Genomic DNA, 139500 nt, shown 5'->3' on the forward strand with positions numbered 1-139500 from the left:
TAGCCATGCAGAAGAAACGTGCATTTCAAAGTGTTATTGTAATTTGGTTGTAATAAAGTTCGTTTAACATATTGACACATTTTGGTCTCAACTCTCTGAAAGAAGTCCTGATTCTGCCTCTGGAACCAGAGATCACTGACAGGAAGGGACCGGACTGCCAGTTAGCTGCTTTGTGATCTACGGGGCAAGAAATCCCCATCAATTTCAATAGCTGCTACTGGTAAGTGAGCATTGCGGGAATTACTATGTAGCCACTATGTAGCCGGAACCCCGGTGGCGAAGTGCATTAAAGCGCTGAGTTGCTGAACTTGCAGACCGAAAGGTCCCAGGTTCAAATCCTGGGAGCGGCTTGAGCGCCCGCTGTTACCTCCAGCTCCTGCCAACCTAGCAGTTCGAAAACATGCCAATGTGAGTAGATCAATAGGTACTACTCCGGCAGGAAGGTAACGGCGCTCCATGCAGTCATGCTGGCCACATGACCTTGGATGTGTCTACAGACAACGCCAGCTCTTTGGCTTAGAAATGGAGATGAGCACCAACCCCCAGAGTCAGACATGACTGGACTTAACGTCAGGGGAAACCTTTACCTTTTTTACACCATGTAGCATCATAACTACAATGTTTATGCAGTCACAATTCCTCAATGTGATACCCATATCTATCCTACTAATAAGCTTTCATACAGAGAGAGGGAGAGAGAGGGAGGGAAGGAGAATATCCCCATTGTTAATAAGCAATGGAACATTTACCATATATAGTAATAATTTATCTGTTTTCTTTTCTTGACTTTGAATGTAACTATGTAATCACCATGCATTACTTCAGTCATTGAAAGGTAAATTGGTTTGGTCTGAGTTGGCTTCTCTTGTCTAGGGTTGGCCTTGGATGTAGTGTGTAATCTGTTCAATTTACTTATGGTAAGTCGTGCAATAATGGATGCTGCCCAGCTAACAAGAAATCATATTGTGGCTTCTAATACAGCTACATTGCTGCCTTATGGCCCTTGTAATCAGAACTTGGAAAAGAGGTATGGGAGGAATCATAAATCCAATTGGCCATATTTTCTGGGGAATTCTGAGTGCTACAGTCCCAAAAAGTGATTGACTTAAGCTTGTTATATTTAGTTAGATGAATAGAATGCCAAGAGTAAGGAACAGCTCTGTCTATAAAATACCTGTTCTGATTTTCCACTAATTATCACATATTCTCTCCCATAGCTTCCTTGAGTAGAGAAGAGGAAGAAAATTCCCTTGTTTAAGGCTCAACAGAAATCTAGGGTTACTGTGCTAAACTTCGTTATGCATGGGGGCTCTGTTTCTTTAAAAGATGGAATTAACAGAATCCTCTCCTTATTCCTTCACCATGATATTTAGATGACTACACTTTACTAGACCAGCAAATGAAAGAAAAAAACAAAATTCACCACTATGTTAGGTCTCACTGTTACTATGAGCACATCTACCTCTGCAATTTATAGCCTTGGCACTGTGGAAGAGCTGATCCATGCATATAGCTGAACCATGTGGTACAGAAGCATCCTAGACTACATCTTGGGAGTTTCAGGTTTGAATTGCTCAGTCATTAAAACAAAAATAAAATAAACGTTTGGTGTATATAGAAAACAAAATAGCATGCCAATGGGTTTGCCAGCAGTCTCATTTACTGAAGGCAAATGTCTGTCAGTTTTGGAATTAACATAGACTGAAAGCTAAAATGAATCTTTAGTGGTTTTCTTGTAAGCTCAGGCTTTGTGAGATAATTTTACCAAAATATCTCTGGAGACTAAGAGTTGTGGATAAATGTTTTAATTGAGCAATAAAAGTTGATGCCACCTCTTGAATAACAGGACCATGGGGCTATTTCTGCATATCCAGTCATGCTCAGAGGAAATATCAATGTCAAATGGGATGTTCCTAGGTATTTGGATATGATCTACAATGGCATTAATGTCACAATGTTGACTGCAACTAACTCGAGCAAATAAAGTCAAGTAGACAGAGAGACACACGGTTGCAAGTGGGGTTCCATATGGATCTGCTATAAAGCGACAATAATCTAAAATGATGATGGCAATGATGCTAGAATCCTAGAGGTGAAAGAAACAATAATCTAACATGATTACTGTGATAATGATAGAATCCTTGAAGTGAAAGGAACAAAAGCCATCTGAGCAAACCACTCTCAGTGCAGGAATACCTAATGAAATCACTCTTGAAAGATGTCCAAATAACCCCTTCTTAAAGACCTCCAAAGGAGTGTCTACCCCCCTCCAAGGCAATTTATTACATTGTTAAACATCTCTTAAAGCAGTGGTTCTAAACCTGTGGGTCCCCAGATGTTTCAACTCCCAGAAATCCTAACAGCTGGTAAACTGGCTACGATTTCTGGGAGTTGTAGGCCAAAACACCTTGGAACCCACAGGTTTAGAACCACTGTGTTAAAGTTTAAAAAATCTTCTTTCTCATATTTAGATGTAATAACCTTTTCTGTAATTTAAATCCATTTAGGTTCTAGTCTCTGGAGCAGCAAAAAAAAACACATACATGTAGCTATCATGTCACACCTCAGTCCTCTTTTCTACTAAACTAAACAACAGGATGGCAATGCTAATTAATAATGGGCAACAAATTAATTCAGTGTGTGAGCTGATCAAGAGGTACTGGGAATAATAAAAATGATGTTGTTCTCTGTTTAAAACAAAGCAATTCAGAGGGGTCTCAAAGTAATAATGATGTATTTCATAGCGTCTCAGGCTAGACCACGGTTTAGTGGTAAAGATCATGTGCCATTATGCAGAATATCACAAACTCAGCCTTTTCCATCTCTGGATGAAGGCTGCTGAAAAATCCTCTTGACAGTTCTGGGCTAGATGGGCAAATAATCTGACCTAACATATGGCAGCTACTCTTTTAAGTTACACCATGAAGAAGCTAATTTTCTCTACCAAATCCAAAGACTGTGGCCTACAAAGTTATGGAGTTTTATATAGCTTATTTGGGGAAAACACAACAAATACCATTCATCAGCAAAAGTTTAAATAAAAACATGCAACCCCCAGAACAAAGGTTTGGCATGCTCATCAGGCACAGAGAGGGATGATTCATTATCCCAAATGAAACTCTCTTTTGACATGCCATACATTTTCTTTTGCTTTATGAAGCAGGAAACATGTATTTGAAAACAGCTTGGCCTTCTTGACCAATCTAGCCTTGATTGGTTGTAATTCCTTCTTATGGAAATTAAAGCAATGAGCTACTAATTGAGACCCAGCGTGGTGCAGTGGTTTGCCTATAGGACAAGGATTCTGAGAGACCAAGGATCGCATCTCTGTTTATGGAAACAGCAGTGGCTTTCTCTCAATAAATCTTACCAGGAAAACCCTTTCATGAAATCACCATAACTTAATATTGACAGCATCATGTCTTTCCATTAATAAAGACCATTCACTGGGAAACACATATCAACACATGTCTTATATTGAGTCCCTTATGAGTTCTCCAGCCTAAATCCAATTGTTAGTCCCAAAAAAGCAGAATTATAAATCAATGCAACTTTCATAAAGGTTAGCTTCACTATATTCTCATTGACTAAAATGATCTACGGTCTGGAAAGCATTTCCTATGAGGAGTGGCTTAAAAGGCTGGGTAAGTTTAGCCTGCAGAAAAGAAGGTTGAGAGGAGACATTATAGCCATGTATAAATATGTGAAAGGAAGAGGAGCAGGCTTGCTTTCTAATGCCCTGGAGACAGCAATGGGTTCAAATTACAGGAAAGGAAATTCCATATGAACATTTGGAAGAACATCTAAAGAGCATGAACTAGCCTACTCCCAAACTACAAAGAGCAATATGTGCACAAAGACACCGTCAGCATGTACTACCTTTACTTCTTTATGCAATATTACTTTCCAAAGTTTTATTTACTGGTAGGATGGAGTGCATATACAAATCAATTTTGATTTGGGATAGAAAAGAAGTGAGACAAAGAAAGAGTTTGAGAGAACAGCGAAACAAAGATTTGGGGTCATAAATGATACCATTCAAATACCTGAAGTAGACAAACATTTGCTCAGTATTGCTCCTGAGGGATTGGATGGGGCATAGAGAGATAAGAATTTTATGTATTGTGTCAGAAGCAAACCAAAGGTACAAGTTGTAATGTATTTGAAAAGAAAAATAAAGTTTACAAAAAACTTGGCATTGTACTAAATATCCTTTGACCAGTAGCTGCCCACTTGGAGTGCCTCTGGTGTTGCTACAAGAAGCCCCATTGCGCATGTGGCAGGGCTCAGACTACATTGTAATAGGTGGTTTGCGGTTTGCTCTTCTCCACACTCGCATGTCATGGACTCCATTTTGTAGCCCCATTTCTTAAGGTAGGCTCTGCATCTCGTGGTGCCAGAGCACAGCCTGTTCAGCGCCTTCCAAGTCGCCCAGTTTTCTGTGTGCCCAGGAGGGAGTCTCTCATTTGGTATCAGCCATGAGTTGTAGTTCTGGGTTTTAACCTGCCACTTTTGGACCCTTGCTTGCTGAGGTGTTCTTCTGTCACGACCCAGGCTGCAGAGCACCAATAACCATACACAGAGGCCAGAATCTATCTAATACCTTTATTAAGGAAATAAGTAAAGGCAATAAAAATAAGTGTAGAATATAGTTCAGAAGATGACCTTTCAGGAAATGTCAAATATAGTCCAGGAAAACAATGTCCAATATGAAATAGTAAGGTCCAAAGTTGTAATCCAATAACCGAAACACTCACTTGCCAAGCAAGGTGAGGGGAGATGACAAGGTCCTTTAGTCCATGAAACTTAGGCAAGGCAAGGAAATAGCTTGATTCTTGGTACACAGAGCTTGATTCAAGGCAACAAGGAACGAGGAACAGGGACAAGATCCGTGGTAAACACTTGGCAAGGTCCGGGAAGCAAGGCAAGGTCCTGGAAAGCAAGGCTGAGTCCTAGGTAGCAAGGCAAGGTCCGCGAAGCAAAACAAGGCTGGAAACAGGAACGAAGGCTAGGAAACGGGAGTAGCGCTGTCCACACACAACCTACTCCGGTAGCTGACGAATTGACTCCGCAAGATTCCTACGGGGCAAGGAACCTAAATAGGGTCTCGTTTTCCCACCAAAGAACACTTCTCTGGGGAACCAGAACCGAAAGTCAATCTCTGTGTCCAGATGCATGACTCCCTAAAGGTTCTCATGAAAGCAGTCTTAATCATCTGAATGCCTGGCTGCGATTCTCAGGCTTCTGCGATTAGCCTGTTGAACTCCTTTTTGTTGTTGATAATAACTACGGCGAGAAAATGGGGGAGATTCTGACTCAGGGCTTGTTTGGCAGATTTCTGGAAGGCAAACCTCCTGCAGGTGCAGGGGCTCCAATTCTGGCTGGGAAAATTCCAATTCTGGCTGAAACGGTGGAAAAACCAAGTTTTCCTCTTCATCTGTCTCAACAGCGCTAGGAACGGGACTACATGGCCCATGAGTCATCACATCTTCTGGGTATCTCTGTAGATCTTAGAAAACATTTTTTGTGATGTAAGGTGTTGGTGTGCTGGCTGATATCCAAACAGGGGATGGGATGGAGATGTCACTGCCTTGGTCCTTTCATTTCTGGCTACTTCCTAGCGGATGTGAGGTGTGCAATGCCAGCTAAACAGTATAATTTCTCCAGTGGTGTGGGGCGTAGACATCCTGTGATAATGTAGCATGTCTCATAAAGAGCCACATAAACTGTTTTAGGATAGGAAATAGTTCTCGCATTTCATCCATAAAGAGACATACATATGTACGTGTATGTCATTAACAGAATGCCATTGAAGGTCTCCTACATTTAGTAGGATGTTGGACGTGATTATGTCAATGTTTCTCCACCTTTGGCCCTCCAGGTGTTTTGGATTTCAACTGACAAGTGTTGGCTATGGTTTCTGGGAACTGATGTCTAAAACATCTGAAGGAACAAAGCTGAGAACCACTGGCCTTCAAGACCCATTCCAACCATGCCTGTATAACCAATCAAGTCATATGAACCCTATGCCTGTGTAACCAATCAAGTGAAGTGAGTGACTGACGTAATGTGTTTCTCATGCAAATAGTACTCTCTCACTTGGCAGGGGATGAATATAAAGCTGATGGCCAAAGTAGATGTGATCTTAAATGTGTCATTCGGAAACACATAATTAAGACAAAATTCCAGCAGAAACAACTTGGGTTGTCATGATAACTATAAGCATTACAGATTGAAAGAGGTGGCACAACTTTAGCAGTGTACCATGATTTATTCTGATATTTTTATGACAAGACTTTCCTGGAAGTTTTGAGCAATGCTCCATACGAAGAAATCAGGGCTCTTATCCATGTGCATGAGTATTGCAAAGAAAAAGCTATAAACTCCAGAATCTTTCTTGACAGTTGAAGTCTCCCATTTATAGAGATTAGAGGTCTGAGGGAAAAGGCTAAAGTAAACTGTAGCGTTCTTTTGCTGTCTTAAAACACACACATACAAAATTTATGATGCTATCCTGGAGACAATCCTAAGCAAACTTTTCAAACTCTTTTTAAAAAGAGTCCTTTATCCAAAGAAATAACTGTGTGTTCCAAAAGTTTGGTTCAGTACATGATGCCCATGTTCAAAACACAAATGAGTTTAAAATGTATCACAGATCTAGGCTTTCCATGCAATCCTTGTTTTCAAAGGGAATATTATGTGGCTCCTGATGAATTAGAACCAACTGGGCTGTTTCCTAAATGATAGTTTTTAACGTGAAGCTGTACTTTGTGATTTATTATATAAATACCATTACTGGTCATATTCAAGGCCTGTCATAAGCAAATTCAGAGGCAGGGTGGAAAACAGCACATTACCCGGCTCCAGATCTGATTGCAGAAATAGGAGATGCTCCATATTTATTGTTTTGTCATTAACGAAAATGAGTACATATTAGTTTAATATTTCTACACTAACTGTAACTAACAATTAGATATGTCGCTTGTTCTCTTATTTTAATATGAAATATAAGAATGGTGGATGATGATTACTGATGATGATGACATTTCCTTTCTCATTTATCTCCGAAATCAAAATTAGCTAAAACAGCCCAGACTCCTATCTTATTGCAATGGTTCTCAACCTTAAGCCCTCTGGGTTTTGGACTTCAGTTCCCACAATTTCTAACAGATGGTAAGCTGGCTGGGATTTTTGGGAGCTGAAGTCCAAAACACCACTGATTATTAATTTGACTTGATTTCTATCTTACGTATCTCTGCCAATTGGGACAAAAGGAGACTTCCAACTCAAAAGTTATAATAAGGAATTTATACAATATGCCAGTATTTTCTATGTTATTTACTAAAGTACACTTAGCTCTTCAACCCTGACCCCTCACAGATGGACAGGAATGCCAATGACTTGTATTACAAACACCTGAAGAACCAATCTTCTCTTGAAGCAGCTGATGGGTGGGGGAGTTATGACTTCGGCAATTATGTCACAATTGTGGATTAGTAGCAATCATAAATGTAGAATGATTACCTAGATTTACATATTCCATATTCACAATGTTTACTTAGTCGTGATTTTGACATTATTGTCATTTTAGTCACACAGTAACTTACTTTAATAGGCACTAGCTTCATGTAGAGAAGAAGTTCCATTCTGCCAGCTATTGGCACATGAATGAATGATGTTTTGATCAGGTTTTGGGAGAGTCAGACTTGGAGAGGTTAATATACATATCAGTAGCTGATGTACCATAAAATATTGGCCTATATATTCTAAAGTACCAATTATATTAATTGCACAAGAAAACATTTGAAATGACTATGTTACTAAACCCCAGAAGATGACAGCAGACAGATAGGACCTGTGCTGCAGCCAGAGACTGATGTGACACAGAAGGGAGGAAGGGACAGTTAGGGTGACCATCCAGTAACTCTGAACTTCATTTGGTGCTTCTGGGCAATAGACATTCCTACCTGCCTCCACATTGGCTGGAGGATATACCCAGGGCCAATCTGGCATACAACACGTCAGATCGGTCTTGACTAATTTGTTCCTTAGATGTTGATGGATTTAGAGAAGATGTTACAGTTGTAATCCAAAGCACTCTTTTTTTTTTAATTTTTATTTATTTATACTTGAAACTTATACATTCTTAAACAAATTTGCAATACAGAGTTATATATATCAAGCTCATATAGTATTTTCACTCTCTATATTACATACTCATATTATTTACCTTTTATTACCCCTCACCTAGTGCTATCCCTTCACCCCAGACCAGCCAGTTACAATATTTATTTCCAAAATTCCATTGTTTCTTTTACAGGTTTTTTCCCCTTACCTTCTACATATACAAACTCTATAAATTTTCCCCATATCTTCCCAAAATCATCCTTTTTTAATATCCCTCTTTTAATTTTAATCTTACATGTCAATTTATCATTTATCGCAATATCCCAAACCTCCTTATACCATTCTTCCAATTGGCACTCCTCACTACCTTTCCATTTTTTGGCTATTAACAATCTTGCTGCTGTTAGCAAGTTGGCGATTAGTTCCTTTAACTCTTTCGATACTTGAATATTATCCATAAATGACAACAGTGCTATTTCAGGCGTTCCTATTATTTCTATTTTGGTGCTTCCCTTTATTTCTTTAAAAACGTTCTCCCAAAATTTTTGAACATATTTACAGGACCACCACATATGTATTTATGTACCATTTTCCTGGCAGCCCCTCCAGCACTGCTTAGAGTATTTCTTATCAATTTGATTTAATCTAATTGGTGTGAGGTACCATCTCCAAACCACTTTATAATAATTCTCTTTTATTCTTATAGACATGTTTTTTAATATACGCATATTCCACATTTCTTTCCAAATTTGAGGGTGTATTTCCTTATTGCAATCTAACTCCCACATTTCTTTAAGGTGATCCTGCTCCTGCTCTTTATCTATTAGCAATTTGTAATCATTTGACTAATCATCTTCTGAAATTATGTAAGTTCTCTATCTCCCTTATATTTCTTTCTTATTTCCCTTGCCCATCTTTCCAATTGTAGAACTTTATACCACCCAATACTCCCTGATAGTTGATTCCTTATTTCCCCTAGATTTTTCATTTTTGATTCCCAATCCTTTAATTTCATCATTCCTTTTTCTTTAAATGTTCTTTCTAACTCCCTTTTGAGATTCATTGGGAATTTTTTTGTAATTAACACCGGTGTTAATGGGGAGATTGGTGGTATTAGTTTTTCTTCATACTTGGCCCAAATTTCTAATATATTTTTTAAAAAGGGGTTCCCTATTTTATTATACCATTTCTTCTCCGAATTCCTGGTTTTCCCTATGAAGAAAATATTTTCTAATTTCATATCTATATCTTTACTGTCTTCTAACCATTCTAAATCCTCTTGTCCTATAATCCCTTCAATAATATACCTTAATTGATTTGCCATATAGTACAGTTTTAAGTTTGGTATTCCCAGACCTCCATTCTTTTGTATTTTATACCATTTTTCCTTATTGATTCTAGCCCTTTTATTCCCATTACAAAAGGTATTTATCATATTCTGCCAATTTGTAATTTCACCAGTTGAAATTTTGATAGGTAGCATTCTAAACAAAAAATTTATTTTGGGTAATATTTTCATTTTTATTAATGCAATTCTACCAAACCAAGACAATTTAAACTTGGTAAATTTAGCCAGAGTGTCTTTAACATTTTTTCTTAATCTGATTATATTATCTCTTTCTAAATTGCCCATTTCTTTAGATATGTTTATTCCTAAGTATTTTATTGACTTCTTTATTTTTATTCTACACAAACCCCCTTCTCTTATTCTCTCTTCCTCTTCTTTAGTGTAATTAAATAATAAAATTTCTGATTTGTTCCAATTAACTTGAAGGCCTGTGACTTCCCCAAACTCTGTTAAGTGTGTTTCTATTCTTTTTAACTGTTCTATTGGATTTTCAAGGGATAATAGCGTATCGTCTGCAAATAAACATATTTTGTATCTTCCTTCCCTCCCTATCCCCTTTATATTTGTATCCTCTCTTATCATATTTGCTAATATTTCTATAACTATTGCAAATAGGGTAGGTGAAAGGGGGCATCCCTGTCTTGTCCCTCGGGTTAATCTTATTTTTTATGTTAGGCCATCGTTTACTTGAATTGCAGCATAATTAGTTGAGTATAATTTATCAATCAATCATCTAAATCTCTCTCCTAATCCAAATTTTTCTAATATTTTTTTTAATGCCGTCCATGAGACACAGTCAAATGCTTTGAATATATCTAGGGCCAATATCCCTGCCTTTGATTTTTTCCCCTTAATTTTATGAATTATATTTAGTACTCTTCCCACTAAATTTGACATATTTCTTCCAGGGATAAATCCACATTGATCTTTTTGAATATAATTATATATAAAGCTATTTATTCTCTTTGCCATTATTGCTGTCAATATTTTAGCATCTTGATTTATAAGGGAGATAGGTCTATATGAACCAGGATCTGTAGGATCTTTATTTGGTTTTAGAATTAATATGATCCTTGATTCTTGCCACGACGGTGGGATCTGTTCTCCTGCCATTATCCTATTATATAATTCTTTTAATTTTGGTACCAACATTAATTTAAATTTTTTATAATATTCCGGTCCCAACCCGTCCATTCCTGGGGTCTTCCCTCCTTTTAATTTATCTATAACCTCTTCTATTTCCTTTTCTGAAACTAATTGCTCCATGCTTTTTTATCTATTTCTTGTAGTTCTATTTTCCAATATTTATCTATCACCTCCTCTATCCTATTATTTGGATTATCAACAGCTGTATATAGTTTTTGATAAAATTCTTGAAAAACGGCCAATTTTTCTTTCATTGAGATAGCTTCTCTGCCCCATTTATCTCTAATAGTTCCAATTAAGTTTTTACTTCTCTTATCTTGTGCTGCTCTAGCTAACATTTTAGAATTCCGATTACTATATTCAAAATATTCTCTTTTTGTATATATTAAATCCCTCTGTGCTTTTTCTAAATTATATTTTTCTAGTTCCTTCCTTTTTGCCAAAGCTTTAAGATAACTTTGTTTATCTTTGTCTTTTACATATCTCTTTTCTAATTCCTGGATTTCTAACTCTAATTTCTTTCTCTCTACTTCTTGCTCTCTTTTCAAATTACATGCTTCTTTTATAAAAAGGCCCCTTGTTACTGCTTTCATAGTATCCCACACAATTGCGTAAGAACATTGATTGTTATCATTAATTTCCCAAATTTCTCCTAGTTCTTTAGCTATTTTTTCTACCATCTTATTATTCTCTAATATTGCGTTTCCTACTTTCCAATTCTTATATGTTTTGTAATCCTTCTTTATTTGGAAATCCAAGCTTATTAATGCATGGTCTGAACATTTTATTACTCCTATTCCAGCATCTACTATCTTAGGTAACATGTTTGGTGAAACAAAAAAATAATCTACCCTAGAGAAATTTTGATGAGCCATAGAATGAAATGTAAATCTTTTCTCATTTCCCTTTAGCATTCTCCAAATATCAATCATCTTTTTATTCCTTATTACTTTACTTAAAATTGTATTTTTTGTGTTTTCCCTTTCCTTTTCATTGTAAAATGAGATTTATCCATTTCCTCATCTATTATTCCATTAAAATCCCCTCCTAAAATCAAATATCCTTTTTGTATTCCCTCTATCTCTTTAAATATTGTTTCGTAAAATTCTGCCTGATTGGTGTTTGGGGCGTATACATTGGCTAAAGTAAAATCTTCACCACCCATTGTCCCTTGTATAATAATGTATCTTCCTAGTTCGTCTATCTTTGTTTCCTTAATGTTAAAACCACATTGATTTTGAATTATAATTGCCACACCCTTCGATTTAGATGTTCCATAAGATTTTATATATGTTACAGATCCACGCATCTTAAGCTCATTTACCCCTGATTTTGCTTGGTGTGTTTCTTGTAAAAAGGCAAAATGTGCTTTAGCTTTATATATCATGTCCGCAATGATCTTCCTTTTGTAAACTGAGCCTAAACCTTTACAATTCAGAGATACAACCCTTACATATTCCTCCATTTGATTACAAATCCACTTTCCATCCTACTTGGCTGGTCTCTAGTCCGTGTCCTCCCCTGTTTTACCCCCCTCTCCCTCCCTTCGCCCCTTTCCCTTGTGAAGTGTATTCCCCCTATTTCTTCCCCCCCACTACGTTCAGAGACCCCTCGTCTCAAACCTGGTTTATTCCAAACCTCTTTGTGGGGTGGGGGGAGGGGACCCTTCTTCCCACCGAGTGTGCCCATTCCGATATCTCCCAGGGTAATTATTTATATAATACCTTAACTACTAGAATTTACTCCAACATAGAATTAATCAGTCCTTGTCACAGTCTTTTTCCTTCCTTCCTTCCTTCCTTCCTTCTTTCCAGTCTTAGTCCAGTCATAGTCCAATAATAATCCAGTAACAGTCCTATCGTAATCCATTCATAGTCCACGTTAGTCCCTATTGATCCATATTAATCCATTTTAGTCCATATTAATCCAATCTTAGTCCATATTAATGCAGTCTTAGTCTTAGTCCATATTAATCCAGTCTTAGTCCATATTAGTCTCTATTGATCCATATTAATCCATTTTAGTCCATATTAATCCAATCTTAGTTCATATTAATCCAGTTTTAGTCTAATCTTAGTCTAGTCTTAGTGTAATCCTAAGCACTCTTACAAGTAAAACCTTTGGATTCAGAAGGAGTTATAAGTAAGAATATAAACACTTGCACTGTGAGCCATAGTCTGAAACTTGCATTGTCCTAGATCAGGGTTTGGCAACTGTGACCTTGGTAGGTCACATCTGTGATGCATTCTACCATGTCCACAAAGCTGAAAATTTTATTTTTTTCTAAAGAATTGTCTGTATTGAACCTCACACCCATACAGACTATAATGACAATTTCACCATATTTTACACATACACATACACAGGGGCTGTTTTAGATCCAAGATACTCCCCGTTTAGCAAACATAAAATTGCAAACAATTGTGAAGTTCCTTTCATGTATCATAGGAGATTGTGGGAAGATTAAAAACACATTTAAAAAATAAGGGGGATTTTTTAAAATAATGTGTCAGGGTCACATTAACAAAATGAAATATCTTCTAGCATTTGGATTTATAACTGTAAATCCCTCTTGGCCTAATATCTTATGTTAACATATCTGGAATATAACATTGTCATCGGTATGGATGAAGATGTATTTCTTTGGATATTTCATGGATATGTTTCAACACGCATTTTCAAAACTTGAGTAGGGAAATATAACATCAGCAAGCAAATGGTTTCTCTTTTAAAAGTTTCAAAAATACTGTTAAATAAATCATTTGTCTAAATGTAGTCTTGGAAAAATATTGCCATCTGGTGGTCATTTGGCTGTCTTGTCCCTACAATCTCACTTTTCTGCATACAAGAAAGTAGAAGAGAAATGATGCATAATATCCAAATAAGTAGTCTTCATCATTGTTTAGAAACTTTAGACCAGGGGTCCCCAAACTAAGGCCCGGGGGCCGGATGCGGCCCTCCAAGATCATTTACCTGGCCCCTGCCCTCAGTTTTATAATATAATATTTTTATATAAGTTTTAATAATATAATATATTGTATATACATATAATATTGATAATAATCTTATGTTATACAATATAATACTAATAGTAATACCATATAATAATATTAATTATATGTTATATATTACATATTATATAATAGTATAGTGGTATAGTTCAATATAGTAATATATAATGCTAATATTGTGTTATGCTAATAATATAATATAATATGTACATACAACTGCTCTGAGTCCCCTTCAGGGTGAGAAGGGTGGGATATAAATGTAGTAAATAATTAATTAATTTTAGACTTAGGCTCGGCCAAAGTCTGACATGACTTGAAGGCACACAACAACAACAACAATCTTGACTATCTCATTGGCCAGTAGCAGGCCCACACTTTCCATTGAAATCCTAATAGGTTTATGTTGGTTAAAATTGTTTTCATTTTTAAATATTGTATTGTTCTTTCGTTGTTGTTGTTGTTGTTGTTGCACTACAAATAAGACATGTGCAGTATGCATAGGATTCGTTTGTATTTTTTTTCCAAATGATAATTCGGCCCCTCAATAGTCTGAAGAATTGTGGACCGGCCCTCTGCTTTAAAAGTTTGGGGACCCCTGCTTTAGACCATTGGTAAAGGCAAATACTTGAATATAAGACAAATGTCTATTATACAGTTTTAGAAAATACTGGATGGGAATTGTTTGTTTTTCCTAAACTTGAGCAAATTATATAATCAAATTTTATAATGGCTAAAGAAAATTATATTTTAATATTATATTTAAAAATCTTTCATCAAAATGATGCAACACTGTGGCTATCCAATAGTAGAATTTCTGATATGTCCATGGATATTATATAAGTTTTCATCAATTTTTGATTAGTTGTTGTTTATTAGCAAAAGTAAGAGCCCAATCCTAAGCATTTTTACCAGGAATTAAACTCCATTAAAAACAAGTAACCTTCCTTTCAACTAAGGCTGCTTAGTACTGAAGGGCAAGAAAGATGCCAGTATATAAACATTGTTGTTTAGTTCAAATTTGTTTCTGTAAACAGAGCATATCCAATCCATCAGTATTGCCAAAAGAACTGGGTCATGAAGTTAAATTATATTCATCTGGTTTTACCACCTCCAGAAACTGAACTGGAGGATAGCATTGTTTCCTAAATAAAGGGGAAATGTTTCTTATTAGAGAAAAGGAGCAGAATGAACCTAATGTCTTCTCAAATCACTAGAACTGTTCAACAGTAATTAATGATTTGAACAGGTGAAATTTCAGTGCTGACTATTGTTTTCCCTTGGCAAGCAGGTTCATCATAGATTACACATAGAATACTTGGGCTCTTCCAAGACAAACAATTACTGTAATGCATTTTGATTCCACTTTAACTGACATGACAGCATCCTATCATGGGGATCATAAAGTCTTTAGCTTAGACTTCTAAATACTCCTTTTCCACGATTACACAGGATGAAACCAAGGGTGATTCTACACATGGCTTTAACCCGGTTACAATCGGGTTTCTTAAATGCGATTGCACCCGGGTTAAAGTCCACACACCTCGCCCCAACAGCCATGCTTTCCTGGGAGTGGGGTGTCCAAATGCCATACCAGACCTTCCGGCAGGGCACCAGGACACAAAAGAAACCCCCCCCCCCCAAAAAAAAGCCTTTTTAAAAGAAAATAACTTACCCGGCTGCCATTCCCCCTTCTCCAGAGCTCTCCTGGTGTATATAAATGATGGGCCAGGAGAAGGGAGGGGCAGAAACTATTTTCCTCCTCCCCCTTCTCCTGGTGCATTATTGCTATGTGCTGGCAGCAGAGTAATGACAGTCAGGTAAGGTATTTCCATTTTAAAGGGTTTGGGGAGGGGTGGGGGCTGTCTTCAGGAGCCCAAGAAACCCAAGACAGCCATGTGGATTGGCACCGGAAGTCACACAGCACGATCTCCAGTCCACATCCACACAGCACCCGCAGCTGGAAATACCCAGGTCTTCTGAAAGACCCGGATCTTTCCAGCTGTCAAATTACTTTGGGACAAAGCAGGGTTTTCCTGCTTTGTACAAAATGAAGCCGTTTTTACCTTTGTTTGGATGCCCCAGGGAAAAGTGTGAGAGGGCATGCATTTTTGGTGCTGTCTGGACGCACCCCAAAACAATTAAAGTGTAATCATAGTGCTAGAACTGTTTAGGGTGGTAGCTAACTTGTCTATGGAGCATCAGGCTCCCATTATGCTTCTCATACATGTTAGAGTAGCCTTTCACCAATCTGAAATCATTCACTATATCCTTCGCACATGGGAGCTAAAACAACAGGGAGCAAAAGGACCAGGACTTGATTCTTTGAAGTTTCAACTTCCAACAAAGGTTCCATCTGCACCGATTATTTAATGCAGTTTCAAACCAGTATTGAAGAAAATGGTTTCACTATGTGGAGCCAGTTTAAGGCCCGGGTGGTGATTAAAACCAAAGAGGACTGATGCACATTAAGGGCTTTATTTTGCTTGCTTTAGCAAGAGTTTATTGTCTTGCCATTTGAAGCTAGTTTCGAAATACATTAAATGGTCAGTATAGATGAGCCAAAGGTAAAACTTTCTTATTTCAGTCCCATCTACAACAACTATTTCTGGCAGTTCAAAGCGATCTTTAACCTGCATTAGCCAGATAACAAACACCCACAAAAGTTTACAAAAAGCCCTTAAGGTACATCAGTGCTCTATGGTTCACGTGATCACCATTCAGGCCTCAAACTAGTTCCAGGATTTTCTATGGAATCATCTGCACAGCAAAACCACTTTCTTTGATACTGGTTAAACCCTCCAATTTAACCCTTTTGGGTCCGGAACCATGATTGTCCATTCCCTATACAAGGCAGTTCTACACAGACATGTAACTTGAGTCAGGATGTGAATCAAAGTAAGCCAGTTTGCCACAAAGTGTCTACAAGGCATCCTAGGAACCAGTTGGAGGGTGAGAAGGTGGCCACAAAGATCCACTGATTGCAGTTCAATTCAAAACCAGAATTACATTTTATCTTACCTCCTCCAGTGGGATGGGATGATAGGCAGCAGCATGTCCAATAGGGATCAGTGCTAGAGCAAGGCAGGACACAACAACATTGGAGCCAAAACTAAGCCTTCCCATAGAAATGCTGTAGTTTCATCTTAGAGGGATGTGTTTGTTTACCTTCCGGCAAGCTATCTTTCTGTTTTTTCCTCCTAGTTGCTTCAAACCTAGCCTTGTCCTAACAAGCACTCCACATTTGGCTGTCTTAAGTCCAGGTTCTTAATTGGCTATACATTCCTTAGCTATGGTAAATTTTATGGCTTTTTAAATACGCTGTTCCTGGTTGGATGTGTGCTGCAATGTGCATTGGAGGTGTAGGATTTGTAGACATCCTGACCAACTTCAAACTGCATTTTATTGCCTCTGTGAAACCGCTTACAGTTAATATAGAAGTAGAACTGGATTCAAACAATTTGAAATGTATCTTCATGGTAGCTAAGCTGGCAACCTTGAATGTAGAAAACGTAAATTTAACAACTGTTCATGCATGAAAGTCATGGATGGCACTGGATTTTGCCATCTCTCTGCTAATCTAATGCTAAGGTTGAACAGTGTGGACTGACTTCAAGCTAATTTCTACTAAGTGTGATTTAGCTTCTGAGCTCCTATACTGAAGGGCAGGGTAATGATGAAATTAATAAATCATGTCATGCTTTAGCCATCCTCTTGCTCAGATTGACCATTAGTTTAACTTTATTCATCATTGTACAGGAAAGATTACTGATGAGAAAATCTACTCTTGTCTTTTATTGTATAGTCTGACATTGCAACATATGTGGTCTGGAATGAATTCTTTCCTAATCAAATTTGCTTTAAAAAGGGTGATTTGCATTTCTCTGCATAACATCATAATCTTCCTTCAACCATCTGGGTTTGTTTTATTCCAAATAAACCCTTGGCGTATCGCCACCTCTGACGTGCATTTTTGCTTTATCTATTGAATATTAGCAACTCACTCTGGCTTTGTGTGATAACAAAATTTGAATCATGAGTTCATTTATTTAATACTTGCATTTAGAGAAAATCTCAGTTTTCTCCACAATCAGTAAAATAACCAATTTTTACACATTTCTGATTTTTCATATTTCAGAATTTTGTTCCACAAGATTTAGCAAGGGTTTTTTGTGTGTGTGCAAGACATTGCCTGATATCCATTACACTATCTGTACGTTTATGCAAAGTACAATGATTTTATACAAAACTCAGTTTCCTTTGCTATTGTTGTACTGATGAACACATGCTGGTGTTTTCAAGTTATGTAAGAACAAAAACATATCATGGCATTTGCCAGTTTTTTTCCACAGTGTTGAAGATGAGAAAATTAACAAGTAATTGTATATATCTAGAAACAATCAATCATGGCCAAAATGCTTAAGGCTAATTCACACCCCCAGTACATCATGCATTTGAACTGATGTCATAGGATATATAAACATTGTTTTGACATTTATTTGTCTGCGGTAGGTATTTCACACATGATGCAACCCTTGGTGCAGTCAACAAGGAGTAAAGAAGTCTTAAAACAATGTTTCTCAACCTGTGAGTCCCCAGATGTTTTGACCTTCAACTCCCAGAAATCCTAACAACTGCTAAACTGGCTGGAATTTCTGGGAGTTGTAGGCCAAAACACCTGGGGACCCACAGGTTGAGAATCACTACTTTAAAAGATCTGCTAGAATTCAAGGAGAAAATTTAAAATGTTCTTAAACTGTGCAACTCTCTGAATATTATGGACAAACTCTTAGTGCAGGCCTCTTCAAACTGCAGCCCTCCAGGTGTTTTGGGCCTCCAACTCCCAAAAGCTCTAACCAGCTTGTTCAATGGTCAGGAATTTGTGGAGCTGAAGTCCCAAACGCATGGAGAAACACAGATTGAAGAAGCCTGCCTCAGAATCTGTATTAGGTCATATGTGCCTTCAGATGGCCTTCCTACTTATGACCGTTCCATGACTTTCATAGGGCTTTCTTAGACAATGAATACTCAGAGGTGGTTTATCTGAAATATAGGCTACACACCTGGTATTCATTGATAGTGTCTTGAAGTACTTCCCTGCCTTGAAACTGCTTGTTCTTACAGTGTGTGTCTGTATGATTGAAGAGAAGGCACGGTGCTGCAAACTCTGCCCACATGAGATCAGGATCTGGCTTATAGTTAGTTGTGGCCACCCACTGATTTTTCCAATGAGTCAACAGATCCAATGAGCCAACAGAAAAGTTCTCCACCTCTAGGGTTGCTGGGAGATGAGACTGAAGACTAAGCCAGCATCAGATTTAGACCATAGGGCAATGACAGAAACAATAATCCCAGCTAAATAGTCATCTCTGTCAGCCAAGGCAATGGTAATCATTAAAATGTTTGGCTTGATCTGATAAGGCACCAGATCCTGTCTTAGCTAGGAAGCTAAGTGGGGTCAGCTCTGGTTAGTACTTTGATAGGAGACCGTCAACGGATACTAGGTGCAGTAGGTGATATTTTAGAGCAGTATTTCTCAAACTCTGTTCCTCCAGGTGTTTTGGACTTCAGCTCTTACAATTCCTAACAGCTGATTTTCTGAGAGCTGAAATCCAAAACACCTGGAGGAGCAAAGTTTGAGAAACACTATTTTAGAAAACGGAACTGGCAAAAACCCTTCTGAATATTCTTTGACTAAGAAAATCCTATGAAATGTATGGAGTCATCTTTAAGGCACTTACACACACTGTTGACCTCAAAGAATTAACTCTATTAAGTAATTATAATTAATTCAGGCATATCTTTTCAATGGATAGTTGGTTTGGCAGTTTAAAAATTTGTTTCAAAAATCCTTATTTTGTTTAGTCTCTTTAAACTAGCACGCTGGTGCAGTTAATACAGTAGCTCCATTCTGACCTCTCTGTACAACAACCACACTTCTGTTTGGTAGACTAATTTTAATTGCCTGCACCACCCCACAACATAAAATGCCAGAATGAGAGCTCATCAGATACTATTTTGTTTACATTTTTTCATAAAGATATAGTTGCAGATAAGGTACTTTCTGAGGCACATCATGGAATACATTCATACACAGGCACAAAAATATGGTTGCAGTAAAGAAAAAAATGATAATTTATATCACAATATCAAGTGTGTGATGCACAGTACTTTTGAATGAATTTGTGGTACATAACATTTCTGTGCAAGGATTAATTAATACCCAAAAATTCTTTAATCTATCTAATCCTCATAGATAATCTGCAGAAATGTCATGCTTTGCCAAATGGCTGTTTGTGCCTTTGATATCAGAAAACTGTCCACCAATACTTGCCATGTGCTTCCAAGTGTGATTTAAACATGTGTGGCTTTAGAAAGCTAAATTTCAGTAATTAGTCTTTTAAGAACATAAACCCAACAACAGTGTAACAAACCATACATTTAACAGACTGTAATCTCCTTCTCCTTATAAAACAAATATGAATGGCAATCACAATTATGCAATATATTCCTAATGGCATATTAGAAGAGGACAGGCCGCTTTGAACGTTAAAAATGTGAAATTTTCAAATGACCATATGTAATAAAATGTTAGGGAATGCTTTTGTAAAAATAAGATATCCTCTTTTTTTCTTATTGGATGTGGTTATAAAGTTGGCAATCTGGGGTATAAGTTATGTTGACTTGGATCTTCGGTACTGGGAACAGAAGGGAGCTCATTGAGTTCCATGGGAGAGTGTTGCTGGGATGTGGGAATCAAAAGCCAACACTGAAAGGAGTTCTGCAGAAGTGGAGCTATCAGGCCAGGTCTCTCTCCACAGTTTTTTATATCACTTCAGAGGTACGTGGAGATGAGAAAGTGCTATTCCATAGTGTTGTTCTGTTTCCAGCATTCAAAATCTAAGCAACTATCTCATTTTCCTTCAGTATTTAACTTATATCATTATCTCTCCACTGAAACCACATTTTAGCAAAAAACAGGAAAATAATAAATAATATACATCAATGTACATTGTTCCTCAGATCAACTTATTTGTGATGTTGTTGGAAGGATGGGCAAAGACTCATCTACAGAGGGCTTGGCCTCACTCTAAGTGAGAACAGCATGTTAGGAAATCTCTTCCGAAGAGTAATGAAAGCAAAATACCCAATTCCTGCCAATAAGCCAACTAGAAATGTAGTGCCCAAAACTCTGGGCGCCCTCTTCTTGGCAACCCGAAATGCAGTTGGAAGAACTGCAGAGATTAATATGTTGTTGACATGTCCTAAAACCCGGTAGAAAGTTTTTTTCTTCAAGACACGCTCATAATAAGCTTCCAAATTAGGTCGTTTTCCACTCCCCCAGTTTCTTCTTGCCAGTCCGATGAATTTCAGGCGATGCAATGTAACAGCAAGGGATACATCAGCTAAGCTGAAAAACTGGCCACAGAGCCAAGGTTGGTGCCCATCTTCTGTACATAAAAAAGGCATAAAGAGTTAGGAAGTAATAGCATCTACTAGGTTGTAAAAGGCCATGAGATGACGATTCTATGTCTATTTCCTATATTGTATTCAAGTAGTCCTTAATTTCTTCAGGAAAAGGCTTGTTTAAAAGTCTAGCTAAGAACATTGCTCTAGTCCAAGCATCCTCAAACTGCAGCCCTCCAGTTGTTTGGGCCCATCATTCCTGGCTTTTGAACAAGCTGGCTAGGGCTTCTGGGAGTTGGAGGCCCAAAAATTTGAGGATACCTGCTTGTTCTAATTCAATCAGCCAAGTGATGCTTCTCAGTGCTGAAAATTCGCCTGCCCCAAACAAATTATCCTAAAGTCTGTACACTGAAAAACCCATGTCTCCTTGTTTTTAATTAATTTTATATACTGGATGATGACTGGAATCATGTTGACCACTACACTAGTGACAGCACTCTCTTAGAGATTGTGCTAATTGCAGTTCCTAGAAAAGGCAAATATTCTTCAAACATACATACAACCAAGAATTATATTTATTTATTTATTTACCATATTTATATCCCACCTTTCTCTGCCTCAAGGGGGACTCAAGGCGGCTTGGTAGACGGGAAACTGCTTGTTAGACAACGTGTACATTCCAGATTGTAGTACCTACTGCATATCATAATCAATTGCACAACTATGAGATTATGTGTAAATAGGCTGACATACATTAATATATGTTAATGTCTCCACTGGCTTCCAACCCACCTTTGGGCACAATTCAAAGTGCTATTTTTATCTACAAAGTTATCTACCAGACCATATGAAGCAGATCCTTCTGTCTTCCCCAAAACACTTTCAAACAGCATCTTGATTGATGCAACACTGCCACATAATCCAGATTATCAAAGCAGATAATTGAGTATGTTGCCCTGGCTACAGCTTCTCAAAAATCTACCAGGGTAGGTAGTGTAATTCAGTCTTGAAAATATAAATACATTGATTGCCTTTATGAAATTAAGACAGCTACATCTACATTAAGGATAGATTGTGAAGAAAATCCTACCTGGTGTTTCTTCATTTCTTCTCTGCAACTCAGTCTCAACTTGATCCAGAACTTTTTCCAGTTCATCCAATATTTTCTTTAAGTATTTTATGTTATCATGATCCATCAATTTTGACTTTTAAAAAATACACAGATAATATATTAGGGTGCACTATCATCTTCAGGCTCCAGTGTATGCAATGAATATCACTTTTGAGGAACCACACATGTGGTTCTAATGCATAAGGCATGATGCCCTATTAGAACAACAAAGGCACAGAAAAGTCATATAGCAGAAGTAGCAACCAGCTTGCATACAAAAGTGGAGTTAAATTTTACTTTTACTCTGATGTTTATATAGGGAAAAGTATGCCTTAGAATTGAAGACATGCAGAAATATCATATACAGGCAACCTTTGCATGCTAAGTTTTTAGCAGTCAGAAATATTCTGTTCTTACTTTGAGACGTTTTTGTTTTGCTATATATGCATCTTGCAAATCAGGGTTTTCTTCAGCAAGTTTCTTCAACTCAGACTCGGTATTACCTATTTGGCCTGTTAAAAGAATGATAAGTTCATTTAGAAATCATATAAGAGGTTCTCCAAAGTTAACAAATTTTATCAAAATTGCTGGCTAATACAATATTGTGTGGTAGATTTTTTTTCTTCTGAAAATACATTGGATCAAAGGGTAACTCTATATGTAGTACTAGAGGTGTTTGAAACAGCAGAAATCCATTTTTTGGTTTTGTTTTGAATTTTGGATGCTCCCCCTGCCCATTTCATTTTGGGGAGATTAAAGGAAATTTGGCAGGGGGCCCATTTTGATTCATGATTCGAAATCCTGAGTTTTGTTATTGTTTTGGTAAGATTTGGTCCATTGACACTAATGGGAAAACTTATGAGGCTCGTTTTTCCGTTATTTTAATGGCTATCAGGATGAAACATGTCACACTTGTAGATCACATTTACGACTGTAATCCTGCCAAGTTTCAGAATTCAGCAGTCATCCACTGATCTTTAGAGAATTTTTAAAGTTTTTACAAATAACATGTCTTTTTCATGTGATTTTATTTATACTACGTGTTTTAATTCTATGTCTTAATTTTTAATGTTGTTTATATCTTATGTTTTAATGGTCTTATCGATTTTAATGCATAGTTGTATGTTTATTGTTTAGATATATGATTTGGTTTTATATGTATATTTGGCATTGAATTTTGCCATTATTATGTTGTAAACTGCTTTGAGTTCTCCCAGGAGTGAGAAAAGCAATAGATAAATACAGGAAATAAATAATAAATATTTTTTTAAAAAAACAAAAAACTAAAGAAATATCCCCTTGAATTTATCCACAGTGATGGAACAGAAGTAGGGCATAATTCCTGCAAACTTTCACAGCATTTTGGTCATCCACTGATTTTTAGGATTTTTTTCTGATTTAAGCACCTTGGGCAAGTCACGCTCTCTTTAGTCTCAGAGGAGCAAAAAAAAATGTTTTTTTTCTGGCTGTCAGAATGATACTTGCCACACTTGTAGGCCACATTTAGAAATTTAATAAACGTTTAAAGTTTGTACAAATAGCTTTTTTTTTTCTTTATCCCTTTGGATTTCTCCACAGTGACAGAACATGAGTAGAGCATCATTCCTGCAAAGTTTCAGAAAGATCCGGTTTTGTTTTGTTTGTTTTGTTTTTGTTTTTTCGTGTCAGGAGCAACCGGAGTTGCTTCTGGAGTGAGAGAATTGGCCGTCTGCAAGGACGTTGCCCAGGGGACGCCCGGATGTTTTGATGTTTTTACCATCCTTGTGGGAGGCTTCTCTCATGTCCCCGCATGGAGCTGGAGCTGATAGAGGGAGCTTATCCGCGCTCTCCCCGGGTGGGATTTGAACCTGGCAGCTTTCAGGTCAGCAACCCAACCTTCAAGTTACGAGGCTTTTATCCCCTAGGCCACGGGGGCTCCTAGAAAGATCCGATCATCCATTGATATTTAGGATTTTTTTCCAATTAATCACATGTGATAACCTAAATCACTTTCATATCAATGAGACTTATAGCAATAAGCAGAATGGTAAAGAGAAATGCTGGTCCTGTCAGAGGAAGCAGCAAGCAGGTAAGTAGGTTTTCAGGTTTGACATGCTGGTTGTGGGAGCAAGGGCTCACTGGCATGTTAGAGTTGAGAGGTAGTTTAGGTGGTACTTCTCAGAGTTGAGAGGTACACACACCCAAACCTCCCTAGTGGAATTTTGAAAATAAAAGTTGGATAAGGAAGAGATGTCGAAAGAAAAAGAATTTTCAAAAAGCTAGTAACTGGAGTAACACTTTAAGTTTTAAGAAACAGTCAGAAACTGGCAGAAAGAAAACAATGAGCTAAAAGGAAACGTTCTCTCTCCAACACCATGCCACCCACAGAAAATGAAGGAGTTCCACACGGCTATATATCGAATTGCCAAAATTTTCTAAAATCTGAAATGACGTCCGGAATTTCGCACACCTCTATATAGTACTACATACAATCAAGAATACAGTATTTTGCTGTATCCATAGTTTAACTTAGTCATGCTCCCAAAAACATCTCCACTCACTCCATATGTTTAAGGTAATGTTGGAACAAACCATGTCTCTCGTATTATCAAAATCAGAGACCATGCTCATTCTAACCAGAGCTGAGAAACATTACATTTTTGATATACACCTTCCAGAATTCCCCAGCCAAGATGATCAGTAGCCTTGAGGTCCTGAGAGTTGTAATCCAAAAATGCTCTGTGCCAGGATGTAAACAAAATAAATTACTTTTCCACGTTCTGATTCTAATTGCAGACTAAAAATGATATGAATACCTAAAGGCATTGAAGGCTTAAGAGACCCAAATCTCAGCAATTTGTAACAGTACACTTTGAAACAGCACAGAAGCCGTTGTAGAAAACACGTTCTTGGTACGTACTTCGAATCCGAGTTGTGGCATAAGCTGGGATCAAAGAGTCCACTGCTAATTCAGGATGCAAAATGCAGCCGTGTGTATAGGCATCCATGGGTAAAGAATCCAAGAGTTCCCTGTAGTGCTGAACCCTTGGATAGTACATGCTTCCTTCTTCTGGCATTAGCCTTGGGGTATTTTCTGAGTTTAAAATGTATAATGGACAATGAAAACAACATAAAAGACAAATTACTGAGCGCTCACATTTCTTATCATTTACAAAATCTATAGCACAAAAGAAAACAACTGCTAACTTCACTATAAAGTGGTAACTATAGGGATGGACCATCCTGCCAGGGCATATAATGTTAGGTTAGGTGGACAAGTATTCTGATTGTAGCTTCCTATGAAAGAAATGGGACTAAGAAGGTGATGACCTGTTAGGGAATAATATTTGTCCAGTCCCACCCCACGTTTCTCTTGCAGCTCATTTTTCTGTACATATTCTTTATGCTGTACACGGTATTTCCTCCTAAATAAGTACTAAATATGTATTCAGGGGAACCTCCGGTGGTGCAGCGGATTAAATCACTGAGCTGTTGAACTTGCTGACCAAAAGTTTGGTGGTTCAAATACAGGGGCGGAGTGAGTTCCTGGGGCTAGCTTCTGCCAACCTAGCAGTTCGAACACATGCAAATGTGAGTAGATCAATAGGTACCTGGCGGGAAGGTAACAACGCTCCATGCAGTCATTCTGGCCGCATGACCTAGGAGGTGTCTATGGGCAATGCTGGCTCTTCAGCTTAGAAATGGAGATGAGCACCAACCCCAGAGCCAGACACAACTAGACTTAATGTCAGGGGAAAACCTTTAACTTTACCTTTTATGTACAGTATTCAGGATCTAGATAACCATTTAATCATAAAAACAGACTTCCATGCAATTAGTTAAGGGTCCTTAGATCCTTAACTGTTTCAGCAAAACCCATCCCCTCATCCTTAGTGAAGTTTGCTGCTATCATCATCCGGCTAAATTTCAGCAGTGCTATTAATCTCTTCCTTACATTATTTCAATTTTAAAGTGAGAAAAGTAGAAAGCATGTGTCTTGTCCTTAACTGAACTCTGCACAGTTAAGCTAGAAATCCAATTCATCTTAAAAATAAGGTTCATCACGTTGACCACATTGGCTTCAGTAGTTTAAAATACCAAAAGTTATCTCCCTTGTGTCAGATGGACTAGTGACCTAAAGGTTGGGTTGCTGATCTGAAGATTGCCAATCTGCGAGATGAGGTGAGCTCCTGTCTGTCAGCTCTAGTTTTCAGGGACATGAGAGAAGCCTCCCAGCAGGATGGTAACACATACAGGCGTCCGCTGGGCAACATCTCTGTAGATGGCCAGTTCTCTCACACCAGAAACAACTTGCAGTATGTTTTCAAATCACTTCTGATACAATAAAAAAAAATCTTCCTGTACCATCCTTATCCCCCCCCCCCCCCCCCCGGCAGTAAGATGTGATCCACACACTATATTTGCCTTAATTAAAATCATACAAACATTCTGGTTACCATCTGTAAATGTCTCTTCCAAGTAATCAATAATCTGGTTGGCATCACAAATAATGTTGTCTCTGTGAATGAGCACAGGAACTTCTCCAGATGCATTTAATCGCATAAACCAGGGCTCATTGTGTTCACTCAGTGGAAGGCTTACATCATGCTCTTCACATTTCAGTCCCTTTTCAGCAATCACCAAACGAACCTAAAATAAATGATACATATTCCCATTGAAAATATAGCTGTTTTTCTATGCTGGTCCTAAGTATGTACCGTGTTTCCCCGAAAATAAGACAGTGTCTTATATTAATTTTTGCTCCCAAAGATGTGCTAGGTCTTATTTTCAGGGGATGTCTTATTTTTCCATGAAGAAGAATTCACATTTATTGTTGAACAAAAAAATTGAACATTTATTATGTACTGTACAGTAGTTATAATCACAAACCAGCATAACCAGACAAACTGTGAATCCTACCAAAAATTTCTTGTTACTACCAATATTTCCATGTACAACACTTTATGGTACATACATTTACCGATCCTGCATGCTCTGGTGTTCTGTTCGGTGGGCATGCTTCCAAACAAAAACTTTGCTAGGTCTTACTTTTGGGGGAGGCCTTATATTTAGTAATTCAGCAAAACCTCTACTAGGTCTTATTTTCTGGGGATGTCTTATTTTAGGGGAAACAGGGTATGAGAGAGATAGTTAAGACATAATATCATACTTTCTTTTTGTAATACTGACCAACTAATCTAATGTTTCCTGGTTTTCTTTGAATTCATTGAGTAGTTTTCTTTTTTTCTTTTTTTACATTTATATTGAAATATGCACTACACAGTGAACTCTACCACACATAATGCTATTTTACCAAAGCAGAACCATCAGTTTGGGGGAGATGGATGGGCTGGGGTGGTAGAGGAGAAGGCCCAGTCAATGGCCTGCACAGGGCAGAAGAGGGGCAAAGCCACATCCCAATGCCTCCCTCTTGCAGCAGAAAGCATGGGCCTCTCTTGTGCTTCCATGCTTCCGTGAACCAGTGTCCTGCCAGCCCTCAATATTGTCACTCCAGCCCTAGAATACCCCCTTTCACCCCAGCTCCTGTCCTCCCACATTTACAAGACAAAGACAACATTCCTTAACCTTTGCTTTCACCCTTCCCTCCTTTTGCTGAAATAAATATAAAATCGGCAATGCTCATACACCAAAGCTGGCAATACTCATACAACACAGACAAAGATTATTCTGGGTTGCACCACACAAAAGTAAACAGCAATGATAAAAGAGAGATTCCAAATGCAAGCCCAAGACAAGACATGCTAATAGCAGGTATCCCAAAAGCATGAGAGCCAACTGAGGAACCAGTTCTCAGCACCTCCTAGGATCAGGACTGCTTACAGACTGACTTAAAGAGCAGGAAAGGTGTTGAGCACTGGGACTTGCAGATGGAACTGAAATGAAGGGTTTTTTTTTAAATCACAAGCAGTGGAAATGGTCAGAAGGGGTGGAAATATGTGTGCTTTGAAGTGTTGAACTATGTCTCCGAAGGCCAGTGTTTGAACCCTGAAAAACTGGTGTGCTGTGGGTGCATCAGCCTAAAAGTGCCATAGGCATTGTAAGTTAACATGCCACAAAAGTTCTAAGTGTTAAAGACTGCTCTGTAATGTCTCTAAATCAGAATATTTAGAATCCACAGTGGCACTATAGGTTAAACCCTTATGTTGGCTGAACTGCTGACCTAAAGGTTGGGTTACTGACTTGAAGGTTGCTGGTTCGAATCCACAAAATGGGGTGAGCTCCCATTTGCCAGCTGTAGCTTGCAGGGACATGAGAGAAGCCTCCCAGCTAACACATCCAGGCATCCCCTGGGCAACGTCTCTGCATACGGTCCATTCTCTCACACCAGAAGTGACTTGTAATATGTTCTCAAGTTGCTTTTGACACGATTAAAAAAAATCAAAATATCAAGTGATCTATATTTTTTTACTACAGCTTCCACAGTCCATAACCACTAATCATACTAGATAGAAGTTGATGGGAATTATAAGTGAAATCATATGAACAATCAAATATTCCCCACTCCTGTTGTAAATAATACCACATAAGAATCAGGCAAGTAATGACTGACCATTTCAAAGTAAACAATAGGCAATGAAAACTGGAAAGGCTGTGAGGCCTGTTTAGAAAACCTTCTGGCCTGTGCCTCAATCCCATTCATTATTTTTCCTTCCCCATCTCCTCTCCCCTCCAGATGTACATTGATTGCTGCATGTAAATAAAGCACATTCTCATTCAAGCACAGCATCTGCCCTTCAAAATGGGCAAAATGGGTAAAGGGAGCTGTCCGGGTACTGAAACCTGATATTTCTGGAAGACAATTGGATGAGCCACCCACCTTTTGAGAGCTGAAGGACTGCGTCCAGTGATAGAGGATGAGTTTAGCATCTGTCTTGGCATCTACCTCACCTGGAGGCATTTTGCCCTTCGTTTGCTCCTCCTTTTCTTCTGTCATTTCACCTTTTTCTGTCTGCTCAATTCACCGTTCTGTCCCTGTGACTTCCTTTTTTCTCACTTGCTGCTACTGAGTCTGCTCCAAGGAGAGAGCATGCTCACTGATGGCAGATGAAGCTGCTGCTGTGATAATGCCCTTAGTCTCCCATCGTGTCTGTTTTCTAGTAAGACAAAGGAAGTGTCAGAATCGTCCAAGTATAGCATGGTTTAGAACAGTAATAGAGAAAAACCACAAGAAATATATACACACAAGAGAGTTTTCAGACAAGAAATGTGATTCTCAGCAAAAGGAACCTGCTTGTCAGAGAGTCCCCAAATAACTACATATGGTTTTCACTTGCTTAGAGATCAGTGTTAGGATTTAGGCCAAAATGGGTATCTACAAAGAAAGGCCCTTTTGAAGGTATGACCTAAAATAGGTTTTTCTCTTTCAAGGTTAGATGATCATTCCTCGCTCTTCATGCAAGCAATGTGATGGCATACTTTACATCGTGATTAATCTAGTTTGGTTTTGCTCACTCACTTTGCATACAATACAGTAATTTCCAACAAATGTATATTTCACAGGGCAGTATTTGAAGGGCTTCAAGAGAAATGTGTACTGCTCAAAGTATTAGGAAACTGAGAAACTGAAATAACCTGGCATTGAAAACTTTCTATGTGTATATTTAAGATGTATTCTGTTGTTGTTTTCAGCCATATTCAGACTTCTTTTTTTAAAAAAAACATAACATATTTGAAATTAAAATAAGACTACCTTTAAAGGAAGGTTAATTTTAAAGATAATGAAATAAGTAACTAAAATGCGTAGAAGGTGTATTGACAGATATGCATCTGAACAAATATAAGCATTAAGGGGGGAATTTTAGTGAGGCAAAATTTAAAAACTATAAAGGCCAAATATTAGATTTGGGCTATAGATTAGCAAAATTCCACTGAGGAATGGCACAAATACAACACAATTATGGAGCTTGTTTCCAGAAGGCATCAAATCCATCTGAACAAATTTAACAGGAATCTGGGAAAAAATGCCTGAAGACATGCATTCTGTGTTGTTGAAGGCTTTCATGGCCAGAATCACTGGGTTGCTGTGAATTTTCCAGACTATGTGGCCATGTTCCAGAAGCATTCTCTCCTGACATTTCACCCACATCTATAGGAGGCATCCTCAGAGGTTGTGAGGTCTGTTGTTGGAAATCTGGCTACCAGTATTTAAAAAAAACCCTAAAATCAGGACAGTAAATAAAGAACACTCAAGAGTGTCCCAACATGAAAATAACAGTGTTCATATTAGTTTGCATTAATTTTTGCTTCTTTGGGCTGCAGCAGTGGATACAAGGAGTTTCCCTCTTTCATTGAGAATTTTGGGGTGCATAGCCCCAGTATCCCAAATCAAAGTCTTGTCCCAATCCTGTGTACCTGTAATAGGATTTAGGACAAATTAGGCCCTGTACTAGTTACGCTCTAAGGCCCCTTACTTGGGCCCTGAAGAAGGTAAGCCTGGTAGGCCTACACTGCCTACTTTCTCATAGACTATCAACTCTATGAACAAAATGAACAAAATCTGGCTACCAGTATTTTTTTTTTTTTAAAAAAACCTAAAATCAGGACAGTAAATAAAGAACAACACTCAAAAACAGGGGAATTCAAGACAGGAAACAATCAGGGCCAGTTAACACCTCCCAACAAAGGATTCCCCCCAGCAGGAAGCAGCCAGTCTTTGAAGCTGCAAGGCTATTAAATAGTAATCAAGCTGGCCAGTTGCAACATTCATACTTGCCACAAACAGACAAAAAGTTATTTATCTCACCCTGGACATTCCACAGATATATAAACCCCACTTGCCTAGTTTACAACAGACCTCACAGCCTCTAAGGATGCCTGCCACAGATGTGGGCAAAATGTCAGGAGAGAATGCTTCTGGAACATGGCCATACAGCCTGGAAAACTCACAGCAACCTAGACATGCACTCTTTTGCTATAAAATGTAATTTTCCAATCTTTGTACTGAAGTGATTTGATACATTTTGCTAGTTTTGATCTTTACATAATATTCTATTCCTAACCAACAGTTTGCTGTCAACTAAAACTCTTTTTCCATTATTTCTGGATGTGGTACCTTTTGGAAACAAACTATACAATTACTAATTGGCAAGCCTATTACAAGATAAGCAAGAAGAATTTCTCATGAACCTATGGTCAATCTTGCACAAAATGAAAAAATAATGTGCTGTTCTCTATAATGTCTCATGATACTATGAAATTGTTAAAACTAGTAGGCAAAAGACAACTTGTAGTGAAGATATATCCCCAAAATAACCACAAGAGGTCTCCATGTTTCCAGAGATGTTGAATTGATGTTTCCTCCTGGGAAGTTCTAAAAGTGAAGAATGGCTCTTTTTCTAAATGAAACATTATTCCTACTGTAAATTAAATGTTAGCCTGTTTGTATAACTATCATTTATCGGGATTTAAACGGACAATCTAATCAACATTTGAAAGGAAAAAAGAAAATGTGGGATCCTGTGAAAATGGGGAAATGTTAAAGGGAGGGTGCCTCAGATGCTTTTGAACTCTGGTGCTGGAGGAAAATCTTGAGAGTGCCTTGGACTGCAAGAAGATCCAACCGGTCCATCCTCCAGGAAATAATGCCCGGCTGCTCACTGGAGGGAAGGATATTAGAGGCAAAGTTGAAGTACTTTGGCCACATCATGAGAAGACAGAAAAGCTTGGAAAAGATCACGATGCTGGGGAAAATTGAAGGAATCAGGAAGAGAGGCCGACCAAGGGCAAGATGGATGGATGGTATCCTTGAAGTGACTGGTTTGACCTTGAGGGAACTGGGGGCAGCGACGGCCGAGAGGGAGCTCTGGCGTGGACTGATCCATGAGGTCACCAAGAGTCAGAAACGACTGTGCAAATGAAGAAGAAGAAGAAGAAGAAGAAGAAGAAGAAGAAGAAGAAGAAGAAGAAGAAGAAGAAGAAGAAGCCTGAGAGAAGACTTCTCTAAGAATCCCTAGGTCCGCCAGTGCAAACCAATGAAAGGTGCGAACAGAGTCACAGAGTACTTAGAGATTGCAAGGAAGACCATATGTATGATCAATCAGGCCTGCAAATAATCAAATCCACAAAAGCTGAACTTTCAAAATGTGGAGGGCCAACTATAAAACATAATGTAACAAAAAAATAGAGTGAAACTTAAATTCAGGCACACAGATGTAATACTAAATCCCTTTAGCCATTATCTAGTATTTATATCTAATGAGTTGCAAAGTATAATGAAGGGAAGTGTCATAAAAAGTCTGTTGGTGATATCATCCAAATTCAAAATTAGAAGCCTGCACTTCTAGTCTAAATATACTTAATAGTAAGATCCATTGGCTCCCGTAGGACTTACTCATGTCTTCGTGCTTTTAACACTGGGGCCAAGCAATTATTTGGGATTTATCCAAATTCTCTTACTCACTTGCTTTGTAATCGGTGAAAGTCACATACGGCCTTGCTATGTCTGCAATGCAAGGGAGGAACATTGCATGGAACACCTGACCCTCAGATCAGTTGCCTTTGTGGATTGAGGCTCAGATCAGATTGCTTCAGGCAAAATGTGGGATGGGGGACTTATCTGAATTTTTTAAAATAATCAAATATTACTCTGGAAGACTTGTTACACACACACACACACACACACACACACACACACACATATATATATATAAGAGCTTGGAAACATTACTTTTTAAACTATCGCTTCCAGAAGAACCAGTCAGGAGATCCGCATTTTAGTGGATTCTGAAAAATATAATCCAATAATTATTTTTTCAAGCTGCTCTATTGTACTTCTCAGGGGTTTTTTTTTTATCCTGTCAGAAGCTCACCCCTTCTCGTGGATTCAAACCTTCAGCCTTCACGTCAACAATTCAGCCCGCACAAGGGTTTAACCCATTGTGCCACTGTGGCCCCTTAGTACTTTTCAGTATACAAAATGCTTCAGTGTTCTTTTTCTCACTTTATTCAAAGATTTTATTTCTTTTATATATTGTTTATTACAAACTTGCTGAAAAATTGCTTCATATTCATGTTGAAATTTTGCAAAATTGCTTTAGATTCAGGAAGCAAAAAAAAAAACAGTGATCACATGCATATTTTTTGAAAAGCTAGCCCCATCAATTAGCTCAATCAATGTGATTTTCCCCTGTCAGTTTTCTTTATTTGCCAGCCTTCACATGTGTTGTCATTGTTGCTATTCCCTTTATTTGTACCCCATTTCCTCCCAAAAAATGGGACTCAGGTATCAATTCTGCCAACCATATCCTATTTCTAGGTATGGATATGAAAGCTGGACAGTGAAGAAAGCTCATGTTCTTAAAAGAAAATTAACACAGTATTTGAAATATGGTACTGAAGTAAATTTCTGTAAATAACATGGACTGTGTGAAAGACATAAGAATTGGCTCAAGAAGAAATCAAGTGTGAATCCTTGCAAAAAGCCAAAATTATTAAACCAAGGCTATATTACTTTGGACAACATGAGAAAACGTAATTCACTGGGAACAACAATAATTTCTTAGTAAAGGCGAAAGTCATAGAAAAAGAAGACCACGTTACAGGTGACTTAACTCAGTAAAGTGAATCAGAGACCAGAGTTTGCAAGGCCTGAAGTTAATAACATGGTTTATTGGAGGTCTCTTATACATTGGATCATGATAGGTCAATGGCAACTTGACCACAAATAAGATTAGTCATTCTTTGAAACTGTTCCCAAGGAGATCTGAATAGTGTCAACACTATTTTTTCTTCACTTTTGATCTTCCTTGGAGGCAGGACAGATACTGCATCTATGAGCTTTTTATTGTGTAATTATATACCTACAGTACTTTTACACGATTGCTTACCAATTTTACCAGCACACTGATGAACTCTTTCACTCCTGAAATGTGAGAGACCACACACAACAAATTAAAATGAATGATTCATTACGCCCTTTAATTATACTGTACCTTTTCAACTTGGATTTGTGTAGTTTTCCTTGTTCATAGTCACACAGACTATGTTGAACTGCTGCCTTACCAAATTTAGGAATCCAGAGACAAACTCCAATTGCCAGAAATTCAGTGAATTGTATTAAACTGGAAAAACATGGTTTCCTTTCAACAAGATAGACTGACATTTTTTGAAGAGCAACCATGAAATACACGTCCAGACACAGTGAATTGGGTTCAACAAGGGCCACTTCATTTCATCTATAGCCTATTTAAGTGAATTGTGCTTGAAAGATAAGAAATGAAACAAGGGGGAGCAAAGAAATAGTGGGAGCAACCTGATGTGGTCTAGCTGAAGCAAGAGGTCTTCAGCATCTCTTGGGCAAAACACTTGACACTGAGGGCACGCCAAAGCTAGGGTTTGCTCACCATGGCTGGTCATTTACTGGAAAACCAACCAGGTGCACTCTCTCCGCAGCCCCAAAACTTTATGAGAAAAAATCTCTAAGTTAGCTGCCAAGATGCATCTCCAAAAACCCCATATCACAGAATCTAAAGAGGTTGTTCTAGAGCAGTGGTTCTCAACCTGTGGGTCCCCAGGTGTTTTGGCCTACAACTCCCAGAAATCCCAGCCAGTTTACCAGCCTCATCCGTTACTACACTAAACTGAAATATTATCTAATTTGCCCCCAATTCTTGAATCCGAGGCCCCTTCCACGCAGTTGTACACAATCCCACATTATCTGCTTTGAACTGGGTTATATGCCAGTGTGAACTCAGATAATGCAGTTCTAAGCAGATATTGTGGATTATCTGCCTTGATATTCTGGGTTATATGGCTGTGTGGGAGGGCCCAAAGAGGGATTCTGAGGGTGCTAATTGCTCATGTTGGAAGGCTGCCTTAATCCTGGTCTCTCCTCACTGAAGCCATCAAATAGTCCCCTCACTTGAAGTACCAGGCACACAGTCTCAGGAGTGCAATCCAGTAACTGAAGGAATATTATATTAAGTGACTCCACATTGTGAACAATTCTAACTAAAGGCCATGAGCTTCTCCTTTCCTTGGCATTTCAACTTCACAAGTATTTCTCAGAAAAGTGGCAAAGATACAGGCAATATAGGCAATCCCCAAGTTATGAGCAAATTAAATTCTTTAGGTTTACTCCTAAGTCAAATGTATTTGTAAGTCAGAACAGGTACATTTTTAAGTGCAGCTCCAGCCAAATACAAACTTTGGATACTATAGGGAAGAGTTAACACCCGTGTGGTGTTTGTTTTGCTGTCTGTGCCCTTGTTCAGATTTCATCTCACTTTCTGTCTGTGATAAGGATTTTGAAAAAAAATTGGCTGTGGAAACAAGGATTGGTGATAAAGCTTCGTTGGAGACACCCTTTCCACATAATCTTTCAGGAGTGAATTTCCCTTCTGAGAAGTAGATTTCTCTCATTTCCTGCTGTCTTACCCCCGTTCTTACCTATGAGTAATTTCTAAGTCAGATGTTTGTAACTCAGGGACTGCCTGTATGTGTGTCTTCAGATGGAATAATAATTTTATATGTATGTGGCGACAAGTGAAATATTGAGAGAGTGAAGGAGAGGGAAGAGAGATCTGCTATATTGTGTTAACATGTCAATATCTCAATCACAGACAATGTTGTATGACACTGAAGAAAATATTAGAGAAAGAACGATCCCTTTTTCAGTCTCCCATTTGCATTATGCAAGACATTGCATGCTTTAACTGGTGCCACAAATAACAGCAAGCTTTCATGCAGAACACATTCCATATCTTGAAACACTGAGTCAGCTGCTCCTTTAATATACAGCCCAAGGAGCCTACACCCATAGCACAGGGAACATATGCCTTCTTCCCATTTTGCTTGACGTCAGTGTCATCTCGTAACCACAGCTACATTTGCAAATGCTTTATCAAAGCCTTTGCATATCTGGCAGCCAATAGCCCCACTGGGTTACTGGGAATGTGATCTGGGTCTCCAAGTGGAGGAGCAGCATGACCATATTTACGGTTGTTGCTATTCTGGGGACAGCATGCTGCCTTCTCGCTCTCCTTGGCATCAGAAGCATATTGCCTGTCCCTTCATCTTTCAACACTCACTTCTAGCAAGAGAGGATGAAGTGAAACATACAGTTTACTTGGAGGAAAATTGCTTCCATGTATCAGTCTTCTGGCTTTTTAAATAGAAGTTTAGCAGGATACAACCTACCCACCCAGTTCTGGACTGTACCAAACAGCATGTCAAATGAATTACAGTTCTTATATTTAGGCATTACCCGTCTACAATTCTCGCAGCCTGTTCTTTGCTTATAAAATACAGCTAATCTCAAGTGTTGGGTCATACAGGTTCAAGGCTGTGTTGGGTTATCATCACCTACCATACCTTGGCTCGCCGTCATATTTAGCAGACTGTATAAGGCAAGAATCAGTATGCTAGACAAATTCACACTGCTGCTGCAAAACTGCAAAATCTCTACATGGAGTACTTTTTCTTCTTTTCTTTTCTTTTCTTTTTTTTTCTTTTTTTTTGTTTGTGCAATACTGGAATATTTTGCTGCATGAATAGGCACCTGGAAGAAAACATGTGATATTCTACAGTCAAGGCCTACCCAGTCAACTTTCAATCATGAGTTTTGATTTACATTCTATTGCTACCCATATGTCAATTTTGTATCTGTATTTAGTGCATGTTTCTATATTTCTGTGTTTTTTAATCTATGTAATTTATTGTATATATTTTATGTTCATTTGTTTTTTACTTTGTTGCAGCCCACCTCAAGCCATCAGAAGTGGGTAATAAATTACAAACTATTATTTTTATTATTGTTGTTGTTGTTATTTGATACACAACAATATTAGTACACAGCAAGTGTCTAGGACTCTGTGATGTATCGGCAAGTAATGTGTGCAAATCCAAGTAAGGTGGCCTTTTGCAGTTGAGAGATGGTAATTTTGTCAGCACCAAGTGTTTTCAAGTGCTGGCCAAGATCTTTAGGCACTGCACCCAGTGTGCCAATGACCACTGGGACCACCTTTACTGGCTTGTGCCAGAGTCCTTGCAGTTCAATCTTTAAATCCTCGTATTGTGTCAGCTTTTCCAGTTGTTTCTTGTCATTTCTGCTATCACCTGGGATTACAACATCAATGATCCATACTTTGTTTGTTTGGGTATTTTTGCTCCAAAACAATACTCCTGACTTTATTATTATTATTATTATTATTATTATTATTCTGTATATTTCTACACATTGGGCATTTGACTTGTGAGCTCCTATAATTTCCTTGCGATAATGCTCAGTGTGTAGTAAGGCCTAAATGGGGTGAGGACAAATTGTAGCTCTCTAGAAGTGGTCAGATTAAGTCATTCAGGTCCCTTCTACACTGCCATGTAAAATCCAGATGATCATCTTTGAACTGAATTATATGGCACTGTAGACTCATATAATCCAAAACAGACAATGAGGATTATGTGCTTTGAAAATCTGGATTATATGGCAGTGTAGAAGGGGACTCGGGGGGCCTTTCTACACTGCCATATAATCCAGAATATCAAGGTAGATAATCCACATTATCTGCTTTGAGCTTGATTATCTGATAATCTAGTTCAAAGCAGATAATCTGGATTTTATACAGCTGTGTAGAAGGGGCCTCAGTTAGTCAGTAATAAACTTTATCTATATCTTAGTCTAACCAATTTCACCAGGTTGTTGTAAGGAAAAAATGGGTAAGAGAATATACATTTCCTTTAGCTTGTTGGAGGAAGCACAGGACATAAATGTAAATAAAAGAAGATATTAATATATCAAATAAAAGAATATATCAATCCATACACAAAGAGGCCGAACTTGAAGAAAGTAACTAATGGGAGATAAGAGCTGAGTGACAAAGAAGAAGTGCAATAGAGAGAGAGGGGTAGAATAGGAAAAAACCTAGCGTATGTGTCATTTAGATCCTTAATGAGTTAGGTTATGAATCCCCTGTGTTAAGATAAGAATTTAGTGGATTTCTTCTTCCACAGGAAGAATATTTTAAAGCAATTTCTTTTCCATGCACACATGCCATATTTCAAAACTAGAGAACAGGTTCTTCTGCCTATTTAAAGGAACTGAAGCAGTAGATTGACTGATACCACGTTTCTGTGAAGGATGAGGGAGGAGGAAGCATTAATTCTCAATGTTCAACTGTGGCAAGATTTCATACTCCTGATTAAGTGGGCAGTAGTCTATGATATCTCATGCATGAATAAAACATGTTTGTCTTTTAAGATTCTTTATATGTTGTTGAACTCCAATTCCAAATATTCTACACTAGTGGCTATTCCAGCTAAGTTACCACTGGAAGTTGCAATACACTATCTGGGTAACTTGATGTTATAGGATATCCAAGACTCTTTTCTTCAACAGAATGATTTGGATGTGGATGTGCCAGTGATTTCTCTGGTTTGTGCTCCATTACTGGTAAAATTACTGATTGGCTGCTAACATAAACGAATCACATGAGCAAAATCTGGAGGAGGGGCTTAAAAACACTTTGAAATTCTCTCTCAAAGAACTTAACAAAAACCTTTGCAAAAAATGGAGTAACTAAGCAACAATGCAGTCCAGCATGTAAAGAAGATTTTTTGTGAGAAATAACAAGCATATATCCCAAACATAAAAGGAATTTATTTTGCAAAAGGAGAAAACAACACAAGCATGGGAACACAGCAATAATTCCAAATCACTCCAGATAAAACCAGAAAAAATCAATAAAGTCAGACTAGCCTAGCTTGTCAGGATATTACTTAAATAGTATATTGAATTTCAAAGGACATAGTATGAAAACAAGTGTGTCTGGCCTTGTTGTTAATTATTATTTTTAGAAGTTCAATATACAGACAAAATGATATAGCATAATTCCCATGTATATGGAGCTACGTATTATAGTGAACTATAATGAGCTATAATTCCCATGTACAGTAGAGTCTCGCTTATCCAACATAAATGGGCCGGCGGAACGTTGGATATGTGAAAATGCTGGATAATAAGGAGGGATCAAGGAAAGGCCTATTAAACATCAAATTATGTTATGATTTTACAAATTAAGCACCAAAACATCATGTTTTACAACAAATTGACAGAAAAAAGTAGTTCAATACATGATAACATTATGTAGTAGTTACTGTATTTACAAATTTAGCACCAAAACATTGCAATGTATTGAAAATATTGACTACAAAAACATAGACTACTAAAAGGCAGACTGTGTTGGATAATACAGAACGTTGCATAAGCAAGACCCTACAGTATATGGGGCTATAGTATTATAGTGAGTTATAATGAAAGGAAGGTCTTCCAGGCCAAGGACACCATAGAGTCATGCTGCAGGACATAGAAAAGGCCTAAGGAGGACATATCTTGTCAGACATGGATAAATGAACCTGTGGACACTGGTCACATGGCTACAAGGTTCACATTGTATAAACAGAAGGCTTTAGGTTTTTTTCAGTGAAACAATACTCTGACTTTCTAATGTCAGGATTATAATCTGCATCCCCAAATATATTACTTAACAGTTGGACCATTACTTACCAGGTGAATTCACTTTTTATTTCTAAATGATCTTGCCATTTATAAAGGGAACAAAGAATTATTCAAAAGAGCTGAAGTTTGTAACTCAAGGACAGATTTAATCAAGATAAGAGAAGCACAGTCACAAAGGTTGGTGAAAATGTATTTTATTTTAAAGTCATATAAAGATGATGAATGGCTTTTGAAGAGACAGAAGATGAACCTGTAAAGGAGTATGATCCAAAAGTATAATATTTATTTTGTGCATGGAACGCCGTTGCCTTCCCGATGGAGTGGTACCTACTGATCTACTCACATTTGCATGTTTTTATCTGCCAGGTTGGCAGAAGCTGGGGCTAACAGCGGGAGCTCACCCCGCTCCCCAGATTCGAACCACCGACCTTTTCAGCACCTCAGCGGTTTAATCCGCTGCATCACCAGGGATTCCTTATAAGTAGTACCTAACCTCAAATAAGCTGTCAAAAATATACTAGAATGTTTCAAATCAATGTTGGAAAGATCAGAATAAGGAGGGCTCCTTCTTCATATGTGGGGGAGTTGTAAGAAGGCAAAAAGGTACTGGCCTAATATTTATATGCTAGTAGAAAATATTTTGATGGTAGATTTTGCAATGTTACCAGAAATATCATTGTTGAACATTGTGAATAAGGAACTAGAGGGTAAATATGGATTACTTCTTCAACATATGACAACAGCAAGGATATTGTTGCTCCTACTTAGAAATGGACTCAATGCAACAATGGAAGAATAGACTGTTAAGGTTGCTGAGTTGCCCAAATGGCCAAATCAGTGTGGGTTCTAACGGATAAGCTAAATGAAGACTTTAAAAAAATGGAAACTGTTTATGGGTTTTTTGAGCAACAAGAAATCTAATAGCATAATAATTAGTGGTTATGGTTATTACTAATTTTGGAAGGATTATTTAGTAGGATCTGTAATGGTAGAATAATATTTTTTCTTTTCATTACAGACAGGCAGGCCTGTAGCGAGGGGGCGGTTTTAGGGTTCAACCCCCCCCCCCCGAAATTTTTCAGGTTATAAAAAAAAACCTGGTTTACTCATGAATTTTAACTGGTTAACCAAATCCCCATGCTAAGTCTATGAGACACAAAACATTAAGAGTCCCTCCAGGCACTATCTCAAGCAGATATTGACAGGTTTGTAGCGGGGAGGGGTGTGTGCAAGGGGTTAACCCCCCCCGAAATGTCAAACCCCCCCCCCCCCGAAAAATTTTTCTGGCTACGGCCCTGCAGACAGGTTTGGGGGTTCAGAGACCTACAGCGCATTTGTTATGTGTTTTTTATCCTCTCTTTCATCTTGGTTTGGTTGGTTGGTTACATACTGCAAGTGCTTTTAGTGTGAGAAAATTGGCCGTCTACAAAGACGTTGCCCAGGGGACACCCAAATGTATTACGATCCTGTGGGGAGGCTTCTCTCATGTCCCACTCAGCTGCTGAATTTGCATGCCCGCGTGGAATACATTTCACCACGTTGAAACAGTGGATGTGGCTCTTAATGAGACATGCTGCATTATCACAGGATGTCTATACCCCACTGGAGAAATTATACTGTTTAGCCAGTACTGGACCACTTGACATCCATTGGAAAGTAGGAACACCTCAGCAAGCAAGAGTCCAAAAATGGCAGGTCAAAACCCAAAACCTCAATCCATGGCTGATACCAGATGAGAAACTCCCTCTGGGCACACATTAAGCCTGGGCAACTTGGAAGTGCTGAACAGACTGTGCTCTGGGACCACGAGATACAGAGCCAACATTAAGAAATTGGGCCACAAAGTGGAGTCCATGACATGCGAGTCTGGAGAAAAGCAAACCACAGACCACCTAATACAATGCAGTTCGAGCCCTGCGACTTGCACAATGAAGGACCTTCTCACAATGATACCAGAGGTACTAGCTTCTGGTCAAAGGAAATCTAGTATAATGCCAAGTTTTTAACTTGGTGTTTTTAAATACATTATAAATGTACCCTCAATTTGCTTCTGCCATGATAAATAAATAAAACTAAAATAAATATTTGTTTTCTTTCCCTCTTTTTCTTCTCCCTGATTATCTTTGAATACATACTATTTTGATTGTAAATTAGCTTGTTTGTGTCAAAATTTAATGAATTGGGGTTTTTTTCTGGCTGCATATACTAAGACCAAACAGCATATCTATTCTATTCACAATACTCCATGATTGAGAGGATTACAACATGATGTAGGTGCTTTTTTGCTGGAGATGGGGACAAATTTCATTTGGTCTGTGGCATTCCTTTATTATGCAATACAAAGAACTTGAGGCTAAACAATTAAAAAGGTATGAGAAAGTGAAACTGACAAGATTTCTCCATGCAGGCAGAGGAGCTTGGGTAACTCCTTAAAAGTCACATTCAACTATGTTTGCAATGATAAGTTCAGTTGGGCTTATTTATTCTTTATTTTCTGTGACAGCCAGTGTGGTATAATGGTTTAAGCATTAGACTAAAACTTGGAACACCAGGATGTAAATCTCTGTTCAGCCTTAGAAACCCACTATTTGACCTTGGGCAAGTCACACTCTTTCAGCTGAAGAGGAAAGAAAAGACAACTCATTCCCTTTGAACAAATCTTGCCAAGAAAACTCCATGATAGGTTCACCTTAGGGTCACCATCAGTTGCAAATGACTTGAAGGGACACAGCAAAGTATTCTTAACAACTACATGAGAGGCAAGTGTGAAATTGTCTCCTCCATAATTTTGGTAAGAATGTCAAACTACTACTTCATATATTTGAAATAACTTGGATTTTTCTTTTTTTTTAATAAAATGACTGTGGGCAAGCAGAACTGATAGATTTCTCCATTTCTGCATCTTGCACACATTCACACTTGAAATGTTGTCTGGGGGTTTTGTATGTTGCCACAGAGTCTTCATTTCAGCCAAATGTTTCTATTGAAACTGAACTCACAGAGAACCCCTTTTCTATCTTCATTCTAGTAGGGCTTGTCCATGTAAAGCATATCACTGTAATTTAGTCCAGTCTAATGCTAGGAAATATTTTTGGGTGTGTCAGAATGATAGCTGGCATTCATTAATTTTGTTATCTTAACCAGCACCCTTTGTTAAACAAGCCAGCCATGCTATCTCTGTACTGCAAGAGTTGGCAAGGCTGAGCAAAAAGATCCTCATTGAGAGGAAATTTGAATGAAAAACTTCCTCATAGCTCAAACTCCTGACCAGTCATAAAATCAGCTTTTACTTTTGTTTTACAGCATGCACCTTCATTCACCTGGGACTGTATTGGCCCTTCCATTTGCAGGGCTGTTATTTGATGTCAGATGTTATTCCCGCGTGAGGGCGGAGGGCTGACATTTGACTGTCATTCTACTTATAGGACTGTCATGTAGCTGCCATCCTACTCTGTGAACACTCAAGCCTTCTGGTTCCCATGACAACCTCCATGTGATTATGTTATCTCACCAAGGCCCCCATCCTGTAGATTTTAATTTCTATTTTTTACCCTTTCTGCTGTCATACATGCTGCTCTTCCCTTTTGTCATCCTACCCTTCTATTGTCTTCCATTGCCCATTCCTCATGCAGATCCATCTCCCATCTTCTGCAGCTGCATTTTGTAAAATTCTTATAGCCACCCAAAAAGGAAATTCCACTGCATTGAAGGCAGATGGTCAAGTTGTTTATTTTGCATTGGCCATAAAATATAACCAACAGGGGTTTGGCCTAGTACACATGGCAGAAGCTGAATTTCTTCATATTTCATCATAAATTTAATAAACATACAATTTTGTTTTGTATCAGGAGCAACTTGAGAAACTGCAAGTCGCTTCTGGTGTGAGAGAACTGGTTGTCTGCAAGGACGTTGCCCAGAAGACGCCCAGATGTTTTAATGTTTTTACCATCCTTGTGGGAAGCTTCCTTCATGTCCCCACCTGAAGCTGGAGCTGGTAGCGCTCATCTGCGCTCTCCCCGTGTTGGATTCGAATTGGCAACCTTCAGGTCAGCAACCCAACCGGCAAGTCTTCAGTCCTGCCGGCACAAGGGTTTAATCCACTGCACCACCAGCAGCTCCTATACATATAATTAATCAGGTGCCATTCCAACATTAAGCTTTCTGCATTCCCCCCTTTTTTAAACATTCTTTTTAAGGGGGGAATGCTAGAAGTAGACTTTTCATTGAAACAGGGCTCTGAATTTATAAATATTTATTATACATTATATTCATATTTATATTCTGCCTTTCCTCCTAGATCAGTGGTTCTCAATTTGTGGGTCCCCAGGTGTTTTGGCCTACAATTCCCAGAAATCCCAGCCAGTTTACTAGCTGTTAGGATTTCTGGGAGTTGAAGGCCAAAACATCTGGAGATCCACAGGTTGAGAACCACTGTCCTAAACCAAGGAAGCATATGAGGTTTTTCTACTTTCCCACACTGCTCTCCATTTTATACTTACAACAAGACTGTGTGACCACCCTAATTTCATCCAAATAGTTTTCAAGATTGAAGAAGAATTTGAATCTGGGATTTTCTTAATCATATGAGAAATACAGCTCTCAATGCTATGGTTAGGTGTTTTATGAACAAGGTGAGTCATAACAGATAAGCATTCAACAGATTTTTTGTCATTGTATGTTTGTAGCAGTTCCACCTAATAACTGTCTATTTGTTACATAGCTAGACAATTCTGAAGTAAAAACAGAGGAGAAAAATTATTTTTCCTTAACACAAATACCTATTCTGCTATTTGATATACACAAATAGCAGAATGAAATGGTAATGAGAAAGAAATTGCATAAAATGATAATGTGGACAGTATTACAGTGTCACTTCAGACTGCAGGAGGGTTACTGCTGGATGCTGCTTCACATTTTTTAAAGTGTGATACTATTTTTAAAAAACCAAGAAACACATAACATGACAGCACAAATAGAAAGTGAGCACAGCAGGAAGAAAGGTTTTAGTCACACCATTTCCTGTTAACGCTAGCTTTCTACTTGCAGCAGGAGGGCCTGTGTTTGTTTGGCTGCTATCGCTTTAAATATGACAACAGCACAAAATGACACCACCCATCTACAGCCTGAAGTGATCCATTCCTGGAAACTCTCTTGTATCAGAAATTAAAAAGATAAGGAAACTTCCAAGAAGTTTCTAAAACTAAAGGTAGATAAACTGTAAACTTCAAACGTTTCCCTTCTGATTCTCAATGTGCAAAGAGGCTGCAGAGGAGGGGTACTGAAGAAAGGCACTCTGCACGTGCTCACAGCCACTACTTTATTACCCGTTAAGCATCCTTTATCTGAAAATCTGAAATCCTCCAAAGTTGTCCACATGGGCTGCTGAGGCAATGTTGACTTTGCTTTCTGGTGGCTTAATGTACACAAATGTTGTCTCATGCACCAAAATATTACAATGGTGTTATATAAAATTTCCTACAGGCAATGTTTATCAAATGTCTATGAAACATGATTGAATTTAATATTAAGGTTTGGGTCCCATTTCCCAGATATGCAAATATTCTAAAATCCAAAGCACTTTTGGTCCAAAACATTTCAGATAATAGATACTCAACCTGTTTTGATACTTACTGCCTCTTTGTTGCAAAGTCATTGCAACAAAACACAAGTTTGAAAATGGTAGCTCTAGGACCTGTTTCTGCTGGAAAGCCCCACCAAACACATTTATTTGTATGTGCAAACACATCCTCACAAGCACCATATTATTCATTTTTATTGCCCCATGCCGGAGTCCCTGAGATTGCCATTGTAACATGGGGGGCATCTACACTGCAGAATTAACAGTCTGACACTACTTTAACTGCATCAATGCCCAAAGCTAGTCAATCCTGAGAGTTGTAGCTTTCCAAGGTCTTTAACCTTCTCTGTCAAAGAATGCCTCGCCATTGTTGGCTGCTGCTCTGATGATGCCCTCAGTCTGTCATCATATCTGATTTCTAATGTGATGTGATGTAATGTGATGAACTGTCTGAGAAGTGTTAGTATATGGTTTAGAATAGTCATAAGATGAATCTACACTATAGAATACAGTTTGACAGTACTATTACTGTATTATAACAGCCATGGCTCAGTGCTGGGGAATCCTGGGAGTTGTAATTTGGTGAGGCACCAACACTATTTGGCAGAGAAGGCCCCAGACTTTGTAAAATGCCAACATCATTCCATTGTATGGAACCCTAGCACTCAAAGTGGTGCCAAACGGCATTCAATTTACAGTGTAGCTTCACCTTTTGGCAGAGCATGGAACCAAGGCATTCAGTCACAAGTGTAAGATGCACTTTTTGGCAGAGAGTTAAGCAGCTTATAAAACTATAATGCCCAGGGTTCCATATCACGGAGCCATGGTAGTTGAAGCCATGCCACACAGCATTCATTCTACAGTGTAAATGCATTTTTAGGCAAAGAAGGCTCAAGACCTTGGAGTTATTGCAATTCAAGTGATGCCATACTGCGTTTAGGCATCTGAATAAAATCCCACATTAGCTGCTTTGAATTGAAATATATGGCAGTATGGACTCAGATAACCCAGTTCAAAGCAAATATTGTGGGATTTTCTGCCTTGATATTCTGGGTTATATGGCTGCGTAAAAGATCCCTTTAGCAGAGCATGAAGCCAAGGCAGTTGAACTCTTTTTAAACTGTTTAGTGTGGATAGATATTAACCTTTTGAGGGCCCTTCCATACAGCCATATAATCCAGAACAAGTGATATTCACAAGCATTAATATAATGGCACACAAGTAACTCAGCTGTTAAACTGAAGAACCATGTCTTTGGATGGCCAGGGACAAAAACATGCCACTACAAAAACATATTTGGATAGCAGAGGATGGTTGTTTCTTTGAAGTTGAAATTGTAATAATAATATTTATTTATTTATTATTAGTTGAAATTGTAATTGCAGTTGCCTAAAACATATACACTCCCTTAAAACCTTTTAATTTAAGATAAACATCTTGTATTAATTCACCATACAGGCACATTTCTTATCAAAGTTCAGGTATGGATAGAATCAGGGCTGTAGCCAAGGAGGGGGTTAGGGGTTCAAATCCCCCTGGTTTACTCATGAATTTTAATTGATTAACCAAATCCCCATGAGTATCCACTGAAGTTTATCTGTCTTGAGTGTCCACTGAAGTTTATTGATGGAGCCTGATTTCTAAATTATTTTGCGTTATGGAACTACTCTTCATGATTCGCTAACAAAAAAGTTTCAAACACCCCTCACCCCCTGATTTTTTTTTCTGGCTATGGCCCTGGATAGAATGCAGCTTCTCTCTGTGTTGAGTACACAGGGTATCATTCTTAATCAATAGTCCATAGTCTTTAAGTATAGTTGTACTCACTGAAGTCCATAAGCATACTTCTCTACTGAAGTCCTAACAGCAACATGCACCCACCTCCACCAAAGTGTAAAGCTAACTGAATAACAAAATGGAGTCCTGAGTCTGAACATGTTCAGTACAATCACATGTCTATAGCTCCTCCCACACCAAAGAGGTACAGTCAAACTGGCAGATTAACATACACATAGAATAAGTAAAGGTTTCCCCTGAAATTGTCTAGTCGTGTCTGACTCTGGGGGTTGGTGCTCATCTCCATTTCTAAGTTGAAGAGCTGGCATTGACCGTAGGCACCTCCAAGCTCATGTGGCCGGCATGACTGCATGGAGCGTTGTCACCTTCCCGCCTATTGATCTATTCACATTTGCATGTTTTCCAACTGCTAGGTTGGCAGAAGCTGGGGCTAAGAGTGGGTACTCACCCCACTTCCTGGATTTGAACGGGGACCTTTTGGTCAGCAAGTTCAGCAGTTCAGTAGTTAACCTGCCGCACCACCAGGTGGGGGGGGGGGGGGGGCTCCCACACATAGAATACAGGTTAGCAAATATATACAGTAGAGTCTCGCTTATCCAACGTAAATGGGCCGGCAGAACGTTTGATAAGAGAATATGTTGGATAATAAGAAGAGATGAAGGAAAACCCTATTAAACATCAAATTAGGTTATGATTTTACAAATTAAGCACCAAAACATCATGTTATACAACAAATTTGACAGAAAAAGTAGTTCAATACGCAGTAATGCTATGTAGTAATTACTATATTTACGAATTTAGCACCAAAATATCATGATATATTGAAAACTACAAAAATGCGTTGGATAATCCAGAACGTTGGATAAGCGGGTGTTGGATAAGTGAGACTCTACTGTATTCATAAACAAATAGTGAGAGGCTTGCTATTTCCAAGACTCCCGGTGTTTTGGACTTCAACTCCCACAATTCCTAACAGCCCACTGGCTGTTAGGAATTGTGGGAGTTAAGTCCAAAACATCTGGAGGGTCCGGTCTACAGTGTAAAGGTGGTCAAACCGCATTCATTCTCCAGCATAAGTTGCACTTTGGGGCACCTTGTCAAAGTAGGACTCCCAGGGCTCCCCTGCAGTTCCTTCTACAGTGTGGACGCGCCCCCGCGCTCTTATCCCGCGGCACCTGCTGTCCCTGCTCCTCCTCCTGCTGCTGCTGCTGGGCAGCTCCGCCTTTTTCCCCGGGTGGGAGCCGGTCTCGGGTGGGGAGCGCGGGGCGGAGCAGAGGGCGGCGCGGAGGCTGTGTGCCTGGGACGGCGCCTTGGCACTGGCTCACTCTCTCGCTCGCTCTCGCTCGGAGCCGGAGCCCAGCAGCAGCAGGAGGCGGAGGAGGCGGCGGAGGGTCGGTCCGGGGAGTCGACGGGTCTGGGCGCCGAATGACGGGCGGGCGGTTCGACTTCGACGATGGCGGCACCTACTGCGGCGGCTGGGAGGAGGGCAAAGCCCACGGGCACGGCCTGTGCACGGGCCCCAAGGGGCAGGGCGAGTACGCGGGCTCGTGGGCGCACGGCTTCGAGGTGGTGGGCGCCTACACCTGGCCCAGCGGCAACACCTACCAGGGCCACTGGGCGCAGGGCAAGCGGCACGGGCTGGGCGTGGAGTCCAAGGGCAAGTGGACCTACCGCGGGGAGTGGGCGCACGGCTTCAAGGGCCGCTACGGCGTGCGGCAGAGCCTGGCCAACCCCGCCCGCTACGAGGGCACCTGGAGCAACGGCCTGCAGGACGGCTACGGCGTCGAGACCTACGGAGACGGAGGTGAGCCCAGGCCCGCCGCAGGAGCAGGAGGAAGCGCAGCAAAGGAAGCCCAGGAGAGAAAGAGAGAGAGAGGAGCAGGAGGAGGAGCCGCCGCTGGGGGGCGCGCCACCCCGACCCCGCCGCAAAGGAGCGCCAAGTTCGCTCCTACTGCTCGTACAGGCAGCCCCCCGCGAATGGGTCACAGTTAAGAACAGGGGCGAGACAACAGGAAGCGAGAGAAATCTACCCCTAAGAAGGGAAATCCACTCCTGGAAGAGTTATTATCATGGGGAAAGGGGGTCTCCGCTGAAGTTTTATCACCAGACAGTCCTTGATTCCACCACAAGGCAATTTTTTTCAAAATCCAATGCTCACAGGGACAGAAAGGGAGGTGGAATCTTCCAAAAGAAACATCACAGGGGAGCTCACCGTTCCCTATGCTGTCCAAAGCGTGTGTGTATGTATATATATACACACACATATGCATGCTTTGGAAAAGGGAAGCATGCACAATTCCCCTCCACGCTCTTAGGAATTGTGGGAGTTGAAGTCCAAAACACCTGGAGGGAGGGCCCAAGTTTGCCCATGCCTGCAGTTCAAGGAATGCACTCGATCTGCAGTGGAGCCCTGGGAGTTCTGCTCTGACCAGGGGCTGAGCCTTCTCTGCCCAAAAGTGCACTTTATGCTGGAGAATGAATGCAGTTTGACACCACCGCAACCCTACACCAGGCATGGACAAACTTTGGCACTCCAGTCATTCTGGATTTCAACTCCCACAATTCCTAACAGCCTACCGCCTGGATTGCTGTGAGTTTTCCAAGCTGTATGGCCATGTTCCAGAAGCATTCTCTCCTGACATTTCGCCCACATCTATGGCAGGCATCCTCAAAGATTCAGAGGTATATTGAAAACTACGCCAGTGAGGTTTTTATATCTCTGGTAGGTCCAGGGTGGGAGAAAGAACTCTTGTCTACCTGAGGCAAGTGCGAATGTTGCAGTTGGTCACCTTGATATATTTGGCTGGAGTTAGACTTTCCGACTTACATACAAATTCAGCTTAAGAACAAATCTACAGACCCTCTCTTGTTCGTAACTTGGGGACTGCCTGTACAGAGTTTCCTCACCCTTCCTCATGCTCTCTTTCTTCAACTGTGGAACAGAGATTCCCAAGCTCTCGCTCTCCAGGTGTTTTAAGGAGATTGGAGTTGTAGTTTGTTGAGGCACCAGCACTCTTAGCAAAGAAGGCTTTGCAAAACTACAACTCCCAAAATTCTATAGCATCGATTTCAAGCAGTGTCGACCTGCAGTAGGTGTAGTAGAATGGTTCCCATACATTCCTCCGGGTTTTTAAAGTTCCACGGCTTGATGCTATGGAATCCTGGGAGTTGTAGTTTGGAAAGGGACCAACCCCAGCACTCTTCAGCAATGAAGACTTTGTAAAATTACTACTGCCGGGATACCATGGCATTTGAGCCCTAGCAGTTGAAGACTGTAGAATGAATGCATTTTGGCATCACTTCAGTGGACTTAGAGGACTAGAGTTTGGAAATAATTCCCAAATTCTTTGTCTTCCAGATGTTTTTGATTTCAAATCACAGAAGCCTTTGACTCTCCTCAGCCAATGATCATCAGGGATTTGTGGAGCTGTAGTCTGAAACACCTGGAAGGCCAGAGTTTGGGAAAATGCTGCTGTAGAATGCATGTAGATTGAGATCATTAATGGCTATGCCTTAATGTTATGGAATTCTGGGAAACATCTGCTCTCTTTGGTCAAGATGGAGAAAGGGATTGAAAAACTACAGCTTGCAGGATTCCAAAGCATTTAGCCACAGTGTATAGTTCTGAATTAGTAAGGGAAAATTTGCAGTTGTTTTCCAGAAAATGTATGCAGCCAGCCCTCGATATGCTGGATTCTGTATCTAGAGATTTTGACACCCACTGCTTGAAAATATCCCCTCCACGCGCACACACAAATTTGAAAAATACAAACCTTGGTTTTGCCATTTCCTATAAGGGACACAATTTTATTGCTTGTCTATAATGGGACTTGAGCATCCATGGATTTTTGTATCCACAGCAGTATAATTCCAATGGCTATGTATAAAGGGTTCACTGCACACTCTTAATGAGATTAACGATTCCAACAGCAAAAGTGTTACAACATGATAAGCACAACTTTGGGGCTTGCAACTTTGTGCTTCCCCAATGCAGGCAATGCACGGCTGCAACAATTTCCGTACCCTCCATAAAATTATAATTTAAGGTGGCATTTGCAACTCTGATTAAATCATTATTATAGCATTTATTATGTAATGTAAATGTATTCAAATAATCACAATAGCTCCTATTAGCAGTTAAAGGCTGTCTACATTTTTTGAGGATACACTGTATGGTCTGGTGAAGAGGCAAGGCAGTTCATCCTCTAATACATTTCAGCAACTCTCAGGGCAAGCTATAAAGTTTAGCCTCCCTCACCCACCAGGATTGTTCAAAGTGTCCGCCATCTCCATAAATAGCCCAACCCTAACTCCCTCCGTGCCGCCCTTACATAGCCGAGGGCCTGGCTGCAAGCTGTTTACTTCATGCAAAAGATGTATCGCTGCTCCTGGTCTGCTGTCTTCTGGGGTGAAACAGACCGCGACAGGAAGGCACCTTTTTACAGCTTGTCCTTTATTACAGGGCAGAGACAGAAGTTCACACCCATCCTACTACTTGGAGTTAACTCCAGTGGTCCTAAAGTTGGGTTTAACCCTCTCTTAGCTTTCCTATAAGCAAATATTGAAAGAGTGGTGAAAGCCTGTAATTTTAACCACTCTCATTGTATGGTGCAGGGGTTAAAACTTTTTAAAGGGGATAAAATCCAAGTACTTTTTGCTTAAGAAAACCATATGGAATTCAAGTTATCTGTTATAACTCAACAGGCAGCTTGAAGGAACATACATTAGTTTAATCTGCATTCAGTCATCTGTTAGCCGCTCCTGTTATCTGCCAAGGACATGCTGCAGTAGGTAACATGGTCTGTGATCCTGGAACTGAACCTGCCTGTGTGATTTAAATTTAGGTTGCCTAGGTTATCTTGAGAAAACCTGTATTTTCCACCTCAGCATATCTATATGATAGAGCTATTTCGATTTCTCTGGAAAACACTGAAAACAGTTTTTGGTACATACCATAAAAGTGAAGTCTTCTAAAAATGAGCTGTAAAGGTGCTGTAATTTCACTGGCTCCTTTGAAACGTAAAATTCAAGAATATATTCCTATCTGGGATAACACAGTGATTTCTAGGACATATTTAGATTTTGATCTTGGACTAACTCACATTGACACTCCATCCATCAGCTGCTTAATTGTGAGGTTAATCTGTGTAAGGCCCACTAGATAGCCAACGTTTCACAAAGTAGCACCTTATAGCACCATCCTTTACTTGTTCATTTATTTTTCTACCTAATTATCAAACATCTTGCAAACATATAATATTTAATGAAAAACAAAGACAGATTAAATAGCCATGAATATAGTTGTATGATATTAATTAAAATAGTTATAAAACATGCTGGAAGCTGTCGTGCTGAAAGCATTATTTGTTTGGTGTTGGTTTTCCATAGATATGTTGGCACAACCCCAAGTGATGAGGAGCCTAAGACAAAGACATCTAATGAGGAATAAGGTTTTTAGATAGTTCTATGGAGGAAGAAAAAGCAGTGTTCCCAATCATTTTGAACTAGTAATACCCAGTACCTGAAAATGTATTAGCATGCATCATGACTGGAGACTGTTCTAACTCTGGGATATTGGGGAGTTGTGGGCCCAAAAATAATATCAACAAGATCTGGAATACCCAAAGCAATAAGCTCACATATCTAAAATAAGTGCCTGAAATTTCTGCACGGTGTTTCTAAAGAGGAGTCCATTGACAAATAATCCCTAATTTTTTTTCTGGCACCAAAATGAATGTAACAAGGGGCATTGAGCAGAAGTTCAGTCAGGTCAGGTCAAAGTACATCTTGTCCTGAGAATTTTTTTTACTTTACATCTGTCATTGTGAACACTGTAATATATATATATGTACAATATAGAGCCCCAATGTTCACAATAATACTTACTTAAAATTATTGAGCTGCACTGGTTTTTTTCCTACACATGTAACTGAATAAATTATTTAAGAAATATTGCTAGTTCTGTATATTAATCCCATTGCCAGCTCATTCTGTGGAAGAGGCAAGATCAAAATACTTTAGTAAGTAAAACTCAAGCTGATATATCTTCCTCGTTTTGACCATTGATATTGCATAGCTTGCATATAAAAAACATGCTATGGCACATTGTTCTACATGTGAATATAATTATAATTATAATTATGAATATAAATATAATTCCCAATTTTAAAGTGATGGGCATAGAATTTGATGGGATTTACTACTGCTTTCAGTTTGGCTTACCCCACGTAGCAGCTTACCTGTATACTAGCACACATAACAGCTTATATGTTATATACCTGCACAAAAATTTTCAAGTGCATAGAATTTTTGGAACAGAACAGCATACCATAAAATAACTTTTAACAAATTGAAACAATTTAAGACAGTAAGACTAATTTAAGCAGACAGCAAGCATGTGAAACAAAGTGACAAGTTAAAAATAAGATTTCAAAACAAGGTCAGTTACAACAATTGAATGCAGAATTGGATGGAGTCAATTAGGCTCCAAAGACTTTAATAAAAAGCCATGTTTTTACTTGGTGCTGAAATGACACCAAAGTTGATTCCACTTGAGCCTTTGTGGGAGGTATTCCATTACTGGGAGGCCACAGTAGAGTAGGTCCTCTCCCACAATTGTTTTCTCCAGTAGTTGGGGAAGCGGTAGACCAGCATACTTCAGGCGGGTATGCATAAGGAGAAGCGCTCCATGAATATCAAGGTTGCAGGTCATTTAAAGCTTTTAATGTCATCTAGAATTCAGACCAGAAGCAAATTGATAGTACCTATGTGTGGCTCTCCCTTGGTGTGGTTTCAGATAAGTGTTTTTCCACACTGTCCTGGTGGGGTTGTGTTGTTTATAACAGAGAAATAGCACACAGATAAAGGCTTAATTGTCCCCTACTATTTCTCTGCCCAAAGTAGCTTAGCTGCTTTACAATTAAAATATAAAGCTACCAGCATGTATGGGTCCTAAGCACAGCAGGTGGGTAATGGACATTTCTATGCTGGAAGCCTACAAGACTATCTACAGATACAAGATATAACATGTCCATGGGACCAGTACCCACAATTTTGTTTACCGACATCTGACAAAATACGTCTTCTATAGGAATTTTATTGTGATCCATAGCGATAGCGGTTTCAAATCATGCCTTTTTGTTTTAAAATGGCAAAATAAGCCATGGATATGTTGACTTGCCGGTAAAAGTTCAGAGATGTAAGTTATGGTTCAATGTATACCTTGAATTTATAAGGACTAGGAATATTTAAAAGTTGCGTAATTTCCTGTAGGTTATAAAACCTATTTACAGGCTTACAGTTTAAGATTATGTAAACTGTTTCAGATGAAAAATGAAGAAAATAAGCAGTAGAGTTCAAATTCTGGTTCTGGAATGTTTCATAGAATTATTTTTTATCAATTTATATTTCAACATTTTTCAAAACACTTGAAGTGTACAATAAAATATATTCTTTGCAATCATAAATTAATAACAAGATAGTGATATAAAGGTATATGTGGCCTGAAGTATACATTAATTTCAGTTATGCTGTCAGGCTTTTCAACAGAACATATCAGCCATATGTTAAAATATAGATTTCAATATGTACAAGTTTATTTTATTCAGTGCGCCATCAGTGTTTGTATTCAGTCTAATAGAAGTTTGCCATGATTTAATTTCCATTTCCATAGGAGTAAGTCCCTCTTGAAACCTTTCTATACATTCATACAGCCAGGGCAGTTCACAATATGAGACTAATACTGTCAAGACAAAATCCCATCAGTAATGGATGGTGGCCATGATAGCAGTGAAAGGAGAGGGCAGTCTGTATTGCTGGCTGTCAAATCCAGTAAGCGCTTCTGTATGTTTCTAGTTTTAGTAGGCTATAGTTTCAATAGATCATTGGCCAAAGTTTGAGAATAAGGTTGCTGTATCTAAGGCCTTATCTTTCTCTCCTGTCTTTGGAGCCAGGGGAAGGAATCTGAATATGAGAGGGCTACTATGAAAAGTGTGCATATATATTCCTCATTTTTTTAGAACTAATGTCCAAATAGTCCTTTGTATTCACCCGTTCTGTATTCACAGATTCTACCATGGCTCAATTAAAAAAAAATCCAAAAACATACCTTTATTTCTGTGTATGCCAAGCACTACTCTGATGTATAGACAAGACATACCCTGCTTTAGCCTGCCATTTCAGTTTCTCAAACTATCTCTAGCTCTCATTTGAGTTATTTGTCATTTTAATCAAAGATGCCATTGTATATAATATATATAGTGGCATTTAAGTGTCCACAGTTGTTGGTATTGACGCAGGGACCTAGAACCAAACCCTAGCAGATAGCAAGGGCCCACTGTGTGCTCCTCACCAGCTCCCACCCTCGTACATCCCCAAGACCCAGGATATGGAATAGCCCTTACCTGGCCACTCTATTTGGGAAGGAATATAGCATATACACTATTTTGTGGCACTCTTTCCAAAGAGATTGGCCATGATGAGATAAGTCAAGGGTTCACAATGAGATGGGTCTTTTTTTCATAAGCAGATTCCATATCTCATCACTAGCAACTTTGCATTAATTAATAGAATAGTAATATCTGGTAATATAAATTGCAAGCATTTACAAATATGTATTGTGTGCATAAGTACATATATTTAGAAAAAGAGAGAGAGAGTGGAAGAGATTACAGTTTTATCTGCATGTGTAATCAGAATGTTGTCTCTTCTCAATTTAATTATGACTTTGTATAAATGATATGTTGGAGAGGAAAACAATTTTGAACCTTTTGCATTTTTGACCGATTATACATATAAATGTCATTCATTTTCTTTTAATTTATTTACACAGGTACATATCAAGGGCAATGGACAGGAGGGATGAGACATGGCTATGGCATGAGGCAAAGTGTTCCCTATGGCATGGCGACTGTGATCCGTTCCCCCCTGAGGACATCTCTAGCTTCACTGCGCAGTGAGCAGAGCAATGGCACTGTTCTACATGATATTACATCAGACAGTCCAGCTGGAACTAGAGGAGGGTTTGTGCTGAATTTTCAGAGTGATCTTGAAGGTATTGGCAGCAAGAAAAAAGGAGGTTTGTTCAGAAGAGGATCCCTTCTCGGTAGTATAAAACTTAGAAAATCTGAATCAAAGTCGTCGATTTCTAGCAAACGTAGCTCAGTCAGGAGCGATGCTGCTATGAGCAGGATTAGTTCTAGTGATGCCAACTCTACCATTAGTTTTGGAGATGGAGACTGTGATTACTGCCTGACAGAAGACCACGTTGATGCCACCACAACAGAAACATACATGGGAGAATGGAAGAATGATAAGCGTAATGGATTTGGTATTAGTGAGCGCTCAAACGGTATGAAATACGAAGGGGAGTGGCTGAACAATAAGAGGCATGGCTATGGATGTACCATGTTTCCAGATGGCACCAAAGAAGAAGGGAAGTATAAAAACAACATTTTGGTCCGTGGAATTAGGAAGCAGCTTATACCAATAAGGAACACAAAAACTAAGGAAAAGGTGGAGCGAGCACTCGAAGGTGCTCAGCGTGCAGCTGCTATGGCAAGAACTAAGGTGGAAATTGCAACCTCAAGGTATGTCATTTCAAAGCATGTTTTTGTTCTTTGCTTTAGTGACAAAAACTTGATTCAATAGTTTTGAAAGATTTGAAGGCACTGGAATGAATGAGATTGTGTTGCTCCGTATTTCCCCTTTAAGTCAGAGGGTCAAAATTTTATGTTTTATTAGCAACTTTGGGACTAGTGATGCTGAAGATTAAGATAAAAATATTCCATGTATAAATAATAGTACCTTGAATCCAGATTTAGTCATAGTCGTTAAAATTAACAGGAATTATGTCCATCAATGGTTAAGGAAAGTCCTATTTGAATCTCTTTTAAAGCCTGAGTAAGTTTGGATCCAATATAGTGTGCATATCTTTGCATATACATTAATATAATCCTTCTTGGGTGTCTTAAAATTGGTTTTCTGAGTATGGATTTGACCACCTTACAATATAGTTGCATCTGTCGCAAGGTAAATGTTCTTCTTCAGGCTTTCTGTCAGAGTTTCCTTGTACATAAAGTTAACAGGAATATAGAACCTGTTAGTGGGAAGTTAAACCTTTCAAACAGCTATCTTAGAAATATATTATTATCTTACCAAAGTGTGAGCTATTTCTTCAAAAATAACACAGAATCAATGTCTTTGGTGTAAAATAAGTTTTACAAATATAATAAAGATATATTTCTGAGAAATGGTGTCATTTTAAATTATAGTTCCCAAACCATTTGTTAAGAATATTACATAAAATAATTGTAGGAGAATGTTCTTGAATACTTCTCTTGCAGCCTTTGCAAGAAAATATTCTGTAATATCAATTGGAAGGATGTGTTTATATTACACTATTTAAAAAATGACCTTGTGCAACTGACCCTTGACATTTAGATTACATCAACCTGCTTGTGGGCCATAAATCTCCAGTGGCACATTCACTGTACATGGAGTAATGATAGTTTCTAAAAGCTGGAGCTTGGCAGAAGTGTCGCATTTGAATTACACATTGGAAAGAATTTTTAATTAAATATATGAAGTCGATGAGTATTATAGATCTTACTTTTAAACATTTGTGCCTAGAGAGGAAATGTACATGATTACACAATATGCCCTCTGAGGAATGTTGGTAGCTCAATTCCATAAAGACGTAAGGAAGAACTTGGCAAGCATTATCAGCTAGCAGAGTGTTGCATTGGGAGCTTAGTCTGAAATGTGTTCAAGGAACCATCTTATTAGACAATGGCTTAACAGTTTCAATCTTTGTTGAAAAATAAAAAGCAACCTGAATAATCTGTAACTTTGGATAAATGTCCATTCTATTTTTAAGACATTTTCATTTTGACAGAGAAATTCACATTTTATTAATTTGTCTTAAGAATCCTGAAGGGTTTTGCTGGGTCTGACCAGACTTACCTGTACAGTGCCAAACTATATGGCTATGGATTCACTCGCAAGATTTGACATTTTTGCTGCCCGGAAAATAGTGTTCTGAGGTTTAGTACCATTGGAAGTACAATATGTCGACTTCATTAATAGCAATGGTATGGAACTTGCTCACTCATCCATCTAGTGTACAAACTATAGCAGAATGGTTAAAAACCATGCCCATGAAGAAATAAAATGCAGTACCATGATATTGTTTTTAGAAAAGGAAAAGGAGATCCCTTGAAGGATGCTGAGAGCTTTGCAGGACTGTTCTCCAAATTCATTCTTGAAGACCAGATTTAGTTATGAATGGAACCTGCTCTTTCACCTGTTACATTTTCTCCTACAACTGCAAAAGCAATTTTAGTATAATTGGATTTTGAGTGAGCAAAATGTCAAGTGAGCAGAAGTATGAACTGTAACTTTCCTCATTGCTTAGCCACTTGGGATTATTCTTCTGAAGCTGCTTTTCCTTTTTTTTAAAAAGGACTTGGTGATAGAATCTTATATACATTTCCAGGTAACATCTCACTTCCTCCCTAACACTGTAATAACCAATGAAATCAAATATTTGAAATAAATGCTGTTAAAATAATATACACTCATTTCTTTCCTTGGTAATGGCAACTCCTTTAAACAAACCAACCCCCTTTTAGGTTGTCTGCAGTAAAGTGTTTCCTCTTCTTCTAATTATACAGAGCAGGAAATTGAAGGGAAGCATCTCACTGAAAATACATCAATTTATGGGAGAGTGCAGAAAAGTGATCTAAGCAAGGATTGGCAGAATACTCAATATGCTTTGTAGGTTTTGAGTATGTTGTTTGGATAAATGCTATATGCAGATATGGAGATTTTCTTGTCCTATTCTCCACCCCCCACTCTCCACCCCCACCAACTGCTTACATTACATACCGATTTACTGTTTCCATCGGAAACTGCTGTAGAGAATGAACTCCTGCAGCGGAGAGAAAAAGAAAACCTGGGAAATGACCAGGGCAGTAGACACGATTGCTACAAGGCATCCCTTCTCATGAAGTAGAGTTAAACCAGCTCCTTGGTTCACTAAGGATGTGGATAGGATTCTTGGAGTGCTGTACACCCTTGCCCTTCCTGACTCATAAAACAGACCAGGGGTGGATTAGTGGAGTGGGTCAGGAAAGTGATCAGTGCCTCCTTACATCAGAGCAAGGTCCCTGTGGGCCTTGAGGCTGTGGTACGACCACTTCTTAAAAAACCTCTAGACCCCACTGTACTGAACAACTCCATACCAGTCTCCAATCTCCCATTCCAATACTCCTTGATATTGTAATCATTGGTTCCTTCCTAGTTACATCAAATAATGGTGAACAATTTTAAAACTGGATTTAACTTAGAAATATAAAAATATGACTTGAAATACAGAAAGAATAGTGCCATTGTACTTTTTAGTAGCCTATGGGTAATGCATTACAACTCTGCAATTTTAAAATGTAAAGGTGCATATTTGCAGCTCTAGCATCTTCATGATATATTGCTAATTGAATATTTTGGTGACATGCATATTCCACAATTGGATAAAAATTACTCCACTAGGCATATAGACCCAGTGAAGTCCAAGGAAGTTTAAAATATGTCTACATTATGAAATTGAATACTTGAACTTAACAGGATTTAAAAATATAATTATCTGGATGTTGCATTACGGAGATAGATTCCATGCACAGTAAGCCCATTTAGAAGGGGGTATTTATATGGATAAACCAGTGTGATGTGGTGATTTGAGTGTTGTATGTAACCTTTGCCTCTCACAGAGAGGCAAAGGTTCGAATCCCTGCTTCACCATGGAAACCTACTGGGTAACCTTGGGCAAGTCATCCTCTCTAAGCCTCAAAGAAAGACAATGGCAATCCTCTCTGGAAAAATCTTGCCAAGAAAATCCTGCCAAGAAAACCCCATGACAGGTTTTCCATAAGTCACAAATGACTTGAAGGCATACAACAACCAAAGATCTCATCAGCATCCATGCTTTAGCTTTGAGAATTGCCCAACTAATTGCTGATTATTTTCGGAAAACGGCCTCCCGGTATAAAATTAAGCATCTAAATACAGAAGCTTTACAGATACATAAATAGATATGACACAAAATTAAGTCTAAAAAATATACTGCCAAGTACTTTTGCACAGCATGATAATTTTATTCTAAAATGAATTGTATCTCAGTCCATCCAACACTATCACCCCATATTCCATTTTGTCTGATATTGGGTGTTAAGCAGGATCAAGCTTTATTCATCCTCAGTGGAAGACTATCAAGATCTTCATGTAAGGCTAGGAAAAAAATCTGTCTGAAGCCTGGAAAGTTACTTCCAGTCACAACTGATATACAGAGCTAGATTGGAACAATTGTCTGACTCAGGCCCCATCTACATTGCCATATAATCCAGTTTCTGAATACAGATTATCTGCATTGAACTGGATTATATGGCCGTGTAGACTCATATAATCCAGTTCAAAGCAGATAATCTGGGATCAGAAACTGGATTATAGTGTAGATCCAGGTTCTACCAGGTCCTTTAAAATTATTATCTACTTTCTTGTCTCTCAGACTTGGTGCCATCAGACTTGCTAATGTAAACCAAGGAAATTCTATAATTGTTACTACCAAACATCACCTGGGTGTATAAACCTCTACATTTTATCAGAAGATGGGAGCAGCTGAAATCCAATAACAGATTCATATTAAGAATAGAACAAAAGTGTGGAAACTACCTTTTTTGAACACCTAAGTGATTTGGTAGTATCCCAAAATGGTCCCTGACCTGTTTGGTGGAAATTGTCATCCCAAAATTGACCAAATGCACGAAAAGTACCCCAAAGTAAGGTAGTTTGCCTTTTCCAGTCATGACTCTCCCCAGTCTCTTTTAAAACACTAAAACAAATGAAAAGGGTAACTATAGGTAATTTGATATCATTTCTGGTGGACTGTGACACAGCAATGTAGAATATGATTCATGTACTGAGCTTCTAGAGCGGTGGTTCTCAACCTGGGTGTCCCCAGAGGTGTTGACCTACAACTTCCAGAAATCCCAGCCAGTTTACCAGCTGTTAGGATTTCTGGGAGTTGAAGGCCAAAACATCTGTGGACCCACAGGTTGAGAACCACTGTTCTAGAGCTCTTTCAATTATACATGTTTCCGCTTTAGCACCTGAGGTAACACCATGAAATCGTAGGATTTACATCTCAGGGAGGAGTATTTACAATCCTCAGCCAGACAAATTGAGAGCCTCACCAAACTACAATGTTTTCCAGATGTTTTAGACCATGCATATCATCCCCAACCAGGGGCAGCTGGTGATTTCCATGCCAGTGTAGTAGTGTTCTCCAGGTTTTTATTCAGAATTTAAAAGAAGCTATCCAAGGTGCTGAACCTATTTGAAGGACACTTTGACAGCTACTTTAATATTCAGATTCAAATCTTTATGTTATCCCACACACTGAAGTTACCACCCATCATTGTTCCTGAACATTAGCCATACTGCCAATGCAGCAATGGTTCAAATCATGTGGAGAGCACCAGATTAGGAAAACTTGTTTTAGTTGGAGTGCACTTCACCCAGAAGAACTTTGAAACGCTGCTTCCTTGTCAGATATTGTGGACCAACTGTACCTCGGTATGACCTAGACAGTGCAACATTTTATTTACACTCTTTCAGCAAAACACCTGTTGAGAGCATCCGCTGCCTCACCTGAATTGGATGTAAAGGAGAAATGGACCTTGGGACTATCAACATACAGATAAAATTTCTCTTCAGATCTCCATATTGCTTCTTCTAATTATTTCATATAGCAGTTAAACAGCATGAGAGTCAAGTTATAAGCCTGCAGAACCCCATATTATAAATGCCATGTGGTAGAGCAGCTGTCACCCAGCATCACCATCTGGGAATGCATTCATTAGAAACAAAATAACTGAAATGTAATTCTTTTAGTCCTCCATACTAATAATGTGGCATGCTACAATTACTGTACAGCTACAGTACATCCACAATTGCTATGCAGCCTCCTTTGACAATAGACATGTATTGTACTACAATACAATCCTCATATCCATGCTTTCCAAGACCTCCACCCACCATCGATACTTGAATCCATGGATAATAATGAATCTGGAGTGTTATGTGGTTTCCGGGCTGTATGGCCATGTTCTAGCAGCACAACACTCCAGTGATTCTGGCCATTAATGCCTTTGACAATAATGAATCTTAAATATTTTTTTAATACTGTGCCAAAGAAATACCTTAGAAAGGCACTGGAAAACCTAAAGAAACCCACAAATATTTCTGGGGCAGGGGGATATAAGACAATCTCTAGATTCTGAATCTGTGGTATTGTACTTGTTTATAAAGGATTCTAGAAATCTAGAAAGGTGCCTCTTACCAGTTATTTTCGGGAGAGATTCACTTTTGTTCATTTTAGTTTAAGGACCAAGAATTGTACGGGCATTTTGCTTCAGATCCTTTCCCCATTGACCATTAGCAATTTGCCCTGCCAAACCCTGTGGAATTATGTGCAGGGCAGACAACTTTCCACTCTGGATTAAGCTGACGCTATCAGTCTCACTTTACGCAAGACACTAAACTGGGCACTTGCAAGAGTAGTGGCTTGCAAATCTTTAAAATGCTTTGCTTATTATAGATGCAATATGAACATTGTGTTTGGGAATAGGATTCAGCTGATGCTAAAGATATTAATATCATTTTGCTTACTTTTGTACTAATATGATAGTACTTTTGAATACCTTCAGATCTAAAAAATTGAGAATTACAGTTTTTGGTAAGCTAAGACCATGCAATATTTGGAAACTTATATTCTTCAAATGACAAGTAAGAAAACAAAACTAATGGCTTAATTTTCTCTGAAAGTAGCTAATATTATCAAACGTGTAAAAAATCTAGTTATTGAATCCCAGTTGGATGACAGAACTCAAAGATCAGTTATACATGTTTAACTTGCATAACTCATCTATGTAGGCATGTTTAACTTTGCATAATATTTAGTGCTAAAATAAATGTCTGTTTTTCACTAATGCTCTTATTTATGTGAATCCAATAGCATAGTTTGTATGGTTACAGTATGTATATACTGTATGTACATACTTCATTTCCTTTGTATCTACAATTTTCTACAGTAAAGTCTCACTTATCCAACACTCGCTTATCCAATGTTCTGGATTATCCAACGCATTTTTGTAGTCAATGTTTTCAATATATCGTGATATTTTGGTGCTAAATTCGTAAATACAGCAATTACTGCATAGCATTACTGCGTATTGAACTACATTTTCTGTCAAATTTGTTGTATAACATGATGTTTTGGTGTTTAATTTGTAAAATCATAACCTAATTTGATGTTCAATAGGCTTTTCCTTAATCTCTCCTTATTATCCAACATATCCGCTTATCCAACGTTCTGCCGGCCCATTTATGTTGGATAAGTGAGACTCTACTGTAGTTGCATTACTGAAATTTAGAAAGAAACATGGTAATTTGTGAGAGGTTTCAAGGTTTTAACAATGTGTTGTAATTTTAAAATAATTCTACTAGCCTCCAACTTATCAACTGATTCAGAAGTTACTGGTATACCTTTTCCAGATAAAGCCATATGTTATCCAATAAAACTAAGTGGATCAAGTTGGATTCAGATTTATAGTTTTATGTTGTATTTGGGCCAGGGAAATCCAGTGGCTAAAGTGATAGGCAGTATTTCATTGTCACGGTGATGTGAGATCCTCTAGAATTGGCATTGTGGTGGTGCATACTGCTGTTGTTTAGCTTCACTTGCAGTTTGGAGTAGATGAGCAAGGTCAAATATCTGCCACTTGTGGTTTGTTTATTGTGCATTACATCATTGCAATCCCTAAATTTGTTTCTATTTTCTCAGTTCCTTTTATGGAAATGTGTTTCATTTCTGCTTGACCCTAAGCAAGACAAAATAATTTTTGCTGGTTATTTTTTCCTATTTTTATAACACATGTTTTCCTGCTTCTCAAAAGTTGGTTAAACTAAAGAGTTCATATAGTTAAATTGTTCCTTGATCAAGAATAACATATTTTAAAAGGAAGCTCCATTTATAATTACACTATGTAACAAAATTTGGAAAAAAATATGAAAGGTTCGGGTCCTGCCTGTTTATGTGACTCTAAGATCAGCCAGGGAGGACCCTCTCAATCCCAGCTCCCTCACAAACAAGGTTGGTGGGGATGAGGGAAAGGGTCTTCTTGGTAGTGGCCCACTGACCTTGGAATGCCCTTCCCAAGGAAATCAGATAAGCAGCCACCCTCACGACTTTTAGGAAGGAGTTGAAAACCCCATCCATTTAAGTAGGTTTTTAATCATGGCTAAGAGTATCAATCACCCTATCAGATGGGACTTGAAATAGTTATTAGAATTATAATTTATAAAGCTGGATACCCTGACCATAGGAATTGGTTGGGTTTAAACAACGTTTTTATATATACTGTTATTAGAGAGCTAAATAGTCTTTTAAACTGTTTATTTATGTTTACACCACTGTGCTATTTTGTTTTTATTAATTGATATGTGATTATTGTCTGTGTTATATCATTTACTGTATTCGTTGTTCCCTTCAGGAAGATGGGGCAGTATATAAATAAAGCTTATTATTATAACGTGTTATTCCTGTTTGATTGTGCAGGAGTTACTTTGAAAGTAGTTGTTGTACTCCAGAAACTTCATTTTTGTGGCTGCTACAAACTATGTTGAATTAAGTTATTCATTAAACAGCTATAGTAAAATATGCTGCAAGATGTCAAGCAAAACAAAGGTTTTGCAGTTTAATAATCTTTTTCCATGTTTTTATGATAGAACCAATTAGGAAATGACATTTACAACCCAGAAACAAAAATTTTGTTCCATAGTGTTATTGCTTATAGGAAATTTAGTTGTTTAACCCAAACATGATAAATTTCTGCCAAATTAAATTAAATATAACACACTTTGAATCTGTAAAGTGTGCTAATGTTTCATTTTTTTCAATTTTTAAAAGTTATTGAGGCTTTTTCACATGGTTTCAACATTTTAGGAACTTTCACAGCTCTTCTTTCTAGGGTCCTAATAAAGGTGGGTTTTGTGGGTTTTTCCTTTGTGGCTACTGCTTTCTTTTAAAAACATTTAATGCCCACCTTAATAATTTGTTTTAGCTGAGCTACCCTGTCACATCTATTCAGAGGTTTTATGGGATCAGTCCATTTGTTTCGGATTGGCTCAATTGAAATCACTGAAAGTCTGAATACATATAAAGGAATATTGAAAACAGAAGGTACTATTAAAGCATCACAGCATTAGGAATCATAAGCTTACAGTTTTACCTAAAAGAGCTTAATGGTATGAGTATTAACTGCTGTTTCTCTTCCATTTGCCATCCTAGACTCAACTGCTGTGATACAAGCCTGTATGAGACAGTTGTGCCTCCTGGTATATTTGCTCTGTGTTTTCATTGACTTCTGTAGAAGTTGCTCATGCATATGTGAGGGTAAAATTGATTTCCTCTGGAACAGAAGACTAAGCTTTTAAAGAGCAACTAAAATGCTAAAATATTTCCACGCCATGGAATTATAGGAATTTACTGATTTTATGTGCTGTATCTATAGAATCTTACCTTCATAGGCCTTTGAATATAATTGGTTAAGTAACCAAATCCTTTTATTTACTCAGAAATTATTAGAGTTGACAGGATTTAAGCAAACAAAACACCCTACAGTAGATTAACTAGTCTGTATTCTAAGGATATATGTTTTTCTCAACGGGAGAGTTGAAAGATATTAACAAAATAATATCTCTGTGTCCTAAATACAGTTTTTACTCCTTAGAAATAGGCCAGCGCCTTCAAAAATTGTGACTTCCATGTTCCAAACATGTTTTGTTGGCATATAGTGGGGCAGCTGGTGAACCTGCTACTATAGAAATAGCTAATCCACTTTCAGTTTTATTTTCAGTTTCTTCTGCATCTGCTCCCAGTATTCCCTCATGGCCCTGTCCCGATAGAAAAGCAACATTGGGAGAGTTTCCACAAAACAGAAGAGCTTTGGAAAGATCAGCCATACAATCAACATGACTACCAGAAATACTAGCAGCCAATGGGATTTTTTTTTTTTTTTTGCCCTGTGAACCACGTCACTTTTGCAGAAAATTACATCCACATATTTGTAATGTAAACATGCCAAACACACCTTAGTCTTACAGATTCACATAGACACTTCAGGAGCAATGTAAGTCAATTTAGTGAAGGAGACCTGCTGTGCGGAATATATTGTTACAGTACTTAACACTCCATAGGTATACATGTATGCCTTCCCATTGTGACTCACTGTTAGTCTGTGAATGGTTTTATTGATCCAATAGAGTTCTGTAGCATTTCATTATGGAGTAAGCGCAATTAGCAGTAGATCTTCTGATTTGACAGATTAATTAAGAACAGTTGCAGGCTTTATTCAAAGGCAATTGTGTTAAAGAAAGCATCTGGTAAGATAACGTATTGCAGAAACAAAGCAATAGGCAAATAATTCATAGGAAGTGATCCTACTAAATAGGAAAACTTCCTATTTAGATCCTACAGCTCAGTATAAGGGAAACAGAATCCACATTTGATATGCACAATTGATATCCATCAAGAGTGGATGACTTATTGTGCATCAGACCTGCACAACCTGTTGCCCTCCAGGTTGGGGTCCCCAGCTCCCAGAAGCCCTAGGAGGCTTGTACAATGATCAGGAATTCTGGGAACTGAAATCCAAAACATCTGGAGGCCCATAGGATGTGCAGGCCTGTTATGCATATATTTACTTTTCCTATGAGCCATAGCCAGTGTACCCACCCAACACTGAAGGCTGATGGAAATTGCAGTTCAAAGATATTAGGAGAGTCAAACTTTTCCAGGGCAGGTGTACAACAGTGCTCGTCAGATGATAGTCAATGGATCACTACCAGTCCATAAACCATTGTTTGTTGGTCCTTGCTGAGTTTTCAGGAAGGAAAGATATAATTGTAGCCAATAGACACAAACAACAGTTCCTAGAAATTTAGAAGAAATAATGTCAGCCTCTAGATCAGGGGTCCTCAAACTTTTTAAGCCGAGGGCCGGTCCACAATCCTTCAGACTGTTGAGGGGCCGGATTATCATTTGAAAAAAATACAAATTCCGATGCACACTGCACATGTCTTATTTGTAGTGCAAAAACAACAACAACAACAACAACGAAAGAACAATACAATATTTAAAAATAAAAACAGTTTTAACCAACATACATTTATCAGGATTTCAATGGGAAGTGTGCTCCTGCTTCTGGCCAATGAGATAGTCAAGTTAATTAGGGTTGTTGTTGTTGTTGCTGTTGTTGTGTCCCTTCAAGTCATTTCAGACTTTGGGTGAGCCTAAGTCTAAAATTTATTTATTTATTTATTTATTTACTGCATTTATTTACTACATTTGTAACACACCCTTCTCACCCCAAAGGGGACTCAGAGTGGCTTACAAATTATATGTACATACAATATATTATTAGCATAGCACAATATTAGCATTATATATTACTATATTGAACTATACCACTATACTGTAATATTATTAGTAATATTATATGTAATATAGAATATATAATTAATATTATTATATGGTGGTATTATTATTAGTGTTATATAGTATTGCATTATAATATTATTATCAATATTATATGTATATACAATATATTATATTATAAAACTGAGGGCGGGGGCCAGGTAAATGTCCTCGGAGGGCCGCATCCGGCCCCCAGGCCTTAGTTTGGGGACCCCTGCTCTAGATCATATAGCTTGAGAGGCATTAGGCTAGAGCAGAGGCAGGCAGAGAGCACCTTCTGGGTGCATGTCTGCCCAAAAGGGTCATTTTTATGGCCTCCAAGGGTCAAGATTTTTTTTACAATTCCCCAAATGTATTGTAGTGAGTGTGGTTGACCTCTCGGAGTGAAAAACATTTTTTTTCCAAAATTCTTCCAAACCTTGTTCCAAAATGTCCATCAGGAGATGTGAAGACTTATTTCCATATTTGGTGGGTCCCATGATTCAATATTGATCCAGGAGATACAAAAAAAGGAAGTTTTTATGCGGGGGAGGATGAGCACAAGTGTGGCTCTCTGAAGTTTTCAATAAGCTAATGTGCCCTTAGTTGCCCACCTTGTGGTCTAGAAAATCTCTTTATTGTTTAGTTTGAGGTGGTTTCTTTAATCTTCTGTCCTCAAATTATTTTGCTGTCCTCCATTAAGGTTTGTATCTGAGTGCATGATTATATTTTATTGTTTCTCTTCTTGTTCATTTTGAGATGCGTATGGTAGCAATAATTTTTAAAATCTTTAAAAGACAAAACAGGAAAAGTACACCACCTTCAAACTCCCTATTCAGTAAATTCATGCTTACAGAGAAGCATTGTTTGATCATTGTAAAGTTGGGTGGCTCTCTGGCATTATTTGTCTTCCATCACCACCACATTGGTGAATTCCTTGTGGGTGTAGGGAGGAAATTCATGTCAAACAAAGCTCACTGTGTGTGAAGAGTAAACATACCACAAATCACATGCTTCTGTAAATAGACGCTGGTGCCAGTGGGCAGCTCAGAAATACTCTTCCTAAAAGACCTAAATTGTTTTATGTTGAGTTTGATTTTGTTGTGGTATCTTTGCAAACTGTTTTTGGATTTGTACCATTACGTTTCCTAACTGCAGTAACTATAATGAGAGGCCACACAGTTATACAATAGAACAAGGAGATATATGTTGTGAGTAAAGTCAATATTTTTGAAAATGTCTATATATATTGGCCAGAATCCTATTGTCTCATGTATCTGTGTAAATTTATGATTATGCAACAGATGTCTTCAGTTCATGGATATATAACTCAAACTTCATAAGTGAAACCATTTCACATAGGTTTAGATCCCATTGTTAATCCAGACTAAAGTATATCCACTGATGTCTGATGAAGTTACTGATATATTGACTCTCTATACAGCAATTATTTCAGTGGCTGTGTTGTATTTGGAACTAACCAACAAGATTCTAGATGTCGAGTGTTTCATTTTTTTTTTGATGCATTAACTATTTATCAGTACTTTAAGTATTCAATTTGATTCCTTTTCATTGCAGAATAAGACACGGTGCATTCCCCACTGCACATTGAATCAATTAATAGGCATATTGACACATATACAGCTGATCAAACTCTGTTGTAATTCACAAAAAGCACTGTGTAGCATATCACAATGTAACTATATGATTGTACTTCCATTCTAGATGTGCACAATATAGGATTTTAGTCTTGCCTATATTGCACACACACACACACACACACACACACACACACACACACCATGTGAAAATCTCTTCAATTTCATCTTTCTACTCCCACTCCCAGAAAAAGAAAAAATGACTCAGTTGCTGTGAACTTCTAACTTATGTTGGAATAGCTAATTATAGGAATTAAAAAGTTAATGATCAGTGAGAAAGAAAAAATGAAGGATGAAATTCACCCCTTAACCACTATATTTTTGCTTTTTGTTCAAAGCCAGAAGTGGCAAGATCCTCGCTTACTGTTTTTTAAGGCCTGTACAGACCTATAGCAACGTTGCCGGGGGGGGGGGGGGGGGGAGGATGCCAATTGAGGGAGACACAAAAATGGCCTGGGTCCCTCACAGCAAAAGACCAGCTTTCTGCAGCTCATATCAGCTCTGTGGTTGATAGTAAAATTTTGAATCTTCTTTTCTGACAACTAGTTGAATCTAGATGCTATCAACATAACACTGTCATGGGTGGAGGCAGGGGTGGTTCAACCACGAGGCAAATTAGGCAGTTGCCTGTGGCGCCATCCTCTAGGGGGCGTAGCTGAGGCGCTCCCGTGCATGCGTGCACACGCACCCCCCGCCTCTGCCTCCCAGGGTCACTCCACTCGCCTTCAGCCATGGGCCTGTCTTCAGCCTGTGGCCACCTTTGGGGCCAGGCCCACCTCTGGGGCCAGGTCCTCCTTAACCCACACCTATGGCAGACATCCTCAGAGGTTGTGAGGTCTGTTGGGAGCTAGGTACATGGGGTTTATATATCTGTGGAAAGTCCATAGTGGGAGAAAGAGCTCTTGTCTGTTTGAGACTAGTGTGAATGTTGCAGTTGGCCAGCTTGATTAGCATTTAATGGCCTTGCAGATTCAAAGCCTGGCTGAATCCTCCCTGGGGCATCCTTGGTTGGGAGGTGTTAACTGGCCCTGATTGTTTCCTGTCTGGATTTCCCCTGTTTTCAGAGTGTTATTCTTTATTTACTGTCCTGATTTTAGAGTTTTTTTAATACTGGGGGCCAGATTCCCTTTCGGTGGCCTTTTAATTATCTGCCTTGATATTCTGGGTTATATGGCTGTGTGGAAGGACCCTCACTGCTCTTCCACACAGCCATATAACCCAAATATCAAAGCAGAATAACCCACAATATCTGCTTTGAACTGGGTGATCTGAGTCCACACTGCCCTATATCCCAGTTCAATGATTGGTGCTAAATTCGCAAATATAGTAATTCCTACATAACATTACCATGTATTGAACTGCTTTTTCTGTTGATTTGTTGTAAAACATGATGTTTTGGTGCTTAATTTGTAAAATCATAATGTAATTTGATGTTTAATAGGCTTTTCTTTAATCCCTCCTTATTATCCAACATTTTCGCTTATCCATCACTTTTATTTTTCAGTGATTGGTTGGGGGGGGGATGCCAAAATTCTGTTCACTTACACTTGAAAATTACCTAGGGCTGGCCCTGGGAGGAAAATATTAACTTTTATCTCATTTTGTGAAACAAGAATGAAAGTGAAATCCTGTTCTAAGGATGTATTTTCCAACAAAATTATATGCACGTTTCACATTAATACACATTCCAAGTCATTTGATTTTTCTTCTTATATGCATTAATCCTGAGACTACTGCGGAGAAACTGGATAGTTATATTTCAATAGTTTAGCAGACAGTAGTTGCTAAACTGGAATCCACTCTCTTCTGACATAATGAAAGTACTGTGATACAACACAAGCCAATAGGAATGGGGGAACTTGATGCTCTTAATTTGTTCATAGGAATCTGGTTCTCTAGCCAGCATCTTTTTCTAAAATCAACGACACCATTTATGTAAGACTTTCTTTCTTCACTTAGTTAAGAAGGTTTCAGCTTGTTTTGGTCTGTTTCGCAATCCTACCTGCCTGGATAAGTATTCATTTTATTGTGATGATTAAACCAAAGTAATTCAAAACTTCTATACACCAGGTTCATCAACTGAGGTTTAATTTCATTTATACTAAGATTATAGTAATTATGGTAATCAATGATATTTTCACACAATAATTTACAGTAAGAATTAAAAGCTTGAAGTAATGTTAGAGGCTTACATTTTAGGCTGCTTAAATGTTGAAAAAGTATAATTGATTAAATAGATCATAGATCTAATCACAGACTTTAGACAGTAAGGGTTTGAATATAGGGTTCACTGTTAGGCACAGTTTGAGGGAGTCATAGAACATATCCCTGGTTGATTCAGGGGTCACACTGTATGCACAAGGTAGCAAAATTTCAAACTGTAAGAGAACTGGTCCCTATGGATATAATGGGATATGCTCTTAGATATGTCAGCCCTGTAACATGCAGATATCTTTAAAACAGTTAAGTTATTCTCCTATAACAGGAAATACAGAAATTTCTGGAGAGGAGCTGAACTATTTAGCTGTGTTTAAGCATTTGAAACACACCTTAAAAAGTTACAATGCCTATGTTACTGCTGTTTACTGTTCCTTTTTATGCCTCAAATAAAGCATTGTTGAATTGTTGTTTGCCTTTAAGTCATTTCCAACTTATGGCAACCCTAAGGAGAAGCTATCTTGGCAAATTGTTTGCGGGGGAGGTGTTTTTGCCTTCCTCTGAGACTAGGAAATTATGGGTTGCCCAAGGTCACCCAGCAGATACCCATGACTGGGTCTCCAGAATCACAATAAAAAATCTTCAATTGTTTAATCTTTTACAGGTCCATCTGTCTCCTTACAAAAATTCTCAATTAAAAAAAACCTTTTGCCAATCTCTCTGCCTAGAATTTGCCTTATCTTTATTAATTCTGTCTTTAAGTTGTATATCAGCAAACCAATTAAGATCTTTGACTTCCTTAACAAGCATTTCTCTTGATTTATGTTCCCAACTGTCTTGTTCAAAGTACAAAAGATCATTGTAAAACAACTGTCTCCAATTTTTAACCCATTCTTTCCCTGCAGTGAGGTGGCTTATGTTATTGTAGGGGAAACAGAATCTCTGCTTATATTTATAAAAGAGTTTGGTATAAGTGATTTTTTTTTTCAAATGCAATGATTAAAGCATCTATTTTTGCTTTATCACACCATGCAATTAATGGATTGGCCTCAGTTTTGGCATGTCTGCAGTAGATTATCAGCAAACATGATTTTGCTGATAATCTATGCAACATCTGAGCTTTAGGGAACTGTGGTTGAGGGCTTACCGTACATCAAAGAGGTGGCGTATAATGCTTTGGTCATGCAGTTCTGTACCTGCACCCTCCAAGTTCTGGCAACTGTCAAAGCTTAAGAAATGCCATGTTGCTGCTTACTGGTAGGGAGATGTGGAAATGGGAACAAATAAGGAGCTGGTGCCTGCGAGAAAGAGAGAGAAAATACTAGGGTGCTCACCAATGAAGTGAATACCCCTTTTCCTTTTCCTTTTCCTTTCCCTGGAATACTAGAGCAGCTGAACCTTCATCATCCTTCAACTCCCCAATGGTTATCAACAGCATCTCCTGCCAGAGAAAGGTTTTGAGTGGAGTGTAAAGGTCTGGAGAATTTTTGTAGTCAATGTTTTCAATACATCATGATATTTTGGTGCTAAATTCGTAAATACAGTAATTACTACATAGCATTACTGTGTATTGAACTACTTTTTCTGTCAAATTTGTTGTATAACATGATGTTTGGTGCTTAATTAGTAAAATCATAACCTAATTTGATGTTTAATAGGCTTTTCCTTAATGCCGCCTTATTATCCAACATATTTGCTTATCCAACATTCTGCTGGCCCGTTTATGTTGGATAAGTGAGACTCTACTGTATGTTCTTTGAGGGCAAGATTAAGATATGTTGGGAACCTAACTACGGTTAGGTGGATCTGTAATTGGCTAAGCGAACGAACCCAAAGGGTGCTCACCAATGCGTTGTCTTCATCATGGAAAGAAGTGACAAGTGGAGTGCCGCAGGGCTCCGTCCTGGGCCCGGTTCTGTTCAACATCTTTATTAACGACTTAGACGAAGGGTTAGAAGGCACGATCATCAAGTTTGCAGACGACACAAAACTGGGAGGGATAGCTAACACTCCAGAAGACAGGAGCAGAATTCAAAACGATCTTGACAGACTAGAGAGATGGGCCAAAACTAACAAAATGAAGTTCAACAGGGACAAATGCAAGATACTTCACTTCGGCAGAAAAAATGGAAATCAAAGATACAGAATGGGGGACGCCTGGCTTGACAGCAGTGTGTGCGAAAAAGACCTTGGAGTCCTTGTGGACAACAAGTTAAACATGAGCCAACAATGTGATGCGGCTGCTAAAAAAGCCAATGGGATTCTGGCCTGCATCAATAGGGGAATAGCGTCTAGATCCAGGAAAGTTATGCTCCCCCTCTATTCTGCCTTGGTCAGACCACACCTGGAATACTGTGTCCAATTTTGGGCACCACAGTTGAAGGGAGATGTTGACAAGCTGGAAAACGTCCAGAGGAGGGCAACTAAAATGATCAAAGGTCTGGAGAACAAGCCCTATGAGGAGCGGCTTAAAGAGCTGGGCATGTTTAGCCTGCAGAAGAGAAGGCTGAGAGGAGACATGATAGCTATGTATAAATATGTGAGGGGAAGTCATAGGGAGGAGGGAGCAAGCTTGTTTTCTGCTGCCCTGCAGACTAGGACACGGAACAATGGCTTCAAACTACAGGAAAGGAGATTCCACCTGAACATCAGGAAGAACTTCCTCACTGTGAGAGCTGTTCGACAGTGGAACTCTCTCCCTGGGGCCGTGGTGGAGGCTCCTTCTTTGGAGGCTTTTAAGCAGAGGCTGGATGGCCATCTGTCGGGGGTGCTTTGAATGCGATTTCCTGCTTCTTAGCAGGGGGTTGGACTGGATGGCCCATGTGGTCTCTTCCAACTCTACTATTCTATGATTCTATGATTCTATGAACTCAAAAGTTTTTAAAGCCACCCCAAAGTCATATTGCCAAAAAAGTATATTATTTTAATATTTTTTTTAAAAAACCCAGTTATAGTACTGTCAAAATTTACCTTCCCCAATTTGTTGATATATCTGGGCACCGTTTAGATGGCTGCCATTTTCTATCAAACTTTAGTTTATCTGTTAATTTTGAACAAACACTGCCATATAAAATTCAAATTATCTGCTTTGACCTGGATTATATTAGTCTACACCACCATATAGTTCAAAGCAGATAATCTGGATTTTATATGGCAGTGTAGATGGGGCCTAGGAATCTCTAGATCCTATGAGAGTTTTCGAAAATAAACACCTCTCTAGGAATTTCTAAGGCCTAGGGTCTCAAATGTATAGGGACTTTACCAAGTTTATTTGTTTGTGTAGCCAAATATTGGCTATCAAACAGTGTCTGTGTAGGGACTGTGAAGAGATCATCAACCTTCAATACTTCATCCTTTTTAAGTGGAACTTATCATAATAATAATAATAATAATAATAATAATAATAATAATAATAATACCTTTATTTTTATACTCTGCCTCCATGTCTCAGAGAGGACTCGGGGCGGCTTACATGGAGCCATGCCAGATAATTATAATCATTAGGAAATTAAAAAAAACACATCAAATGAAATAGGATTATACATGCAAACATAGTAAAATAACAATGACATCAAAACACACAATTTAAAAACCTGAGCAAAGTGGGACCTTCTCTATGCAAAGTCAAATCTCTTCTCTAGAGTGTGATCTCCATAGTATGGATTAGGCAATTCATAGTGTGGTATGTGAACAGAAGTTCAGTATAGGTTCTTCGTTGTAAAAGCTTCACATTCAGAGAGACATTTCCAAATGAAATCCAAAGTGAAGCGGCCAACAGGGAAAAGATGGAGTTTCATGTCTCATTAACACTTAGATATTAAAAAATGATACATTTCATTTTGAAAGGATTTGTTGTGCACTTTTAAACATTTGTAATTATGTGTTGTCGAAGGCTTTCATGGCCGGGATCACAGGGTTGTTGTATGTCTTTCGGGCTGTGTGGCCATGTTCCAGAAGCATTCTCTCCTGACGTTTCGCCCACATCTATGGCAGGCATCCTCAGAGGTTGTGAGGTATGGAGAAAACTAAGCAAAGAGGTTAATATATATCTGTGGAAAGTCTAGGGTGAGAGAGGTCAGTGTGAATGTTGTGTAGTTAATCACTTTAATTAGCATTGAAAAGCTTATCTGCTGTCTTCTTCCTGCCTCTGGGGCATCCTTTGTTTAGAGTCGTTAACTGCCCTTGGTTGATTCATGTCTGGAAATCCTCTGTTTTCAGAGTATTGCTTTTTATTTACTGTTCTGATTTTTGAGTTTTTTAATACTGGTAGCCAGATTTTGTTCATTTTCATGGTTTCTTCCTTTCTGTTGAAGTTGTCCACATGCTTGTGGATTTCAATGGCTTCTCTGTGTAGTCTGACATGATAGTTGTTAGAATGGTCCAGCATTTTTGTGTTCTCAAATAGTATTCTGTGTCCAGGCTGGTTCATCAAATGCTCTGCTATGGCTGATTTCTCTGGTTGAATTAGTCTGCAGTGCCTTTCATGTTCTTTGACTCTTGTTTGGGTGCTGCGTTTGGTGGTCCCTATGTAGACTTGTCCACAGCTGCATGGTATCCGGTAGACTCCTGCAGAAGAGAGAGGATCCCTCTTGTCCTTCGCTGACCGTAGCATTTGTTGGATTTTCTTCGTGGGTCTGTAGATAGTTTGTAGGTTGTGCTTCTTCATCAGCTTCCCTATGCGGTCAGTAGTTCCCTTGATATATGGTAAGAACACCTTTCCTCTGGGTGGATCTTTGTCTTGACTCTCATGGCTTGTTCTTGGCCTTGCAGCTCTTCTGATGTCTGTGGTGGAGTATCCATTGGCCTGTAGAGCCCAGTTTAATTATGCTACTAAGGGCTTTCAGTGCGGTCTTAAAAGTTAGCTTTCATATTGCAGCCTCTTTTCTGTTTTAAAATTAATTAACATCCAAATGCAATGTCACAGGCTGTTCAGTAATTACACTAAAATTATGAGGCTACTGTGTAATTAAAGCAATTTGAAATATGCCTTGCTATGTAGTGTCCACTATAATTATGTTGCTCATCAAACTAGACTGTATAGTGTGTGTTATTCATGCATGCACATAAACATATCTTTATGAATTAAAGTATGCATGTACTTTTCGGCATCTTTCCTATCATATTAGCTCTTTATGGTACAAGAAACAACCATAGAGTAAAATACTTAATTTAATCTTGCATTAAAAAAGCATATTTTTTATTTTTCCCTATTTTACATGTATCTAGTACCTATTACTTGGAGTAACAATGCTCTCACAGTAGTGTATTTCATTCATGATGAATAGCATTGCTCAGTGAATACTTAATATAATAATAATAATAATAATAATAATAATAATAATAATAATAATGAAATGTAAACATTTTAAAAGGAATGTTCCTGACATTATGATTATAGTGTAATGCAAGTGTATATGCAAATGCATGGACCCCAAACAAATAATCTATATTATTTTATATAATGTCTTGAATCCAATTACAGATCTGAACTATTTTGGACTCATTATATCAATGAAATGATTTTATAGTTCATTTCATTTTTTTTCTAGTTGAAATTAGCAATTGGATTTAGATTGCTATTGGCAGATTTGGCCATAGGTATGAATAAACAAGTAGTACATCTGTTTTGATTGACTAGGCAAGGAAATTCTGGCTTTGAAAGTAGTGGTGTGGGAAGCACTATTCTTGGATTGTTAGTATGCAAAAGTTACAACAGTCATTATTAAACAGGTGGGGAAGAATAGAAGGGAAGAAGAAAGTGACCAGATCTTGCCTGTGCCAATTGTCTTGACTCTATTGATACCGTTCTTTGTGTAATTAAGATATTCAAAAAGTAGATGGTTGGAAGGCAGGAATCTTCTCCTACTCTAATTGCTGCCACCACTCCTCACAAATGTGTGAAGACAGTTTTGTAACAATCACAACAGAGTGATGTGACTTCATGCTATCCCAGCTAAAAAGAGAGTGTGCATGGGAAGTCATAGCTCCTTTTGATAAACTGTTATCAGAGAGTGCATGTGTATATATGTATGTGTGGTACATATACATATGGAGTAGGAGACCATTCTTTATTTGATTGTGATAAACCAATATATCTGCACCCTGGAGACTGCAATATGAATGCACCTTTTTCCTGCCTATGATGCTGTCATTCATACCAGAAAGCCTTTAATTAGCTATAGTTCCCTATTTTCCAAGGTTGTTGCTCCAGTTTTGGAGCAAGCTTTATGGCGATCCATGGCTGACTAATATCTTAATTTGTTCTGAAATTGGACAAACACTAAACTGTAGTTAATTAGAGAGACATTCTTTGCCCAACCCTGCTTTGAATAAACATAATAGAAAGGAGGAACATTTCCATTATTAGGACCTTGCCTTTTATCTCAGTCAGGTTTTTGGATCCTGGTTTCCGGTGTCTTTATTTCTGTTTGACGTATTACTGGGAACTCTTGCTTGCAGATGACAGATGTGCATTTACATTCATAATTTTCTGGGGGTTAATTTTCACGGATTAATCCTATGTTCAATATATTTATCATGATTTTTTAAAACTTCAATGACAGTTACAATAATTTGTCTTGAAAGATACATTGAGAATTTGTTTTGGGAATGAGCATTCCTACCTTCTGTTGTCGAAGGCTTTCATGGCCGGAATCATTGGATTGTTGTGCATTTTCTGGGCTGTATGGCCATGTGCCAGAAGCATTCTCTCCTGATGTGGGCAAAATGTCAGGAGAGAATGCTTCTGGAACATAGCCATACAGCCCAGAAAATGCACAACAATCAATTCCTACCTTGGCTATTTGTCATAACACTCTCCCAATGACGGTGGTGGTGTTCCCGTGTAAACCTGTTCGTCTGTTTGATTGAATATTGTCTCCATCCCTTTAGCTATATTAACAACCAGTCTTCTTCTGTCCCTGTTGTTTGAGAGAATTAGTAATACTGTTCTCCATATACATTTCAACTTGCAGGACATTTTAAAAACTTTCATTTCCGTATTGGAAGAAATGATTAAAGGAATGATTATCCAGAAGTGTGAACCCAGCTGTGAACAAATCCTTTGATAAAATCCTGGCTGTGTGTAAATCCTTTCATTAAAACTATGAATCACAGCACAAGACTTTTCAGCCCAGACTGAAGTACCCAATTTTACCACAGTTGTGGATTATAGTCCTACGTCAGTCTCTTTAAAGTACTTCTGCATTGTCAAATTCTTGGTCATGACCATTTTAAGATCTAGTATATGAATGCTACTATTTCTCTAATCTGTATGTCACATCAAGTTGTATGTTGATAATGTGTTGAAATAGAGTAATCTTGTTTACCACTATTTCACAAATATTTTCTATGAAAAAATGCTCCTTTTCTTTGGGAAATCTGCTTCTAGAGCAGGTTTTGTGTAAATCCACAAACCCATTCAAAATCTACCAAAATCCCAGTGCATTCTAAGTCATGTCAAGATGGTCCTCCTATGCCAAGATGGTTCCCAAAGCATTCTAAACACTCAGGCTTGGATTACCGATTGGTTTTCATATCAATAGAAATGGTATGTTAAGCATCCTAATTTCTCAGCCATTAACTGGGCAGAATATATTCTTGCTGCCTAGTACATGAGCAAGGAAATGGGGGCTTTCATGATCTTGTCATTGCATTTATAGATCACTCACAATAAAAATCAAGACTATTGGCTGGAAATGTCCAAGGTTGCAAATGATTATTAGGGAAATTTCACAGGTTTCACAGCCTTATTGAGTGATAGAATCTGTGTTTCACCACAGCACTTCTCAGTCTGATGAATGTGATTCACTCAAAGGCTAATATACAGTGGACATGATTCAATTCACTGAATGAATAGCAACCATGTGTGAAGAATTCAGTAATACCTATTAATAAAATACAGAGAACTGTATTTTGGAGAGTGCTGGAAGTTTTGTATACATCAGAGTGTCACCTCAATAAAAGATAGCTGTGGGTAGTCGTAGGGCAGGCATGGGCAAACTTCAGTCCTCCAGGTGTTTTGAACTTCAACTCCCGCAATTCCTAACAACTTACCGGCTGTTAGGAATTGTGGGAGTTGAAGTCCAAAACACCTAGAGGGCTGAAGTTTGCCCATGCCTATTGTAGGGAGCAAATAGTGAAAGTACTCTTTTGAGTCTATAGGGATCCTCCATATTCTAAACCTATGGTTCTTCCCCCTTGTGTCTCTAACTAGTAGGAAGGGGAGCTTTGACAGTTTATTTGAAGAAAAATGAATATATTATGGTGACTGAGTAATTGGTAATACCGTATGTTAAGATGATGTAAAAAGTAATTGAGAAATTGTAATATGTTAAGATGATATTCTGGATTCCAGAGTTCCAGATCACTATCCGACTGTGGAAGTTTTTCCTTCCTCCGTGGGAAGAGGAAGGGCATAAGCTTTGGCATGCATGATTTAAAGCGATTTAGCTGCCGAGGGGTGGAGGGTAAGTTAAACCCAGGAAAACCATCTTCAAGCAGAAACAGGCAAGCTGATAAGATACTCACAACAGTTTTCTTTTATCCTTCCCCAGCCCCACCCTTCACAGCTGATGTTCATTCACATGCCTTGAGCCACATCTCCTGTCTCTTCCCTCTGGATTAAGGGAGGCTGCATCCTTCAGTCCAAGGGTGGGACCCTCTGCCTTGCTCACACTCTTATACCTACTCATTATAGGTGATTTCAGTTTGTTGATTTGTCCATGCTTATTCATGTTAACCTCGCAAACTCTGAAAGTAGATTTTACTATTAAACAGAGGGTTTCAGTGTAGATTTAAAGCTCAATATACAGCTTGTATACTCAGTGCTATTCCTCTCTTGCCTGTTACTTCAAAGGTTATTTGGAGACTATTTCACACACAGTGCTTAAACGAAACAGTTGTATACCACATTTTCATCTTTCAGGTGCTAGTGAAAACATTCCTTTTTTGTATAGACAAGTAATGAAATATGCATGGAAATCATGTATATAATGCTGGTGATAAATCTGTCTTTCACTGGTGCCTTTTGTACACTTTTATGCATTTTAGACAATGTTTGCAACTATGGGTTTTAGATCCATGTAATTTTGGACTTGTGTGATTTTGTCATTTTTAAACTTTTAGTTTGCAATGTATGGTTGTGACTATGGGTTTTATGTGAAAGCTTTGGCTTTCCTGAGCTCTTATGATGAGTAATAAAGTATATAGCTGATCTATATATATAAAAGAGTGATGGAATCCTGGCGACCGACAAAACAACAAAACTAAACACCCCACAACCTCGAAAATTGACAACACAACCCCTCATCCACGCCTCTAGGTTGATAAAACAAAAAGAAAAGAAAAATAAAGTCCTAATTAGGGGGAGAGGAATAATTGTTTTTATCCAATTGCTCTGCCCACTTGGTCTCCTAGCAACCCACTCAGCCCAGGGGACAGGCAAAGTTAGGCCTCACTTAGGCCTCTTCCACACTGCCTATAAAATACAGACACCACCAGACAACGCCACAGCAACGCGTGGCCGGGCACAACTAGTAAATATAATATTTTGTTCTCTGCACTTCATCCAATACCCTGGCCCTATGATAAGCTACTTGCACTGTCCCATGCGTGGCCCTTTTATAGCCTGATCATGCCCATTGTATCTCTGGCTATTGGTTTTTGTTATTGTGCTTTTTTATTGTTATATTTTACTATGCTCTTACTTTAATTGTTTGTTTTTATTGGATTGTTGTATTTATGTCTTGTGGACATTTTGTCCCATATATAAGCCACCCTGAGTCCCTTCGGGGAGATGATGGCAGGGTATAAGAATAAAGCTGCTGTTGTTGTTGTTGTTGTTGTTGTTGTGGTTGTGGTTGTTGTTATAATAAATAAATAAGTATAGAAACCTGGGGTCCCAAGCTGAAATGGGGGAGGTAAAATGTTTGAACACTAACTCTGAATTTCCAGCAACTGCAAGATTCTAAGTCCATCTTATGGTCTCATAGCTACCAAATAGTATATCCATCATTTGCAACAACCTTTGGATGGCTTCAGCAGGGAAATGTTCTTTTCATCTGTAGATTTGCTTGTAGAACATCAGGTAACATATCTAGCAAAAAATAATTATCCTAAACACTAGCAAATGAATTATGATATAAGGCTACTGCTCTCTAGCTGCGCTTCACCAAATTTTTCATTATTGGCCATGATGGCTAGAGATTATGGGAATCGCAGCCCAATATACCTGGAAGGCTCCAAGGTGAGAATGTCCATTGTAATAAAAACATATTTCTTTCCTTTAAAATATGCATTAGTTTTACTGAAGTACATTATCAGAAGACATGGCAATGCATAATGCCAAGAATACTACTTATATGACTATACGTATATTTCTCATGCTGAAGAAAACAAAGATTCAAGATCCCTAAATCTGGGCTCGAAATGATGCTGGTATCAGAATGATGGGGAAGGAGCAAACAATATAGTGACCTTCCTTCCTTCCTTCTTTCCTTCCTTCCTTCCTTCCCACCCCTCACTCTTAAGAGATAGATTGTTGCTATGGCGATTGCTGTTTCCATCTCATCAGCTATAACCTGGTTTTCCACATCAACAGAATTGCTGCAAGCAAAACATTATCTTGATTCAATCATTAAAATAATTTGGTTGTACTCTTCCTCTGGAACTCAAGATATTTCAATCTAAATATTATTCTATAATATACTGACATAATACAAACATATACAGGCATGCATGCGTGTGTGTGTGTGTGTGTGTGTACACATACATACCTATACATACATACATCAATATATGTATGTTTCTGTACACACACACACACATACACACACTCACATATATCCCCAGTTATACAAGGTGTCTCATATTCAGTCTTTTAAAGAATTGAAGGAAATTTTGCCATTAACAGACTCTTAAAAACAAAGAGACCAGGCTCTCCATAAATGTTATGGAATTTGGGGAAACTAAGATTTTAAATTTCCTAGAGAAATTTAATATTCTTTGGTATATCCGCCTTGTTCATGGGATAGGAAGTCAATTTTAATATATCTTTTATATGAATGAGGGGGGAGTTGATAGAATTATTTGTACTATGATTTTTGGTAGTATATAATGAGTGGCTTCATTTTTGTATGTATTGGTTATTTTTGTTGTCATTGCCTTGTGTTTTTTACTTTTGTTGTCAATATACCAATAATGTGCCACACTTATATTCTCTCTTTCTGTAAATCCCAATTTTAAACTTAGGGGGTTTTTTTGTTAAATTTTTGATGTAAGTAGTGTTGAATTGCTATAGGAATGTATATATGTGTGTGTGTGTGTGTATTTGGTATATACTGCATGCAGATCAGCATCTGTGTTCTCCAGTCTGAAGCCATTTCCATCGTCTTAATCTTCCCACTTGAACTGAAGCACTGCTTATCACAGAGTACCCTGGAAGGCAAGCTCTTCTTCCAGCAGTATTTCACATTTTTTTGAAAATTTTAAAATCACATCAGTGCACAGATGTGCATAATGGGACATTCAGATGATACGGTGGTTCTTAGTAGTTGTTATTTCCCAGCAAGACAGTATAATTCATATGTAATTCAGTTAATTAAAATTATTTTTCAAAGCAGGAGCATCAAAGCTGCGGTACCTCCAGATTGCAATTCCCATGTTTTGCAGCCATGTCCTTAGCTGCCAGACCACCTGGTGATTGTGTTATTATATAAGTTGTTGCCTATATTCAGCTTAGTAATGTGTGTGGCCTCTCCTTTTTTCTACCAAGTTTCACTCTGAGCACAAGACAGAATTATTATTTAAATGCATATATACATATTAACTAAATGTATCTGCTTGGGTGTGCAATCTATAATACATAATTTCAATAGCTTGCATAATATGTGTTTCAAAGTGTTTGTTACCAGATGATATGAGCATAAGAATTCAGTTGCTGTGATTTATTGATATGTATCCAAACTGTTTCAGATTTTTTTGGAAAAAAATCTCTTTGGGCAATGAAAGTGTTCTTCAGAGAACACAGATAGACATGAACCTTGGAAAAGATCTTAGCAAAACACATCACACAGTCACTGATATAATGTAAACACCAGGGAAACCTGATTTATCATCTTTTTTTTGTTGGCGTTGGGTTTTTTGTATGTTTTCTTTTGGCAGAAATTGAACAGTATGAACCCAAATAGTGATACAGTTTGCTAAATGTACAGTTATCTCTCACTTTGCAAGTATGGTAAACATCTGTAATTTTGGGTTGTTGTGTGTTTTCCGGGCTGTATGGCCATGTTCCAGAAGTATTCTCTCCTAACGTTTCACCCACATCTATGGCAGGCATCCTCAGAGGTTGTGAGGTATTTGTAATTTTACAGGTATCTGTAATTTTACTGTAATTTTTGAGGGATACACATTATGTAAAGTATGTTGTTGTAGAACTCTGTTTTCCTGGTAGGTTTACAATCAGACTAGATGTTTTGTTTAATACACCAGATAATGAAAAATATTATGGATATTTTCTAAAAGACTCTTAATTTAACTAAATATGTGTATGAAACAGTACGAGCCAACATAGTTTAGTGGATAGAGCAGGAATGGGCAAACTTGGGCCGTCCGGGTGTTTTGGACTACAACTCCCACAATTCCTAACAGCCGGTATTCAGCAGGATTTGTAGAAGGATAAAAATGGGGTGCATAGACTTTCTTGAATTATATGTGCAAAGGTGTGAGCTAAATGTAACAAATGGCAATAAATAATAATATGTTTAATACAGGCTAAAACTGGATACCCAAACTAAACTTCCACCCACAGTAAAACTGTCATCAGTGCACATCAGACGATGGCTATCTAGTGCTGAGATGCAGTAATGAAAGAGGCTACATGCTTTGGATTCTTAGCTGTCATTCAATTATTGAAGTCCTTAGTCAATCCCTTGAAAATGATGGGTAGCTTTACTTCATTGTATAATATTGGAAAGAGTGGATGAATGATGAGTATACCATAGTAGTGGACCCATTGCATGCTCTTTAGACCAGGGCTGCTTAGACCTTTACCCCTTTACACTCAGGACCCCTCCCTCCCATAGGTATATAGGTATATAAAATAGGTATAAAATAGGTATAAAAATCAAACATTTACTGATAACAAATCAGCATTTGCAAGGCTTGCTAAACAGGCTAATTTTGCTTCAGCTGTACTTATGAAGTACAACTGAAGTATCTTCTCAGAATCCACTGCAAACACTGCACAACAGATTTTATTTCCAACATTTATAGCCCACCCTTCTCACCCGAGGGGACCCAGATTTGTGTATAAATGTCTAAATCAGCCACCGTGTGACATTGAGAAAACTTTTTACTATCAAAACCTACAGTTTAAGAAGCAGTGCCTTAGACTTCCAGTAGTTTACATAGCTATCCAGTGTTTTTCGCTAGACACAATGCTTTGCCCAGCAAAGAAACCAAAATTAGGTAATGGTTTCCAGCTTTGACACATGCCATGTTGCTTTTGCAATGCCAGTTCAACCTACAGTTCAATGGATGACATGTGGCCCTACAGGTAGCCCTTTGTTAGGCGTATTGGTAACCTGAGTTCAGCAACATCAATTCCGTATCTTTAGTTATAGTTGATGTGTGTCTGCAGCAAGTGACTCATAATGGAATCAAATGAAAAATACATCAGACACATCAAGAACAATCTTGCTATCCGTGACAGTTCCTTGTTGACTAAAAAACAGAAATTCTATAATTTACATTTATTGTCTTGTTTTATATATTTTATTCCGTCACGGTAAGTTTGGGGGCAGGGAAAGCTGCTTTTGAAACAGAATAACCTGTCTTAATAAAACACAGTGTGAACAAGCAGTTGCACACGAGCACCTGCACAAATTGGTACAAAAAGCCTTGAAATAATAGTTTCACATTCAAATCCAGGATTGTGTTTACATAAACCAAAAAGAAACTAGAATTCATAAAGTGAGCTTCAAATCAAAGAGTCAAATGTTTATTGGTCAACCAAAATGCACAACATGCACAATACTGTCCTCATTATCAAGCAGAATATGTTTTAAAGAGAAGAAAGGTGACAATGTTAAGAGTCACAGACCAACTTTTGTATTTTTTTTTTCGTGTCAGGAGCAACCGGAGTTGCTTCTGGAGTGAGAGAATTGGCCGTCTGCAAGGACGTTGCCCAGGGGACGCCCGGATGTTTTGATGTTTTGACCATCCTTGTGGGAGGCTTCTCTCATGTCCCCGCATGGAGCTGGAGCTGATAGAGGGAGCTCATCCACACTCTCCCCAGGTGGGATTCGAACCTGGCAGCTTTCAGGTCAGCAACCCAACCTTCAAGTCACTTAGTCCACTACGCCATCTGGGGGCTCCAACTTTTGTATCAAATGCTGTTTCTGTTGTACTTTATTTGGTGTTCTTGACCTTGAGGGCCCTTCCAGACAGGCCCTATATCTCAGGATCTGATCCCAGGTTATCTGGCAGTGGGGACTCATATAATCCAGTTTAAAGCAGAAAACCTGGGATTAGATCCTGGTATATAGGGCCTGTCTGGAAGGGCTCTGAGAGAAAGGACAGTAAGATTTAAACTCCATAAGCAGCAGTAAAGTACTCTTTCTTGGAATCCAAGCTGTCATTGTCCTTTGTGAAGCCATTTTTTTAGTAGAGAATTTTGAATTCCTTAAGAGGTCTGTGTCTGTTAAGGAAAACCTTTTAAGTGCCATATAGACAAAACGTGCTGATTATAATTCAAATTAAAAAGTTGTACTTTTGTTAGAATAGAATCCTCAGAGAGTTACGCCCTAGTCCTTAGCTCCCTCTTGTTTAAGATTTGCCTGTTGTGACTAAATTCAGTATGTTCAAATCCAGTAAACATGGAATCATAAGGTTGGAAGAGACCACTTGGGCCATCAAGCCCGATCCCCTACCATGCAAGAAAAGAACAATCAAGGTGCCCCCGATAGATGACCAAGCAGCCCTCATATTCATGCATTAAAATCTGTCCTGCTCACTTCAAAGGATCAGTCTGAACGCAGATCAGAGATAGCTGCTCTCAAATCCAATCTTTATTGAAGAACTCATGACTTTGGAAAAGTCAAGAATGACCCAATGTTTACATACAATCATTTTTATCACCTCTGATGCTACGTAACACCACACGTAAATATCATCATCAATTCCCACCCCCAATATCACATTACTACCATTTTCACACACTAGACCAATTATAATTGTTTATATTTTCAACCCCAAGTTCCCAGGCATATTCTATCTTCTTCTGCCAGGTGCTTCTAGGGTTGTTTATGTTATGACTCCCAGTTCAGGGCTTGGTAATTCAGCCCTGTAACTGGGTTCCATGACATGGTGCCCTCCTTTTCTTCGTCCTCCTCTTCGGTTCTTCTTTCATCACAAATCTGAAACAAACCAAACAATAATTCTATGTGTCCATTTTGTCCAAAGTACCCCTATACTTTTTCAGTAAGCTACGATGGAATACAGGGTGTATTTTCCCTAAACTTTTTGGCAATGCCAACTGGAAAGTCACCTCGTTGATAACACCCTGTATTCTGAATGGTCCAATATATTTAGGGCCCAATTTTTTCGAAGGTAGCCCCAATTTGATGTTTTGGGTACTTAACCATACTAGATCTCCTTTCTCCAATTTATCGCCTTCCACCCTTTTTCTGTCTGCGAACGTTTTATACTTTTTGTGTGCTTCCTTTAATGATGCAGTCACTTGATCCCAGCATTCTAACATTTGATTTTTCCATTTCCCTGCCCCTGTTTCCTCATTCTCTGTCCATTTTGGCAACTGGGGCAGAGGTTGTATTTCATACCCGTAAACTATTTCAAAGGGAGTTTTATTTGTTGCTGAATGTATAGTCGAATTAAAAGCTAGTTCTGCAAAAGCCAACCACCTAGACCAGTCATTTTGTCTCATGTTAGAATACATTCGAAGGAACTGCCCAAGTGTCTGCTGAGTACGTTCCACTGCTCCGTTTGTCATGGGGTGGAAAGCAGAACTTAGACTCCTTTCTGCTCCCAGCATTTCCAAAAATTTTTCCCAAAATCTGGCTGTGAATTGAACTCCTCTGTCACTGACCACTCTACTGGGACATCCATGAAGTTTGTAAATATGATTTATGTATAATTCAGCTAGTTTCTCCGCTGATGGTAATTTCGTCAGTGGTATAAAGTGGGCCTGTTTAGAAAATAAATCTAATACTGTCCAAATATAACGATGTCCTTTGCTGACCGGCAGTTCCCCTACAAAGTCCATAGCTACACATTCCCAAGGTCTGGTAGGTTCCACTACTGTTTGTAACAATCCCATTGGCTTCCCTCCTCTCGATTTATTTCTGGCACAATCATCACATTGAACAACATGATTCTTTATATCCTTCCTCATTCCTGGCCACCAACAATGTTTTGCTATTGCCTTTGTTGTTTTTGTGATTCCCGGATGACCAGCGCTCTGGTTATTGTGAAAACGCTCCAAAATTTTAATCCTTAATATTGCTGGGATATATAGTTTCTTGTTCACGAACCAAAACCCCCTCTTCTGCTCCCCCTTTTCCGAATTGGATGCGATCCACTGATCTCCCTCATAAGACTGTTTCAGTTCTTTTCCCCAATTATTTTCCCCGTCGAGTTCAAGAATAGCAGTGTTCTCTTTTTGTGTTTGCGCTCTTGTCCTGACCGCTAAACCCCATTGTTTATCAGAGAATATTGTCCCCTCTTTTGCTGCGGCCAGGCTTTCGTGTTGAGGCATGCGTGAAAGAGCATCTGCCAAGACATTTTGCTTTCCCTGGAAAAACTTTAATTGGAAATCGAACCTGCTGAAGTACTGCACCCATCTAATTTGTTTGGGGGACAATTTTCGAGGAGATTTTAAATACTGGAGATTCTTATGGTCAGACCAAATTTCAAATGGGATTCCGCTCCCTTCGAGGAAGTGTCGCCAGCATTCTAAGGCTTTTAATATGGCTAATGCCTCTTTTTCCCATATGGGCCAACATTTTTCAGTTTCACTGAACTTCCGGGACAAATATCCACAAGGTTTTAAGTTCCCATTTTGATCCTTTTGCAATAGTACTGCCCCGTATGCACAGTCTGAAGCATCGCAATGGATTATGAAAGGGCTTTTGATATCGGGGTGTTTTAGGATGGGTTCTTCTGTGAAGCATCCTTTTAGGGTTTCAAATGCCTTTTGGCATTCCGGCGTCCAACTCAGTTTGGCGCCAGGAGCTTTCACTTTGGCTGTCTCCCCTTTTCCTTTTGTTTTTAAAAGTTCAGTAAGTGGCGCGGTTATTTGTGCGAAGCCTTTTATAAAGGATCGATAAAAATTTGCAAACCCCAGAAACGATTGCAACTGCCTCCTTGTTTGAGGTACTCCCCATTCTTTTAGGTCTGATACTTTAGACGGGTCCATAGCTAATCCTTCTGGAGATATCCGATATCCCAGAAAGTCAATTTGAGTCTTATTAAATTCACACTTGGATAATTTTGCATACAGCTTTGCTTCCCTTAGTCTTTGTAAAACTTCCCGGACCAATTCTACGTGCTTTTCTTTATCTTCAGTTACGATCAAGATATCATCAAGAAATATGAATACCCCTCGATATAATAATGGGTGCAGTATTTCATTTATGAGCTGCATAAAGCAACTGCTGCCGTTTTTTAATCCAAATGGCAAAATTTTATATTCAAAATGGCCGAATGCGCAAGAAAATGCAGTTTTCCAAGTATCCTCAGGTTTAATTCTTAATTTATGATACGCTTCAATTAAATCCAGTTTAGTAAATATACTCCCCTTCTTCAATACGGTAATTAAATCCTTTACTAATGGCATAGGGTATTTATTGTCCTTAGTAATTGCATTTAAATTTCTATAGTCGATACACAGTCTTAGGGAGTTGTCTTTTTTCCTTCTAAATAACACTGGAGCTCCTAGAGGAGAATTGGATGGCTTAATAAAGCCTCGGGCCAGGTTCTTATCAATATATTTCCTCAATTCCTCCTTCTCCTGAACAGACATGGGATATACTTTTGGTTTCGGTAAGGTTGCTCCTGGGGTTATTTCAATTTCTACTTCTACATTCCTCTTGGGGGGTAATTTACTCGCCTCTTTCTGATTGAAAACATCCACAAAGTCTCTGTATTCCGGCGGCAATAGCTGTGGGTCTATTTCGCCTGCTTCATCTCCCTCGTCCTCCTCTCCTGCTAATCTACTTATCTCCCATCGCGTCTGTTGTTCTTTAAACGCCAGGCTCTTCCCTCTCCAATCTACTTCAGGGTTTGCCTGTTCAAGCCACGGTATCCCTAGTATTACGTGGTATGAGGCAATAGGGGCTATCACAAAGGATATTCTCCCTTCCCATTTGCCTATTTTACATGGGACCCCTTGCATTTCCTTTGTAGATACTTCCCCAGCAGCAACTGATCCATCTAGCTGCGAAAATGCAATTGGGGAGTCAAGAAATGTCTGCTGGCATTTCAGTGCTTCTGCTAGTTCCGGAGTTATAATGTTCCTAGAGCAACCGCAATCCACGAATGCCCTGCAGGTGGCCCGATTCTCTAGCCCCGATAGGCAGATTGGCACTACTAGCATGCGTTTGTCTCGACTCACCAGCCTCTCCGGAGATTCTGGGGCTCGCACCTCCTCCTCCGCTCGCCTCCCGACTGCTGGCTTGGGCTTTGAGGGTTTTGGCGGCTCCCCCTTCCGGGCCCAACATTCTGCTGCTCGATGGCCCGTCTTCCCACATACAAAGCACCCCGGTTTGGGTTTGTTGTCATCTCCTTTGAAGGGAATCCCCGGCCTTGCTCCGGGCCTTTCCTGCTTCCTCGTTTCTCCTCGACCTCTCGCCGTCGGTCTTTGCTGGCCGCCGCCGCCCCTGAAACGCTTCACTTGGGCTAGGGTGGATTCAACGCGCCCCACTAGTTGTATCCAGCCCCTTAGTGTTTCTGGGTCGTCTCTATGTGCCGCCCAACTAAAAATCTCGGGGCGTAGTCCCTCCTTGAATATTTCCACTTTGGTCACTTCAGACCACTCTGGTACCTTTTCTGCGAGATGGAGGAATTCCTCTGCGTACTCAGGCACCGTTTTGTCCCTCTGCTTTATTCCTTTAAGCTGGTCTCGAGCCCTCAATTGCTCCAGCCGGTCTCGGAACCGGTTTTCCAGCGCGGCGAGGAAGCGGGGCACTGACCTCAGGCACGGGTCGCTTCTGGCATGTAGTTGTACATACCAGCTGGCCGCTCCTCTCTTTAGTGTGTTGCCGATGGCCCGAACCATGCTTGCTTCGGAGGGGAATGTGTGTGCATTGTCTTCTATATATCCTCTGACGCTAATGAGGAAAAAGTTCAGTTCAGATGATTCCCCTCCGTATTCCAGTTTGAGATCTTCCCTCCTTTGCATCCATTCTACGGCCCGCTGCTGCTGTCTGGGAGGCATGGGGAAGGGTTGCATCGGGTTTCCTTGGACGGCTCCTTTTAACACGCCGCGCCCCACTCCGGCGGTCGTCCTGCGCGGCTCCCGAAATTCTGCCGCTGCTGTCGGTCCTTCCACCCACCCGAACTCGGGCCTCGCTGTAGCCCCCGCATCTCGCCGTTCCTCGCCGTACGGCACATTCTCCTCCCCTTCCTGGATCCCCGGCTCCTCTCCGCCTTCATCTGCTAATCCACTGGACCCAATTCCTCGCCCCAGTGGTCTTTCCACCCCGACGCCCATTCGGGGGGTTGGAAGCTGGACAGGAAGTTCTATTGGAGTCGGTGGTCTCAGAGTTCCCCGAGCGTGCTGGTGCTCCACTTCGCGCGCCATTCTGTCCCGGAACTCCAGTTCCTGCCAGTATTCTTCATCCTCCTCACTCCTCGCCGCCATGGGACTCTGCGTTGAGGCGCGCTGGCCTCTTTGGCTCCAAACTCCTTCCTTACGTGGCTCTGTCTCGGTGCCATATCGGGTGGGTTCCTTCTGGAGATTTTCTTCCAACAGTGGCACCAACCTCCCCACGGTTTCCGACAGCCTGGATAAATTCGTTTCCAGGATGGATAACCGCAGGGCCACGGTCTCCGGCATGCTTCCTCCAGATCCCCAACTGGTTTCTGCCGCCGCCGGAACGCCTCTTCCTCCTCTGGGAATCCTCTGGGTCACGCCGTCCGGCTTGGGGTACCCCGTAGAGGAAGCTATGGCTTGCAACGTCTCTTCCGCCAACGGCCGAGCTCCTAGCAAAGGCCTCTCTGCTCCGTCATGGCTTTGATCTCCTTCTCCACTCATTATCACTTCACTGCGAATTCGCAGGAGGGTGAGAACGGGATTCTTGACTTAATTGTCCTGCTCACTTCAAAGGATCAGTCTGAACGCAGATCAGAGATAGCTGCTCTCAAATCCAATCTTTATTGAAGAACACATGACTTTGGAAAAGTCAAGAATGACCCAATGTTTACATACAATCATTTTTATCACCTCTGATGCTACGTAACACCACACGTAAATATCATCATCAATTCCCACCCCCAATATCACATTACTACCATTTTCACACACTAGACCAATTATAATTGTTTATATTTTCAACCCCAAGTTCCCAGGCATATTCTATCTTCTTCTGCCAGGTGCTTCTAGGGTTGTTTATGTTATGACTCCCAGTTCAGGGCTTGGTAATTCAGCCCTGTAACTGGGTTCCATGACAAAAATCCATGGATTCAGTCATCCATAACTTCAAATATTTGCCTTTTTATATAAGGGACACCATATTACTACACTGTAATATATAATGGGACTTGAGTATTTGCCGATTTTGATATTCCCAGTGGGAGCTGAACCCCAACTGTAAAACAAAATCAACCAAAATGGGAGCTGAACCCCAACTGTAAAACAAAATCAACCAAAATGCCCAAAATACGTCATACAAGCTTTCAAAGCTCCCCTGGCTTCTTCAGAAGGAAAAGGGCATGACAATGGGGAGGGATGAAGTCCACCAGATGCTGACTGCTTTTCTCTCAGTTGTGGGACGGAAGGGGCCTTTGCTCAACTTCTGACCTTGGAAACTAATTCTTTCAAGACTAGAATACCACATACAATGAGTTTGTGAAATTTTGCTTTATTTCTTGTCCTTCAATATTCTTACTTCGCCTTCTTACACTGACTCTTCTCACTCTTGACTTATATTTACAGTAGAATGTTTTTTGCCTTAGCAGACAGTATTTTGGGGAATGCATTATGGCTCACCCTTTTCACAAGTATAAATGGAAAACTGTACATTGGTTCAACAAGATTTTCTACATATTGCTTTGAGGATGCAGGAAAATGCTTTAGATATCCAAAATGTTTTCATCATCTGGACCTCCCATTGGTCATATGGTCATGACCCACTTCTGCCATATTATAGTGGGGAGTAAATTTAAAAAAAAAAACTAAAGGAAACAATTTTGACCTATACTGTGTAGCATTTGCAGCTGTGTCATTGTGATGCTGGCTGCACTGGGGGCAAAACAACAAAACTGTTTAACATTACAAGAAGGAACCATAACTATCTAACACACTCCTGCCACAAGTAGCTGCCATATTTATTAATTAAAATTCAGCATGAGGAAATAGTTTCTTCTTAGTTAATATATCATTTCTGAATCAGACAATGTAATTAATAGTATCTGGCTTTGTCTTGTCCAAGATGCATTTCCCCTCAGTGGCTAGCTGAATTTATTTGATAATCCCACAAACCATATATGAACATAATAGCATCTTTAGATTGCTTTTCCAACAGTTAGTATTGAAAAGTATTCTCTCTCAGATAGTAAGGTAAAGATAAAGATTTCATCTGACATTAAGTCCAGCCGGGTCCGACTCTGTGGGTTGGTGCTCATCTCCATTTCTAAGCTGAAGAGCTGGCATTGTCCGTAGACACCTCCAAGGTCATGTGGCCAGCATGACTGCATGGAGCGCCGTTACCTTCCCACCAGAGCAGTACCTATTTTGATCTACTCACATTTGCATGTTTTCGAACTGCTAGGTTGGCAGAAGCTGGAGCTAACAGCGGGCGCTCACTCTGCTCCCTGGATTCGAACCTGTTACCTTTCGGTCTGCAAGTTCAGCAGCTCAGCACTTTAAAACGCTGAGCCACCGGGGGCTCTCTCAGATACTAGAGTTAATATATAGCCATCATAATTACAGTAGAGTCTCACTTATCCAACACTCACTTATTCAACATTCTGGATTATCCAACGCATTTTTGTAGTCAATGTTTTCAATATATCATGATGTTTTGGTGCTAAATTCGTAAATACAGTAATTACTACATAGCATTAATGTGTAATGAACTACTTTTTCTGTCAAATTTGTTGTATAACATGATGTTTTGGCGATTAATTTGTAAAATCATAACCTATTTTGATGTTTAATAGGCTTTTTCTTAATCTCTCCTTATTATCCAACATATTCGCTTATCCAATGTTCTGCTGGCTCGTTTATGTTGGATAAGTGAGACTCTACTGTAATAGATATCAATGTATAGCCTTACCCTCAATGAATCTGTCTAATCATGGGAAATGATGTGGTGATGGAAACCAACTTGATTTTCAAGCCAGTCAAGTTGGTTGCCATCACCACATAATTTCCCAGATTCCACAGTTTAACTATGTCTAAAGCAAGACTTCCTTTTTATGTGTTTTGGTCTTCCCACTATTCAACATTTGCTGATATTTTGGTGAAATATACCTGAAGATATGGGTGACAGTTCACAAAAGCATGTGCCAGATAAATAAGTCTTTAAGGTAACTCATGATTTTGTTGACTTTCCTGCAGCAGACTCACATACCTGAAATATACTAACATTTGGAAATGAGATTAAATGGTTCTTTGTTTTGTGACTGAATTTCAGAAGTGGGACACCATTCAAGTTCTCTTATTCACTTGATGATTTATTTAGCAAGTGTTGTATGAGTCCAGCCAATATACATATTAAATCAATATTGGTCTTCATGTCTCAGCATTTGATTTGATATTAAAGCCTTGTTTTGTTTTGTTTTGCCAATAAATTGCAGTAGTTTGCTGCTAAAATGGATCAGTGTATCTTTATCATATTCTCAAAAGAGTTAATGGAATCCAGTTTTGTTCACTTTTCTATTTGTTTTTGTGTTATCTCTTAGTAACAACAATACCATTGTAGATAGAACAGTTTTCGGCAACATTTGACTTCATTCCTCAATCTTGTTGGGACAATTATGTCATCTTTTTGAAAGAATGCTCTAAAATGATCTGTCATCACATACTTATATCCACATTTTACCTGTTTGTTTGTAAATATGTTCCTTCTGGAAAATAAATAGCCTCCATTATCATAGTCAACACACTTCAAAATTCCACACTGTTATCTTTTCTCTGAAATTTGGGCCTAACTATTTTTCCACTTGTCTCTACTGATGGTTTAGCCCCATGTTTAAAAGTGATAGTGCTTTTTGCCCTTCTCTGTATCCAAAGAAATCAGGAGGTAAACAGTGAGAGAAAGCAAGAGACTCAACTCTTGATTACAAGAAAAAATTGCGCACTAGTGCACTTTTTGAACCAAAGTTAGATCTCTTGATTTGTCTCGGCTCCATAGCTCTTGTTTACCCTGTGGGTTTATAGCCATGGACTAGACATTCATTATTAAGAATTAAAGCATACCCCATTAGCTGCTGTCAGTCTTTCAACATGGTGTTTCATTTTAAACCAGCTGGCCTCTTGAAGCTTTTATCCTTTCTGGGAATCAAATTATCCTCCTTTTTTGAGGTACATTTAATTACCTATAAAAATCTTTCCAGCTTAAGCCTGTTTAAAGAAGAATGCCTTCCACTGTCAGCCCTCTCCATAGTATTTTTCCTCTTTTAATATCTGAATCTGAGTAAATTCTCCACTGGGTCTTTCTAAAGTGTTTTTCTCCAAGCTTCTTTGAGGGTTGCTTTAGAGCTGTGTGCTGAAGAGGATTCAACCAGCTTTTCCAGCCAGCAGTTTGATGTTCCATATTTGCTCAAATGTCATGTGGAAAGTGACCCCCTTTCTGATCTGCATACCTATATTCGTGTTGTCTCTTTGTTTGCAAATGGGTGTTGAGTTGAATGATCACTTGTCTTTGGACCTGGGCCAGCCCTATCAATAGGGAGAATGAGATAACTTCTGCCGCTCTTCTACCATCCTCCTTTCCTGCATAGCAAATAACCTATCATGGAGATACAAAGCCTTTGGGATTTCTGAAAGATGCTGTCATTTCTACATGGAATATGCTTCAGGTACTAAAATGACTTGGGCTAGTCCTGATGTGGTCTTTCTTGGAAACTATTCCTTTCTAGCACCAAAACCTAAAGCAGGACAGCTATAACAAACAAGGCCCAGTGCCACTGAACAATTCTGGCTTGAGACAAAGGTCAGATACCCTAATATTACGGAACTGATTTGCATTTGCTGCATTATAGGATGTGTTTCTTGGAGTAGAGGAAGTAGACCCAGAAAATTCTCAATGTACTATTGCACTATTAATGATCCTGATCCAGTGCTAGGAGATCTTTTTCCCCCGTGTTTTTTATGAAGGAAATCATGCACAACACAACTGAATGGAAAAAATTTATTTAACATATGAAGAATTCTATACAACATTGGGGAGGGGAGCATGGGAGTCCTAATATGGTAATATTATGTTCCAGGTTATCCTTTATTAAGGGTCTTTGCAAACTATTTTAGCATACTAGAGATGATATCCTGTAAGTGACATACACACACATAAGTGTACTATGTATGCACCATGGTTTATTCACCATAGTGCAGCAATTGTCTTCTGCTGGCTACAGTAGAAGCAGAATTACACTTTCAGCAATGTGATGATTGCATACTGTGCATTGCAATTGCGCATTGTATCTGAGCATTCCATAGCAGCATCCAGTCATTGACTTGTGTTGTACTGTGTTGCTATTCCTCATGAGAGTAATATAGTGCTGGCATAGTGTATTTCCACATATTTACACAATGCAAAGGTAATGTTGGTTTGTAGACCAGAAGTGGTCTTTGGTTTTGGTATAAATGTTAGAACTGTTTTAAAAAGTGAAAGCTGGAGAGGTTCTTTTTATAAGAAGCGTAGTTATACTCTGAACAGTGATGACAGAAACAGCACATTCTTATTCCATCTGTCAGTACTTTCTGTACAAAGATATGACGCACAAGAGTTCTGATAAATGTCCCAATGCGTAGGAGTTTGCACTTAGCAGAAGGATCAACTGTGCAACAGAGCTCAATGCCAGCAGTTCCCTCTTTGGGGCTGATAGGCTTTGAATAGAAAGCCCATTGTTGTATCAAGTGCTTTACAGTGGGATCCAGTGTCCGGTGGATAGAAGTTTGCCTATGTGACAGGAGCTTCTTCTTCTGTCCTGCACCTCTGTGTCCCCTAAATTTGATCTCAAAGGTTCTTCAATCTTTGGAGCAGATTTGGAAAGTCCACGAGGGTTGTTGGAAGCTCCCTTCCCCATTCCATCAACAGTCATCTTGGCAAAAACAGTTCCATCAGGGAAAAGACCTCAGAAGATTCCAGCTGAAATTATGAGTTCACAGAACATTTCCTTTGCCAAGAGTTTTTGTATGGTTCAATTCGTTTGGGTTTGTTGTTTTTTTTACACTGATTTTTAAAAAATTGTGATGCTTCCTGGTGTCATTATTCTTAAACGGTTTCATTGCTGACTGACTCTTTTATATATGTTTGCTAGGAAATTTACCTAGCATTTCCCCAGGTCAAATGGCAATAATTTAACATGGCTTAAAACAAACCAGTTTGAGTTGTCAGTGCTATTGACTTACATTTTGTTTTCACATCAAACTATGTCCAAAATGGACCAAAACTAGGAATTTTCCTTCAAAAAAAAGGGATCATGTTTTTGTAATGTATCTTCATGATATCAAAGTTTTATCAACATTGGTTTAAACCCAAAAACTTTAAAGCAAAATAAAACATAAATCCAAATTATTTCTTCAGGGAGCAGCATGTGACAGGTCAGATCCACGATCTTTCTACTCCCTTTGTTTTTATCCAGTTGAGTAACATTAGTTTGGTGACTCGGTGATCACATATGCTGATTTGTGTAGAAAAACAGGCAAAAGTAATTAAATTATAGCACAGATTTCCTGTGTTTTATTATTTTGGTAATTCTTATGCAAGTCAGAGATGTGTAATGGTTTGAGCACTGGGCTGCAACTTTGGAGAAAAGGATTAGAATCCATTCTCAACCATGGAAATCAATGGACTGAACATGAATGAATCACATACTCTCAGCCTCAGAAGAAAGCAAAGACAAATCACCTACAAACAAATCTTGCCAAGAAAATCCTGTGATAGGGTTGGTCACCTTAGAGCTGCCATAAATTAGACATGTTATTGTGGTGTGTGATGGCACACATCACAACAACAATTATTTCTGTATTGTACAAAGAAAGGTAATGGGATATATATGTTCTCAATAAAATGAAGAGTGTCCAAGATTTATTGGGAAATCTGTGTTTATAACTTTCACATTTGTATGTACATCACGTGTACTCATAGGAAATTAAACATGTGAACAAAAATTGTCACACAGGTTTTATTCAACAGTAAGGTCCATGCAGAAAATCCATAATGCTGAAGCAGCTCTTGGATGAACATAGGAGGATGAGTCAGAAGGAAGGTGACAGATTCTTTATAGCAAAACTGGAAAATGCAAAAGAGGTTTTAAGTGGAAGAATAGAGAAAATTCAAGCAAACTTTGAATGCCACACACTACTTGCTAGTTTGGCAGAGAGTGATAAAGCAAATGTCAGAGGAAGTGGGAGGAAGCTAAATACTCGAAGAGGCCATAGAGGAAGAAAGTCAAGGATGAGGCAGAAGCCTTACCATAGGATGAACAGCGGGTCAGAGCAGCACAGAAGTGTGCGGAGGGGTTGAAAACTGGGTTTGTGCAGATTTGGCAAAAATAAGTCATTTTTGAATATACAAGGAAATAAGGAAGTAGAATAGGAAAGGAGAAGAAAAGAGTTTTCCCATCAACAATAATAATTCATAGAAATTGGAATTAAATATTTTTCTTTTTTAAAAGCTAAGAGATTAAAAGAGAGAGACTACAGAGGGGCCATCTCTTGCTGCAGATTGTGATTTGTGATTATAGTTTGGTATATGTTGTTTCCAACAGAAGAGAAATCAAGGGAACCTGTGCAGCCAGCAGACATGAATGTACAAGCAATGTTTGTTGTGTATATGTGCCTAAACCCTTTTTAAAATGCAGCGAGAGAGTGTTCTTATTTAGAGATTATTCATTGTATGGAGGAGAAATAAAGACGGGACAGGGAAAACAGACATCTTTCACTTGGCATTATAGAAGGCATGTTAATACCCTCTGAGTGATTTTTGTTTGTACAGAATTTTCATCTGTTTGCATTTGGGTCGGGAATAAAACACTGATGGAGAACACATACAGATGACAGACTGTATTTTTAATTACTGGTTGAATATGAATAAATTTCAAAGAATATAAATAGTAGAAAAATTATAGCTAGTAAAATCTGAACATCTTATATATGTCACGTCTACTTCCAGCTATTCTGTGCCTAGTAATTATTGCATGGGGTTGAGATTAGGCCCACATTACATCTCTATCTTTCCTTCTCTATCATTGCTTCTGCTTCCACTGTACATAGACTGAGAGTGGGGAAGGTCTGACAAAACATATCTGTTGTGCATGGATTTCTCTTTGGGGGAAGAGCCCTAACTGTATCTAGATCAGAGCAAATGCTCATATACATAGAGTAGGCTCTTATCTTCTGACCTTCTCAATGTTGCCTTCTGTATACGTCAAGAGTGGTTGAGGAAGATGCTGAAATGGGGTCCACAGTCCTACTGTCTTCTTTCATGCAATTATGATTGCAGGGAGAATACTAGAAATATTTAAGCAATTTTAAGCAGTTTATTCATGATGCAGGCAGCTTGGTGCATTGTGTATTCTTGAGAAACATGCTAATATTGGAAATGCATTCTTACCATAGAAATTATAAGAAGGATCCATGGCAGCTTCCCTTCCCTTCCTTTTGTTCTTTGTGCTATAGGATCTATGGACCCTTTAGGTCAATGTGCAAAACCTTATTGATAACCTTGACAAAATCAGATTGATACTTCTCTTGAGCCTTTACCAGCCTGGTGCTGTCTAGATGTTTTGAAACACAACTCCCAGAACATTTGACCATTGACTCTGTTGGCTGGAGCTGTTTAAAGTTGAAGTCCAAAATTTGTGGAGGGTACCAGCTTAGGAAAAACTGCTGAAGCATGTTAAGCTGACTCAATTTGCAGGAAATACAAGTAAGATTGAATTCATCGTATCTTTTTATGCTGCTTTTTACATTGCATTTCTTCTTGTAAACTTATATCCAACTAGTTGTAGCCACTGATTAATTTGGTTCACATTGTGTAATATTTTATGTCAAATACTTTGGATAGAATTAATGTACTGTAATGTCAGCAAATAACCAGTACTTCATTTTTTGCCTGCAGTGGTGTTATCTTAGCATACTGTTACATCAGCACAATTGTGTTGAGTTTGTAAAGAATATTTTGTAATAAGAAAAAAGACCATATTTGCTCTCTTTCCCTCTGTTTTGTGCATTGTTGGCATGCATGATTACATAAATCATGCTTGGAGTGCTTTAAGGACATCTGCTTCTTTATTCAGACTACCATACTTCTTTTGTCCAGATCCTATCATTCATTCTGGGACAATTGTGAAAAAATTATATACAGTCTGCCTTCTATATCCATGAATTTTACCATTCATGCCATAGAAATATCTCTGCTCCCCCAACACCCAAATGCAGCTTGATTTTGCCATTTTATATAAGAGACACACCCCAATTTACTCTGTTATGATGGGGTTTGAGCATCTATGGCTTTTGGCCTCCCGGGGGCAGGGTTCTAGAACAAAACCTCAGTGGATACCAAGGTCCCACTGAATATATTCATCATAGGGACTATTACGGTTTTATTTGAGTAGATAACAAAGATTCAAACAGCAATCCTGTTTCTGATAAACTGAAAACAGGAAGAATAAATAGAATCTTTGGAAAATATACATAGTTGAATTCTTTGATCACATATTATTTTAATTTTGACATTCATGTATGTGAAAGATTCACTGTTCAAGAAGAATGCATAATGTGTTGTCGAAGATATATATAAACCTTCCTTGCTTAGTTTCTCCATACCTCACAATCTCTGAGGATGCCAGCCATAGATGTGGGTGAAACGTCAGGAGAGAATACTTCTAGAACATGTCCTTACAGCCTGGAAAACATACAACAACCCAGAATGCATAATTTTTGTATGAACCTCAATTTAGTTATGTGTTTTTACTTCTGTCATACTTTGAAAAGTGGTATGTTTCTCTTCTCAAATGTGACAGTGTGTGTGTGTGTTGTGGTTGTTATACAAGATTTGAACCTCCCAGAAGGCTTGGTTCATAGCAGCTGAATGCTGTTTTTTGTAATTCTGATACTCGGTTTTTGTAATGCTCGTGTTGGGGCACATATTTACACTGCGATGCAATGTACAGTCAAGAACGAGGGAACCTATGTCTTCTTTTTTTATGGAAAATGAGAAACTGTTGTCCTTTGCTTCATTTCTGGATACATCTGTCCCATTTGTGAATGGAGGAGAAAGAGGGATAGCCTGGGACAGTAAATTAGTTGCAGATGTACTTTTTAACTTCTTTGTGATCCAAATTGCTGACCAAAAGCTTGGTTCAACTGTTGCAATGCTGATGTTACAGAATTTTAAATAAAATGTTACAGAATTATAAACAAAAAAAAGTTATTCTGTCTGACTTTGCTCCACAGGTGAAAAACTTCCATTAGTGGAAAGGTGAATGGGACTATTTTCAGTTATACACCCCCTCCCCCAAAATCAGTGTGTCTAAACAGCCATCTGCTACTGGTTCCTGGAGATCTTCCAGGAAGGAAAAAAACAGTTGTAGCCAATGGGCACAAATATGTTACCAGTTGCAGGCACATTGCTGGTCCCCATATCAAATTGCTTAAGAAGCACTGGCTTAGTTCCCACACAGTGCTAGCAGAGCGAAATACTCTGGTAACATGGTTGTTCTTGGTTACTCCATTTTGCAAACATTAATACAAAATACATCAAACATATGAAATCTTTTGTGGAATCAGTTTCAAAGAGCAGAAAACTGCATTCGATTCTCCCTTTGCACTAAATCTATAAATATAGACGTACTAGTGCAAGGAACTTTGTGCTAGGACATGACACTCTGGAATATAGACAAGAGAATACTTTTGTAATGGTTACGTTCCCCGTTGGCCTGTACATTTTTCTAGGATCATAAGAAGAGGCCTGTGGATCAGATCAAATGTCTCTATCTAGTACATTATCCTGTTTCACCCCATGACTGGCTTCATGTCTCTGGGGAGCCCACAAGAAGAGCTAGAGAGAAATAGCACTCTCTTCCTATTGTTTCCTAGCAACTGCTATTCAGAAAGACACTAAGTATTGAATCTGGAGACAGCACAGAGCCAGAATGATTTGTAGGTATTGATAACTTTACTCACAATGCATTTTTGAATCCTTTATTGCTATATCCTATGGCAACAACCCCAGTATTTAAGTACATGAAACCCCATATCTACACAGATTCCATTTGAAGACTTAATGTAGAGACTCGAAAGTCCAAATAGCAGGAAGCTGTATTGAAATGAAGAACTTCTGGCCCAAAAATACAATGGAGTCATCTGGAGCACCTTGAAAATCCCCAGAGGGGACATATTGTGCCAGATGGTGATTAATGAATCTGCAAATACCGTTCCTGCAGATATGGGAATTGTTCTTATAAGCTTTGGAGTCTCCTGAATCTGCCAGAATTGAAGTTCATTGGCATTGATATGGCACAGGAGTCTTCCCCTGTTTAATTTCTGTATATTTTGCATACATGTCTAAATATCTGCCTTACTTTCCCATCCAACCTCCCATAGTTTCCTGTTCTTCTAAATTAAAAAAAATATGCTAAATATTAATGACATTCATTATTGGAAAATGTTTGAACTCCCTGATAGGTTTGAGAGCAGGACTACATTTTCTATAGTCATGAACATTAGATGAATACCATGATACTGATGCAAATTTAACACTGTCAAATTTGTTGCTGTAGTGTGCCCTCAAGTCCTTTCTCACTTATGGTGACTCTAAGGCAAATCTACCATGGAGTTTTCTTGGCTTGTGCCTTGCTCTGTGGCTCAGGGAGTGTGACTTGTCTCAAGTCATCCTATGATTTTCATATCTGAGCAGGTTTCCAGAGTCTCCAGTCCTGCACTCAAACCACTACGCTGTGCAGGCTCTCCATAAAGCCTAAAATATGCTTATATTTCTTTTTTTCAAGAAGTGCAGTTACACAAATAGCTTGCCTTTTTAAAAGAAAGAAAGAAAGAAAGAAAGAAAGAAAGAAAGAAAGAAAGAAAGAAAGAAAGAAAGAAAGAAAGAAGTCAGGAAGGAAGGAAAGAAGGAAGGAAGGGTATGCATACTATTAAAATTTTCTTTATGCCTCTACAGAACTGCACATGCAAGAGCTAAAGCGGATGCTGCGGATCAGGCTGCTCAATCTGCTCGTCAGGAGTGTGATATCGCCAGAGCGGTTGCTAGAGAACTTTCCCCGAGTTTCTACCAACCAGGTAATGTTAGTAATATTGGAGGATTTTATTGGACAAAGGTAATCTGATGCATTTAAAAGTCTATGAATTTGTACCTTATAGACCACATAAATGTATCACTAAACATTGTATGTTAGTGCAGTGGTTGGCAGTGCTAGCCTAGAAATACTTTTCTGATTGCATTAATGACAACTTTTCCACCTTGTCTGCATTGTAGTGTTTATGATGAGAAAGCACAAGTAAATATAGTTGCATTTATAATAGAACCTCCAGGATATACAGTGGTCCTTTGGTATTTACTATGATTTGGTTTCAAGATCAAATCTCAGCAGTTACCAAAATCTGTGGATGCTCAAATCTCATTATATCAAATGGCTCCTGTACATGCAGAACAGTATCGAGTTTCACCTATCCACATCTTGAACAGTATTTCATCTCTAGGGATTTTATAGATCTTCCAAGCAATTCTATGGCATGCTTCTGCCAGCAGTTACCATAGCAGTACCTGGAGGACCTAGCAATTTCCTAGAAAGGGTATCTCTCTAGGAATTTGCTATTTTAACTTCTGACAGAAGCCATTCATTTCAATACATTCACTATAATTCACAGTTTCCTGTTTCCACAGTTCAGAAACATATCCCCCCTCCCAATAAAGGGCTTGTAGTGTTTTATGAAGCCATGGATATTTGAATCTGTAGATGCTGGATTTGTGGATATGGAGAGCCAGCTGAATAATTTACTACTAACTGTATTTACTCACAATGATTGGGCATCAATGTATACCCCAGCCTGATGATGCAAGTGCTGGCACAATTGTTTGTGGGGTTCATGGGAACAGATTCATATGGAAAAGCTTCCATAACTTCAGGGGTTTTTTGCTGTCGTGTGTAATTGAGATTGGAAGTCATATGTAAGGTTTTATGCATACAGTTGCACACAAGGCAACATCACGGCAGACATTTGTGCTCTCTTTGTGGAAAGCATGAGAGGTTCTCTTTCAGCACTTGTGCATTCTGGATCGAGGCTGTGAAATTCAGTCTCACTATCCTCTTCTCCTGCTCATAGACTATAATGTCCAACTAGGGATTAGTGTCACTGGATTTTGGCACAGTGTTTACATCATTGTCATGTGCTACAGTCAGTGCTTTCCTAGATTAGGTAATTTATGGAAAGATAGCATGCAATGGTCTAGCAGTTTGAAAGCATGCAAATGTAAGTAGATCAATAGGTACCGCTCTGGCAGGAAGGTAACAGCACTCCATGCAGTCATGATGGCCACATGGCCTTGGAGGGGTATATGGACAACGCCAGCTCTCTGGCTTAAAAATGGAGATAAGCACCAAACCCCAGAGTCAGACACAACTAAACTTAATGTCAAGGGGAAACATTTACCTTTACCATACACTAAAAACATCACAAGACCTACTATTGTTGATAAAGCAATTAGATCCAGCTAACATTGTTCTCATTTAAAACCTCCATCGCTTAGATTACAATTAGCCATTTTCAAAAGCCTGCTTCCAAAACCATGTTTTTAATTCCTTCCTTAAAATCATTAGTGTGGGAGCCAGTCTAATCTCTTGGGGAGGGCATTTCAAAGCCAGGGGGCCACTACTAAGAAGGCCCTTATACTCTGCAGCGGCATGAATTGCTGCCCAGAATTAGAAATCAAGGTAATTTTTCCCTCTTATCAACAGGACACCGACTAATCAGCAGAAAGAAACCAGAGGTTTGATCCATTGACCTGGAATAAAAGAGTCTTATGGTTTAGTGAAATGCTCTGTGAAAGTGTTTGTTGTGGCTCCCCAAAAGATTGACTGAAATTTCAGCAACTTAGATCACAATGGAATGATTATGTAGAATATTTGTCTCTGAGCACTATGCCGTTAGCCCTTGTATCCTAATTTAGGTTTCTCTCAGCGATTCAACTCTTGAGCAACATATGCTTCACTGTCCTGAAAAGACTGTACTACCTCAAAGTGTTGCATATCATTTATATACACGAGGCCATGCATGTCTGTCAATAAGCAAATGCAATTTAAGATGCCCACATGTGTGGCTTCCTGGAATCCTTTTCATTTCAGATTACTCACACTATCAAGCAGTATCATCTCCAAGCTCCCAGGGGATCAGGCAGATTGAGGTTGAGCAACAGTGGTTTGCCTAAGGCCACCGAGAGTTCATAATTCATCTGGAAACTTGATGCTATTCATCATGCTCCAGCAGCTGCCTGAATATATATCAGTCTCTCTCTAAATGAGAAGATACATGAGCCTTTAGGATCCCCACTGTAAAACCTTTGCAGTGTAACTGATTAAAAGAAAGAGGGCTAGTGAAAGTAGACTAAATAGAGTATAAAATATATGCAGTATGACCCCATGTCGACAGGATTGGTTTCATTTATCCACATCTATTAAAAGATATCATCCTTGGGCAATTTCTAGATCCTTTAGCATAACTGTATGGTATTCTTCATTTCAATAGGGTTCAATATTATCTGCAGTTTCATGTACTGTATGTGAAGTCTAGGGATTGACTGTATTCATTTTTCTAGAACTGGCCCATCAAGACTGTTTTCTAAAATATTTCTGATATAGCATATAGATGAATTACCATATGTTACATGATTTATAGATGGTTAATTACCAAAAAGGAAAGACATGTCAGAATAGAAATGTTATTTTTTTTAATCCTGGAAATATTTGCTTCAAGGAAAGAAGGAAAAAATTGAGATTTTATCTACTGTCAGTTTCTTTTTGAAAATTCAGTTGGGCTGTAGCAGCGCAACTTGAAAGTTTGCTTTTCAATGAATGATGTGTCAATTTTTGCATTTTCTTGGAGTGGAGAGAAAGTGGGGGGGGGTCTAAGCTGCTTTTCAATTCTCAGTTTTAACAAATTGGCTTGCCATGTGCATAAAGCTTCCCCTCTCTTTAAGAGTTTTTTGAACATAATATTGTAATATAAGATAATACTAATAATAATATAATATAGGTAAAGGTAAAGGTTTTCCCCTGACATTAGGTCCAGTCGTGACCAACTCTGGGGGTTGGTGTTCATCTCCATTTCTAAGCCGAAGAGTCGGCGTTGTCCGTAGTCAAGGTCATGTGGCAGGCATGACTGCATGGAGCACCATTACCTTGCAGCCAGAGCGGTACCTATTGATCTATTCACATGTTTTCGAACTGCTAGGTTGGCAGGAGCTGGAGCTAACAGCGGCCACTCACGCCGCTCCCGGGGGTTGAACCTAGGACCTCACAACCTCTGAGGATGCCTGCCATAGATGTGGGCGAAACGTCAAGAGAGAATACTTCTAGAACATGGCCATACAGCCCGGAAAACATACAACAACCCTAAGATGAATGTGAACTATTAACACAGCAAAGCAAATATGATATGTTGTAGACATTACTGAAATGTTATGGGATAAGTTTCATGAAGGGTATAGCCTGTTTCAGAGAAATAGGCCAGCAGAAACAGAGGATAAATGGCAATATATGTCCGAAATGTTTAAACATATGAAAGGATCCTAGTCTGGATTTGGTATAGGGACTAAAAGTACCCTTGCTGGGGTGTAAGGCACAATTTTTCTGTTCTGTCCTGACAACCACTTTATTCTCCCTGCCCCGTTCCACTCCTGTCACTTACCTTTGAATAGCACTGGTATCTTTAAGGTACCACCTAGAATATTTTCTTTATATTTTATTTGTCTAACACCCTAATCTTCCCGAGCTTCTGTGAATGTGTTCCTGGTTGTTATATAGAGAAACATGATCAGTACACAGTACTGTGTACACAGGACACAGCTTTTGCATTCTATCAGTGTTTTCACCATATGGATGTCACTCACTTTCAGGAGACCAGCTGTTCTTTTTAAACACCCAGTTCAATTAACTCTCCATTTATAAGTTTTTGTATTTTCTCTGCTATGACTAAAAAGTAGATATAGCAGGAAGTCAATCATGTTCATTAAGCATCTGTCCAGTGAAATAACAGCAGAGTTGCAAAATTACCTGAAGTTTACACAGTCACAATGGAAAAGTTGGAGATGGACAGTTGATTTCCCGAAGTGATCTATCAGCAGTAATTCTGCTGAAACCTAGGGTTTGCAAAATGGTCTGCCTTGAATGGATACATTGTGGAACAGTAGTATCCCCTCTAGAATTGTTATTACTGTTGTTGTGTGCCTTCAAGTCATTTCCAGCTAATGGCAACCCTGAAGCAAACCTTTCTTCATCCAATTCACATGGAAAACATGGCTATTTATTTGTAAATATGCATATTTTGGGTGGGGGACAAATCTAAACAAATTAGAAGAGAGGCTAGAATATAATATCCTGAATTTTAAACCATGTAGAGTGATATAGGTTGAGCATCCATTATTCCAAAATTGAAATGGGTGAAACAATGCAAAACCTTGTTTCGCACATACAGCTATTTAAAATGCTGTATAAATTTACCTTCAAGCTTTGTGTATATTATGTATATGAAACATATTGGTAAATGAATTTCGTGTTTAGACTTGGGTCCCAAGTTCAAGATACCTCATTATGAACATACAGGTTGAGTATTCCTATCCAAAATGCATGTTAACAGAAGAGATTTCAGCTTCAGATATATTTTTTTGGATTTTGGTATATCTAGCTTTTTATCTATGTTCATAATTAAATATCTTAAAGATGGTATGCACAAGTGAAGTATTTTTTACCCAAAATGCTTGGGACTAGAAATATTTGAAATGCCTATATTTGCACATTTGTACATATTGAGATGGGCCCCTGGTGGTGGCACAGTGTGTTAAAGTGCTGAGCTGCTGAACTTGCAGACCGAAAGGTCCCAGGTTCAAATCCCGGGAGCGGAATGAGCGCCCGCTGCTAGCCCCAGCTCCTGCCAACCTAGCAGTTCGAAAACATGCAAATGTGTGTAGATAAATAGGTACCACTCCGGCGGGAAGGTAACGGCGCTCCATGCAGTCATGCCGTCCACATGATTTTGGAGTTGTCTACGGACAACGCCGGCTCTTCAGCTTAGAAATGGAGATGAGCACCAACCCCCAGAGTTGGTCACGACTGGACTTAACATCAGGGGGAAACCTTTACCTTTACCTACATATTGAGATATGTTGGAGATGAGTTTGTTTCTAACTATAAAGAAAATCCAAGGAATTTCTTTAATGTTTCTTCTTTAGTCTGATGGAAGACTTTTGCCTTTTCATTCTGCTAATGTCTAGTCTTCAAAGATGAACAGCAGAAGCACCATTCAAGTAGCCCTGTGGTGATATTACATTAAAATAGTGAGCATGAAAACATTCTATTCCAGTGAACAAATGCAGTAGATCATTAGACTACTGCTTTACATTGTATTGAGATGGCTGCAACTAGTCCAAACTCAAGGAGTCATTGAGATCATATTTTTCTGGTCCTGGTCCTTAAGAACAAGAGCAGGTTTTCAAGCTGTGGTTCAAAAGAAAAGGACCTATTTCTAAATGCATAAATCTGAAGTACCATCAATTTCAACCCTCTTTTTGTGCGCTGATCTTTGCCTGATTGCCTCCTCCAGGTCCTTCTGATATCAGAGTTGAGGTGGATGGCAACTAGATAAAGGGCTTCTCAAATGTTGTATCTCATTTATACTCATTCTGTCTCCCAAGCAGTTCACCTAGCACAGAGTGGGAAGCCTCAGGCCCTAGGACCAAATCTAGTCTTCTGGGAGTTGTCATGTGGCCATACCTCCTTCCCCATCACACTGTCATTTAGTGTGTTTTCTTTCCATTCTGAAAGACTGAAATGTCTTTCTGAAGGCTTAGTTGCTAACTGGCAGAGGTTGAAGATAAAACTGCACTCTTTTGGTTTTGGCCTCACCTACCATTTGAATGTTACCCCCAAGAATGTGTTTAAAGATGAATTCGACCATCAAGCTTAAAGAAGTTTTCACCACCTAAATCTTGCACCTCCAAATTTAACTTTTTGTTTCTTACCAAGAGAAATGCTTGTTGTTTCTCTAGATTTTTCAGCGGTATATTCTATTATTGCTCTTTTGAACCTGGTATTATATTGGTGTATTTATCTGCATATGAACTGTCCTGGAAATATTAATGGAGGATGATAAATGAACATGGATTATTATTATTTTTGCATCTTACATATCTGTGACACAAGCAGTCAGAGCTATATTGCAGATGTGATTGTCAGAGTAATGTTTGCCCTGTCATAATCTATTGTCCGCATTAGCCAGTCTTAACAAATACTGCTTCCCTAACATGCTGAACCAGGGATGAAAGTTGTTATTATTATTAAGTTGTCATAAGTCAAACAAATGTCTTCTATAGTCATTGCCTTTCAGGGTTGCTGGTTTAGATAATTAATCATTTTGTATTTGTTTAGGGCCCCGATGAAGTCTTCAAGCCTTCTTCTAAAATTACTTGTTGTTCAAGTCATTTTTGATTTATGGTCTTAAAGGATTTTCTTGGCAAAAGATAGTTCACTGGGGATTTTTTATTGCTTCTTTTTAAGGCTGAGGGAATATGGCTTGTCCAAGACCACCCACTGGATTTCCATGTCTGAGTAGAATTTGAGCCCTTGAAGACCTAGTCCAACACTCAAACCCATATTACACCACACTGTATCTCTTCTAAAATTATACAGGTAGTTTTATGATACACGTGTTAAGAATACTCAAACTGGAAAGTGTATAGGAAGCAATGTTTTATTTTATTTATTTTTTTGAAAATTTGATTATTCATGGATTTGATTTAAAATATTCTTCCAGGATTCTCTAGGTCCTCCAGCGTGATTCTGCAGTCATCACAACTGAAGTTGATCATACAGTCATGCTGGAAGACCGAGAAATTCCTAGAAAAATGTTCTCTCAGGTTTTAAAAAAAGCAATTTCTTTATTTGTGATTTTCACTTTCCCAGAAGTCCTGTTCATTTAACTCCAGTGACTGCATTAAAAAGAACTCTTTTTAAATATTTCTTATGACTAAAGAATACTTGCAAATTAAGGACTACATTTATTTATGTGCAGATTAGTTGAAAATAGGAAAGCAGCGCACAGTTAGGCTTAACTCAGCAACTAAAAAATAGAAAGTAGTAATAATCAAATGGAAGGAAGAAACATGATCAAAAGTAATGCTGTGAAACAAACTTAGAGGCGAGAGGAGTCAGCAAATTAGATGAGAGATGTGATCCTACACCCATTGAAATGAACTGCCAAGCACTGCAAGCTTAGTCTGTGTATTTGAAATGTGATACAGCTGCAAAAGTGCTAATGCTATTTTGGGTTGTGTATGCAAAGGCAGAACGTCATGGAGAAGCAAGGTGATAGTCCCTTCCCTGCATATGTCTGTTGGCACTGCTTTGGGTGCTGGGCACTGCAGTACTTTAGAAATCCTGGCAAGCTGAAGAGGCATCAAAATAGTAATGGCAGAAAATATATTTTATTCTGGGAGATGCTTCTAGAAAACTAAATCTTGCAACTTGCATGGTCATGCTCAGATTACTGTAACAAGTGTTCAAATGGGAAAACTTAAGCGGTAGTGATAACAACCCATGATAGTTCCGTTGCCCTCTTCTTGATGTGGCTCTTCTAATATCACTGTCATGCGATCATGCCATTCATGGACTCAATTTTTGAAAGGCTGTCACGGCAATACACAAATGGAAGTATCAAGTCAGCATTGTTTTCACATTCTTTGGTGGAAATGCAAGCAGACTCCCTGCTTTCTCTCAGGTTTCCCTCACAAATTCAACTTTAAAATACTCGCATACATATTTTCCAAGTGTACTGACAGACATCACAACATGGGGAAGGGTGGCTTTGAAATATAGTACGAGGTCTAGGGGGTTGGGCTCATGGGTGAGGGGTTAGGGAGACAAGGATAAGTTAAGGTACAATAACGGTACAGCCATTCTGTGAATATCCATTAGTTTAACGAGCGCTGGCTGTACACTACAGCTTAAACCTTTATATCTTTCTGTATCTTTTTTCTTTTTTTGTATGTCTATTTTATTTCGCTTCTTGTTTTTCACTTTCATGATTGTCTGTTATATTTCCTAAAATAATTTTTAAAAAGAAAAAAAAGAAAAATAGTACAACCTACCCACCCCCAGTATCTGAAAGTTTCATTTTATGCACATCCAATGAAATATTTCTTCTCTAGACATTTTCTAGGTTGTCCAGCACAATAATATGATATCCTTAGGCTAGATGACTTTCATTTCAATAGGGTTTGCAATTATCTCAGTTTTGCATGAGCAGGTGATGTCTAGGAATATACACCACACAAATAAGAGCTTGTCCTGTAATGGGTGTTGCTTGTGCCTTTAAGTCATTTCCGACTTATGATGACCTCCAAGGTGTACATATCAAAGGGGTTTTTCTGGCAAGATTTGTTAAGATGATGTTTGCCTTTGCCTTCCTCAGAGGCTAAAAGAGTGTGACATGCCCATTTCCCTGCCTGAATGGGAATTCAAATCCTGTTCTCCAGAGTCCTAGTCCAATGCTCAAGTTGCTACACTATGCTAGCTCTCTTAAAATAAGTTCTGGTGAATCTTAGTAAAAGCTTTTACTGAGTCTTAGACTGAAAGAAGGACATACTGATAAAATCTGTAATAATAACTGAGACTTATTATCCAGCTTGTACTGTGGTTGAATTTTCTTCTTCTTGCCTCTATGCATAGTCCTCTAAGCTGCCTCAGAATAGCTCTGGAGTAGATTTGAAGGTTTGTAATAAGAATGGACAATTGCACCCTGCATGTTTTTCTTGTAGAAAGAATAAGACCAGTGGAATTGGAAATGAGAAGAGTGTTCAGTGGGAAGGTCAACTAATCTTCTCTTTGCCTCTTTTAATAAAAAATTCAGGCCCTGATTATATCAAGCAACGATTTCAAGAGGGTGTGGATGTTAAGGAAAACCCTGAAGAAAAGGTTCAGGAAAAACCTCCTTCCCCAAAAGAATCCCCTCACTTTTATCGAAAAGGCACTACACCTCCTGGGACCCCAGAAGAGAGCCCGAGGCAGAGCCCCCTCCCCTCTGCCAAGCCTTCCCCTGCAAAACCAGGCAAAAAACAAAACTCCACTTCAGAGGTTAGGATTGTTCCAGAAAAAAAGAATTTACCTAATGAAAGCATAACACCTATGATCAACAAACCTCTTCATTCAAAATCACCTGCGAAGGAAGAAATCACAGCAAAGCAACAGCCGAAGTTGTCACCCCGCAACAATCCTATCAGCAAAGAAAATGGGGAGTTGCACGGTCATTACCATGGCTACTATGTGAAGACTAATCCAACATTGTATCCATATGAGCTTGGAGAAGATGAGGACCATACCAACCCAGCATCTTCAGCACTGGTAGCGTCGTCAGCTCAGAAGACAAGCCCAACTGGAGCTGGGGTTCAGTTAGATGCCAAAGAATTGTTAAAGAACCCTGAATCTGCTGCACCAAAGAATCCCACTAATAACAACTTCTATTCCCTGGAAAGAGAAGTTAATTTGGTAGGTACTTGGTTAGTTAAGGTGAGCCATCCTCTTAATGTCTGGAGGTGCTCCGCATATTTCTGGTACAGTTTACACACTGTGCTTTATGTGTTCAGTATTTACATACATGTCAAATGTTTGTTAGCTGACATTTGCCCTTAAGTATAAACATGCCAAGAAGTCAGTTTTTAAACCTAAATAGCCTCCTAAATAGAAGTAAATAAGACGAAACCCATAAATCAAAAGTACGGCTTATTTACCCAATCACTGTGCAGTCACAAAACATTAATTGAAATACAGTATAATGCAGTGATTCTCAACCTGTGGGTCTCCAGATGTTTTGGCCTTCAAGTCCCAGAAATCCTAACAGCTGGTAAAATGGCTGGGATTTCTGGGAGTTGTAGCCACTGGTATAAAGCATAACCCCAACAAGTGAACCTTTGGAAGCATGGGAGCTACACAGGTGATCGTGGCGTAGGCCTGGCTCCTTTGTAATGTATTTATAGTAGTAAACATATAGGCTTGTATCTTGTTCAATAGTAATAAAATCAAAATCTGGACTCACAATCTTCTAGCTCAAGGATTCACATTATCAAGTGAACATGATCCCAAAAACCCAGTCAGGCAACACCCCAACCAAAGGACTTCCAGGACACAGCAGATTACACTGTAATTCAGTAGCATGGCGGGACAACATAAGTCTTACTCCTGATTCTAAACAGTTAGGTGTGTGTTCTTGATTATTTGGGGGGCGGGGGGAGTTTTTGTTTTCATTAATGTTTATAATGAAATTAATCATTAGGGGGGCTATCCAACATTTCAGGGTTTCTGTTAAAGTAATGTGATTGAACAATTGTGCAAATTGGCCTGTGTCTAATTTCCAGTGGCCAATCACAAAATAAAACACACAAAATGCACTGTTGAAGACTGATCATGTCCTATGATAAACAGACATCTTTCACCACTTGAGGGAGCATTTCTTCTAAAGATGTGCTAAATGATCCCCTCTATTTTAACTGCAGGTATGCAACAGGTATGATAGTTCCTTTCACTTTGATGTTCTTCAAAGAAAGTAAAAATATTTCAATCTTTCAGGCATTGTGAGATTATCTCCTATTCAACTCTTCAATTATTTTCAACAGAGCAAATGCCTTCAAATGGATCTGTGCCCTCAAAATGTAGTTGACAAGGTGCTTTTATATCGTTGCTTGTAGGTTTTCCATTTATCTTCAGCACTGTTTCAGGCAGGGGTGGAGATTATCTTTCTCATTCAATCTCTTTTCTCAGCCTTTTCAGAAAAAGAGCACATCCAGTGTGGCATTCCACAGAAATGAGAACTGCAAAACTATTGGAGATATAATCTAATGAGTTTTGACAGATTAATCAGAAGTGCTAGAAAATGTTTTGAATTGTGTTCCTTGGCTATTTGAAGGTGTTTTTCTCCATGTGTGACAAAATATTGGTTAATTACTATCTATTAAGATTACATAGATTATGACACATATCCAAATTCATTAAGAATAATGTGAATTAAAAATCACATTTATAGAAACTCACTGTGATTGGAATATCAGGAGTTGTCAGGCAATCTATGCCTAAGCCAAAGCTCTGACACATTACTTTTCTAGACTTCAGCTCCCAAAATCCTCCAATCTGCACATTGGCTGTGGAATTCTGGGAGATGTGGCATAAAAAATAACTTTTCAAACTCTGGTCTGGACTGATACTGGGTACTTGAACTGGCAGAGGTTTTCCAAGGTCTAAGCTGGACCTTTCCTAGCTCTGAAATTTTTCAAAGAGAGAAAGCAGGAAGCAGACGTGTCCTAGCAGAGCTATAGCTCTTCCTTGGCACTGTTTCAGAAATAAGGAGGGTTTCTTTGCAAAAGCGATGTCACTGGGGCCATCAGTTAATTGATCCTCTAATCCACTGATGGCCAAAAATATTACATTATTATATAACAATAAATGGTTTCTTTAATTGCTCCTTCATTTTATGCCTTTCTCTTTTGTATGCCCTAAGCTTGCTGTTATATAAGGACAATTCCGGGCATGCATAAAGCTTTTCTGTTACAGCTTCTTTAAAACACCTGTTGAAGTCAGTCATGGACAGCGGAGACTAATTTTGCCTTTATCTATTTTAAGCCACTGCAAAGTACTGAGGTCTTCTTTTCATTGCTTCACCCTAAAGCATTTTGGAGTCACACTATGAATGTTTTGAAAACCCAAAATTAGAGTAGCATTTAAAATTCCATGGTAGAACATAGTACTCTGAAATTTATTGGTCTCACTCCACAATACTACAACTCCCTTAGATATTTTTTACAGTCCCTTTCTTGCTTTACAACTTCTGGAATTTCCCAGCGAGTATGGCCAGTGAAAAGTGTTTAGGGTGTAATACAGGAAAGTAACTTCTCAAGGCTCTGGGTATGGTTTTTTAAAATATTCCTATCCATAATTTACCTCATGCTTTCTGTTCCTTGAAATTATCTCTTTCTGTTTCTACCTGATGTTCTTATTCAAAAACAACTAATTATTATTTTTTATTTCTGCTTGCTCCATAAATGTAATGCCATGACCATCATGAAAGAGATCTGCAATGATACATTGTTTTGCAAATTGCTTAAAGCTCTAAAATGACATGTAGTGTTTTCCCATGTTTAAGAAAGTCACAGGCTGCTCTGTAGGTTCCCTGAAGCTTCAGGTTTGTCTATATATTAGGAGAATGTAAACAGTTGGGCCACTTCTTATTTAGAAGTGGCTGAAGCTGTTCACACTACTATCCTGCTTTCCCTGGGCTCTAATAGTCCAGGGACAGGGAATGGCACTTACCTTCCCCTGTCATTCTGGCCTTAATGGCAACCACCAAACACAAAACTGGTTGTTTTAGTCACTTGGTGCCTATAGTGATGATAGCTGCAGCAATAAAGCAATCAAAGAAGGGGGGGAGAGAAGGCTGGATTCCTCCCCCTACATTGCTTCCTTGTTCTAGCTATAGAGGTGCCGAACTGCAACCACTGCCAGTTTCATGGCCAGTGGTCACCACTATGGCTGGATTGACAGGGAGAAGTTAAGGGTGACAATCCAGTGGTCTTAACTGGGTCAGGAACTACTGGACTGTGCATGCACTATCTAGCCACCGGTCCGGCTCGGGGCTTTGTAGTATGGACACCTGCCAGCCCCCAAACTGGCTCAGCAGTTAGCTTCAGTGACGCTGACCAATAGTACCCCCACTTTGAGTTAGCATTGCCCTTTCTGGCATGTGTAGATGGCCCCTCAAAAGAGACCTTCTATGCTACTACCAACCACCTTCCATAACAATTAATTCTTGGGTAGGAATATTTCACACCAATCACTTTCCCTGTAATACTGTGTGCCTCCCAAAAACCTGGCCCAGCATTTCTAAGCCATCCAGAGTAGGGAGAAGCCAGGGGAGGATGGAAGCAGTTTCATCAACAGAACATTTTGTTGACTTCCTCCCAAAGATTAGGATTCCAAATTACAGGTCACCTCCCTGAGTCCTTTTCTAGGTTTTTAATACGATGTTTACCATGTTACCATATTCCTGCTCTTTAAGAGAAGAGGGAAACTAGGTCTGTATATAGCTGAGAATTTTGTGAAAGAACTCTAGTCTTTCATCTGCATCCTAAGAGGATTCCAGGTTGCTTTATTGTATCTGTCCATTTGCAAAACTGAAGATGTGGTAAGCTTTTTACTGATTGTACAATGTTTAATGTCAGCAGAGATAGAAAACCTTTCAATATTGAAAACTTCATCCAATTCCAGAACAAAGACATGATTTGCCGCTAATATTTCAACTTTCTGTTTGTCTCAATGTGAGTCGTGTACGGTGTACCCCTCTAGTTGATGAACTTTGACTTCTTCACTGTAGACTATGATGGCTGGGGTTCTCCTGGCCCTTCAGTCCAGCAATGTCTGGAGGACCATGTGTTTCCCACCCCTGGTTAGAATTGTACTCCTGGGCCACTATTCTACATGCCAGATATTGAGAGACTTGGTTGGAAGCAGAGTTACTGAGATTTTACGTGTTCAAGTATATTGACCCCTTTCTGTTTCTTTTAAAACAAGATCTATATTCTCCCACCTGGATTTTAAAACCAAGAAGAAAGGTTGCTATTTTCAGTTTTCTATTCCCTTTATGACTCAACCCCAACATGCAACTATAGCACTCTTCAGAGTCTCGTCACAAAGAGTGCCCTTGTTAGAATGGTGTTTAAGCAAATGTATTTCAGGAGAAGGTGAATATTCAGATTTGTTTCTATATCCCTACAGTTTGTACACATGTTGCTGTCCCAGTACTATCTCATCAATGGAAAAAAAATAAATAAAGGTCAGATGAGGAGAAGGAGAAGACTGACTAACATTTTGCAGGGTTGCATCATGCAATACATGGCTTATTGTTGTACTGGTGTTTATCAAAGAATGCTTTTTTCCTCCACTTCCCACTAAAAGGTCAAAATAATGTATTGATATGTAATGTTTGTACTGATAATTTAATGTTTGTAGAGAAAGTAGTTAAATTGGACACTAAGCAGCCTTCTGCCTCTTTTCAAACCGTATATATGTACTAAGGAGAGCATACTAAAACAATTTAAAATATTCTCTTTTTCTTCATTTCTAGACATTTCTTTTTTAAAAAAACCACGGCACAATCCAATTTATTTCCTTCATTCTATTTTAGACAGTTGTGCTCAGTTGTATGTTTAGAGAAACAAAAGAAACGAGCATGTTAATCAGAAACAAAGTCTGATGATTTCAGTTTGATCTGTATTTCATGCACATAATAAAACCTACGGTGAGGAAAAGGTCCAATTTTAGTTTTGCAATTGTGACATAATTTGGAAGCAGGGTACCATTAAAAGTTTGCAGTAGACTTGTACGTTATCCTAATTTTTGTGAATGTAATCAAATCCCATTTTATTTCATTTCCAGGGTCCTAATTCAATCATGATTGTACTGGTAATGCTGTTGAATATTGGTTTAGCCATTCTTTTTGTCCATTTTCTAACTTGATTGGAATTAGGAAAGGTAAGCATGGCATTTGTGTTTCTCATTAAAAACCTCAGTTTTCATCTTTCTTGTTTAAAACAACATAGTTGTATTATTTGCAAACTTGAATGTTCCATCGCTTTTAATTTTAGCTATGCCTGAATGTGATTCAACATAGTTACTTAATGATATAACTGTTTTGATCCTTCAGTGAAGTCATGACAACTAGTGGCGTAAGCCCACAATTCTCGGCAGTTGTGTCATCAGCCTTTTAAATGGCACGAGTCATGTTCAGACACAGGGAAGGAGGCATGGAATTAGGATGGGACACCAGAGAGATGAATCTTGGAAAACTCAGCCAGAGGCTTTGGGGTCCTCTGAAAGCTGAAGCGAGCAGCCATCTTGGGGGAAAAAATATGCACCCACACACAAGCTTACCGAAGCAGCCCAACAAGTAGAGTGTGTTGGTTACTCCATCAGTTCCAGCAAAGAGTGTGACTAAACTGGAAATGTACGGAGCTGCACTTTTGTTGATGGAAGCTAACAGCTGCCTTACTATTTTGCCGTCTGATGTTTTTGGTGGGGGAGATGGGAAACTGACTGCCAGAGGAATGTGGTCAGAGGATTCGGTTGCTGTGGAAGCGATTCCAGTATTCACTCCTATCTCATTAGAAGAAATAGTTAGCAGCATCACTCACCAGTCTTATTCCATTACCTGCTGCTTTTAAAATCTCCTTGCCAGTTTCTGGGAGATTGTTTCATTGGTTATGCATGATTCTGTTCATTTGCTATTTATTTAAAACTTATGTACAGCCATAATGTAATGATATAGACCAGCCTGGAAAACTTTGAGTTTTCAACCTGCAGTGAATTGAAATTAAAGCATATGTGCACTATAGGTAATTTCTTGGATGGATCAACATCTTGACAACACCCTTTTTTTAAACATAAGCCGATGAGAAGTCATCTTCCTTTAAAGGGTTTCACAGGCAATATGCAAAATGTTTTAAGCCATTGTTTATATCTTCCTAGTGAAAAGGGTAAGCAGATTTATTTTAGTATCTGCAAGATGAATTGGTCTCTATCAGTGTACTAGGTGAGCAAAGTGGGATATTTGGGAAATGTTATGCCACTCAATGCTTAACTTATTGCAAAAAAAAAAAGATCCTGGCATTTAAAGCCTTGCCTGCTTGCACAACGGAAGGTTTTAACTAAACGTACAATAAATAATGATTTTTAAAGGTCAAGATTCATGTTGAATACATTCAGGTAGAGCATTTCAGTCTCTTAACGATGACTATCAGTTTGATGCCTTTAATGTTGTTAAAATGAGTCTGTAATCTTACCTCAGCCAGTTAAAACTTAAGCCTCAAAACTTTCATTTGGACTCTTTGTCTTAAATAGATTTATAGTCCTATGTTTTGATGATGCGATCTATGTTTTTTTCTCCTCTTGCTACTGTAGCTTACTGTAATACATACTACCCGAAAGCATGCTTGTTCACATATAGGAAAGTCATAGATGGTGTGGTCATTTTGAAAGTCAGCATTTTAATTAGATATAAAAAGTAAAGGGCTTGGGCTTGTTTTTATTTTTATCGCTTAGAAAAGAGCATTTTTCAGGGGTTTAATTCTGTTTGTAAATTATATTATTATTATTATTTTGCATGGTTCAAATGAATAGGTTTTCTCATGACTACATTAGCTACTCAAAGAGGAAGCCAATGAAATGGAAACGAGCAGGGAATGTTTCTTGTACTTTGGAGCAGCTCAGTACAGGAGAGTAACATGGTGGCATTTTTTGCAGAAGTGGGTTGAGAATCCTGTGTTTTGCCCAGTGTGAAATCGAGAAGAAAGCAGAAAGGCAGCAAATGAAAATTTAACAACTTACTATATTAAGAAAGCAAACTATTTTTTATTTCCAAATTTAGAAAAGATATTGAGAATCAGATTTTTAAACTATATAAACCCCAAAGTTCTATACAAACACATTTTTGCAGTACAGCTCAGTAAAGCTATTGACTAAATTAATTTTGTAACTGACATTTAGATATTATTACATGTGTATTAAAAAACTTTTAAAATATGGTTTTTGAAAATGTTTATAAATGTAAGCATGTTGTGTTTCATTTATAATATAAATATGTATGATTTATAAGCTTTTTTAAAAACAAGGCTTCAATCAAGAATTGTTGGTATTTTTCTAAAATGTACACAGCTGTATTTTACATAAAATGCTATTTATAGTTGGTTGTATACTGTACACTACATTTTGGACAGCTCATAAGTCTGCCAATGTACTTAATGATATGTCACTTTGTCTATTTAAAATTTCTTGCTGTGAATGAATTCTTTATGTAATAAGCTTCTTTATTTATAATTCTGGAACCCAAAATAGATAATGTACAGTTTTCATAACTGTATTTGCTCTAATAAAAAGGAATTGGTTACTAATTTGTGGACAGATTATTCTCTTTATCTTAGCAATACCAATGCTTCTTCCATATTCACTGAATGTTGTAATCAGATCATTATATTCATTGTTTATCAGTAAAACATATTTATATCTTATTATGTATTGTACATCCTTTGCCTTTCACAGGTCATACTTTTTCAATTCAGTTTCTGTTTCATTAATAGCTTTATGAGGCCAGAAAGTGAAAGCCAATGTGAATAAAGGGGTTGTTTTATAGGCTTACATAACACAAATATCATTTAGCCCTCATTTCTAGAGTACAAATTAAGAATATTCATTCACAAAGGCAAGATACTTTAATAAGTGGCTATAGCAACATAAGTAGTTGCTGATTATTTTCCACAAATATTTATGAGGCAGATCAATGAGGAAGAAAGATAGAAACAAGAAGTCAATTAATATGGCAGTGTTCCTAACTAAAAAGATGCTGGAATGCAAATTAAAGAGTAATAAAGGATTTTAAAATTCTTGCACTTCTGCTTCCAGTGATCATGTTCTGTAAAATGTTAATAAACAAAATGAAATTGCGATGCCTAAGAAGTTCATAATGTGAAGATCAAAACAAAAACAGTAGTGTCCTGCTATGGTTGTGAACATCACCACCTTGAGTTGTTATTCAACACATATTTATTTGCATTGTTCTTTCACTTCTAATTTATTTTGAAGATGAGGTGGGCAGAAGGAAACCTTTAATCTTCTCCCTCCATTTTTTTTATCCAATCATCACCTGCACATGAGAGCTCCCAGGATAATATGGAAATGAAAGAAGACAAGGTGAGAGAATTCAAGAAGTGGTCTGCCTCACTATTGGTACATACATTCTCATTAAACCAAGTTACACCCAACTTAATGAAGACATGGCCTTTAATCTTGTTGATGATTCACAAGCAGACTAGACTCATTGAATTAATGGCATGTCACCATATAAGCGCATTCCATTAATTCAGAGAATTTAGTCTAGTTGGGACTGACAATATGATGTAGGTCATGAGGAACAATAGTTTGCACAAATGCTTTCTCATACAGGACTGAAGTGCTAGATTTTAAACTTTTGCAGAAATGGATTTCCTGTATGCAGTCGTTGTGTTCTCAGAATAATTGATAAATACAAAACCTTCGCCTTTGTGTGCAATTGCCTGGCAGTATCTTATGTATCTAAAACATACAGGGACAAAGAACCACTTGTTGGGGGGAAATCAGAACATAAAGCTTAAAAATCCTGCAATGATTTCATTCTATTGGATTCAAATTAGCATCTTCCTGTGCTTTGAGATGCCACATAGCTAGCTGAGCATTGCAGTAGACCTATCGTAATCATCAGCTATCACTCGTGCCTGAGTATGATTGCCTTCCAAGTGTAGAGTCTTTTAGATGTGATTTTAAAGACCTATTTTTGTTCCATATGTTCTTTCGCAGCAAGGACATCAATTTCCAGATGGAAAGCGGTCCTCAAAAGGGTTCGCTTGACACACCTTCCTCTTGACACGTTTCTCCCTTTCACTCTCCCCTCCATTCATGCCTCTTTGAATTCCACAGCACTGTTCCACAACTGACATCCAATTAGAATGGTCGAGGGCCATGGCTTCCCAGTTCTCAGTGTCTGCCAAAGTTTTTAAGGTTAGCTTTAAACCTATCTTTAAATCTCTTTTGCTGTCCACCAACATTCCATTTTTTGTTCTTAAGTAGAGTGTTTTGGGAGATGGTGATCTGGCATTTGGACAATGTGGCCAGTCCAGCGAAGTTGATGGTGGAGGATCATAACTTCAATTCTGGTGGTTTTTGCTTCTTCCAGAACACTGCCTGTCTTCCCAAGAGATTTTCAGAGGCAACGCTGATAGGATCGTTCCAGAAGTTGAGAGCAACTTTTGTAAATAGTCCATGTTTCTCAGTCATCTAACAGGGTTGGGAGGACAGTAGCCTTATAAACAATATCATGGTATCCCAATGAATGTCCTAATCCTCAAATACTCTCCAGTTCATTTGAAAAAATGCTGCACTCGCAGAGCTCAGACAATGTTGTATTTCGGTGTTGATATTGAGTTTTGTGGAGAGGTGGCTACCAAGGTAGCAGAAATTGTCAACGTTTTCTAACATGACATCATTAAGGGTTTTTTTCATGTCAGGAACGACTTGAGAAACTGCAAGTTGCTTCTGGGGTGAGAGAATTGGTCGTCTGCAAGGATGTTTGATGTTTTACCATCCTTGTGGAAGGCTTCTCTCATGTCATAGGGAACTGGAGCTGACAGAGGAAGCTCACCTGCACTCCCCAGATTCAAACTGCCAACCTGTTGGTCAGCAGTCCTGCCAGCACAAGAGTTTAACCCATTGCACCACCAGGGGCTACATTAAGTTGAATTTCTGGCATCGCAGAGGGATTGGATGGTGCCTGCTGATAGAGCACTTTGGTTTTCTTGATGTTCAGTGAGAGGCCAAGCTTTTTGCATGCTTCTGCAAAGGTGTTTAAAGTGGCTTGTAGGTCTTCTGAATGGGCACAGACTACATTATCACCAGCATATTGAACTTCTATAACAGATGTTGTTGCAACCTTGGTTTTGGCTTTCTGTCCACTGAGGTTAAGTAGCTTGCCATCTGTCTGATAGGTGATTTCCACACCGGTTGGAAGCTTCCCATCAACAAGATGCAAGATCATAGCTATAAAGATGGAAAATAAGGTTGGGGCGATAACGCATCCCTGTTTGACACCTGATTCCACCTTAAATGGATCACTTTGGGAGCCATTGATGTCCAAGACTATTGTCGTCATATCATGGAGTTGCTGCAGGATGTTCATGAAGGAAGAGGAGGAGGAGTACCCGACTAGTTGACCAAGTCATTCCTGCCACTTAGTCACAGAGGGGCTGCAGGGCTTTCAGGGCTCTCTGGCCAAAGGAGCAGGAATCAGCACCCTCATCGCCTCCCTCTGGGCCAGGGCTGGGCCGCAAATTCTGCCTCCCTGGCAGCCCTTGAGGTGTCTCACCCATTCCCCAAAGTTCAGTTATCACTGTCCCCAACTGACCTCATTCATGAGGCCTTCAAAACTGGAGGGGGTTGAAGACCTTGTAAATGAGGCCAGGTGGTAATCGTGCAAGGCTGCCGAGTTTGCATCCTTGACCTGACAGAGAGGAGTGGTTTTCCAATTGGCCTCAATGCCTGGCGTACTATGTCTGCACCATTGGATGCATTACATTTGATGATAGATCCATTTGTTTTGTAATATACACCTTAAAAATTGAAGTGTGTATTACATTTGATGGTACATTATAGTCGAGTAAATATGGGTACACTAAATCCAACTCAAAAATCAACTCAGAGGTTTCCTAATCTGGAGCAGGTTTATGCATGTATATGATGTAAGAATGAGATAAGGAAAACACTAAGTAGAAATGCATTTAATTATGTCCACCATATTTTAATGGTTACAACCTTTTATGTTGGTCTCAATGACGAAAAATTTTGTCTTACAATTTTTTTGTACTATCATTCTTCAATTAATGAGACAGACTGCTTAACAGTATGCCAAACTGATGACAGTCTGATGTTTCACTAAGAATGATTGCCTAGAATTTTTCTTACTTTTCAGGGTTTATAGAGGGTATATTTCAATAGTTAAAAGCACTTTTAAGCCTTTATCGTTTACTTTACGTTAATAGTCTATTGCTCAAATAAAATAAGATGCTTAAGAACTGGCAAGACAGGAATTTCTTATCTATTCACATTCTGTTCAGCATTTCCTGTCCAGATGTCCCTGTCTGGAGATGCAAGGAATTGACCTGCAGAGTATTGGCACTGTTGGCAGGGAAAGCATGTGGACTTCTGTGCCCAAATATTTCACAAGATAAAAAGAAATTCAAATATGAATTAGATTGTGAACTAGTCTGCACATTTCTCTGCCAAGAACAGAACGCAAAGCTGCATACTGCTGAATTTGCTTTGGGAATTCTTCTCTTACTATGACCTGATGACATGATCATTATTTTAGCACTTGATATCTCGAGCCGTGATCTCCAGGGAAAGAAGCAGCCGATGCTGGATATTACTCTGCCTGTGGATAAGGTCTCATTTCATGCCTTGAACTAAGTCAATTGAATGAGTCACTTTAGGAAGTTAGAAGCAGTAATAAAATACATCTTTTTTTCATTGTTAGTATTTGAATGTGTAGATAATAACCAATTCAAATGTTTAGCAATACAGGCAGTCCCCAAGTTACAAACAAGATAGGTTCTGTAGGTTTGTTCTTAAGCTAAATTTGTTCGTAAGTCGGAACAGGTAGATTTTTTAAGTGTAATGCCAGCCAAAAATGTATATTTTAAAGCTTTAGATAGCAAAGGGGTTAACACCCCTGTGGTATTTGTTTTGTTGTCTTTGCCCCTGTTCAGAAGATTTCACCTCACTTTCTGTCCCTGTGATAATAGAGTTTTGAAAAGTATGGCTTGTTGTGGAAACAAGGATTGGTGCTAAAACTACAATGGATATACCTTTCCCCATGATAATTCTTTCAAGAGTTAATTTCCATTCCTAGGGGTTGATTTTTCTTCCTATTGTCTCAGCCACATTCTTAATCATGAGTCATTTGTAAGTCGGTTGTTTGTAGCTCGGGGACTGCCTGTAGTTTTCATGGGACTTCAGTGCTTCCAAGCTGCTGCTTTTCCACATCATATTCCTGCAAACAGAAACCTTGTATAGCAAGGGTCAAACTGGACTAGAATAAGTTCTCCTGGTCTAATTTATTTTCTCATTATGGGAATGAGCATCCCTACGCTTGTGTTCTGAGGTGCATTTTATTCTTTATCTAAAGATTCCAGTTGACTTTGTGGTTTTTGTCATTCAGCTCTTAAGTACAAATTCCTGCATGGTTAAGCAGAATTAGGAGCAGAGTTTTCAGTAAGTAGATGTTGTTCAGTGTGATACTAGCAACAACTAAGGGCTAATTTAACATGTCCAGCAGGCCCCAGGAAATCACAGCTAGGAACATGCAACAGTGTATAACCAGAACTGTGGTGATGGCTCCGACACTGTAAAATTGCCTCCCATAGGAGACTGTGGTAGCCCCTCTTTGATCTCTTTTCACTAGCAGACTCAGCCCTTTTTACTGAAACAGGAGATCAATTTCTAACTTAGGTCCCTTCCACAAAGCTGAATAAAATCCCTTTGAACTGGGATATATGGTAGTGTAGACTCAGATATTCCAGTTCAAAGCAGATATTATGGGTTTTTCTTCCTTGATATTCTGGGTTATATGGCTATGTGGAAGGGCCCTAAATTGCCAGAAGGATATTTTATTAAATTATTATTATTATTATTATTATTATTATTATTATTATTACTCTTAAGTGGTCCCAATTTGGCAGGCACAGTCCCTATTAATCTTCCGTTATCTCACCATTTCTAGCTGGTTTTCAAAACTTTTCCAATTTCTCTCTCCTCCCACTTCCCCAGCCTGACATCAGCTTACTTCAGTTGCTGCAAATTGAGTTCAAAGTGCAGATGTATTTTCACTTAATTCAGCAGGAGAAAGAAAGAGGAAAGGAGTGGGCAGAATTATGTCAGTTGCAGTAGGCTTATGTGAAACAAAATTGCTGAAGCCTCTTCTAGCTTTTATGTTCTTCCTCAGTTACGTTTTCTTTCTTGATCACATGCTGATTTTGCTCAGGCATAAACCCCAGTTTCCATCTGTGAAAATTATATTAGAATAATTAAAAACATTTAAATAACCATAGTTATCTATTTAATTATTTATTCAAAAATTTGCCACATGATGTTTGAATTGTATTTTTGTTTTAGTTCTACACTGTAAACCAACTTCGTTCCTCCACGTTAAGAAAAAGGAAGGATATAAATTAAATCAATTTGAGGAGGTCGATTCCAAAGGAAGACTTAAAACTGGACAATGGCTTTTCATCGTTACGAAGAGCAATCTAAAAAAACTTACATAAATCACAGTAGAAGTAACACTGAATCGCAACTACCAAATATTATACATCCTGCATTACATTACCTTGAGTTGTGTGGAACTATGTCAAGTTGAGGGCTGTTCTTCAAGTAGCTGCTTGTAAGATGAAAGCAAAGCACTTGCTTTCTTTCTTTCCTCTCACCCACCCAACAACCTATTTCTTATTCCTTTTTCTTGTTTCCATGTGATTGAATTACTGATGATGATTCATAGCTATAGAATGTATTCATTGCTGGAAGGTATCAAATTGCCATTTATCCTGGAGATCCAGAACTGTCAGATATGATCTGTAAGAAACTACGAGGCCATCAGATTAGGTCCATTATTTTGTTGTTTGTTTGAGAGAGCAACGGTAATGCCTTTGCTCCTGGGATATCATCTCATTAGCTGGTTTGCTGTCCCGAACCAAAAAGTAGGTTAAATAGGCATACAATTTACAGTAGGTGAACTAAAGTTCTATTTGTCATAAATAATTTTAGCCATTAGCAAATTTTGAAGGGGAAAGGACATTTCTTTTTCACACTCTGTAAACATGTTGTACCATCTATTTTCCATTATACTTCTATTTGAAGGAGGAAAGTATTTCTTTTTCACCAACTGTAAACATCTATTTTACAGTGGACAATCTACAGGCAGTCCCTGAGTTACAAACATCTGACTTACAAACAACTCACAGTTAAGAACAGGGGTGAGACAATAGGAAGTGATAGATAGATAGATAGATAGATAGATAGATAGATAGATAGATAGATAGACAGACAGACAGACAGACAGACAGACAGACAGACAGACAGACAGACAGAGATACATAGTCTGGAGTTACACTTTTAAATGTATCTGTTCCAATTTACATATAAATCCAATAAAAGAGAAAACCTACAGAACCAATCTTGTTAGTAACTTGGGGACTGCCTGTATTTCCCATTGTTTCATAATACATCATAGAGTTGGAAGAGACATTGGCCATCCAGTCTAGCCTACCATGCAGGAAAAGCAGAAAACACCCCCGGCAGATGGCCATCCAGCCTCCACTTAAAAACCTCCAAAAACAGTGCTTCCCTTACACTCTGAGGCAGTGAGTTCCACTGTTAAACAGCTCTTACCATCAGAAAGTTCTTCCTAATGTTGGAGCGGAATCTCCTTTCCTGTAATTCGAAACCATGCTCCAAGTCCGAATCTCCAGGGCTGCAGAAAATAAGCCTGCCCCCTCTTCCTTATGACATCCTTTTCAAATATTTAAAATCCAATACACCAAGGGTCTCATTTTGCATTCTTCTGTTTACTAAGCAAGTAGAACCAGTGACTATAACTTCCACGACCATCACAATGCAATATGGCATGGTGTCATATCATATATCATAAGTATGTATCTCCCAGTCTCAAACCTAAAGCAGGACACACAACACATGTGGGGAGATGGGCACAAGACCTTGCATTAACTCCGATATCAACCCACACATCTATTTCAGAAGTGTCATTGCAAGACCTATCACCCACAATATTAAAGGTACTTTCACTTTCTCATCGTCTGATGTGAAATATGCCATCCTCTGTGCAGTGCCCTTCAGCACTTTGCATTGGACAAACAGGCCAGTCCTTGCACCACAGAATACATGGAAATAAATCAGACATGAGGAATGAGAATACACAAAAAAATTGCAAAACACAGAACAGGTTTCTTGGGCATTCCGACTCTGACCTTAAAACAGTTGTCATTAACCAAAAACAAAAAAAATCTACAAGTAAGATTGGAAAGAGAAACAGCAGAATTGGAATATATCCACAAACTCTGTCAACAATGGGTTTAATCATACTGGGCCACAAATGTTAGTGTATGATGAACAGAGACAATGGTTGCCTGGCACACTACACATATTATAGCACGAGTTAGCACCCCAGACTCATGAGGGCTCACAAACTCAATTTATCATACATCCTTTTTGGTTCCCAGCCAGCATTTATTTGGTTATCTACACACCTTGGCTTTAGGTAACATCTTTCCCCCTACCTTTATCCCCACCTGAGCATAGATAAAACTGAACTTATCATCTCATCACCATACTCACAAGATAGGGACCAAAAGCAGGTCACAATTTTTAAAAAAATGCAATTAAAAACATACAAAACATAAATTTTAAAATAGTATTAAACAATTTACATTATTAAGACAATTTGGTTAAAAAATAAAAACAAAACGTTCTTTAAAATAGTCCAGCTAAAACAGTAAAGCAGTCCCTAACCTATTCTTTTCAAAATTCTATTAAAATCTAGCCTGAATAAAAAAGATTTTAGCCTGCCTCTTGAAGAATAAAGAGATAGATGGATAGATAGATCAACAAATTGATGGTAAGTGTTATTTTCCTTTAAAATTATTCATGTTGCCTTTCAGATATTAGTGAACTCCATTTCCCAACATTCTGCACTATTTGCTTATCTGAGTAGAACTACTTGAACTTGCAGTCCAGCAGTATCTGGAACATGATTCCCACCTCTGATTCTACTAATGTTTCCAGCGCTCAATACTGTATATGAATACAGTACTGCAACTGGTAACAAAATAGATGGGAGTAATACCAAAAAGACTCCATGACCTTTAGCTGAAGAAGACTTTGTGGTGTCTAGCAAATTCAGATAGCAATAGCTAATTCAGCCAATACTCGACATGACTGTTTGTATGAAACCCCCCTCAAATGCTCACAAGCATATGCTTGGGCAACAGTTTGATCTGCAGAGATCAGTGATGCCCACACAGACTGGAGTGAGAGAGTGCTCATCATGGCGGCAACCCTTTGAAACCTTTGATACATGCCACAAATATTTGGCATTCTCTAGTGAGAGTCAGTTGTTCTACACTCACAAGTTATTTTCAGTATTCCAGACATGCTCAGCCAAAGCTCTGTTTACACAGTATGTTGCACATTATGAGAAGAAGAGCCATCTTTATAGCACTGCCACATAGGACGTAAAAACAGGAAGAGATCCATACTTATCAGCACGTTTTGATGGTGGTCCCATTTGCATAGAGATCTCTATTCCATGACAGTCATTACCAGTCCACCAGCCTTTCAATTGGTCCTGGTCACCCCATAGTACTGGGACTAACTTCGATGGTAGCCTCTGCTCCTCAAAGTACCTTGAAAAGAAAAGATAAAACAAAGGAGAAGTGCAGAACAGCCACAGGGTGGAATTGTGCTGGCCACCTGGAAGTGCACCTTCACACAGACGGGATGTCGCAATGACAGCTGTGCAATATAACCGTTCACAATAACCGTAAGTAGCCACTATCCTAGATTGCCAAAAATGCCGTGGACTAGTGGGTCACATGATATCATATAAGGTAATGTCCTGAATGTCCCAAAAAGTTGGCTTGCCCATGACATTTGAAGAATAAATGTATTTACAAACACTCAGGAAAAGAAGATTCTGTTCATGTGCTTTTTGTAATGAGCCTGGCCAATATTGACATTTTGATTGATACATGACAGTAGAAACACAGGTTCTGAATTATTCACTTCCAATGTGTATTTATGGGTGGTTCATAAATCACACCGATTACTGGTATCCTATTATTGACTCACAGTATTCCTGGTGATGAAAGTGATGTTGGGTGCTAAAAGTCCGATAGCTCAGCATCACCTATAGATAAAAAAACAAACAAAAACAAAGCAAATACCCATTTAAAAATCATGCTGATTTGCTGGGCCCATTGAAATGTATATCCAATTACATGAAGGGAAACAGGAAAATTAAGCCTACAATGATCCATTACATCAAACAACTGTGATAAACCTGTTGTGACCACCTGGCCTAGATAACCTTCTACTAGTCTGTCCTGTCCTCAAACTATTCCTTCTTGATCCCAGTTCAGAGCACAATGCACATGCTTTAAAATATGGTTTCCCAAACAAAATAGCAAATTAAAGAAGAATGGTTTTCTTTTAATTGCATTAAAGCCCTTAGGTGTCTAAAATAAAAGCTTTCACTTTGAAGCCAGAAGACATTGTATGTTCCAATAGGATTGGAACCAAGGCAGGATGAATTATTTGGGGGGGGTGGATTCATCCTAGTTTAATCACCCTGATTTCAATTGAACAATTATGTATTTAACTGAACCTTCTAAATAATCCACTTTAGCTATACCTCCTCCTCCATCACCACCACCACCTCCTCCTCCTCTTTCTTCTGCAAATTGTGCTCTGAAAAATAATTGAGACAACACAGCACTGATTTTCAACTTATATACATATTAAATAGCGTTGTCTACATAGCTTAATATTGTTGGGTGCCTTCAGCTTGCTTCTGATTTTATGGTGACTTCAACGTGCTTCTGGCTCTATGGCAACTGTAAAGCAAACTTATGATAGGGTTTTCTAGGCAAGGTTTGTTCAGAGTGCAGTTTGCCTTTGCTCCCTCTGAGGTTGAGTGAGAGAGTGACTTACCTAAGGTGACCCAGTGGGTTTTCACATCTTAATCTCTGGGGTCATAGTCCAATTCTCAAACTACTACACCATACCAATACCATACCAACTTGATATAATTATTCTAAAACCTGAAGCCTCTTCATAAGTATAGTCACAGAAAATATTATTTGAATGTAGGATTTTGCCATGTATCACAAAAGCTTCCTATTTTTACTGTATTCTTCTAGAGCTAGAGGAAATAACAGTTTCCGTATGCTTAGAAATGCTCCCAGATAAATCTCATTTTAAGTCCCATTGATTCCAGTAATAAAGTTAAGTACAGGCTTAAATACAAAATGGATTAACTTTGTCTAGATCCTGCTTTCAGTGTTCATTTGGTGCTCCTCCACAGCAGGGAAAGGTGTGAAATAGTCACACCAGAAACATTAATAGGCTTCAAGCAGGTCTTTGGGATTTTGTTTCAATTTTCCTCATTAGCAATTTGAAAGTTATATATGACAAACATCCAGCCTCTCCTTTGACTCTCAACATCTCATAAGCTTTCCTTTCATCTCATAAGCTGCCACTCCATTAAAAAATCTCTCTGGCGTTTCACAAAATGTACAGGTTGTTTAAGGACATGAAAATGCTAGCCATGGTTTCTCCTTGACTTTTCATAGGCGCTGTTCTTGTCAGGATCATATGACATCAAGCTAAATACTGATCCATTTGAAAAGTTCAAGTAGAAAAAACTTGAGGTGGCTTGTTCAGTTCTGCTAAAAAATGTACAGGCAACACAGAAACACAGTGATATAACTATCTTGTGGAAATAGAAATTAGCATCCCAATGATGAATTAAATGGAAAGATTTTACATTGCACATTTATCACATTAGGATATACATTTCTCTATGTGTGCACATGTATATGAGTTCAAATTATTGTTTTATATACAATGTTTTGGTTTTATTTTGTATTGTACTGTGTGTTTATTTTAGGCACCTTGTTCCGTATGTAAGCCACCCCAAGTCCCTTTGGGGAGATGGAGGCAGGATACAAAAATAAAATTATTATTATTATTATTATTATTATTATTATTATTATTATTATTATTATTAAATAAAACTATGGTGAACACAACTAAAGAAACAATAATGTTTTGTTCCTGTATGTGCTTTCCCCTGATGTTAAGTCCAGTCGTGACTGACTCTGGGGGTTAGTGCTCATCTCCATTTCTAAGCCGAAGAGCCGGCGTTGTCCATAGACACTTCCAAGGTCATGTGGCCGGCATGACTGCAAGGAGTGCCGTTACCTTCCCACGGGAGCGGTACCTATTGATCTACTCACATTTGCATGCTTTCGAAGTGCTAGGTTGGCAGGAGCTGGGGCTAACAGCGGGCGCTCATTCCGCTCCCGGGATTTGAACCTGGCACCTTTCGGTCCGCAATTTCAGCAGCTCAGCACTTTAACACACTGTGCCACCAGGAGCGTTTTCTTAGGCAAGCTATATTCAGAGGTGGTTGCTATTGTCTTCCTCTGAAATATTGATTGAAACACCTGGTATTCTTTTGAGAGCCTCTGTATCTCTGTATATCTGATTTATATTCCACCTTTTACCCAATAATGGTTTCAAAAGCAGTTTAAACAAAATAGCTAAACTAAATACAAACCTGGTCTGACCCTGCTTAATTTCCAAGATCAGATGGGATTTGGTGACTTCTGGGTCTGGTGACTACTGAGAACATTAATCTAGATATTATAAGCAGTTCAACAGCATTTAATGGTATCAGCTCTTCCCCAGTGAGTTCTGGGATTTGTAGTTAGCTGAGATCCTTATAATCTTCTAGTCTACTTCTTCTATTATTGCTATTACGATTACACTCATGTTACTACACTACTGGGAAAGTGAACTACAGCATTAAGGCCCTATGAATAGAAGTCTGAGTACCTCACTAAACAATAAACGCCAAGATTTTGTGAGATGGTAAAATGGCATCTAAAGAAGTTTGAAATTGCTTTAATTGTGCACTGGAACTATATTCTTAACTTCATAGTAATGAGAAGATCTACAGGATATTGTCTCTAAATGTGAAATTTCAACATGGCAATGAAATTTCATTTCAACTTAATGCCTCATACTATTCCATACAATCTGACAGAGAAGCAGAATTCATTTTAAATACCATAGTCATTTTCAGAAGTTGCAGAAAGACAACCAACACTGTGTGGGTATTTACACCTGATCTAATACAAAAAATATTAGAGAATTCTAAAGAATTGTATCCTTCAAGGTGGCTTGAATCTGCCTTTAATGCTAAATGTATGTAAAATAATATTTTAATTTAAATTAAATGTCTATAAACTGTCCCCATCCCAAGATAAAAAGAGCTATAAATTCAATTCATTAAAATAAACAAAAAGAATGAGAAGCTAATGAATTTTTGCTGTCAAGGTTAAATTCTAGGATGTGTGATAAATAGTTGCAAGTGACATTAGAGTTTACAATGTAGACAAGGAAATGGCATGAAGAAAGTCATCTGCTGACAGTGACAGTTATATTATTAACAATTACCATTCCCAAAATTTATTGATGATGCCAACATCTTGGTAGTACATAAGCCAAGTTGGGAATCTTTAAAATGTTACAGGACATATTGAACAATGAGGATATAGGTCCACAGCATTTTGAGATGCTAATCTAATCAAGAGTCAAAATCTAAGCGAAAGTTCATGAAGCTCTCCATTTCTGTTCTCATTACACACCCAAGAATTCACTTTTTTTTTTTTTTACAGTCCAGGGCTTGGAAACTGCATGTTCGCCTACACATTCTCCTGTGATACATCACCAGATAGCATTTCATAGTGTGGCAGCATACCAAAGTGCAATATCTCAAAGAGCCTAATATCGTTGAAGATTTATGGTTTTATTTTCTAAGCATCATAAGGTAGAATTCCTTCCTGCTTAAGAAGATATGCCAGCATGAAAGATTATTCCAGCACATGCAGAAATAGAATATTGTTCATGGTGCTAGAGTCCTCACCTAGCAAACCACCACCATGGAAGCCTCATGATTTCAACAAACAGGAGAAAGTTACTTTTTGGACTACAGTTTCCAGAACACTCTATACTGACTTAGGGGGTTGGTGAATTTTTTCCCAAGAAGTAGCGCTAATTCTATTTTCAAAACTTCTACAGTGTGATGGGCATTGTCAAAACCAACCTGAAAGGGGCTCACAACTGAACATTTTTTGCAGTGTTTCTGGGTTTTGGTACTTCTTTAACAGGATAAGTGCAGAAGTATTACACCTTTGTGTAGAGGTTCTAGGTGTCTTTTATCAAAATAGCAATGTTGTGGTGAGCAGTCCAGGAAACCCATGATGATCTAAGGTTTGAAGGTAACCTAGTAAGTAATACAAGACTGTTAAGTGGTCAAGGTTCTGAGCAAAAGGGCAAAGTAGTGAGACATCAGCTCTAGTCCATAGTTAATGTTACATCTTTGGATTTGAACAAATTGGGGGTATACTCAGAGTCTAACCTTCCCTGATCAGCACAGCAGCACCTCCTATTTGTTGTGCTCCTGACTCTGATTATGGAGAAGAGCTTCAGACTTCATTTGATGCAAAACTAGGCTTGAAATTTTGCATTGTTTTAGCAGCTTAGTGAAAGATGCTACATCACATATTCTTTTTCCAACCAGACTAACACTACAGCTATTTTCTGCATGGCAACGTATAGATAAGGCCAACAGAATCCAACAGTAAATTTGCATCACCATGTAGATATTTGTTTTTAACTGCCATTGAGTTTTATACATGGTGAATGAAAGATCTCCAAGTCACCCTATCTTCAGCAGCCCTGTTTGGGTCTTGCACAGTGGCTTCCTCAACTGATCCTATCCACCTGTAATAATGCCTTTTTATTTTCCTACTCCCTTCAAAATTACCAAGCATTATTGTCTTTTCTAGTGCCAGGTCCTTTGTATTGCCAAGGTGCTTCTCTGTGGTTCTGATACATCACACTTGAATTAGGACCTCATCACATGGGGCTTGGGCTCCATCCTACGATGCTTCCAGGGCAGAGCCCATCACACGATGCAGGACTATGTTCAGTGGGGCTCCATCTTGGAAGCATCCTAGGATGGAGCCCTGAGAACATGGGTGCCTACCCGTGTCCTCATTAGCTAAGTTGGGGACAGCATGGGGGAAAGCCAGGCAGTGACAATTTGCCCCATCTGAAGAGGAAGGGGCTGCAGAGTGCTTAAGGGCGGTTCCCCCACTGCCCGACAGATCCCCCCACTGTCCCCTGGATTAAACATCTCAATGTGATGAGGTCCTTAGCCTTTAATACATAGTCCTCTATGTTCTCAGCAACTTCTATATTTGCAAGAATTCAAGCATTTTCTAGCAAAGGAAAGCCTCATGTTAAGAGAGGTACAGACAAAGGGAAGGCCTCCAGATAATGCTCCCAGCAGCCCCAGGTTGTATTGCAAGTAGTGCAGAATGATAGGAGTTGCGATGACGGTATTTGCAGGAACATCATGCAGTTTTCCTCCCATTTATTATGTATTCATTATGTGTAATTGCTACACATCTTTTACTATAAGCACCCAGGGAAAGGCTACAGCTACCCATGAAAGACAACATCAGAATCTTCCAATGTGAAAACCTGCTTCTAGTCTTTTAAATGTTACTTTATAATATTTTCTCCTGAGAGCAGCAGGTGAATGCACTCATTTCATGCTCCAGGGCCTAGTATTTTATCCTGCTCTTTATGTTTTATTTAGTACGCACCAAACCATGCATTAATCTAACCTCTTATCAAACACTGAGGAAACCCAAGGAAGAAAAAAAACAGGAGAACGACTGTGGTTGGTGGTTAGCAATGGCAGTTTTTAGAACTTCTATAAAGGTATCATTTTAAAACTCCTTTGTTATAAAGTACAATGAATTTAGGCAGTGTCAACTGGAATTAGAATCTAGTATTTCTCTGGAGCAGCAAATAGAGCAAAAAAACCCATCTTCTAATTGCTACATACTGCGACAGCTTCAAGACATTACCTTGTGTTTTTTAAAACTATAATAGATACTTTTGCAATAATACATAATGACACCCAATTGCTTAAGCCAATTGTTCTGTGAAGTTGATCCTTGACTTTTTAGGATGGCCCATTCAGCTGTACTATGTTTGACTTCCTTCCTATTCACAGTGGGTAGCTTCCTTTTAGGTTATGCAGGTTATTCCAATGATACCTTGCTTAAAGCTACAGTGTAATGGAAGAAAAGGTTGGTTCACTTGTTTCAGAAAGAAAATGTACTGCATTCTATGAAACAGGTCACTGCAGATGAATGAATAAATGAATAATCAGAGCAGGAAAAGCATTTAATTTCATGTTCTTTTAAAATCTTGTACATGCAGTCCCCAAGTTACAATCATCAGACTTACAAACAACTCACAGGTAAGAATGAGGGTGAAACAACAGGAAGTGAAAGAAATCTACCACAAAGAAGGGAAATTCACTCCTGAAAGAGTTATCATGGGGAAATGGTGTCTCAACTGACGCTTTACCACCAATCCTTGTTTCCACCACAAGCCAAATTTTTCAAAATCCAATGATCACCGGGAAAGAAAGCGAGGTGAAATCTTCTGAACAGGGGCACAGACCACAAAACAAATACCACATAGAAAATCAACTTATGAACAATCTTATAGAACCTATCTTGGTCATAACTTGGGGACTGCCTGTATATTGTAATTACAGTACATACATTGGTTAGTTTGCTTTATATTATATTGTATTTTATATCTATGACTTGTTTTAGAGTTATATAGTTTTGTATGTGTGCGCCTTTCCCTCTTTCTCCTTCGCGCCACAGGCACTTTCCTCGGTGTAAGAGAAGGGAGCAAAATAAGACATCCCCTGGAAATAAGACTTAACGTGTCCTTGGGAGCAAAACTTAATATAAGATACTGTCTTATTTTCGGGGAAACACAGTACCTTTCCTTTCTTTTACATTGTGCTTGTTTGGTAGATGTCTCTGGTTTTAGTTGTTTTACTTGTAGAGTGCCATCTAACACTGATGATTCTAATAATAAAAACTTTGTAAAAGTCTCATAATTTAATAATAATAATAATAATAATAATAATAATAATAATAATAATAAACAACTTTATTGCTATTCCGCCCTATCTCCCTGAAGGGACTCACAGCGGATTCCAACAAACAACAGCATACATTCAATGCCTTCAAAAAAACAAATAAATATTGGCATAAAATCCCAACAAGACCCCACATATTAATACAGGGTTAAAGACCTATGATCAAATTAAACCTAATATCAGTGAATGGAGTATAACAGTAATTGTTATGGATGCATTTTTTAATCTCAACCACAAGTAAAGGCGATCCTGACAGAGAAAATATGTAGTCCAAAACCTTCCACTTCATGAAATGAGCTCTGGTCTCTGTGTAAATTAGGTATTTCTGTATTCCCTTAGGTCAGTGGTTCTCAACCTGTGGGTCCCCAGATGTTTTGGCCTTCAACTCCCAGAAATCCTAACAACTGGTAAACTGGCTGGGATTTCTGGGAGTTGTAGGCTAAAACATCTGGGGACTCACAAGTTGAGAACCACTGCCTCAGGATATAATCATATATTTGAGGTGCCCTCTTTTTTTGGATCAATAACCATAAAAATCCACAAAGACCTCTCTTCACATTTTAGATTTGCTGATTCTGGTAGAAATCTATCTTATTTCTTTTCTTTTCTTTTTGCTCAGCACATTGACAAATGTGATCACAAGTAGCTTGACATGAAATGTCTACGATTGCAATGAATTCCACTAAAAGCTACTCGTAAATGAGTGATTCTTTCAGGTTCAATCCTACTATCAGATAGAGTGCAGTGGACACTTCAGTACAATGGGTTGGAGTGAGCGTGATATGACATTATCAGTTATATAATTTGTTAATTTGGAATATCAGGATGCAAAGGGATGTTAAAGCACCTTAGAGACAGAGAAAAGAAAGTTGGTAGCATACACTTTCATATTCTTTATGCTACCAACTTTGTTATCTCAGTTAATTTCCAAGGTGTTATACGAACCATTTGGTATTAATTTTCCATACTAATACAGCTATGTCTTTGAAATCTACCCACTTTGAAAGCCGCAAATTCAGCCAGAGAAAATGGAAAATCATGAGCCTCTTTAACAGCAGCAGACTGAGGCCTCATCTACACTGACCAGTTCATCTGAAGCCAGTGTAGACTAGAAATGCACCATACAGCCCGGATGTGGCCACACACTCCGTCTCCAAGCCTAGTGATAGCAAGTTCAGCAGAACCAAGACCACATCTGTCCCACTGGATCATCATCCTACTATTTGTACTGCCGTTGCTGCTCCCAGATGACTACAGAGCTCTGTGATGGCTCCTGCAATGGTGGGTGACCCCAGCAGGTGCACCTGATATTGCAGAAGCTCTCACAGGGCTCTGAGGCCATCTGATGCGCACAGGAAAGGGGGATGAGAATGTTGCCTTACGTGGACAGTGAACAACTCCAGATGAACCCAATCCCACTGTCCACACAGTGCTGAAGCATCAGGATTGCTCCAGAGTTTCAGACAAATCCTAGAGCATCCCCTAGCTTTTCTTACCATGGGGCTAGAATGTTGTGGGAAAAGCCAGGAATGACTGCACAATCGGTATTATTAAACCCAGAGTCTACAAAAGCTTATGCTATATATAATATATATATAACTTTATTCTGCCACCATCTCCCCGAAGGGACTCGGGGCAGCTTATACAAGACACAAGGTGCCTAAAAGTAGGACATGAGATAAAACATAATATAAAATACAATTGAATAAAACACATAAGTATGTAATAACAGCATAAAACTCAGAAAAAATAGCACTATAAATAAAACATGCTACCAATTTTGTTCTCTCAAAGGTGCATTAAGATACCTTTGTAACTGTTGTTATTTTGCTCATGATGAGGCTGATTGCACAAAAGTGTTACACAAAAAAAGAACTTGTTTACAAATCAATTATGAAGCAAGACAAAAGGAATATGGTGAATTCAGAATGCTGCAAACACTTCTGTCAGTTTCCCTCTTTTGCTTTTTGTACCCAGCAAGCCAAACATGGAACCATTTGCTCAAACACTGACTGCATCAAGCGCTTAACTTGCTTCTCCAGTAGGTTTCTGGCCAGAAAATTCTTACCTGATGATATCATATTTTCTTTTCCCTACCTTGGATGAGCAAGTGTTAGATTCCCCTCCTCTCCCTGCCCATCTGACAGGAAATGTGATGCCATGGGCCCACACAGGGCACTACTGACATCATCTACATAGACTCCAGCTGGGATGTGAGAGAGCCATCACATGAACGATCACCACTCTGTGTTGTTGGCAAAGGTTGTGAGAGCAAAGGCCCAATGCTTTTTTTTTTTTTGCAAAGTTCCAGTTTCAAATTTCTAATTCTTCCCACATGAGCAACAATGAAAGGTGCCACTGAACCCAGCATTTCTTCTCAATGGCCCCTTTTTGCTGAATTGCAGCACAAGTAAAAACTCTTGTAGCAAAAACAAGTACCACATTATAAATGAGGATGTCATGGCCAAGTGGTGTATGGACACAATCCAATAAATATTTAAGATGGAGATGCTGCTCTCTAAAAGCTTTGTGACACACCATACCAACATTCAGCTGTAAATATTTATTCTCATTAAAAATGCAACTTCCCATAAAGTATTATAATCTGTATAGTCAACAAACATAATACAGAAGATCAATCACAGGAATTGTTTGCAATTAAATTGGGTTGGGAATGAAAGCCAATGTGATGTTGTGTCACTGGACTACAACTCTAAAGACCATAAAATCCACTGTGTAGTGCAGTGGTTCTCAACCTGTGGGTCCTGAGGTGTTTGGCCTACAACTCCCAGAAATCTCAGCCAGTTTACCAGCTATTAGGATTTCTGGGAGTTGAAGACCAAAATATCTGGGGACCCACATGTTGATGACCACTTCCTTATTGGATAAATGTACTTCTAATCAAAGACATCTAGGGACCCATAGGTTGAGAACCACTGGTGTAGGGCATCCCACAGAAGAGTCTCTATAAAGAGATACCTGTTACCAGTACCCACCAA

The 139500-nt window shown here is 38.7% G+C and overlaps 2 protein-coding genes across 4 annotated transcripts; one reads left to right on the forward strand and one right to left on the reverse strand.

The window, feature by feature from the left end:
* Positions 1-17656: 17656 nt before the first annotated feature.
* On the reverse strand, positions 17657-29800 carry gdap1 (ganglioside induced differentiation associated protein 1). 2 transcript variants are annotated; one of them, XM_003219618.4, is made up of 6 exons: positions 28965-29800; positions 26584-26776; positions 25047-25220; positions 22565-22659; positions 22127-22241; positions 17657-21080 (listed from the first exon to the last, which is right to left on the reverse strand). In XM_003219618.4, the coding sequence occupies exons 1-6, from the start codon at positions 29079-29081 to the stop codon at positions 20698-20700; spliced, it is 1077 nt and encodes a 358-aa protein (XP_003219666.2). In that variant the 5' UTR covers positions 29082-29800; the 3' UTR covers positions 17657-20697. The 2 variants fall into 2 exon arrangements, with proteins under 2 accessions (XP_003219666.2, XP_062836325.1); XM_062980255.1 differs by lacking the exon at positions 26584-26776 and having other exon boundaries at positions 28965-29097.
* An 18413-nt stretch (positions 29801-48213) lies between these two features.
* Positions 48214-119972, forward strand: jph1 (junctophilin 1). Of its 2 annotated transcripts, none has more exons than XM_008108601.3 (6): positions 48214-48775; positions 55802-56558; positions 102939-103057; positions 111896-112530; positions 117463-117558; positions 117731-119972. In XM_008108601.3, the coding sequence occupies exons 1-5, from the start codon at positions 48397-48399 to the stop codon at positions 117541-117543; spliced, it is 1971 nt and encodes a 656-aa protein (XP_008106808.2). In that variant the 5' UTR covers positions 48214-48396; the 3' UTR covers positions 117544-117558; positions 117731-119972. The 2 variants fall into 2 exon arrangements, with proteins under 2 accessions (XP_008106808.2, XP_062835403.1); XM_062979333.1 differs by having other exon boundaries at positions 119326-119972.
* The last annotated feature ends 19528 nt before the right edge of the window (positions 119973-139500 follow it).

This window comes from Anolis carolinensis, chromosome 4 (genome assembly GCF_035594765.1).
Source record: "Anolis carolinensis isolate JA03-04 chromosome 4, rAnoCar3.1.pri, whole genome shotgun sequence".
NCBI classification, from domain to species: Eukaryota; Metazoa; Chordata; class Lepidosauria; order Squamata; family Dactyloidae; genus Anolis; species Anolis carolinensis.

Excerpts from the sequence above, each read along its gene's own strand:
- gdap1 (XM_003219618.4), bottom strand. The coding sequence starts at position 29,081 with ATGACAGAAGAAAAGGAGGAGCAAACGAAGGGCAAAATGCCTCCAGGT. Across the intron at positions 26,777-28,964 it reads AGTCCTTCAGCTCTCAAAAG|GTTCGTTTGGTGATTGCTGA; the intron begins GTGGGTGGCTCA and ends CATTTATTTTAG. Across the intron at positions 25,221-26,583 it reads GGAAGAGACATTTACAGATG|AAAATACCCCAAGGCTAATG; the intron begins GTAACCAGAATG and ends TTTTAAACTCAG.
- jph1 (XM_008108601.3), top strand. The coding sequence starts at position 48,397 with ATGACGGGCGGGCGGTTCGACTTCGACGATGGCGGCACCTACTGCGGC. Across the intron at positions 103,058-111,895 it reads CCCGAGTTTCTACCAACCAG|GCCCTGATTATATCAAGCAA; the intron begins GTAATGTTAGTA and ends TAAAAAATTCAG. Across the intron at positions 112,531-117,462 it reads TGGAAAGAGAAGTTAATTTG|GGTCCTAATTCAATCATGAT; the intron begins GTAGGTACTTGG and ends TTTCATTTCCAG.